We start from the raw sequence: 121,896 nt of genomic DNA, 5'->3' as shown, positions 1-121,896 counted from the left end.
TAACCTCCATTACTGGGGATGGGAATCTCCTTCCCCTGAGTCACACACAGGAAGAATAGACCCAAGACCACTCCTTGTGGTTGTGCATAGTCATTGTCATTTGTAAGGTTATTATGACAAGTTTCCAGAAGATGGCAGTAAAGTGCTTGAGGACAGGGCACCTTTTCCAGATTCACAGTCACAGCAACCAGACCCGGTAGATACCTAACAAAATCAAGATTCTGTTAGGAGGTGGGAAATGCGTGCTTGATAGGTAATAAGAGTTCTGTAACAGAAAATAAATAATCCAATCTATTGTAAACTTTTTAAAATTATATGTTGTAAATTCTATTTTAATGAATAATCCATTCTAGGGTTAAGAAAAGTTCTGAAAATCTTTATTCAATTCCAATATAGTTACTCTAAAATATATACATATATATATATATATTAGACAGATATCCTAAATTGAAAATCATAAAGTACAAAACCCACTATTATTACCCATAAAAAGTTTAAAATAAGGTGTCTATGTTGATTTTTACAAGAGCAACATCATTCATATATCAAAAACCCTACCTTCTCTCTCTTTTATATCAAATGATTAAGGCATATAGAAAATTACTATACCATGAAAGAAGATATCAATTGAATAGATTAAATATTGTCACCGAAGATTAGTCACATAAAGCATGATTAATTAAGAAATCTGAGATTTAAATAAAATATTAAAGTTCATTCACTATTTCTGTCAACTACATGTCCACAGAAAAGAAAAATAGAGTCAAAATTAAGCAAGCAAATGATAAGCTTGGGAATACACAGTGATATGTCTGGAAAAATTTTTTTAAGTGAGATTGGATAATCAATTTTTTTCATTCCTGTAACTTCTATCATCTTTTCTTACTATCAAAGCAAAACTGTAAAAATGATTATATGTTATAAACATTCAGGGAGTTTTCTTTGGATCAGTTTACCCTTGGGGTCAATAATATATGCAACGTGTACGATGAAATGGAATTCCTTTCATATCTTCCCTATGGTCACGGGCATAGTCCCATAAGAAATAATCCAGAAGAATGGAATTGATCTCTTCATTAGGTATGTCACCCTTTTTTTCAATAAGCTCCAAAAGACAATCCCGGATAAGCTCAACACACCAAAGTGAGCAGCCTCTGATTTCCACCTCTTGCTTATCCCCATACGAGAGCATCTCTCCTGCAATGGGAAAACAACAGAGCAAGAAGCATTAATAGTCCATGATACAAAATCTACTCAGAACTTTACTGCAGAACAAAACACAGTATTTTTTTATTCTTTTTTTTATTTCAAAATATTAAGGGGGTACAAATATTTTTGTTACATGTATCATTTTTGTAATGCTTGAGTCAAGACTGTAAGTGTGCCCATTTTCCCAAATAGTATTCATTGTACCTGTTAGCTAGGTTTCTACCCCTCCCACCAGCTCAATCTGAGTTTTACTTCCCTTTGTGCACATGTGTTCTCATCTGTTAGTTCCAATTTAATAGAGAGTGCATGTGGTGTTTATTTTTCCATTCCTGAGATACTTCAGTCAGGATAATGGTCTCCAGTTCCATTCAAATTGTTGCAAAAGACATTGAGTCATCCTTTTTTATGGCTAAGCAGTACTCTAAAACACAGTGTTTAAATAGTGCTCATTTTAAAATCATAAGCTTCAGACTTTGCTTTTGGTAATTTAAACCATTTCTAGACTTGGGCATTAATTTTATATTACAAGTTAAATTCCACAAGGACAGGGGCCATGTCTGGCTTGTTTGTCTCAATATTTCCAGGATCTAGCATAGCACCTTGCACATACCAGCTCCCCAACAAATACCTAATAAGTGAATATGTGGTAACTATAAATTTAAAAATATGACAGCAAGTAATAGTTATTAAAAAGAAAGGATTTAAAATTCGGTTTGAGGCTGGGCGCGGTGGCTCACGCCTGTAATCCTCGCACTCTGGGAGGCTGAGGCGGGCGAATTGCTCAAGGTCAGGGGTTCAAAACCAGCCTGAGCAAGAGCGAGACCCCGTCTCCACTATAAATAAAAAAGAAATTAATTGGCCAACTAATATACATAGAAAAAAAAAATTAGCCGGGCATGGTGGCGCATGCCTGTAGTCCCAGCTACTTGGGAGGCTGAGGCAGCAGGATCGCTTGAGCCCAGGAGTTTGAGGTTGCTGTGACGCTGATGCCACAGCACTCACTCTAGCCTGGGCAACAAAGTGAGACTCTGTTTCAAAAAAAAAAAAGTTCGGTTTGATATTAAAAAATTACTGCAAATTTTGGAGGGTTCAATAAACAGCACCTCCCCTCCTTGCTTGGGTACTGAACATTGTCTTGGGGACACTCTAGGTGCATCAGAGAGAACCTGGGAATCAAAGTTGTTAACCTGAGCAAAGAAAACCATGACCATTCTTTGGATTCAGGATCCTTTTAGTCAGCTTCGCCTAAATATGGAGCTGAGAACTCATACAAGACCTCCAGTCTATTCAGTACCCATCTCCAGGGTATACCTGATCCTACAGGGTACCCACTGGCTATGTCTTACCACTGAGACTAGAAAAGGATTCATCAACTCAAATGCCTGTAAAGATCAGGCAGATAAACAAATGCAGCAATCATATACAAACTGTGGTGAGCCAGAATGTGTGCTGTCCCGTCTAAAGTTAGCATGTTTCCATATTTCTTGTATAAGAGAAGTCAGAAAGTTTGATTTTTATTTTAAATCTCCTCATTTTCAAGTACTGGAAACTAAAAATTGCTTATTGCTTAAAGCACTGCTGAAGCCAAACAAAACATATATGCAGTCTATATTTGGCCACCAACCTGCACCCTTACACAGAGCTTTAGAGTACTCAAGAGGCCCTGTGATCTTAAGTTGTGTTACGTATGCCCCTCTATGCAGTTTTCCCATGGGATTAGGCACTGGGTGATAGAACAGATGGGAGAAGGGAGACTAACGGTACTCCTCCATTTCCTTATTTTGCCCCAGGTGCTAACATACAAATTCATACCTTCCTCTTCAGTTTCCCCCTTCATCTCTAAACCTGACTGTCAACTTGCCAAAACTGCAAAATCAACCACAAAAGTGACCTCGAAGGCAGAGGCCACCACCCAAGCAGAGCCATAAGATAAGACCACTGCCTCAGCTGATAACTTGACTGCAACCTTGAGCCATAGGCACCTAGTTAAGCAGCATCCAGATTCCTCACCCAGAGAAACTGTGAGATAATAAATGTTTATTGTTTTAACCACTAAATTTAGTATAATTTGTTATACAGCAATAGAGAATAGCAGTGAGTTGAACTGTGTCCCCCAAAATGATACATTCAAGTCCTAACTCTTGGTATCTGTGAATGTGACTTTATTTAGAAATAGGGTCTTTGCAGATATAATCAGGTAAAGACAAGGTTATACTGAATTAAGGTAAGCCTTAAATCTGACGACTGGTGTCCTTATAAGAAAGGAGAGGACACAAAGAGATGGAGGAGACACACAAGGAAGAAGGGCACGATTAGTGTGATGCAGCTACAAGCCAAGGAATGCCAAGGATTGGTGGGAGCCACCAGAAGCTGGGAGGAGGCAAGGAAGAATTATACCCAAGAGCCTTCATCTCTTCTGAATTTTCTTGTGAAAAAAAAAGGGGGGGAGGCCTTCCTAGAGAGGATGGCCCTGCCAACACCTTGATTTCAGACTTCTAACTTCCAGAACTAAGAGGCAATAAATTTCTACTGTTTTAAGATAACCAGTTTGTAGTAATTTGATATGTCAGCCCTAGGAAACTAATATAGCAATTTACAATATGGGATGGGACATGGACTTTAAAACAGAAAAAGACTATTCACCATTACTCATCTGGGAAAAAAAAATAAAATAAAATAAAAAAAAAATAAAAAACAGAAAAAGACTGAATCATTTGAGTGGACTGACAACATACATTAGAGTAAGAGAAGTAATATAGCCAATGTATTAGGGCTAAAAGCTGGCCCTAGATTCTTCACAGTGAAGAATCTAAATTTAGCCAAATTGCATTGTCAGTCTTCATAATTGGCTACGAAATATGACTTTGGTGAAGAGACAGATTAAAGACAAAGGGGACAGAAACCTGGGTAGAACTTCCAAGGGCTATCCAGGAGATACCCAGAAGAGGTAAGGGAGAGGGAAAGGAATGTAAGTATAGCACATCCTTAAGTTTGGAAGAAGCATCACTGGAGGGCCAGTTAAGGAAGGTCCTGCCTCATCTAGTCAAGCTGAGCTGGTTCTAAGTTTCACTTAAGGTAGTCTTTCTTTTTCACTTAAGGTAGTCTTAAAAAATCAGTGCACTATGCTTGTGTGTGTTCCTTTACTATTTTTATAGTTTTTTATTATCTTACTTTATTTCTCCTCTAGTTTTCCAGTAAGAAACTTTTTGAAAAATCAAATTTTGATTAAATGAACTAAGGGGCAAAGGAAATTGTCTACTCCATGTCAAACTAGCTAAGGATAACAGACTCTTTTACAAGATAGGCATAAATGGAGGCAGTAACAGCCATAGCTGGATATCTGGAAAACAGCCTCTGAAGCTGACATGGATGGGAGAAGAAAATTTTGACATCTCTGTGCAACTATGCTAACTGATCCTTCTCATAGGGGTTTTTATCACAGTAGCAGAGACAATTATGTGTTATAAAAATTTAGAAGGAGATGAACAAATCATCAGAAGTCAGGAAAAGCTACACGGAAAAAAGGTAGCATTTGAGAAAAAAAATGCTTGAGGAAAGGGAACCTTTTTCAGATTCACAGAATGTGTGTGGGATGTGTAGGATTTGAATTTATAAAAAGAAAGAAAATTAGGACAAGGGAAACCATGCAAGAGAATGCTTAGAGAAAGGAATGAGTAGTGTAGGTATGTGTATGTATACATGGGCAGGCGGGTGGGTAGGTAAGTAAGTGAATGAATGAATGAATGAGCAAGCAGTTGAATATGGCTATATGAAAAAGATGCCCTGATTGCTAAATGTGATTCCTTTTAAAGGTATCCAACACTTAATGACCCAGGACAGGTGCATTATGACATAAAATAGCATGTTATTTTTCAAACGAGGAAATGGAAGACAAAATGAATTGCCTAAGTCAGCACAAAAACCTGGTGGAACCAACCATAAGAATAATGGTACTGTTATATTCTGTTTTATTCTGATTTGGGGAGATTTAAATCTATTTCACAAGAGACAACTAATCATAAACATTACTTTTTTTTTTTTTTGAGGCAGAGTCTCACTCTGTTGCTCTGGCTAGAGTGCTATGGCATCAGCCTAGCTCACAGCAACCTCAAACTCCTGGGCTCAGGCAATCCTCCTGTCTCAGCCTCCCGAGTAGCTGGGAGTACAGGCATGCGCCACCATGCCCGGCTAATTTTTTCTATATATTTTTAGTTGGCCAATTAATTTCTTTCTATTTTTAGTAGAGAAGGGGTTTCGCTCTTGCTCAGGCTGGTTTCGAACTCTGACCTTGAGCGATCCTCCCACCTCAGCCTCCCAGAGTGCTACGATTACAGGCGTGAGCCACCACACCCAGCCCATTACCTCTTTTTAATAAAGAAAAAAGCAAAAATCCTTTACCCAAAAGAGAGAAATTAACATGAAAATCATATAATTCTTTTTCTTTTTTTTTTAGAGCTAGGGTCTCACTTTTTTGCCCAGGCTGGAGTACAATGGTGCAATCACAGCTCACTGTAACCTCAAACTCCTGAGCTCAAGCAAGCCTCCCTTCTCAGCCCCTGGAGTAGCTAGGATTACAAGCACGCACCAACATGCCCAGCTAATTTTTTTATTTTTATTTTTTGTGGGGATGGTTCTCACTATGTTGCCCAGGCTGGTATCAAACTCCTAGCCTCAAGCATAATTATTTTTCTTATATGAGGAAATGTTTAAAAAACAAAAAGCTACTTTTCACACAAACTTCTCAACTCAATTTACCTATTCTTATATATTATTAATATAAGGCTCCCATTCTTGATATCAATAATCATATCCAATAATGGTGAATAAATAAGCCTAGAGAAGTAAGTGACTTGTGCAAGATAATCCAGTGGTAGACCATGGAACCTTCTGACTCAAAATCCAGTACATATCACCTATCCCTTAGCCTACCTTTTATATCACAATGTAGTGTGCTGTTCAGCTTAATTAACACTCTTCAAATACTACAGCTGATGAACTGTCAGCGTTGCACATTTTCATGTAACATAAATTTAGGTTTCATTTTATTAGACTCTAGAATTAAAATGTTCAAATAGCACAATTTTCCACAATATCCATATTCTACAACATAACAACAAAAGCCATTTTCTCTACATTTAAGGTTACAAACCTTTGAGAAGCTTCTTTAGTAGTTCATCAGAGTATTTCAGGGCTCCAAGGTGAACAAGAACCTGAGGTAATCTATAGTCAGCAAACATGGTGATGCTGGAGATATCTTTAAAGCAGCCATCTCCTTTTCCTTCTAATACACTCCACGTATCTGCTACAAGGATTTGGGCTCGTTTGTAAAAAGAAACTCTTTTCCCCTGATGAATGAAGAGAATATAAATGTTACCTGAGTATCTGACAGCTTTGTGTATGCTATTTTAAAAAGGCACATGTTGAATAATCTTACTGTGTTGGTAAGAATTTATACACCTTTTACAGAAAACAAAAGGACTTTAAAAACATTACCTCTATCACTCCAAATTTGCTTCCCATTTTTTTCAAAGCACATAGAATACAATTTATGTAATCCTGGTACTATTATCTTTTTAATAGCATGACTTCATATACATATTTCTGTATCACTATAATCCAACTCTTATTATTTTTGACATCTAAAGAATGTTCCTTTTGAAAATTTCTTAAATTAAAAATACACATGTTGGCCGGGCGCGGTGGCTCACGCCTGTAATCCTAGCTCTCTGGGAGGCCGAGGCGGGCGGATTGCTCGAGGTCAGGAGTTCGAAACCAGCCTGAGCAAGAGCGAGACCCCGTCTCTACTATAAATAGAAAGAAAACTAATTGGCCAACTAATATATATAGAAAAAATTAGCCGGGCATGGTGGCACATGCCTGTAGTCCCAGCTACTTGGGAGGCTGAGACAGAAGGATCGCTTGAGCCCAGGAGTTTGAGGTTGCTGTGAGCTAGGCTGACGCCACGGCACTCACTCTAGCCTGGGCAACAAAGTGAGACTCTGTCTCAAAAAAAAAAAAAAATACACATGTTTTTCTGACTGAAACATAATTCACATTAATTGTATAAAATACAGAAGAATTATAAAAAAGAAAATAATCATCCATAAGCTCAGGTCTGAAGAGAATTACAACATTCATTTTTTAACTGTTCCCTTTCAGATAACATGATTCTTTTTGAGATAAAGACATAATTGATCCCCTAAGCACTCTGGAAGGCCGAGGTAGAAGGATCACTTGAGATCAGGAGTTCGACACCAGCCTGAGCAAGAACAAGATCCCATCTCTAATAAAAATAGAAAAATTAGCCGGGCGCAGTGGCATGTGCCAATAGTCCCAGCTGTTGATCATTTATGTCCTTTTTTTTTTTTGAGACAATGTCTCTCTCTTGTCACTTGGTTAGGCTACAGTACAGTGGCATCATCATAGCTTCCTGCAACCTCAAACTCCTGGGCTCAAGTGATCCTCCTGCCTCAGCCTCCCGAGTAGCTGGGACTATTGGCACATGCCACTGCGCCCGGCTAATTTTTCTATTTTTATTAGAGATGGGATCTTGTTCTTGCTCAGGCTGGTGTCGAACTCCTGATCTCAAGTGATCCTTAAGGTATGCCTATTACAACTGAGCCAGACTCACTTTTACTAAATAAAAATTTGATTGGGCAGAGTGGCTCAAGCCTATAATTCAAGCACTTTGGGAAGCCAAGGTGGGAGGATTGCTGGAGCTCAAGAGTTTGAGACCAGCCTGAGCAAGAGCAAGACCCCATCTCTACTAAAAATAGAAAAATTAGCCAGGCATGGTGGCGTGCACCTATAATCCCAGCTACTTGGGAGGCTGAGGAAGGAGAATCACTTAAGCCCAGGAGTCTGAGGTTGCTGTGAGCTACACTGATGCCAGGGCATTCTAGCCTAGGTGACAGAGAAAGACTCTGTCTCAAAAAAAAAAAAGAAAGAAATTTAGGATCTGATGCCACTGCACTCCAGGCCAGGTAACAGAGTGAGACACTGTCAAGAAAAAAAGAAAAGAAAAACACACATGTTCATTTTTTGACATGGTGTAAAGTCCATAAATTAAGTTGAGGGGTTGGGAAACACACCGTCATTAAAAAACATTCCTATGTTATGCTATGAATCTATATTTCCAAATCAACCCAAATATGACAACCTGGCAATTATTATTCCATCTAAACTGGATTTATATATGGTAACTAGGTTTCTAGTTAAGTCTAGTTTTATAAAACAGCAAGACACAAACCTCAATTTATAAAACTGTATATCAAACACAATTATTACATCATAAAGTTTATTATAATAGAAGCTATTATCTGATATTGTAAACAAGATTAACAGAGCAAAATGGAAAAAATGAGGAATCAAACTAATATGACAAAATCAATGCTAGCATCTAAGAAAACACAGAAATTGTCACATCATGACCACTGTTTCCATGGTAGCGGACTAGTATATCATAAAGATTAGGTTATAACACCACTTAAAATGAAAAAAAGAAAAAATATTCAAGTGAGAAATCTAAAAATAAATTCAAATAATCTATAAAATATTTTCTTAGTAAGCCAATTATGGTTTTTAGTAATCAAATGATTTTAGTAATCAAATTCTGGGCCTCTAAAATATTAGCTGTTATCACTAAAAATACCAGTAAATCCCCAAGTAAGAATTCTCTATATATCCCAAAATATTGCTTTGTGATTAAAATATTTTCAAAATAGTACCTTTATAAAATGATTGTCAGTGAAAAACTCTACGACCATGAGTTAATTTTCTTGAACAAATTCCTCAATAAATTTATCATGAAAAAATAGAAAAGTCAAGGATTATAAATGCTTAAGAGTAACATAAAATGTTATCTGTCGAAATATCAAAACACATTTTCATATATATTTATCAATATGTCAGAGGAACAACGATAGCTTAAGGAAGCTTTTTTTTTTTACAGTCCTACAGACAGATGATTTAGTAATTATGACTTTTACAAAATTACTGCATACTCTAAATCAGAATCACTTTAAAAGAGCTTAAAAAAATACCTCTTGCTTCACCTATTGATCAGAATCTTTGAGGGTGATGCTATGGAAATCTGGATTTTAAGCTTCCTAAGTGTTCTAGGGCACAACCAAGTTGGGAAATCACTGATCTAAATCTGTCTGAATTACAAATTTTTAATTTTATTCATCTGTTCATAATGTCTACAAATGAATGATATTCTCAGTAAATAAGTATACATTTAAAACACCTTTGACTATTTTTGTGTGAATTGTTAAAGATCAAAAAATGTAACAACTGGCAGGGAGCGGTGGCTCAGGCCTGTAATCCTAGCATTTTGGGAGGCTGAGGCAGGTGGATTGCTAGAGGTCAGGAGTTCAAAACCAGCCTGAGCAAGAGCGAGACCCTGTCTCTACTATAAATAGAAAAGAAATTAATTGGCCAACTAATATATATAGAAAAAATTAGCTGGGCATGGTGGCGCATGCCTGTAGTCCCAGCTATTCGGGAGGCTGAGGCAGGAGGATTGCTTGAGCCCAGGAGTTTGAGGTTGCTGTGAGGTAGGCTGATGCCATGGCACTCACTCTAGCCTGGGCAACAAAGCAAGACTCTGTCTCAAAAAAAAAAAAAAAAAATATATATATATATATGTATGTATGTATGTATATATATATATAATGTATATATGTATATACATATCAACCTGTATGTATGTATGTGTGTATATATATATATGTATATACATATCAACCTGTAGGGAAAAAAAAAAAGAAAAGGAAATGTAATAATAAATTAAAAAATAAAATAAAATAAAATAAAAAGTACTCTTCCACTTCTATGCTGTAGGAAAAAAAAGGAAAATGACATTTAATAATAAATTTTAAAAAATAAAATAAAATGAAATAAAAAGAAAAAATATAACAACCAACTAGCCGGTGCAGTGGCTCAAGCCTGTTATCTTAGCACCTTGGGAGGCTGAGGTGGGAGGATGGCTTCAGGCCAGGACTTAGAGACCAGACTGAGCAAGAGTGAGACCCCATCTCTCCAAAAAATAGAAAAATTAACCAGGCGTGGTGGTGCACCTCTACAGTCTCAGCTTACTGCGAAGGCTGAGGCAGGATCGCTTGAGCCCAGGAGTTTGAGGTTGCAGTGAGCTACACTGATGCTACTACACTCTAGCTGGGGCAACAGAGTGAGACCCTGTCTCAAAACAAAACAAAACAAAAAAATGCTGCTGTGAAAAAACTGGTGCCATGAAAGAATTTTTACTGCCATAGAAAAGTATTCACAATGTTAAATTTCAACACAGTTCATACTGCATGATCCTATTTCCCCCCATGAATACACATTCATACATATATATACACATATAAATATATAAAAGACCCACTGACTAGCCTTAAAAAATTTTTTTTAATTTTTTGAAAAACTCAATTATCAACAGTGGCTACCTGTCAGTAGTAGAATAGGGATTGCTTCTCTGTACTTTCTAAATTCTATAATTAGCATATTTTACCTTTGCAATTAGAAAATTTTAAAATACAAAATATATTCAATTGTGATACTTTGTGAATTTCAAAATAAGTCCCAAAAGTTCATTAGAATTCCTCCATATTTGGAATTAACTGGGCAATGTGCTTTAACTATTTGTGTGTCTTTTAAATTAATATACAAAGAGAACTATAAATTGACTGATCAAAGCATTAAGTGAACACCACTATGTGCTCAGTATTATTTTAGGCATCATAGGGGTTACAGAAATATAGTGCTGGCCGGGCGCTGTGGCTCACGCCTGTAATCCTAGCTCTTGGGAGGCCGAGGCGGGCGGATTGCTCAAGGTCAGGAGTTCAAAACCAGCCTGAGCAAGAGCGAGACCCCGTCTCTACTATAAAAATAGAAAGAAATTAATTGGCCAACTGATATATATATAAAAAATTAGCCGGGCATGGTGGCGCATGCCTGTAGTCCCAGCTACCCGGGAGGCTGAGGCAGAAGGATCACTCGAGCCCAGGAGTTTGAGGTTGCTGTGAGCTAGGCTGACGCCACGGCACTCACTCTAGCCTGGGCAACAAAGCGAGACTCTGTCTCAAAAAAAAAAAAAAAAAAGAAATATAGTGCTTTTTGGGTAACTAATGATAATCTTTCGAGAAAAATAAATTGAAAAAACATAATACTCCTTGAAAAAAGTGTTAAGATTCTTAAGTATGTTTTTTGTAACATTTTGGAGATTTTTCTGTAAAAATGTATTTTATAAATGACTACTCAAGGGAAATGGTTCATGTATCAATTTTCATTTTAAAATGTATTATCCTGGCTGGGCGCGGTGGCTCACGCCTGTAATCCTAGCACTCTGGGAGGCCGAGGTGGGCGGATTGCTCGAGGTCAGGAGTTCAAGACCAGCCTGAGCAAGAGTGAGACCCCGTCTCTACTATAAATAGAAAGAAATTAATTGGCCAACTAATATATATAGAAAAAAAAAAAAACTAGCCGGGCATGGTGGCGCATGCCTGTAGTCCCAGCTACTTGGGAGGCTGAGGCAGGAGGATCGCTTGAGCCCAGGAGTTTGAGGTTGCTGTGAGCGAGGCTGACGCCATGGCACTCACTCTAGCCTGGGCAACAAAGTGAGACTCTGTCTCAAAAAGAAAAAAAAAATGTATTATCCTTAAACCATGCATGGTGACCTGAGCCTGTAATCCCAGCTACTCTGGAGGCTAACGCAGGAGGATTGTGTGAGCCCAGGTATTTGAGACCAGACTGGACTACATAGAGACCTTGTCTCATAAGGAAAAATAATAATAAAATAAAATGAAATGTATCAGCCTTAAAATTAATCTATATCCTGGTACATTTTTTAAAAAAATAACTTTTAAGCAAAGCAAATCAAAAGCACTGTGTTCTAAAGTAAACTCAGCAAATGTTTGCTAAATCAGTATTATAAGCTACTATATATATATATATATATATATGCACACACACACACATATATATATATATTCCTTTCATTTCCAAAAATAAGGACTCAGGACAACTTGAAAGTAGACAAACTACATGGTGTCACGAATTCATTCCATCCTGACATCATATTAAATTTAATCAGCCTGTTATCTACTAAAATTCTCTCCTCCTAGCCTGAAGCCATCCTCCTACCTCAGCCTCCTAGTAGCTGGCACTACAGGCTCTCACCACTGGTCCTGGATGGAGAACACATTTTGATTTTCAGCCAATAAAGTAAATTTTTTGGAGTACTAAAAGGATTCAATGTTTCTTAGGTTTGAAATATTTTAAATGGCCAAAGGAAAAAGGTCAAAAGTAAAGAATAAGGGAATCACACTGATTAGTGTATTAGTGTCAATTCTGGAATATATAGATTAATAGCTACATCAATGACAGTTTGATTTCTTTTATACACTGTTTAATATATTTGGATAGCCTAAACAATGGACCAAAGGACTTGATCCGTAATTTCCTGAAAAACAAGAAATGAATGACATACTTTGAAGACAAAGATAGATCTCAAAAAGTAACACTTGCATTATTAGCAAAATGGTCAGTCAGAACAGAATGAAATTCAACAGTGGCCTGGGAACTCTCTACTAGAAGCTATCTCTCAGCCTCATTCATACACAGCAACCACACTTCATTGGTCAAAATCCATACCAGTTCAATTAGTCCCTGTCTGGGAGTTTTAGAATTGGCACTGAGAGTGTCTCCCTTGCTCTCTGGTAGCTGAAGCAATAAGATGCAAAATTCAAGGACATTTACCTTTTCTACTTCATGGAGAAAGCTGGTCTGCAGTAAGAGAAAAATGAAACCAACAGAAGCAAAGATGGGAGACTGAATCCTGATGGCATTTGAGTCCCTGATTTGGGGTGCTTCTGTCTCACATACACATCTAAAAATTCTTCTTTTTGCTTAAGCCTTTTTTAGTTGTGGCCTGTCACTTGCAATTACAAGAATCTTAATTAACATAGCTAATCAGGCATCTTTTACTTTATGTAGAATCAAAAGTATAGCTATTTCCTTACTAATGACCTAAGGTAAATCATTTAATTTGTCAGACTTTTTTGCTTCCTGGTCTGCAAACAGGACAATAATACTCCTCATCCTTTAGCCCCACAGAGCTGTTCTGTAGATCAAATGAGAGTGTGTGAATACTTTTACATCATAAAGAGTGATTAAACAGTATTATTGGTAATCACAGTTATTTGTGAATCACAATTACAAAATGATAACTTTTAAAATTCAATTTGATATAAGTATTCATTAATTTATTTAATAGATTCAGTTATTCCTCTTAAGTTACTGCCACTCTATGCCATAGTTAAAATACACTGTAATAAAGGATTCCAAAAGAATTTCACAAAAATAAAATCCAGGTGCATACTGGCAGGGTATAACAAAATGTTCACCATTTTAAAAGTACATCTATTTAATTTTTTTGTACCATAAAACAAATATTGTTAAAGTATGTTATGTGAAAAAGAAAGCCCATAGTATATATACAGTTCATTGAACTTTGCAAGAAATACTTATTACAATTTAGTACACATTCTGATTTTTTTTTTAAGAGAATGGGGTCTCACTATGTTGCCCAGGCTGGAGTGCAATGACTATTCAGGTGCCCCATCATAGCTCACTGTAGCCTCAAACTCCTCCTGGCCTGAAGCCATCCTCCTACCTCAGCCTCCTAGTAACTGGCACTACAGGCTCTCACCACTGCTCATGGTTAGAGTACACATTCTGATTTTCAGCCAATAAAGTAAATTTTTTGGAGTACTAAAGGGGTTCAATGTTTTTTAGGTTTGAAATATCTTAAATGGACAAAGAAAAAAGGACAAAAGTAAAGAATAAGAGAAATACACTGATTAGAAAACATAAAGAAGTGATGAAACACCACTTAATTTTGTTACTGGTTCTTGTCCACAGAGAATGAACTTCAAAATTTAAATTTAAGTTTTTATTACCAAAACAAGTTCTGGAAGTAAAAGAGTTAACTCTAAAAGGATTACTTAAAAAGAATTTAATTATTATGAGCATGTAACAATTGTATATCTTCATAGGGTACAAGTGATCTTTTGATATAGGCATACAATGTGAATTATTCAAATCAGGGGAAGTGGGGTATCCATCACCTCAAGCATTTAACATTTGTGTTAGGAACATTCTAATTCCACTCTTTTAGTTATTTTAAAGTACACCCTGACTTATTGATTATATAGTCACTTTGTTGTTCTATTAACTATGCTTCATTCTAACTATATTTTTGCACCCATTAATCATCCCCACTTTATCTGAGAGGATTATTAAAACTACTAAAATCCCCAACAGAAACAACTCACCTCAAACTGAGTTACATCTCGGTAGGAAGGAAAATTTTCAACAACCAAGTACATTAACTTCTGTGCACTATTTTCACTTTTTCGCACACAATTAAGAAATGAGCCTCCAAACTTCTCCAGCAGAATTTTTCCGGTTTCATTGAGAATCCGATGCCTCTCTTCTATCAAAGGCATGGAAACATCTGAGTCAGAACGAAATATATGGCGAACCTGATCCAGGGTCACTGTGGCATAGTATGAGGCACTAGTCAAAGGTATTCCTTTAGGGAGAAAAGAAAATTCAGAAGAGCAATGTCATACTTTTATATTCATTAGATCCTTGCTTTTATTTTATTTTTAATTTTTTTTATTTCCTTTTTTCTTTTCTTTTTTTTTCCCCAAGAGCCACATGCTCTTTCTGCTGGAGATCCTTGCTTTTACAACAGGCAACTAATATGAAACCAAATGAGGTTATCGGAATGCACCGAAACTGGATGAATAATAAAAGCAAAACTCTCATTTTCTACTTGTTCGCGTGTATTCACCCACTTCTAACTACTGTAATATTACATCAGATGTATTTTGACTTGTAAAATGTTTTTATATCTGTCCCTTTGTTCTCCAGGTGTCATTAAAGCAGCATTGTTTAGAAAACCGACTTTTATGCTTAAGCTGCGATAATGACAAATATTAGGATCATTTCCCACTCCACACACCTCTCCTCATACTTTTAAGCAGAGAGACCTGGAAGCACGTCAGGTTCACCTCGTTAACATATAACTCTATCTCCCAACCTGCTCCCTGGGACACCCCGCCCCCCCAGTAAACTGGCGCCTCAAAGGCTGTCTGGTCCGATGTTCTGAGAAGGGCACCGACCTTCGTCGAGGGCTCTGTTGACTGCGGCGCACAGGGACCAGTACCCACTGTACGTTCTCTCCCTATACTTCACCACACACTTGTGCTCGTTCTGCTCGGACCAAAAGGAGAAGTTGAGAGTGTCTGTCAGGAACACCCAGTTGACCGCGGCCTCGTCTGTCGCCCTGGGGTTCAGCTCATGAAGGGCCTTCCACCCCTCCACGCGCAGCTCCTGCCCCGAAGCTTTGGCCAGCAGCAGCTCGGCTACCCTCCGTACGCCTTCGCTGTCAATGAACACATCCCGGCTGTTTTCTGCAATGAATTTAGCGGATTCCCTGGGCGTTAGGAGCCTGTCCATTGTGCCCCTACCCTTTGGGACAGGAAAACGACGCTTTTGACTTCGGACTGGTCACACTCTCTTCCCTCTCTAGGCGGCGCAAGGGCCAGAGTCCCTCAGCGCCTCGCGCGCCCTACCCACCGTGGGGTCGCCGCCCTAACTAAACAAAGTCCTGCCTGCCCTCCCAGAGAGCGACACTGAGAACTGAGCGTCGCCGGGTAGTGGGATCCCTCCCGTCGCGCTCCCAATTAACCGTAGAGACCGCGGGCTGCGCGCCGCGCCGAGGCCTCAGGCACTTCCGGGAGAGCGTCCCCGCCTCCTCTCGCTCGGGCGCGCGCCAGACCTCGGCTTCCGGCTCTGAAGGTCCGGAAGCCGCTTCGTGGGGTCCAGAGCGGGCCGGCTCCGGGGTTGCCCAGTCTGGGATGTGTGTCTCGGTTATGTTGTGCCTCTCCCACCACCCCCTTCGGACAGGTGGGACACGAAGACTGAGGTGTGCCGAATTGGCTTGGGTCGCGATGACTGCAACCGGTGTACGGCGTTTCCCTCAGCCGGCTCCCGGTCCTTTCCTTTCCCTGAGGACGCAGTCTGGGCTGTCGGCGACGCCCTGCATCCAGCTTCCTTGGCCGTCAGGAGCATTATGGCGGTCGGCCTCGGTGCGGGGCTCTGAGCCTCCCCCCGACTGCGACGCTGGGCAGCGGCCGGCCGCCCGGCAGACAGCTGGTTTCTTTTGCCAAATCCCTGGCCTGTTTGGAAGCCGAAATAACGTTTGATTAGTTGGGATGTTTGGAGAAACGGGTGAGGAAACAAGTGTATTAAAGTGTTAAATGAACATTGTGTGCCTGACATTGTGCTTACGTACACACTCACCTAGTCAGGGACTTAACAAAAGCGGCTGTTGTGATCCCCATTTTTGCAAGGGAAGCTAACTCGTTCATTGATTAACCCCCATCACAACTATTTTTTCGGCTGAGATTCAAACCTTTGATAATCGATCTCCCCCCCCCAAATCGGGGGCACTTTATGAGCACCATTTTGGTCAATTAGTGACTATATATCAATGCCCCTACTAAAGAGAAGTTAAAAATGAGGAAATAAAGTATCACTAACTGCAAACTTTTAGAAATACTTTCTTTATATTAGGATAAGAGAGGTACAGAAGTCAATTTAGTGCTGATCCAAATTTGGTGATTCAGTATTAGTATATAGATGTATTTTTATTCTTTTTGGAAGACTTAAGTCTCCGTGGATAACAAAACGCTCACACCTTTGAAAATCCCCTGTTGAAAATAATCAGTAGTCATCTCTAGTTATCGACAGTAAAGTCTCTTCCTTGGTATTTTTGGAGGATTTGGAGCTTTGAAGTTTGACAGCTGTGCCTCTAGAGAAACGGAAGATCTTGATCCCTCCGGTTTCTTCGTTTTGGTAAGAAAAAGGAACTTTAAGCACTCCACTATGATGTGTTTTCCACGAATACAGTTGTTGAATAAATATAAATCTGTTGGCTTGGGATTTTTCTTTTCTACACCAGCAGCTGTTAAGTCTTGGGAGTCAAATTGATGAGCAAGAAAATCTAGCAATCTAAAAGAATCTAAAGGATTAAATATGAATAATTCAGGCCATTTTCTCTTGCTGATAGAAAAAGATCAACAACTGGAATTCTTCCCTATGTTCAGAGTTTGAGTTAGACACTAGCAGTAGTAAAAATAAGAATAAAACATGCTTCCTCTTTTTTTTTTTTTTTGAGATAGATTTCTGACTCTGTTGCCCAGGCTGGAATGCAGTGATCATAGTACACTGTAGCCTCGAACTCCTGGGCTCAAGTGATCCTGCTACCTCATACTCCCAAGTAGCTAGGATTACATGCTCATGCCACTATACCCAGCTAATTATCTTATTTTTTGTAGAGATGGGGTCTCTGTGTTGTCCAGATTGGTCTTGAACTCCTAGCCTCAAGTGATCCTCCTGCCTCAGCCTCCCAAACTGCTAGGATTACAGGTGTGAGCCTGCTTCTTTCTTAATATTGAGACAAATCATAAACTTGGGTTGTTTGTGTCTGGGTTTTTATGTTTGTTTGTTTTGTTTGTTTTTTAGTATGTCTACAAGATGCTGAGAATACAAAAAGTGAGTTAATTACCTACTCAACATTGTTTCTCTCCTTCATTTCCAATAGATATTGTTCAGGAATCTGTCTCTCTTAACCACAGTCTCTGTAGATTAGCATCCTCAGCCTCAGGGGTGGTCTGGACTGGTTAATACCATCCGCTTGCCAGCTACAGAATTAGGATTATGCATGTTTCCCAGTTCACCTCCGTGAGTTGCAAGGATAGGTTTGCAGGATGCTTCCAGAAAAGTTTTTCCTCACTCTTCAAGGAGAACTTCCAGAAGTGATTTTTGCTCCCTCTGGACCTGGTTGAGCTTGGATGTAAAGCCTGAAATTGCTATGGCACTTTTGGTGGAATTTGAAGTGAACACATGGGGAGGACAAGGCCAAAAGAATGGCAGAGAAATGGAACTAGAGTAATGGGATTACGTCAACTCTTCAATCTGTCCTACTTTAAGATCTTCAGTTATGTGAGTTAATAAACTTCCTTATAGTTTAAAGCAGCTTGAGTTGGGTTTTTGTTACTTCATATGAAAGCTTACAGTCTTATATAGAGAGCAAGGACAGACGTGGTATCTGACATCTTACGATCTGGCGAGAAAGGTAAACAAATATCTGGACAAGATTGTGCTTCAAGCTACAGAAAGCCAGACTATAGTGATTAAAGTAAAATGGGATTGTTTTTCTCATCCAGAGGTCGGCACCCCAGGGCTAGTGCACCTATTTGAGAATGTCAGCAAGGATCTAGGCTCCTCTTTCTACTTCATCATTCCTACCATGTGGCTTTTGTCTTTATGGTGTGAAATGGCTCTACTTACAGGTTTGTGTTCACAAAAGGAGGAGGAAAGTGCAAGGGGCAAAGGACCAAAGCAACATGCTAGCTGAGAATGTTTGTTTCTTTGAAAACCTTTGCCAGAAGCTCTACCTCATAGGCATAGGCTTTTGAAGAGATTGTGATGACTTCAAAATAACCTGTAAGCTTGCATTTTAAAGGTTAACAAGGGCAGGAGATATGATCAATGATGTGTCCCTATCACTTTTCCCCCTCCTGAACAGTATCCAAGTGAGATTATTCCACTTACCAAGAGAGCCATTCTGAATATGTAAATTAAATGTCAAGCTCTTGGCAACAATTATTGCTCTATCTTCTGTTTTCTATCATAATAGCGTATGGCAGGTACTTAAAGAAATAGAGGGTTAAGAGATATTGTTGAGGAAAAGTTTAAAAAGTTGGCTAGAGCAATGAATGGACAACAGACATTGCTAGAGAGGAGGTTGTACTTTTTCTTATATGCAGAAGGGGTTATGCAGAGAAGTAAAATGGATTTTGTGAAGGTAGGACACTTTGTTTTTACTTTTCGTGAAATTCCCAAGATGATAGACTAGAGCCCCAAGAAGGCTTAGCAGAAAAAAGGTATGCTAGTGTGGAGGCTCACACCTGTAGTCCCAGCTCCTTGGAAGGCTGAGCAGGAGGATCCCTTGAGCCCAGGGTTTGAGGCTACAGTGAACTATGATTGTACTACTGCCCTCCAGTCTGGGACAAAGGGTGAAACCCCGTCTCTGGAAATAAAACAAAACAAAACAAACTCAAAAAACAAAGAAGAAGATATGGTTCACTACAGTGTAATTTTTCTCTGTTCCTTTTCTTCTTGATTTATCCATATTTAGCATTTAAGATTGACCATTTCCATGAAATTCTCCCTTGGCTTCCAGGGCATTATATTATCCTACTTTTCTTAGTACCAGTGAAGACTCTTTCTCTTCCTAGTGTCTTTTTTGTTTTTGAGACAGAGTCTTGCTTTGTTGCCTAGGCTAGAGTGAGTGCCGTAGCGTCAGCCTCGTTCACAGCAACCTCAAACTCCTGGACTCAAGCAATCCTGCTGCCTCAGCCTCCTGTACAGGCATGTGCCACCATGCCCGGCTAATTTTTTCTATGTATATTAGTTGGCTAATTAATTTGTTTCTATTTATAGTAGAGACAGGGTCTTGCTCTTGCTCAGGCTGGTTTCGAACTCCTGACATTGAGCAGTCCGCCCACCTCGGCCTCCCAGAGTGCTAGCATTACAGGCGTGAGCCACCGCACCCGGCCCCTAGTGTCTTTTTACTGAGTGTTGAATGTCCCATCTACACGATATGACTTAAGGACAGAATAAAATCTTGAATCTTTCTGGTGAAAACCATGCTTCTTAACTTCATTCTCTGATTTAAAATATTATATTATTGCCTTTATCAGTATCTGGACTATAATAATAATAATGTATTACATTTTAATGGAATAAATCTATTGTTTCCCATTATATTATATACTATTAACATTATTACTACAATTCAAAACCAGGGCTGGGCATGGTGCCTCACACCTGTAATCCTAGCACTTTGGGAGGCTAAAAGGGGAGGATCACTTGAGGGCAGGAGTTTGAGACCAGCCTGAGCAAGAACTAGACCCCATCTCTACAAAAAATAGAAAATTTTTATCTGGGCATGGTGGTGCGTGCCTATCGTCCCAGCTACAAGGGAGGCTGAGGCAGGGGGATTTCTTGAGCCCAGGAGTTGGAGATTGCAGTGAGCTATGATAACACCATTGCACTCTAGCCTGGGTAACAGAGTGACACCCTGTCTGGGAAAAAAAAATAATTTTTTGAACCATATTTTGCTTGTAAAAAGTGAAGTTAATATTCCCTACTTAGGAGGAAAAGCTAAATATTATTTAAAAGCAATGCAAAAATAAGCAGGGACAAAGGAAAATTTAACTTGGATTCCCTTGAAAAGAGAATCTGAGTCAGGGTTTAAGTGCTGATGTTTATTTATGGGGTACAGTCTTTGGGCGTGAACATTGAGAGGACGCAATGCTGTCCTAGCCACTGCTTCATGGTGAGCTGAAAGAGACACAGCTAGTCACTCAGGTGGAGTCTTGGCACAGTGGTTGGGGAAGTCTACGGGACAAACTATAAGGAGAAACTATGCCTCAGGGTAGTTTTGAGGGGGAGGAAGGAGAGGAAATTCTCTCTTGTATCTGTTACTTCCCCTTGGTCAGAGTTGCCCCTCAAGGGTGTTGACTTCTCCGTAATTCCAGATTGTATCACCCATCTCCTTTGGTGGCTGCTTAGGAAATCATATCCTTTATCCATGAAGTTGTCATTTTATCCAAGTCTAAAAGTGAAGGGAAAAGCCAGAAATGCAGGGCACATTGTTCATTGCCCAGGATGCTCAGTGGCATCCTTGAGTGAAGCTTGGCACTTCCCAGGAAACTACTGGTCAACCCCAGACATAGCATAATCTTCCCCTCTCAGCCTCCCAAAGTGCTGGGATTACAGGTGTGAGCCACCTCACCCAGCCCTGATTTTGAATTGTAGTAATAATGTTAATGATATATAATGGGAAACAATAGATTTATTCCATTATAATTTAATACTTTGCTTATTATTAGAGTCCCAACACTGATAAAGGCAAGATCCAAGTGATGTTGGTTGACAGCAGTGGCCCATACTTTGGGTGACTTTTGTTACCCACCCTGTCTTTACAAATAAAAAGAATTATAGTAAGATAAACCTCTTGATTGACAGAAAGGCTGCATGTAATAGCAGCTGACTGGATAATTTAAGCAAAAGATTAAAAACATATTTTTTATTGACAGATAAAATTATATGTATTTATTATATATAACACAATGTTTTGAAGTATATATATTTTGTGGAATGCTTAAATCTAGGTAATTAACAAATGCATTACCTCACAATTATTATTTTTGTGGTGAGAATTTTTTGAAAGGTTATGAAAAAGCTCACAGGTTGGAAAGAAAAGCTGGGGAACTAAACTCCTAAACAGAAACCATGTAGTTTTAGAGTATTGAGAGCAGAAACTGCCCAAAGGTCTCTTTCACTACTGCTGAAAACACCGTGATCATTACAACTCGCTTGCATCATTCTGCACAAGATTGAAAATCCCTGGGGAAAGAGTCTGGTTGACTATGCCTAAATCAAACACCCATCATCTGGGGTTATAGAGCACATCTAAGGACCAAGATTTCTATCTCATCAAATCTACATACAGCGGAGAGAGAAATCCCACACAAGGAAAACTGTTAGAAAGGGGAAACTTATGTTATATTAACAAAATATCCATTATAATTCATGCCTTTGGCTGCTCAGCATTCAAACAAAATTTTTTCCATATATGTGCCTTCAAAAATACTCCTGCCTGGAGAATTGCTTGAGCCCAGGAGTTTGAGGTTGCAGTGAACTATGATGACATCACTATACTCTAGCCTGGGCAATAGAGCAAGACTGTAAACAAAAACAAAAACAACCCTCTCATCCTCCCCCCAAAAAACTCCTGCCTAATATAATGCAGTTATTCCTCATAAAATAAAAATTTCTCACCTCTTCTTCAGAAGGACATAACCCAAAGTATCACTACTTCATCACAATCTAAGTCCAAGATGTCTGGGTGATGTCCATTTCTGCTCTAGCTCCAGCTCAACTGACCCAGATCAAGTTGTAGAAGCCAGGGATTCTTGTGCAAATGACTCACTGGAGGAGTGCTTGCAGGTGAAATGGAGTGAGGGAAGCAGCATATGTAAGAGAAGTAAAGGTCTGAAAAAGGGCAAAATGTTTTATGAGTTATTTCTTAAAAACCATTCACCCTTTTTGAGGAATTAAAACCTGCATTCCTGTCTGAGACCAGTAATCAGAGTGGCAGAGGGTGTTCTTTGTCTTAAACCACAGGAGATGGCTCAATGAAATGATCATGAGATTATCTTCACTGGAGATGCTATAGTTAAATGGCAATAGCCCCAAACTGAAAGCCCCCTTTAAAAACTCTGTATTTCTGCTTAAAGGGAGGATGATGGTTCTTTAAGATGAGAGTCTGCCATCCTCCTCATTTGCCAGCAAATGAATAAACTTCTCTTTGCTTTTCCTTAAACCACTTATTCTCATTCTTTGCTTGGCCTCAGAGACAAGTACCGAACTTTTGGTAACACATAGGGCAGGGAAAATTAGTCAAGCCATGATGTGGCTGGAGATTAGTGTCAGCCTGATCCCAAAAAGAGTCCTAGAGTCTGAACTGTATATGGAATTGGTGCCAGTTTGAGACACAAGTATGAATAAATGATCTTAAAAAAAGGCTACCTGATGTATCATATGAAAGCCCACCCCAAATGAGACCACCTCCACCTAGAATTTATAGTTTGAGAGCATTAGCCTTACCTTTCCTGTTTCTGTGGGGAATTCCAGTGCCCCCAAATTGCCATATGCCTTCTTTTTCTTTTTTCTTTTCTTTTTTTTTTTTTTTTTTGAGACAGAGTCTCGATTTGTTGCCCAGGCTAGAGTGAGTGCTGTGGCATCAGCCTACCTCACACCAACCTCAAACTCCTGGGTTCAAGCAATCCTACTGCCTCAGCCTCCCGAGTAGCTGGGACTACAGGCATGCGCCACCATGTCTGGCTAATTTTTTCTATATATATTAGTTGGCCAATTAATTTCTTTCTATTTATAGTAGAGATGGGGTCTTGCTCTTGCTCAGGCTGGTTTTGAACTCCTGACCTCAAGCAATCCTCCCGCCTTGGCCTCCCAGAGTGCTAGGATTACAGGCTTGAGACACTACGCCCAGTCTGCCATATGCCTTCTTGACTGAGTTGAACTTTCTCATAAATTCGTATTCCCATTGATGACCAGAAAAACACATAAACTTGCAAGGTAACAGTAACTTGGTCTCTTCCAGTTTTATTTTATTTATTTATTGTTTTGAGACAGAGTCTCACTTTGTTGCCCAGGCTAGAGTGGGTGTCGTGGCATCAGCCTAGCTCACAGCAACCTCAATCTCCTGGGCTCAAGCGATCCTCCTGCCTTAGCCTCCCAAGTAGCTGGGACTACAGGCATGCACCACCATGCCCAGCTAATTTTTTCTATGTATATTAGTTGGCCAATTAATTTCTTTCTATTTTCAGTAGAGACGGGGTCTCCCTCAGGCTGGTTTTGAACTCCTGACCTCGAGCAATCCACCTGCCTCTGCCTCCCAGAGTGCTAGGTAGGATTACAGGCGTGAGCCACCACGCCCGGCCTCTTCCAGTTTTAAATAGTCTCATTTAAGGGAAATAGTTAATTTAAAGGGCTGTTTGTTTTCTTTCCAAGGTCTTTCTTTTGCCTCAACCTTTTCAAGATGTCTTCTGGGTGCAAAGTGAGGTTTAGGTGTTCTCCTCATAATAGGAGGAAAAGATCTTTGTTAGCAAGCTGTGACCTCTACCTGAGGTGTAGTCTGTTTGGTGTCTGAATTTTGGCCTCTGCTCTTCCCATAGCTACCATTGAATGGCCATAGCTAGTGTAACTGGTGGTGTGGTTTCTCAGCACTCAGCTCAACAATCTTCCTTGACTAAGTTGATCCCACGTTGGCTTTCACTGGTATTGCAAATCTTTTTTGCATATCCTTTGCAAATCTTCCATGTCTCCATCCAGCCCCTGGCTGGTCTACCTTATAGCTCCTCCTATTCAGTAATAACACTCTTCACCATAGTGACCCCATCACAAGCCCATTAGTTCTCAACCATTAGTTCTAGCCCATTAGTTCTCATGTCCCTCTTTTGATATATGGGTGTGAAAGGGAAATTCTGTGGGGTATTTTATGTGTGTGTGATCTCATCATCTCTGTCCCAAAACATGGCACGTCTCTATTTCTTCTGTGCTTCCTATCTCATATGGTCACTGGGACACTTTGCAGGGCTCCAAATTAGAAGTGAGGCTTCTGCCTTGCTTCTTTTTTGATTTTTCTCTTCAACCTACCTGGAGTTCCTGCTCTCACTAATCATCCCCTACTTGTCCTGCCACAGGCTGAAATCTAGGGAGGTCTCTGAGAGACCTATCTGGCACCTTCTACCCTATTATCTTGCCAACTCTTCTATTAAAAGGACTTCTCCCTCTTTTGGTCCCCTGTTAACTTTTGGTAAGTTATTTTTTTTCCATCCTATCTATAGATTTTGTTCTAGGTGAACTGGTCCTCCCCTTCTATGAATCCTGGTCTTAAATGGTAGAAATTCCTCAGGAAGGTGAAAAAAAAGGATGACCAAAAGGGGAAAAAATTCTGAAAGGATTCTGAAAGGTGTGAGATTTGGAGACATATGTTTTATTTCTCTCACAATTAAAGGTGTGGGGGTTAAGAGATGGAGATAAGGGGTTGGAAGGAGCAGGGAAAAGAAACATTTCAGGTCAAGGGATAGGTGGCATGCCAGTTTATCCTAACCCTGTTGCTAGTGTCTGGTGATCACCTGGCAAATGGGAACTCACCCCTATAAAACACATGCATTTTCTCTTCTCCAATGTGTATTTGCGTATAGAATCACATGCAAACACCTGGACTCATATTAGTTCCACATTTTAAATGCAAAGGAACAAGTGTGGTAGGGTAGTGCCACATCACTTGAACCAGGAGTTCAAGATCAGCTTGGGAAACACACAGTGAGATCCTGTCTTAAAAAAATAAAAATTAAGTAGATTAGGCCCTCCATATCCATGAGTTCTGCATCCATTGACTCAAAAAATATTGGGAAAAAAATTACCTCTGTACTGGACATGACTTTTTTTTGGCTATCATTCCCTAAATAGTGTAACAACTATTTATTAATACATAGTGCTTATGTTGTATGAGGTACTGTAAGTAATCCAGAGATGACAGGCGTTATGTGCATAGGCTATATGCAACTATGACACCATTTTATATCAGGGACTTGAGCAACCTTATATCTGCCTGGATCCAATCCCCCACAGATAACCAATTAACCAAGGGTTGAGTGTACAAAGCTGTTAACTGCCAGGGCTTTTCCTCCAGATATTTCCTTCTCTCCTTTTCCTCAGGTCAGATGTCCTCCCTTACTAAAAGTGCAGAGGCCTGGTTGGGTAAATGATGTCCATCTGTGTAAACAAGCTCCCACAATGTCTACTTTTGTTCATCTGCTAAGAGAAAAGGAGAATTTTGGGTCCCAAATATTTGGATCAAGATTTCTAGTTGAACTCCAGGAAGGACAGTGTTACTTCAAGCAACATGCTTACTAATGTGCATACACAGACACATATGTACATACATTTTGTTTTCTGCTTTCTTTTTTTTTTTTTTTTTGAGACAGAGTCTCACTTTGTTGTCCAGGCTAGAGTGAGTGCCGTGGCGTCAGCCTAGCTCACAGCAACCTCAAACTCCTGGGCTCAAGCGATCCTTCTGCCTCAGCCTCCCGAGTAGCTGGGACTACAGGCATGCGCCACCATGCCCGGCTAATTTTTTATATATATATCAGTTGGCCAATTAATTTCTTTCTATTTATAGTAGAGACGGGGTCCCGCTCTTGCTCAGGCTGGTTTTGAACTCCTGACCTTGAGCAATCCGCCCGCCTCGGCCTCCCAAGAGCTAGGATTACAGGCGTGAGCCACAGCGCCCGGCCTGTTTTCTGCTTTCTTAAACACATTTTATAGTAGTATATGGTTCCTTTTTCTCATTATCAATTTGTAATTATTGGATTATCTAAAACAAGTTTTTGCTAACCACTGTGCCCTTCAGGCCTAGCACCATTCCCATACACCTTAGGAAGAAAATACATTATTTGATGAGTTAATGAAAAGGTATGCAAACATATTATTTGTAGTTCTTACTACATATTGCATTTGAGGACCCTAATGGTCCTCAAACTTCCAAGAATAACTAAGGGAAATTTGTTAAATTTGCATCTTCCTGGTGCCTCTATAGAAATTGTGATTCAGTAGAGCTGACATAGGATCCAGGACTTGCATTTTTAATCAGCACCTTAGATTTTTAAGGTGGTCCTGGGAACACAATTTGAGAGACACTGCAATATTGCTTTCCAAAAATTTCAGTGCCGGCAAGAAGTTTGCCAGTTTCATTTTCAACTTGCCAGCAATGGAAAAACCTTAATAAGCAGCTGAAAAATATGGTATTTAAGGTTGATTTGCTTACAGTCGTCATCAAAACTGAACACCTTTCCTGTAAGAATTTTTGATGGCACTAAACAATGAACATGTTTTCATTGGTCTAACATTTTAAGAGAAGATTTAAATTATAGGGCTCTTAAAAAGACACCTGATCTAGACCTGTTTACAGCAGCACAATTCACAATTGCAAAGTTGTGGAAACAACCCAAATGCCCATCAATATATGTGTGGATTAATAAAACGTGGCATACCATGGAGTACTATTCAGCTCTAAGAAACAATGGTGATATAGCACCTCTTGTATTTTCCTGGATAAAGCCAGAACCCATTCTACTAAGTATCTCAAGAATGGCAAAAGTACATGTACTCACCAATAAATTGGTATTAATGGATCAACACCTAAGTGGACATATAGGAAAAACACTTACTGGGTGTTGGGCAGGAAGGGGGAGGTAGGGATGGGTATATACAAACAGAATGAGTGAGATGTGCAGTGTTTGGGGGATGGTCACACTTGAAGCTCTGACTCGATGGGGGAGGGGGGGCATGGGCAATATAGGTAAACTTAACGTTTGTACCCCCATAATATGCTAAAATAAAAAAAAAAATAATATATAGGGCTCTTTACCTAGCAGCAATCTTAAGCAACTCACAACTTGTCATTTAATTGTGTGGAACAATGATATTTTGAGTACTAAAAATGTAAGACAAACCACTGAAATGATTTTTAAAAGAAAAATTGCTGTTTGGTTTCCTGATTCTATGTATTCCAACAGTGTCAGCAAAGTATTTTGACTTGGATCCTAAATCTCAGGAAAATAGAATAGATGAAAAGCAAACTACTAAAATTTGAACTCATTAATAGGAAAAGGGTTTAAATTTTTTTCAGATTCAGAATTTTTTTCATTTGAGACTATTATAAAATATTAAATTCTTGAAATAATTGTGGTACAACTTGGCTTCCATTTGTTGGCATTTGGTAAGACTTTCTAAATTACACTAAATACACTTTTAAAACTTTACATTTGCTAAAGTTCATAAAGGTTCAGTCAGTATCATGTATATTAGTTGCTTCTTACAAAATTGGTTCAGTGTTCCATTTAATAAATTTTAAGAACATGTTCACTTCTCTCACCCTTCTTGAAAATTTATCTCAATTCCTATCCGAACTTAAAACACCATTTGATTTACTAATAGTGGCAAAAAATAAATGCCTGAGGTGATGGGATACGCCAGTTACCGTTTTAAATCATTGTGAACTTGTATCAAAACATCACAGGTACCCAGCAAAGATAGTTTTATTATGTACCTATGACAATTAAAAAAATAGTTTGGCAATGCAAAAACCCCTCAACCCTGTTTTTTTATACAAGTTATCAAAGACAGATATTCTTCTATGTAATCTTCGTAGGTTCCTGTGTGTTCAAGGTCTGAATTTAAAAGGCAAAAATGAAAACATTCTCAGGTTAACAGTCCATGTGTTTCATATTTTAAAATGATGAAAGCCAAGTAATACTTTCCTCCAGTAGGAATAACTTGACTAAAATGTCATTATTGGTAATTTTTCTCTATGGATAATAGCTGATTTCATCCTAAGCAACCCCAACTCACACTTTAAACACCCAGGTGGCAAGTCAGACTAATTCCACTTTTGGAGAAACTATCCCATAGGTAACATTCACTGGCTTTAAGTGATCTTGTTAACATTTACTTCATGTTCTACTACAGAATACTGTCCCCTCCCCAAATTAAATGTGGAGTGGGCATGTCAGCAAAATTCTAATTTACTTAAAAAGCATGTTTGCATGTCCTACTTATATGTATTCCAGAACTGCCCAATTCACGTTTTATTATACACAAGTCTCTTCCTTAAATTTAAGAAATCAATTATATTCATGACTTCTTTCCCCATAGTTGTTAATCTGTTCTTGAGTTTTCTGGACAGTTGGAGGTTAAGAGGTATTTTAACTTTGCCAAAAAAAAAAAAAAGGAGACAATTCTAGGGACTAATGAGCCAGGAATCACATACTCTATGATTATTTCACTTTATCTTCAATATTCCCAAACACCAAATTAGAGCTATTTAAAGAAAGAAACCAAATAACTCAATTTCTCATAGTTAACATGAAATGAAGACTGGAGTAACTGGTTAAAGATTAGGCTCTCATTTTGGCAGACTACCCCTTTGATAAAACAAGAGCCCAACTACTGGAGTTTTATGCCTACCACCCCTACCAGATTTCATTTATGAATGCTAGAAAAACACTTCACACAAAAATCATATAATTTAACATTACTGTATTTCCTTACAAGAGGAACGTTTTGACAAATTTTACAGGTGTCAATCAACCCTTGTTCAAATTGGGCACACATAAAATCTAGCATCATGGGAGTTTTATTTGTAAGTGAATTTTTAACTATCAATACAAATGCCAAGATACTACACAAAACATCCACAGGAACTTTTTCATCTTTTTTTTTTGAATTGTACACAAACATTTCCTACATAATCCAACATACAACAGAGAAATGGTACATCTTTTTCTTTCAATTTGCATACAATGGAAAAAACAAGAATATATATATATTTTACAAAGTTTAACTAATAGACACTAGCGAGTTGACAGTTTAAGTCTATAGGTGAGAAATTATCTAATAAAAATAATCAGAATTTATTCAGCAGTCACTTCCATAACCAAGTGTTATTCTGATTAATAAAACTTGTTGCCAATCAGGCTTCTGGTATATACTAATACCAGTACTCAATTTGTAGCACAGCTGCTCCCCACCTTGGTTCCTTATAACTACTAACATACAAAACTGGTGAAAAGTAGGGGCAAGCATTTGCAAAAACAAAAAAAAAAATCCCCAGCTTATTATAAGCATGAACATGTATGATGGGATTTCTTCCCAGCAATAGACTTTTAAACCATCAAGGGATCACCAGAACTGAATTTGCCAAGGTATTTTGCCTATGTCCAAGAAGAGATGCACTTATATCCAACAGAGGAGCTGAAAATCAAACTTAGTGTTTAGCTTGGAGATGGGTTGGGAAATTCAGCCACCATTTGAAAAATTACTGTCTTAAAAAAAAAAAAATGACCACCAAAAATAGGTTCACTAAATTTATTTTAAAAATCATAAAACGTTTCTTACAAAAGAGCATAACATTCTGCACACTGCTCTGAACAGATGCCAGGGACATGTGGACTATTGTTACTTTCCTCCCTGTCCCACCCCCCAAATGTTACAGTGACCACAAAGCAAGGTGTTCACAATTATTACATAGGGGGAATTTTTTTAAACCACCAACAATGAACAAAAAATAAAATTCACTCACTCTGCTGCTGTTTCAAAATTTCAATGTTAGTTTTTGCACGCCCTTCCCCCCCCCAACCCTGTTTGTAAGGAACTAAAACATTACATCTGGTGAACAGCAAAGATTTCACTACACCTCAAATGCAGAACACCTATGAAGCAGAGGAATGTTGGCTTTTTAAACAGAAGCAGATAAAAAAAAAAAGATGCAGGACTCCTTCAGTTCTTCACTAGTCTTAGAAAAACTTTCCAGAATACTGCTTCACACTATAAAAAAGAAAAAATATCTTGCATTAGAATCCTTCAACATCTGCATACTGCTTCACACTATAAAAGAAAAGAAAAAAAGTGCGAATTAGAATTTTTGTTTGTAACATCTTAATCAACATTAAGACAATTTCAATGGTAAATTAAATGATAAACATGTCCATTACAATTAGAAGAATTAAAAAAAAAATTTAGCAATTATAAATTAAAGCAATGTAAAATCCAAGAAAAAGGATTAATAGTAAACCAGACATTAGTAGAGCAGAATTAAGAAAATGAAATTGAAAGCTGTTAATATTTGGTAGAAAAGACAAAAGAATGCTAGTAAGGTGTGAAATGCTGCATTTTACAGCACCAATCATTTGTCCTGTAGAGGCATGGCCTGTGCCATATGGCAGACTGTGATTTGTTGTCAATTTACTTATCTAAAAACAACAAAATCACTAGTCTTCCACACAGAACTAGGCCAACATCCAATGAATCTTCTACTATTTTCTACAGGCTCTGTTTAATTTATAACAAGTGGTTTTGGCAGCAGTTTTCACCAGAGAAATGAGAAGTTTGCTTGGTTAAGGCTTCTTCCAGCAAGATTAGTATTGAATGTCTTCGTTTTTAGTAAGAAAGCAGAAGAAAATTAAGACAAAGCTATTAGAATGTTTAGAAGTTAGGTCCCCAAAAGGTTGAGACACCATGGCTTCTAAAAGAAAAATCAATTGAGAAGGAAAACTTTTTAAGGTTTTAGTATGTATGAGCTAGTACAAAGCTAAAATTAAACTGACCTGTTCTGCAGCAAATACTGTGCATTCTGTATCTGGTCCTGTGTTCCTGTAATGGTAATGATCCGATCTTCGGATCCTTCTAAAGGCTCATCGATTTTGATCGAAGCTCCCGACTCATGACGGATTTGTTTAATCCGCTGACCACCTTTGCCAATAATAGATCCAGCCAACTGAAAAGATTTTTAAGAAGTTTTCATGATATACTTTTAAAGAAAACTTATTACTGGTATTTTCAATAATAAGAGTATTAATTTTATAGGCATTTATTCAGACTCTAATTTATTACTTAATGCTCCCTAAACCAGTCAAGGTTTAGATTATGCTATATTCACATCACACATTAACATTCCTTTAATAAGCTAATTAAGGGCTTTATTAAAACCATCTTTACTGCTCTTAATAGCACTGAACATCACTTGAAAAGACTCAAACTGCAGAATGACATGTCACTGAAGTCTTTAAATATAACCTTAATCCTAAAATGGAGTTATTTTTGTTAAAAGCTTTTTAATTTAAAGGAAATGTACAGAAAGGGGCAACAATCATAAAAATGATTCACTAAATGCTCCCAGCAGTATTAAAGGTACTTACATCTTTGGGAATAGTTACTTGTGTAGTAATAATAGGTCCACCAAGATCACCATATGAGCCACGACCCCCTGCATAGGAATAATCTGATTTAAATAATGAGCATTAAGTTCATTTAAAAAGTATGAAATTAATATTTTGATTTCACAAAGGAGCAAACTTACCATATCCAGAGCCTCCCTAAAAACAGAAAGAAAAAATACAAAATTACTTGCCTTCAAAATTATTCAAGCATTTTAATACTTAAAAAATCCCTCATTTAAGAAACCAAAATCCTCCCATATCCTCCCAAGTTTATTTCAGTAAGTAAATTCTGGAAGATAATCAGTAGCGGAAGAATAAAAAGGATTCAGGTACACAACATTCAAAACCCCCAGAACATTATAAGAGGCAGAACTAACTTATTGGTTAGTAGCTAAGTATCCTAAATTATGGATATACATGCCAACACCCATGATACTCAACCTGTGGTTCATAAGCCATCTGCCATTCTGATGGGCTCCATGTATCTATTGCAGAGTCCCAAGTTTCATCAGCACTGAAACCAACCTGTGTTAGAGACAGAAACAGTAACACGATCCTGCATTATATTTGTTATAAAGCTACCATCTTATGCCTAATTTCCACTTTAAATTGCCAAATATAAAAAAATATTTATCAGACAGCAATTATGTATGGGAGAGAATAAAGACAACTTAATAAAGTCTTAATACTCCAATAGCAAATAATGATTTAAATGGCCATCTAAAAAATTAACTTATAATAACCTTTCAATTACTATAATCTTCAACGAAATGTTAACTATTCTTACAGCCCTCACACACACATTGAGGATAAACCAAATTCTTACCATGCCATCGTAGCGGTCTCCAGGTCTTCCTCTTCTATCATAGGCCATTAGATCTCTGCAAGGATAGAACTTGTTGTAATCTTAACTTGTTTACATGTTACACACATCAAATCAAACTCTACCCCATCTACCATGAAATGCAGCTTCTTATATGTTAAGTGATTTGTGAATGCGAAAAACTTACCCTCCTCTAGGAGGTGGTGGAGGAGGAAGAGGGAGATTCCGAGCTCTACTACCACCCCGGCCACCTCGACCAGGAGGAGGGGGAGGTGGTCCTCTACGAGGGCTCATATCATCATAATCTCTTCTAGACGGAGGCATGGGACGCCCACCCCGACCAGGAGGCATTCTGTCAAAACCACCTCTTCCCCGCATTGGAAATCCTACAGGCCGTCCACGGCGGTCATCAAACATCATTGTAAAACCACCATAATCATAAGTTTCATCGTAAAAATTGGGATCATAAGGCTGTGCACGTCCTTTGATGGGAGACTAAAAAACAGAAACACAACAACCTTATAGACTGAAGAAAAAGAGTTCATACCAACCCTTCTTTAGCAAACAAAAACAAGTTTATTTTCCCCAGGAGGTACTAAAGGCAGAGACAGGAATATGGCAAAGATAATAATAGGAAAGGACTCAGAAATATAATACTTTTGGTGAGTTCTGAACAACTGAGCTTACTTGTTGAGGGAGAAATACCAGCTTGCTTTTCCCTTAGATACCACAAACTCCTCCCCCATTTTACACAAGGAAAACTATAATGCACATATCACAACTGGGTCTAAAAAAGCAATCATCCTGAGGGGCACAGAGGACAATTATTTTGGGCAACCCTGTAAGCAATCCATACACATCAGAAAGGAAGCTGTGCAATGAATGCACTACAAAGATATAAGCATATAGGGAACTTCATTTGAAGAATCAAAGGCTATAAATATTATCACCAACGATCCAACGACCACTCTCCACACTTTCCCAAAGCCTAATTGAATGCAATGGCTGAAGCCAGGTGATAGAAAATTACCAGGGAAAGGCCAAGTGAAGACTATTTGTCTAAATGTCCTATAACTACTTTTGCAGAAGATACGGTTTCAGAAAATGAAATGTAAACAAAGTGTTCTTAAGTACCTCCGATATAAGATCGAGAATGATCTTTATGCACTCTACAACCCTATCAGGTTTTCCTCCAATAAGAACGACTCTGTCAGTGGAATGAGGACAGCATTCCTGGAAAAGCTTGATTGTTGTTTGAGTGTTCTGTAATAAATTTATAAAGAAAAATTAATTAGAATAAAATGCACTGAAAAACAGGTTTCCTAGGTTCAAAGAAATTTACATTTGAATTTAGTAATTTCCCCCTTTACTTACTATAAAGGCTTTATTACTGCAGGACTTTGCAATGGTGTAAAATTTTTGATGAAGTAACTTGTCTAGCAGTCAAGCCTTTTGTTATTTTAATAGCAAATCACATAAAGAAAAATGATAAATAATCTTAGGGAGAAAACTCAAAGGGGGAGTGAGGAGCCCATGGAACCAAGTCTATTATAAAAAATCAGTAAGGAATATGGCAGGAGAAAACAACAGTGCCTTTACCTCACGAAGTTCTTTGATTTTAGCACCTTTGACCCCAATAATTCCTCCTGCCAGACTCTGATGAATCAACAGTCTCAACTCGCAGTCAAAGTCGCTTCCTTTATAGTGCTGGTACTGTGGAGGGAGAGTTATAAAATTTTAGTCTCAAATCAACAATTCCCCAATACACACTTATCTGCTATAAGCATAACAATAATATACTGTTGCAGTGAGCAACCTGAATTTATATTTCAATAACTTTACCAGTTATGTGCTTATTATCCTCAATAGCCAGGCCCAAAAAGGACATTCTGCACCACCTTAAAAAACTATTTTATTTTCAGGTCCTGCAACACCATACCCACACTGCAGCCATTTAGCATGTCGCTGTTACCACAAAATTATTATTAACATTCAAATAACACCATAATAAAAATGACTGCAAAGCACTTTGCAAATGTAGTTAATTCCCACTGCAGCATGGAGCAGGGTCAACAGTGAGTTGTAAGACCATTCATGTATCATGTTTTTAAGCCTTTTTCTATAGAGCTGGGAAAAGTACGCTATGTTAAAATATAATCGATCCTATGGGCCAGGCTCCATACTTCAGTGGGGTTCAATGGCACTATGACATACATTTAAGCATTCCACAGCATCAGATTCGAGCGGGAGCTGGCTGGTTGCAGTGGGTGATGGCAACTGCAGGCCCTGAAAGTAGAAAAATAAGAGTAATAGGTTAAGTGTCTAGCGTGATCAGGCTATTGTCGCATATATTGGTAAAGCTACTACAACATATTTTAAATCTATATTAAATAATGAAAAACTGCTTATCAACATTAAGACTCAACATACAATTTAAAATACTTTACACCTAATAAAAAATGATTAAGTAGAACCTTAAAAATCCTTTAACTAGATAGAGCTAAGTAATTCTCCTTTTCAACATATTCCCACAATTAATATTCTAATTAAAGAGTCCCTTTTCTAAAACTAAAGCCTATAATATATACAACATCCAAAAGTACATGGCCACACGTAGTTCATATTTACTCCAGAAGTGGCCAGCCTATATTTTTGAACAAATAATACATATAGTAATGCTGCACATTATGTAGCAGGCTCTAAGACACTGCTACAAACTGTTATATACACTGTCGCTCCACCCACCCATTATGCCCCAATGCAACATACTTTAAACATTCCCCCTCATGTTGTCAAATACATTAAAAAACAAAATAAGCCTACCTCTTCCAAGGTAGGGATGATTTTCTTCAGAATTTCTCCAATTGTTTCAATATCAGCACTGATACTCAATATGCTGTCAAACATCACAAATACCAGATAGTACAAAAAAGGTGGAAAAGAAAAATGAGTTTTGTGTTTGTCACCAGTAACCAAAAACTTTCAGAGATGTAACATTTATTTAATATTCCCCATTTAAAGTAGCTTATTTATAGATTTTTCACATGCATTTTGTTTTATACCCAATATAGACATGATAACAATATTAGGAGACTTGCAGAGAGACAGAGAGAATGGGCTTTTGGAAGGGCTCAGATTAAGTGGGCAATAAATTGACCAGAACTGAAGCAGAGTTGAATATTTATGTTCCCCGCCACCACTAAGTTAAGGATACCCTCGCTGTTACATTGGTAAAACTGGCACACCTTCTCTTAGGCAAAGTGGGGGAATATGCAAGTGGTGAACATTATATCTGGAGTAAGGTTATGAATACCAGTTAGAAATTAGATCACTATAATGGGCTCTGCAAGAAAACAAATACAAATGCAAGACAAAACAAAGACAACACAAATGAGAAGTGAAGGAAAGTGAACCAGAGTTAGCATTTCATCAGAAAAAATTATGAACAGGCAATGTTGGGAAGCAAGGTGGGCCACAAAGACAGAGCGAGAGACTATTTTTGGTAACGATTTGATTTACAATGCAGCAAATATGCAACACTTGAAGCTGTGCTCCTTCCATCGAAATAAAATTAGTGGATCGTTTGGGTGGGCAACTCACGGTAAAAGTTCAGTGACAAAAAGACTTAATGGGGAAAATAAGACAGAAACTTGAAAAACAATACACCGTCTAAAGGGGATACTATTTAATTATATAAAAGGCAGGTAATAAAATACATTTCTCTCTTTCTAATCAGGCAGTGAGGCATAAACTGTTGGGACATACCGCTCGGGGCCACTGCTGTCTGGGACTGAAACACTGGCATTGTACTGCATTGGTCATTGGCGTTCGTGGATGTTGGCATTGGGCATGGGCATTCAATCAGAAGTTGTCAAGTATGGTACCCGTTTGGCAACGAGCACATTTTTGGGCATAGCCAACCAGGGTTTTCACATGGGCGTTCAGGGGCGGATGGGCCAACGTCATGGTGGGCAACGCAGGGGTAAGTCGATCCAGTACATGGGCAACGGAGATATATGGCCAAAAAAACAAGGAGAGGGAAAAGGGGGAAAAGCAATAAATTTTAATTTAATACAAACTATACTCATACTCTCAATTAATGAAACAAGCTTAAGTTGTTCTGAAGACTAACACAATAATGGACTTCGTTATAGCTGACTGTGGCTTAACATTTAAGGACCTCAAATGATGGTTCTAGCTTTTTAAAAAAACAAACGATGTTTCAGTAGCAGGCTGGCTCATGAGGGTAGACACAACACCTGTCGTGACTCAAAGTTTACTGAAATTCTCAAGGAAATGGGGAAATTAATAACCCAGATAATTATACAGAACATCTGGATTAAGAGGAGAGAGGCTTATAAAAGACAAAACAAAAATTCCCACACCACCAAAAACCCTAAGCAGTAAAAGACTGGTTTGGTTTTCTGGAGGGTTTAAAACGCATTCCTAGAACCTAACAGGCAAGTTTGTAAAATTTTAAACGAATTTTCAAGTTCAGTTTACAGTAATCAAGAGGAACATACAAAGATCTGCGACCAAGAGAGAAATGAAATACTATCAAATAAGTACTCAACACAAAGTTATCATTTGCCGCAATTTTAGCAAGAAAAACATTAAGAAATATGCACACTATGAGAAAATTTTTTTAAAATCAATTTTGGTGTAGCCAAGTCCTATAAATGTGCTCACTTCTGGCACTCCCAACATTTAATGTGTCTAATCACAAGAGTCAACCCACTATAAAATATGAAGACTCAAACAAATTATAGGCACTGACAAAACAGTTTCCCACTTATAAGATGTCTACTCTATTCTTTATCCATATTTAAATCATGCAACCCCAACATGAAGTTCTTTGTGCTCCATGTGCAAGCTGTTGAACAGATGGACAGTTTTTTTTAAAAAAGAGAAAATAAAAATTTATGGATTCAATCAGCCACCTGCAATGTTTTCTCAGTAACACTGTAATTGATTCATATACGGGAAAGAGTGCAATCAGGTTTTTTTTTTAATTTTGTTGCAACTTCTAATTAAGATGTTATCTTGTTTGAAGTGAATAATTTGGTGGTGGACTCATATTAGAAAGTGAAGGGGTTTAATATAAATCCTCCATTCTACTCAATCTGGGCTTTTGTTAAAACAGGAATGGCAAACCTTGAAATCATCTATGTAATCAATTATTACAAATGTCTTGTTACTAAACTATTAAATGATTTCTATGATGTAAGTCTTTAAAAATTTCTAGAAACACAAACTGAAGCTGCTCGTGTAGTAGTTCAAACTCTTTAATACTTACGTCAGTACGGAGAGCCTTAATATTCTTGCCTCCTTTTCCAATCACTGCCCCAGCATTCTGAAGAGAAAAGACAAAAATATTATTTTGCCTTTCCCTAAAATGTGTTTACCTATGCACTTAGCTTTAAGTAAAAAATCTCTAAACTGTCTTTGTTATAAGGCAAAAAATCTACCCAGGGTTATAAAAATACAACCAGGTAAAGGACAAAAATGATTGTAAATGCTTTGAGGACTAAACACTTTTAAGATTTGGAATCTCCAATGCCAGAAATATATTCTGCGTATCCACTGTTAAGCACAGATTAATTTTACAGCATGCTTTAACAATAAATCAAAGAATTCAAGACTATTAACTACCTTCATAACGTGACATGATAAAGCTAAAGTAAACTGCCAACTAAGATGTTTCCTAAAGAGCCCACAATGTAATAAAGATTTACTCTCTTAACACTGTAAGAATACCCCTCCATCCTTCTAGTTTGACCTGTAGTAGCTCACTACAGCAAAAGCTTTTATCTTTATTAATGAAATAAACTCCTAGTTCCTACAAATCTGTTTAGAAAGAACCACTTTCTAAAAACCAATCTTTTATATTCTTCAATCTGTAAGCTATGATGGCTTTCCAGAAGGCCAAACCAGACCTTATTTTAATTTCTACTTCAGCATGAACCACCCTCAAAATTTCAAGAATAAAAGTTCATACCTTGCTCTGAAGCAGAATACGTAATTCAACCATCTCATCAGTGTTTCTAGACCTTTTAAATGCTTGTTCCTCTTCCATATCTTCTGCAGGGCGTTTACCTAAAATTAAACAGTTCAGATTTCAAAGAAAGCAGCAAAGTCTTCAAGAAAAGGCACTTTAATTACATTTTAGTTTTAACTTGTAAGTTAAAGAAATCAACTCCATTCTGTTTGAAGAGATATGCTGCTAATGGTGTGTTAAATAGGCCAAAGGCACCGTCTTGGTCTTACGCTCCCACATAAAAACAATAGCATTTACCAAGCACAAGACACCGTGACAAAATAATCCAAAGGATTAGGAATCCCAAAATGCAGTAACATTTTTTAAACTCATACCATGAATTTAAAATTACCTAAATATAAACCATGATAGCATATTATACCACACAATCATCAGGCAATGAGATTGATAAAACAGAAAATACCAAAGTGTTACAATTAAAAGGTCTTCTCACCAAATTCACCATTGGTTTCAGTGTTGGGGAAGGTTTCCTCTGGCTGTTCGGTTTCCATTTTCTTGTATTAAATGGACACACCAATCTGTTGAAAAATGAAGAAGCTAGTACGTTTGGCTTATTAGAAAGTAAGCTATATTTAAAAAAAGAAAAGACTCTGAGCTTCTAGAACGTACCAGTTATTATATATCCTTGCAGAGCAGAACTGAAGTGTTCTGGGCGGGACCAACAACTGACACCCTAGTGCTGTAGTCTATAAAAAACCAACATAAATCAGTTTTACTTGTTTATTCTTATTGACAACACTAATTTCTGATTACAATGAACAATGATTCAAATACAACAGGCCAGTTACTTCTAAAATGTGATTCATTTTAGGGGCCTTAAAATTCTAATGATTGTCTTAAAAAATTCGAAGGAGCCCGATTTTTTGCAATGAAAGGAAAACCACTAATTTTTAGACACTGGATTGTCCCACCACAGCAATCAGTTGTTTTACTCTGTATATTTATAGACATCTAAAAAGGTGTAAGCCCGTGGGCTTCAATTTTGTCTATAAAGCATAAATTTATAAGAAGATACGCTGCATCTAAGTCACTGGAAAAACTAGCTTTACACGGAAATTTCTTATCGCCTTTGGGCTTCTTTCGACTCATAACTTCAAATGCCATTCTCTGAAATCTCGAAGATCTACCAAAACAAGCCATATCCAAAACCAGAACAATCCACTGAAAGCATAAATCTAAGAATCAGACACAGGACCGGACCTAAACTGCCGCCACTATCCTACTATTCCACAGAGCAAATGGAGCCCTTTAACACTAATACTGTACTAGCAGAGTATTTTAAATTAGGCTAAAAAGGGTATAACCCAACAATTATACCTCAACACAAAAGCTAAAAAGACTGCCTGCCAGAATGGCGATGGGACCACAAACCGCCTTTTCAGCAGCTCCTCTCCCGGGACTACTTAGTAGGAGTTGACATGTGGCCTCTACTACAAAAAATGGCTAAAACAGCAAAGAGCTTAAAAAAAAAAAATCAAGATTAATATTTATGTCTCCCATTCTTCCATAACGTCGGTCGATTACTCTAACTGAAACGATAATCTGCTGGCCCCTTACTCAGTTAAATCCTGAAGTATGAGATTTGTACAAGTTTAAGCAAAACTAGCAGGGTTTTATCTGCAAGGATAACGCTGCCGCGCGGGTTCATCCCTCAGATTCTGTGGTCACTATTCCCCAAACCCCGAAAATCGCTAAGTACGTGCTCGAGCAGCTGAGCACAACTAACAAGCTCTCCCCTCCCGACCTCCCGATACCAGGATCGGCAACGGCTGGGTAATTGGACCAGAAAAAGCGAGAGTAGACAGCAGAAGCGCCACACCTCTCCTCACCCGGATCCGACAGGAAATGGCGGCCCGCGTAATGGCGACTACGTGCTACTAGGCGGAGCCGAGCGCGGCCCCCTCCCCCACCCACCACGCGGTCCTGGGATCTCATCCCCCGCATCCTCCCCCCACTGCTGTAGAGACAAAGCAACCGAGGCAGCCCTGACCATTCCATTCCCCCGCTCCAGCTCCGACCCTAGGCCGGGAGACCCAAAGTGCAGCGGGACCCACACAAAGAGAGCAGCAGCGGCGCCGCAGCGTCCTCCCCCGCCTGGGCCTCCAGTCCGCCAGCCCTTTCTTCTCCCTACACAACATGCCTAATTCCCAACAACACATAACTACGGCTCATCCTGAAGGAACATGCCTCGCGATTCCCCGAAGTCCCTAGTGCCACAACGCGGCCTGCGAATATACGCTCAAGGAAATGGCGGAGGTGGGGGAGGGGAAACTGGGCAACGTTCCCACTCGCAGAAGCGGCCAACCACCAAGCGACCCCTAGAACGCCTCTCTCAAGCGGAAAAACCGGGATCCGACCATAGCCCCCACGAGCTGCTCGCCTAACCCCGGTCCTCACCGCGCGAGGCCGCCGTCCCTTCGCCGCCGCACCGCCTCAGCCGGTCAGAGCTAGACAGAAAACGAGCGCAGGCCCCCCTCCCCCGCCTCCTCGCGCCCTCCCCGCCGCTGCGCCCGATTGGCCGCCCGGGCTTCGGCGGTGGTGCGACGGCGAACCCATTGGCCCAAGGCCGCGTCAATCAAAACGACGGAGGAGGAGACAACCCCGCCTCCCGCCGGCGCCTCCCTTCGGGCTGTAAGGCCACTGAGGGCCCGAGAAAACCCCGGCTTGGAAAAAGTCAACGCAGCCTTTCAGGGAGGCCAAACCCCTGCCTGAATCAATAATACCCTAGCCCCAATAACTCCAGTTACCTACAGGCTGCAAACAAGTGGGACACAGCCAAGACGTCGAGGTCGGTGTAGTAGAGAAACAGAGGATAATGGCGTCCGCAGTGCTGTCGCCTGAAGCGCCCTCCTCCTTTCTCTTTCGCGCACTCACTAGCTTGGGGGAGGGGAGAGCAAGGAAGGGGAGAACCTCTCGCGAGATTTAAATACTGCCTAGTTCACGCGCACAGGGAAGGGGCGGTGAAGGGGCGTTTTCGAGGCCCGAAGGAGTGTTTTTAGGGTTGGAGGAGGGGCGCGAGCGCGCGGCAAATTGGGCGGGAAGAGGCAAAAAAGGATTTGGGTGTACGCCGTGGCGATTCCTGGTTTCACAGCTGCGCGGCCCCGGGACCGCCGTTGCGCGAGGGGAAGGCGGGAAGCGCAGGTCGGTGCTCGGCCCGGACTACCGCCCCCGTTTCCACAGTCCACATTTGCGTCTCCCTCCCTCCCCGCACCCCCACCCCGCCCGGGCTGCGGAACGAGCTGAGCGGCGGTAAGTGCGGACTCCCGCGCACGCTGGGCCCTGCCCACGCCTCGGAAGCCCGCTGTGTAACGGTCCGTGGAGCCCGTCAGGCGTGGCTGGGCCCGGGCCCGCAGCCGGCGGTTCTCGGCCCGCCATTCGCTCGGGCGGGATCCCGGGAAACGCGGGGCGAGCCCCGGAGTCTGGAGAGTTTCCCTTTGGTTTTGGCCCTGCGCCAGGACACGCGGGAAAGCGCAGGCGTTTGTACAGGGCTATCCGTTCTGACAAGGCTTTTCTTTTTTTTTTTTTTTTTTACCCCCTTGGTTAATAGGATCTGTGATATACAAATATTTTATAGTGTCGTTGTAGTTTACTCTTAGAAAAATTTCAAGAAGTAAATATTGTATTCATTTCCTAAAGTGAATGCAAACCACAAAATACGTCGTAGGCGTCCACGTTCCATTCAGCTCTGTAAAGCGCGGACCTGTGTCGGCAGTAATGAAAACAGACAAACTCGCCCTCAAACGTGCTCCGGTTCTAGCGTGTTCAGGTCACTTTGACAAACCTGGGAGGTCTCCAGCCCTGATAGTCCTGCTCTTCTCATCCTTACTCGTCAATCTCCCAGCCTCCACCCACAATCCCAAACTCGTTTTGAAGCATAAAGATGTTGTAATTTACACTGAAAGCTAAATCCACCATTATCGGGACACATAACATGCATTTTAATAGTGACGAACTTGTGTTGATGCATTCCTGTTGTAACTTAGTTTCCTTGAATAATTTGCGAAATACGTAATATCAGCATTCTTTTTAGTGGCTACGATTACATACATCTGTCATTTTCTACCTGCCTGATTAGGAAGAAAACTTGTTATGGGGAAGTGAGGACTTTATGAACCACCAATATTTAGGTCCCGGGAGGATACGTTAACAAATACTGTTGGAGCATAATGTCTGCGATTGTGGAGCTTATAAAAGTTTTCATTAAGTGGTAATATAATTTTTTTAATGGTCCTCACCATGAAGACTGTTGGGAAGGTGAAATTTAACTCATGTTTTGGTTCTGAAATACAAAGTTCAGATTTTTACTAAATATTCAACCAAGAATTGATTGACTATATGTAGGGGCTGGGGTACTTGGATTATAGAAATTTAATCTGCCAGTCAGAATTTGCAACATTTAATTTAGTCTGTCACCAAAAACCTGGTACGTTTCATTTCACTAAGGCTAATATGCACACATACGGTTACGCTAATAATAGTGTTAGATGGGAAGGAGGTTTTGTTGCAGCCATCATTTTCTACCTTCTTAGGCAGTGATGAGTGGGAATCCAAAGTAAGCACCCCTATGTAGGAACCTCTTCTCAATTTCGCTGTCTGACTGGACCCTGACTGGGTCCAGTAAAAGCTGTTATTAACCACCTCTAGATGCTACTGTGGAATAGTTGGTTTTTTGCCCCTCATTTATTTTCTTTCTTATCTCTTTTAATTTACTTTTTTTTTTTTTTTTTTGAGACAGGCGTCAGCCTAGCTCACAGCAACCTCAAACTCCTGGGCTCAAGCAATCCTTCTGCCTCAGCCTCCCAAGTAGCTGGGGAGGCATGCACCATCATACCCGGCTAATATTTTCTATATATTTTTAATTGTACAGCTAATTTGTTTCTATTTTTTTTTTAGTAGAGAGGGGGTCTTGCTCTTGCTCAGGCTGATCTTGAACTCCTGAGCTCAAACAATCGGCCTACCTCAGCCTCCCGGAGTGCTAGGATTACAGGAGGGAGCCACTGTGCCCAGCCTTAATTTACTTTTTAGGTTTACTCTTTAAATAACAGCAAAGTCTGTATTTTCCCCATCCTCATATTCTGTATTTAAAATTAAAATTAAGAATTTGCAACCCAACAATATTATACCTGTGGTCATTCAAGAACTTGCCAATTTGATTGATACATTCAGTGGCTCCTGTCTTAGGTAATTAATTGGTGGAATGGTATAGTGATCATTTTGGACTCATGATAAATTTAGAGCTAGTATTACTTAGCTGTGGGATTTACTTTAGATAGACTAATATAATTGAGATTATACACTAGCCAGCTGGATTATTATTTAAAATATTGTTTATAACTACAATTTCCTGAGTTCCCCACTAAGTGCCAGACCTCCTGCTGGAAGTTTAATGCTTATTACAGTCCTTTGTGTAAGTCATAGTTATCTTTGTTATGGATGAAGGAATTAACACTGAGAGAAGCTAAGAAACATGCCCAAGGTCACATAGAATTTTGTTTAAGACTCTAAACCTGTTGTTTCTGTCTTTTCCTTACGCTAGGTTATGGTGGATCCACAGTTTCTCTGGTTACTACTTTGTGAATTCAGTCATTATAAATAGTATACATTTTTCATCTCTTATTTTCAGAGTACCTTCTCAAAATTTTGTGATTACCTGGAAGTCATCCTCAACAAATAAAACAGACTTTAGTTTTTTTTTTTTTTTTTTTTTTTTTGAGACAGAGTCTCACTTTATTGCCCAGGCTAGAGTGAGTGCCGTGGTGTCAGCCTAGCTCACAGCAACCTCAAACTCCTGGCTCAAGCAATCCTCCTGCCTCAGCCTCCCAAGTAGCTGGGACTACAGGCATTCGCCACCATGCCCGGCTAATTTTTTTTTTTTATATATATATATTAGTTGGCCAATTAATTTCTTTCTATTTATAGTAGAGACGGGGGTCTCACTCTTGCTCAGGCTGGTTTCGAACTCCTGACCTCGAGCAATCCGCCCGCCTCGGCCTCCCAGAGAGCTAGGATTACAGGCGTGAGCCACCGCGCCCGGCCTTAGACTTTAGTTTTTAGATGAAGGTCATAGAAGCATGGAGTGGATTTAAATATTTGTTAGTGCTAATAAGTCTCAGCTAGTGGTTGAATGCCACATACAGTGTCCCAAAGGATGGTTCTACTGCCTCTTTTTCATGTTAAAAAGAATTGGAATATGTGAGGCTGACTGAAAATTAAGGTATAAATTAAATATGCCTACATCTTAGTGGTGAGTAATAAAATTTTCCTCTTTTGTTTTCTTCAGTTCCTGGCAGCGGAGATCTAGAATGTAAATTAGAGTGCTCAGCCAAGTTTGTCATGCACAAAATGTTTATCAGTTTCTTTAAAAAGTATGTTTTCCTGATTATGAAATTATTGAGGTTAAGCTATATGTAATTTTTTATCTGGCCTTTTCCTAACAAAATGTGAACATATTTTCATGTCATTTAATAGTCATAAAAATTGTTCCTTTAACGATTCTGTAACTTTCCATTTCATGGATGTAATGCAATGTCTTTAATTTTTTTTCTATTAAACATTTATTTAGATTGTTTTTTTTTCCACATATAAAAACACAAGTATAGGCCGGGCGCGGTGGCTCACGCCTGTAATCCTAGCTCTCTGGGAGGCCGAGGCGGGCGGATTGCTCAAGGTCAGGAGTTTGAAACCAGCCTGAGCAAGAGCGAGACCCCGTCTCTACTATAAAATAGAAAGAAATTAATAGGCCAACTAATATATACAAAAAATTAGCCGGGCATGGTGGCGAATGCCTGTAGTCCCAGCTATTCAGGAGGCTGAGGCAGGAGGATTGCTTGAGCCAGGAGTTTGAGGTTGCTGTGAGCTAGGCTGACGCCACGGCACTCACTCTAGCCTGGGCAACAAAGCAAGACTCTGTCTCCAAAAAAAAAAAAAAAAAAAAAACACAAGTATAAACACGCTGGCACATAAATCTTTGTCTGAATATATTATTTTGTTTTGTTTATTTATTGATGCATAAAAGATGTACATAGTTTAGAGTTACGTGTGATATTTTAATACATTCACTTAAGTTATAAAATCAGTGTACTTGGGATATCCATTACCTTAAATATTTGTCTTTTTCTTTGTCCTTATTTGTGATTGTTTCCTTAACATTAATTCTAGAAAGTGAAAGAAGTGGATCATATGGTATGAACATATCTTACTGTACAATTTAAAAGACATTTTTTCCAAATTTTTCTTTTCTTATACAGTGAAGTTCTTGAGGATAAGGGACTGTTCTTTGGTGTTCACAAATGGGAAATTGTGCTGCCTTAGCTAACCTCCCTTTCTGAACTGTTTCTGCCTGCTGTGACTATGGTTATCCAGTTTTTCAAGAAAGGTAGGAACAAAAACCTTAGGAATTTTTTGAAGGACTAGAGGTAATTTTCCATATTATTAAGGGTCTCTGTTATTGAAACCCGGTCTAAACCTTAATAATATAGATCCTACATGATAAAATTAATACTTTTTCCATTTAATTAAACATTTTAATAAGCTTTCTAATCTGTAGAAAAAAATGTTATACATCATTTTTTATTACAATTATTAGGGCATGCAGTTGCAGGAACTATATTGGTATCCCAGATCTATCCTACCCTCCCTCCACTTTATTTTGTTAAGTGAGAAATTCTGTGTAACAGATGTACGTTTAGCAGTCAATTTTTTCCCCAAAGTTCTTGACTTTTTGGTAAAATATTTGAGAATAGCTGTATTTAAAGGCTTATACAGTGTTAAGCATCTTTGATCCCATTTGATTGTGTTTTACAAATGTCTTGGTTATCTTTTGTGGTTTTAGTCATTGGAATTTTTTTCCTTTCCTGGTTATGATAACATTAATATCAAATTATAGTATGTCAGTTAGCTCCAGAGGTTGAGGGTAGCACTTGGAGGGGAGAATTATTAATTAGGACTGGCACACATTAGTGGAACAATTTAGTTGGGATTCACTGAGCAGTATTTCTCATAATTTGTCCCAACTGTCAGCTGAAAGGAGTTTTGTCATTTGCTGTCTTCAGTAGCACATAAAAGTAATTGCATGTTTGGAATAAATTTTAAAAATTGAAAAATAGAATAAACTGATACATAAGCCTTAACATATCAGTTTAAAATCATAATATTTAAAACCTTTAAAGATTATTTTATGTGTTATGTTAGTAGAATTATAGCAAAAGGAAAAGTAGTACTTAACTATAATACTTGTTTTGACACTATCACAGAGATAAATATAGTAGGTAATATTTTTGTTTTCTTTCACATGACTTTGTAAATGAAATAATTTAAAATGCATTAATTGAACTTGTTATTTACATGAGATCTGAGAAAAGTCTGCTCATTGTAATAGGAGTGTGGTACTTTTATAGAATAGTCATTTATGCGTGGATTTTATGATATACGCAAGTGGGTTTTATTTGCAAAGGAGGGGTTGTCTATACTTTATCTTTGTACTTAAGTCATCAGGGTCTAGAAAAAGATATAGGAATGGAGAATAGTGAATTTATGTTCTAGTTCTGAGCCTGCCACTGGGATGATCTTTATGCCTTAATCTTTATGCCTCACTTTCATTGTCTGTCAAATAGATGATAATATTCTTTCTATCACAAATAAATTATTTTATATTTTAGGTAATATTACAAATGTAAAAAGTATTTCAAAAAAATTTTAAAGTTTTACAAATAGGTTTATTTTCAGCTAATTCTTATCATCAATTTTTTTCTTTATACATCTGTGTCTGCTGTGCTATAGGATTGGTATCTCTAAAATTCATTGTTGTTCATTTCATTTTCTGTCCAACTTTGACATTTTCAATTCACAACCAACCAGTCTTCTTTTTTCGCTAGTTCCTTCAACAGTATTATATCCTGGTATTTTACAGTTTCAGGAAGAAAGTAGCATTTGTGTTATATGGCTGCAAATGATAACTTAGGGGCATATACCGTATCCAGAATGATTTATAGTGCAAAACACTGTGTAAACAACTTAATTATTATTGTTCATTTATGCTTGATAATTCACTGAAACAATTTATAACTCTACTGAAAATACTCTTTGTCCTGATTTCAGTTTACCTAATGACTGTCATCACATTATCATAACACCTTTGAAAATTATACTAGGGCCATTTGCCAGCACTGTGGTATTTAAATTTTGATGGAAGAAAAAGGTCCCTTATTGAATCAGTGCAACTAAGAGCCATAGATCTGGCTTAATTTTTGAGATTAAAAAAATGACCACAGGCCGGCGCGGTGGCTCACGCCTGTAATCCTAGCACTCTGGGAGGCCGAGGCAGGCGGATGGCTCGAGGTCAGGAGTTCCAAACCAGCCTGATCAAGAGCAAGACCCTGTCTCTGCTATACATAGAAATTAATTAATTGGCCAACTAATATATATAGAAAAAATTAGCCGGGCATGGTGGCACATGCCTGTAGTCCCAGCTACTCGTGAGGCTGAGGCAGCAGGATTGCTTGAGCCCAGGAGTTTGAGGTTGCTGTGAGCTAGGCTGACACCGCGGCACTCACTCTAGCCCGGGCAACAAAGCAAGACTCTGTCTCAAAAAAAAAAAAAAAAAAGAAAAGAAAAGAAAAAAATGACCACAGATGCAATAAAATAGCACGTTGGCATCTTAGATTATGTAAGTATGGATCTCTCAGTATTGATGATAAGATGTCAGTAAGTTATGGCCTCATGGAATCAAGCATGAAGGTTTTAACATGCCAATATTTTAATTAATTTTATACTTTGTTGTATTTTGTTTTATGTCTAGCTCTTATGAAGCATACAGATGGATTTGGTTTATCCAATTTGAGATCTCTTTTAATAGGTGAGTTTAATCTATTTATGTTCATTGTGATTGCTGACATATTTAGACTTATTTCTATAACCTTATTTATTGTTTCTATTTATAGCACTTCCCCATTCCTTTCATGCCTTCTGTTGGATTGTTTTCTTTAGTCTATGTTTTCTTCAGCTAGTTTGAAAGTTATTATATTCCTATTCTTTTGTTTGCCTTCAGTTTTTTAATTTGAGCATAACTTACATTAAGTAAAATTTATACTCTTTGGTGTATAGTTCTATGAATTTTGATAAATACATGTAGTTGGCCGGGTGTAGTGGCTCACGCCTGTAATCCTAGCACTTTGGGAGGCCGAGGCAGGCGGATTGCTGCAGGTCAGGAGTTCGAAACCAGCCTGAGTGAGACCCTGTCTCTACTAAAAATAGAAAGAGATTAATTGACCAACTAAAAATATATATACAAAAAATTAGCTGGGCATGGTGGTACATGCCTGTAGTCCCAGCTACACTCACTCTAGCCTGGGCAACAAAGTGAGACTGTCTCAAAAAAAAAAAAGAAATACATGTAGTTATGTAACCACTACCACTATAGTCATGTTATAGAAGTTTCATCACCCCCCCAAATTTTCTTGTATCCCTTGTAGTCAACCCCTCTCCACATCCCCAGCCTTTGGCAACCACTGAACTATTTTCTGTTAGTATAGTGTTGCCTTTTCCAAAGTGTCATATAAGTGCAAATATATAGTCTTTGGCTTCTTTTACTTAGCATACTGTATTTGACATTCATGTTATGCCATGTATCCGTGGTTTATTTCTTTTTATTACTGAATAGTATTCCATTTTATGGATATGCCACAGTTTTTTTATCCATTCACCAATTGAAGGACATGGAGTTGTTTCCAATTTTTGATGATTATGAATAAAGCTGCTATAAACATTCACGTACAGGTTTTTTTGTTTTTTTTTTTTTTTGAAACAGAGTCTCACTTTGTTGCCCAGGCTAGAGTGAGTGCCGTCAGCCTGGCTCACAGCAACCTCAATCTCCAGGGCTCAGCGATCCTGCCTCAGCCTCCCGAGTAGCTGGGACTACAGGCATCTGCCACCATGCCCGGCTAATTTTTTGTATATATATTTTTAGTTGGTCAATTAATTTATTTCTATTTTTGGTAGAGACGGGGTCTCGCTCAGGCTGGTTTCGAACTCCTGACCTTGAGCAATCCACCCGCCTCAGCCTCCCAAAGTGCTAGGATTACAGGCGTGAGCCACCACGCCCGGCTCACGTACAGGTTTTTAATTTTAATTTTAATTTTTTTTGAGACAAAGTCTCACTGTGTTGCCCAGGTTAGAGTGCCGTGGCATCAGCCTAGCTCACAGCAACCTCAAACTCCTGGCCTGAAGCAATCCTTTTGCCTTAGCCTCCCAAGTAGCTGGGAATACAGGCATGTGCCACCATGCCTGGCTAATTTTTTTTCTGTATATTTTTAGTTGGCCAATTAATTTCTTTCTATTTTTAGTACAGAGGGGGTCTCCCTCTTGCTCAGACTGGTCTCAACTCCTGACCTTGAACCATTCTCCTGCCTAGGCCTCTCAGAGTGCTAGGATTACAGGCGTGAGCTACCACGCCTGGCCCACATACAGGTTTTTAATGAATGTGAACAGTATTTATTTACTCTCTTGAGTGAATACTTAGCAATTCAATTACTGGGTTGTATGGTGAAACTGTTAAACTGGTTTCCAAAGTGGCTGTGCCATTTTGCAGTCTGAGAAGCAATGTATGAGTACTTGGTATTATTATTTATTTTTTATTCTAGCTATTCTAATAAGTATGTAGTGATATCACATTGTGCTTTTAATTTTGCATTTCTCTATTATCTGATGATATCCAGCATCATTTCATGTGTTTATTTGTCATCTGTGTATTTTCTTTAGTGAAGTATTCATTTAAATATTTTGCTCATTTATGGATTAGGACCTGAAACTGTGAAACTGCTAGGGAAAAAAACACTGGAGAGATGCTTCAGGACATTGGTCTGGGCAAAGATATTTTTGGAAAAGATCTCAAAAACACAGGCAACAAAAGCAAAAATAGACAAATGAGATTACATCAAACTAAAAAGCTTCTGTACAACAAAGAAAATGATCTACAGACTAAAGAGACAACCTACAGAATGGGAGAAAATATTTGCAAAGTATTCATCTGATAAGGGATTAATAACCAGAATATATAAGGAGCACAGAGAACTCAATAACAAAAAAAGAAATAATCTGATTTAAAAAATGGGCAAATGATCTCAAGAGATATTTCTCAAAAGAAGACATACAAAAAAAAAGAAGAAGACATACAAATGGCCGATAGGTATATGAAAAAATGTTCAATGTATCTAATCATAAGGGAATGCAAATTAAAAGCACAATGAGATATCATCTCACCCCAGTTAAAATGGCTATTATTGGCTGAGCATGGTGGCTCATGCCTGTAATCCTAGCACTCTGGGAGGCTGAGCTAGGATTGCTTGAGCTCAGGAGTTAGAGACCAGCCTGAGCCCTGAGCAAGAGTGAGACCTTGTCTCTACTAAAAATAGAAGAAATTAGCCGGGTGTGGTGGCACCCACCTGCAGTCCCAGTTACTCGGAAGGCTAAGGCAGGAGGATTGCCTGAGCCCAGGAGTTGGAGGTTAGTTACAGTGAGCTATGATCACGCCACTGCACCCTAGCTGGGGCGACCAAGGGAGACTCTCAAAAGAAAAAAAAAAATGGCTATTACCAAAAATAAAAAAGTAACAGATGCTGGGGAGGATTCAGAGAAAGGGAAATGTTCATATTGTGTTGGTGGGAATGTAAATTAGTATAGCCACTATTGATAACAGTGTGGAGGCTCCTCAAAAATAAAAATAAATCCACCATATGATCCAGCAATCCCGTTGCTGGGTATATATACAAAAGAAAGCAAATCAGTATATCAAAGAGATATCTACACTCCCATGTTTATTGCAGCACTATTCATAACAGCCAAGATATGGAAGCAACTTAAGTGTCTATCAATGGATGAATGGATAAAGAAAGTTTGGCATATATATATATATATGTATATACTCCCGAATATTATTCAACCATAAGAAAGAATGAAATCCTGTCATTTGCAACAATATGGATAGAACTGAAGGACATATTAAGTGAAATAAGTTAGGCACAGAGAGACAATTATCATGTGTTCTCATTCATGTGGGATCTAAAAAAAGTTGATCTCATGAAGGTAGAGGGTCAAATGATGATTACAGAGGTTAGGAGGGGTGGGGGACAAAGGGGATGAAAAGGGATTGGTTAATGGGTACAAAAATACAGTTAGAAGGAATAAGTTCTAGTTTTTTATAGCACCCTAGGGTGACTATAGTTAACAATAATTTATTGTGTATTTCAAAATGGCTAGAAGAGAAGATTTGGAATGTTCCCAGTACAAAGAAATGATAAATATTAATATTTGAGGTGATGGATATCCTAATTACCCTGATTTGGTCATTTCATATTGTATCCATGTATCAAAATATCATTATACCCTCAGATTTTTCACTGCTCTGTACATGTTCATGAGAGTGCAGGAAATGTTGATTTGGGGATTATAAATAAATTTTAGTGAGTAAGCAAATTTGTAAATAGGGAATTTGCAAGTGAGGATTAACTGTATTTAGGATTAAAATTGGTTTTTATACTGTAAATTGGCCTTATACACTGTGTTTAGGATTAAAATTGGTTTTTATACTGTAAATTGGCCTTATAAACTATGTTTAGGATTAAAATTGGTTTTTATACTGTAAATTGGCCTTATACCTTGCTAACTCATTTATGAGGTGATAAAGTTTTTTTTGTAAATTCTTTGGCATTTTCTTCATAAACATTCATGTTATTGGCAAATAAGGGTACTTTTATTTTTCCTTTTTTCCCCCTTTCTCTTTTTTTTGAGACAATCTCTGTTGCCTGGGCTGGAGTTCTGTGGTGTCTCACAGCAACCTCAAACTCCTGGGCTCAGGTGATCCTTCTGCCTCAGCCACCCGAGTAGCTGGGACTACAGGCATGCACCATCATGCCCAGCTAATTTTTCTATATATTTTTAGTTATCCACTAATTTCTTTCTATTTTTTTAGTAGAGATGGGGACTAGCTCTTGCTCAGGCTGGTCTCGAACTCCTGAGCTCAAATGATCTGCCCACCTCAGTCTCCCAGAATGCTAGGATTACAGGCGTGAGCCACCGCACCCACCCCCCTTAACAAATTTTAAGTGCATATTATGGTATTGTTAACTATGTGCACATTGCTTCTCTACAATCCTTGGCATCTCCTTTCTGTTTTAATGCATTTAATTATTTTATATACATCATATAAGTGGAAACATGCAGTAATTTCTTTTGTGATTGCCGTATTAGCATATTGTCTTTAAGGTTCATCTATATTATAGCATATGACAGGATTTCTTTTTTTTTAATGCTGAAAGGTATTCCACTATGTGAAAGTAATCATATTTTCTTTATTTATCTGTCAGTGGACATTTTGGTTGCTTCACATCTTTAACTTTTTTTTTTGAGACAGAGTCTCACTCTGTTGCCCAGGCTAGAGTGCCACGGCGTCAGCCTAGCTCACAGCAGCCTCCAACTCCTGGGCTCAAGCAATCCTTCTGCCTAAGCCTCCCAAGTAGCTGGGGCTACAGGCATGCGGCACCATGTCCAGCTAATTTTTTCTATATATTTTTAGTTGGCCGGTTAATTTCTTTCTATTTTTAGTAGAGATGAGGTCTCGCTTTTGCTCAGGCTGGTTTTGAACTCCTGACCTTGAGCAATCCTCCCACTTTGGCCTCCCAAATTGCTAGCATTACAGGAGTGAGCCACTGGGCCCGGCCTGCTTTACATCTTTAATGTGAATAATGCTGCAGTGAATATAAACATACACATGTCTCTTTGAGATCCTGTTCTCAGTTCTTTTGCGTATACACCCAGAAGCAGGATTACTGGGTCATGTGGTAGTTCTAGTTTTACTTTATTTTATTTATTTATTTTTAGATATGGGGTCTTGCTATGCTGCTCAGGCTGGAGTGCTGTACCGGTAGATCATAATGTGGTACAGCCTGGAATTCCTGGCCTCAAGCAATCTTCCTGCCTAAGCCTCATGAGTAGCTGAGACTAAAGGCGTACACCATCCCACCTGGCTCTACTTTTAATATTTTGAAGAATGTCTATACTGTACTATTTTACAGTCCCATCAGAAGTACATGATTAGGATTCTAATTTCTTTACATCCTTGACACCACTTGTTTCTGTTTTTTTGATATTGGCCATCCTAACAAGTGTGAATTGACATCTCATTGTGGTTTTGATTTGCATTATAATTAGTGATGTTGAACATCTTTTCATATGCTTGTTGGTGGTTTGTATATCTTCTTTTGGAGGAATATCTATTCAAGTCCTTCACCCATTTTTAATTAGATTACTTTTTGTTATAAAATTGAAGAGTTCTTTATATAGTCTGGATGTTAACCCCTTATCTGATGAATGGTTTGCAGATATTTCTCCCATTCTATAGATAGCTGTATCATTCTGTTGATTGTGTCATTTGCTGCACAGAACTGTTTAAGTTTGATGTAGTCTCATTTGTCTATTTATGCTTTTATTACCTGTGATTTTGGTGGCGGATCCAAGAAATCATTGCCCATTTCCAATGTCATGAAGCTTTTCCCATTTTCTTCTAGGAATTTTATAGTTTCAGGTGTTACCTTTAGATCTTTAATTCTTTGTGAGTTGAGTTTTGTATATGGAGTAAGATAAGGTCTATCTTCAATCTTTTGCATGTGAATATCCAGTTTTCCCAGCATCATTTCTTGAAGAGACTCTCCTTTCCCCATTATGGAATCTTCGCACCATTGTCAAAGATCATTTGACCAGATACATGAGCGTTTATTTCTGGGCTGTCTATTCTGTTTCATTGGTCTATGTGTCTGTCTTTATGCTTCTTTTCCTTTTTAATCTATTTGTGTTGTATTTCTTTTTCTTGCCTTATTGCACTGACAAGAGTCTCTAATACAGTGTTGATAGTGGATATTTTTGCTTTGTTCCTGATCTTAGAGGGAAAGTATTTAGTCATTCATACCTTTAATTTTCAAATATACATACTCTTGTGCTATTTTGTTCATTGCTTATAGCAGAAATGAAAAACTCAGTAGAACAAATGGAAGATAATGTTAAGAAAACTTTCCCTAAAAGTTAAATATCAGTATGAAGAAATTGATAGAATATAGAAGATCAAAGAAAATAAGTGTTCTATATATCATTTAAATATCATACTTTAAAGAATTATTTTGAAAAATAACAATCCCTAACCCTTCTCTTATGTTTCCTTTTGCAGAAGCATCCACTTTCAACATTTCTAGCTGATTCTTTTTTGTATTTACTTTCATAGCTCTGAAATGCAAATATTGCTACTTATTGATTTTTCAGTTTTAGGCATTATTTATTGACTCACTGTGGAGATGAGGATTTAGCTCTCTCTCCACCTATCTTCTCTACCCTTCATATATATCACACAATTTTTCCATCTGGCTATTATCTTTGTATAGCTGTGTTAAATTTTTTACCAGATTAGTATTGAGTGTATTGTTAGGACTATGTTATTATATTTGTTATAGTTACAGCTAAGTCATGTAGTATACAAATATTACTTTTCTCTCCTGTACAACTTTTAGTTTTGTAATCTTGTTTTGTTTTTCCTCTTAGTTTCTCTATATTTATCATCAATCAACCCCTAACTCCTCCAATTCTTTAAATCTCCTCCCTACATTGAGATACATTAGTACTCTTATGTAACAGAGGTGTGTAAGCCAAGAAAAAGGACAACATGAAATCCTGGAAACAGTGGTCTTACACAATTTTATCTTCTTGGAAAATGATCTCTCCTGATGCTTTCTGGGCCATTTGCCTTTATAGTCTATAAAACCCTTCATCATAATGCTTTGCCTCTTTTTTGTGTTAGATCCGGCATACCATCTCTTCCCTCTTTTGGTTTAATTGTCTGCTAAGTTAAAGTATATTCTTCATTATAAAAATTGTTTTAGACAATGCTAGTCTGATAATGTTTTTATTTCACTGTCATACTTGATTGATAGTTTGCTTGGGTAGAGAATTATAGCTTGGAAATAATGTTCATTCAGAAATTTGAAGAAATTGCTCATTTACTTTCTAGTTTCCATTGAGAAGTCTTAAGTCATTTTCATCCTTATCCTCTGAACGTGACCTATTCGTGGTTTGTTTTCTCTCACTGCAAGTGTACAGAATCTTTATCCCTGTATTCTAAAGTTTCATAATGATATGCATTGTTGTATGTCTGTTTTTGTCCATCGTGTTGGCTCTTTTCCATCTGGAAGCTCTTGTCTTTAAGTTCTGGAAATTTTTCTTAATTTTTAAAAAATTGTTTCTCTTTCTAGAACTCCTACTCTATTAAGACTTCTTGGGCTGTCCTCACATCCTCTCCAAATTCCATTGATTTCTTTTTTTTTGAGACAGTCTCTCTCCTTGTTGCCAAGGCTAGAGTGAGTGACGTGGTGTCAGCCTAGCTCACAGCAACCTCAAACTCCTGGGCTCAAGCGATCCTACTGCCTCAGCCTCCTGAGTAACTGGGACTACAGGCATGCACCACCATGCCCTGCTAATTTTTTCTATATATATTAGTTAGCCAATTAATTTCTTTTTATTTATAGTAGAGACGGGGACTCGTTCTTGCTCAGGCTGGTTTCGAACTCCTGACCTTGAGCAATCCGCCTGCCTCGGCCTCCCAGAGTGCTAGGATTACAGGTGTGAGCCACCACGCCCGGCTTATTGATTTCTTTGTACTGATGTTTTCCTTTTCGTTTTAGAAGAGATTTTCTGAATTTTATCTTCCATTCATTCTACCGAGTTTTTCATGTTGCTGTGATATTTAAATTTCTCAGAATTCTTTTTTGTCCTATTTATTGTTATAGCATCCTATTCTTATTTCATGGATGTGGCATCTTATCCCTGGGGATATTAATATGATAGGCTTTTTGAAGTTTTTGTCTTCTGGTATAGTTACTGCATTGCATTTTTTCATTTGATATAGTTTCTTTTTAGAGATTTTTCTCAGATATTTTGTCAGTTAAGAATGGGAAACTGGGCCTGGCACAGTGGCTCATGCCTGTAATCCTAGCCCTCTAGAAGGCTGGGGCTGGAGGATTGCTTGAGCTCAGGAGTTCGAGACCCTGTCTCAAAAGATAAAAAATAAATAAATGGGAAACTGGAAAGATGATGGGAATGCTTGAGTCTGCATGCAGTCTCAGAATGAGCTGTTTATTTCTTTATTTTTTATTTTTTATAGAGACAGGGTCTCACTATGTTGCCTCGGCTGGTCTTAAACTCCTTGCCTCAAGTGATCCTCCCACTTTGGCCTCCCAAAGTGCTGGGATTACAGGCATGAGCCACCATACCTGGCCAGATTGGACTATTTAATTAGAAGCTTCTCATGTTGGTATCTTTAGGCCTTTTCTGTTAGGGTGGTAAGCCCAGAGAAAGATACTCATGATGAATATTAAGTCCTTTGCTCAGAGGCTGCCGTTATTGGAGAATATAGGCTTAGTTGCTGATATTTCTGGAAGCTTTGTAAATGAAGAAAGCAATGTATGGTCAGCATTCTGTATTTAAGAATTTGAGTTTCTGGCAGGCCATGGTAGTTTGAAAGCCGGGGCAGACATGCTGGTCTCCGTCAGGTTTCCTGTCCTGGTCTCACTGATGTGGTGACTGCGGTAGGAGGAAGGTGGTTTGGGACCTTTCTCCAAAAGGAGAAGCTGGCTCCCCGCTGCTATACACTGTAGCATTATTTAAGTTCAAAATGAACTGTATGCCTGACCCGCCAGCCCCATAGAGGACATTGACAAAAAGCAGTTGATCCTGCTTTCAGATGGAAGGATACTTACAGGCTTTTTAAGAATCATTGATCAATTTGCTTAGTGCTACATCAGACTGTGGAGTGTATTCATGTGGGCAAAAAATATGGTGATATTCCTCTAAGGATTCTAGAGATTCTTTGTTTCTTTGTTAGAAGAGATATGCTGATTTGACCCTACATAGTTTATTTTCGGCACAACAGGTGGGGGACCTTTCCTACTTTTCAGGTTTTTTTTGTTTATTTGTTTAACTTTCTGCAGCCCTGAACTCCTTGGCTCAAGTGATCCTCCTGCCTCAGCCTCCCAAGTCACTGGGATTATAGGAATGAGACACTGTGTGTAGCTTTGACTTTTTTCTTTTAATTTTTAATTATTTTGGGTATATAATGATTGTATGTATTTATAGGGTGCATGTGATATTTTGATACTGGCATACAATGTAAATTAATCAAATCAGGGTAATTGGGGTATCCATCACCTCAGGCATTTAATCATTTCTTTATGTTAGGAACATTCCTATTAGATTCTTAGTTATTTTAAAATATACCTTTATTGTTGATTAGAGTCACTTCGTTGTGCTATCAGATATTTATTCTATCTAACTATAGTTTTGCATCCATTAACCATCTCCATTATATCCTCCCCTCCCTGATCCCATTTCCAGCCTGGTAACCATCATTCTACTCTCTATCTCCATGAGATCAGCTATTTTTAAATAATTAACTCCCATATATGAGTGAGAACATGTGAGATTTCCTGTTCTTGTCTTATTTCACTGAACAGTGTTCTCCAATTACATCTATTTTGTTGCAAATGGTAGTATTTCATCATTTTTATGGCTGTATAATATTCCATTGTGTATAATTTTGTGCCACAAAATTGTGTACCACAATTTCTTTTCTTTTTTTTTTTGAGACAGAGTCTCGCTCTGTTGCCTAAACTAGAGTGCTGTGGTGTCAGCCTAGCTCGCAGCAACCTCAAACTCCTGGGCTCAAGCAGTCCTGCCTCAGCCTCCCAAGTAGCTGGGACTACAGGCATGTGCCACCATGCCCGGCTAAATTTTTAGTATATATTTTTAGTTGGCCAATTCATTTCTTTCTATTTTTAGTAGAGACGAGGTCTTCCTCCTTGCTCAGGCTGGTCTTGAACTCCTGACCTTGAGCGATCCACTTGCTGCCTTGGCCTCCCAGAGTGCTAGGATTACAGGCGTGAGCCACCACGCCCGGCCCTACCACAATTTCTTTATTCATTCATCCATTGACAGACACTTAGATTGATTCCAAATCTTGGCTATCGTGAATAGTGATGCAACCAACATGATAGTATAGACATCACCAGCTCTGAATTTTTATGTTGTTTTTCACATATAATTTTAAATATCTCTCAATATAAAATAAATAAATACATATACACACACACTCTCAATCATTTTCTTCAATATAAGATCTATTAGTTCTGTAATTATAATGACTTTAAATTCCCCATCTTTTAAAAATTTTAACCACTCATTAAATTATAATAATAATACCCCTACTGTTTATAGGTTCCTGAGAGCTATGTGCTTCTGTATCTTTTTTTAATAGACTATTTAAAAAATAATTTTTTTGAGACAGGATCTCACTGTGTCATCTGTGATAGAGTGCAATGGCATCATCATAGCTTATTGTAGCCTCAGACTTTTGGGATGGGCTGTGCTCAAGTGATTTTCTTGCCTCAGCTCCACAAGTAGCTGGGGCTACAGGTGTGTACCACCATGCCCAGCTGATTTTTCTATTTTTTGTAGGGGTATGGTTTCACTATGTTGCTCAGGCTGGTCTTGAACTCCTTGGCTCAAGCAATCCTCCTACCTCGGCCTCCCAAAGTGCTGGGATTATAGGCATGAGCCACCATGCCTGGCCCAAAAACATTAGTCTTAGCAAGCACTTACTTAGCATTTACTATGTGCTAGGACAGAAATATAGAGCAAAAGAGGAAGACTAGTTTAGAGGCAATGGTAAGGAGTACATATCACTGAGAAATATGAAAAGATGTTCAACTGTTAGCATTAGGATCAGCAATAAATTGAAGTTTTAGTTTCTTTGCATTCAGGCATGTGCTGCATTTCTTTAAGTTTTGGGGGATGCAATGTAAAATAGTTTTGTTGCTACAGCAGTAGCTTCAGATGAGCCATATTAGCATTTTTAGGGTTTAAGCTTCTAAAATCTAAGGTAGATGTGTTATTTTCTTGTTTTAGAACTTAGAGGCCAGGTGTGGTGGCTCATGCCTGTAAATCCTAGCACTCTGGGAGGCTAAGGTGGGTGGATTGCTCAAGGTCAGGAGTTTGAGACCAGTCTGAGCAAGAGCGAGACCCCGTCTCTACCAAATGGAAAAAATTAGCCAGGAATGGTGGCACATGCCTGTAGTCCCAGCTACTTGGGAGGCTGAGGCAGAAGGATCGCTTGAGCCCAGGAGTTTGAGGTTGCTGTGAGCTAGGCTGACGCCACAGCACTCTAGCTGGAGCAACAGAGTGAGACTCTATCTCAAAAAAAAAAAAACAAACAAACAAACTTAGAAAAAAAGTCTTAGTTCACTAATTTAAGAGCAATTTAGGACTTTACCCCATGTAGGAACCAGTCATTCAATCCAAAATAACAATAACTACACTTTTTGAGGGACTGCTTTTTGCCAGGTGCTAGTAGGGACTTTAAGTCTAATAATAGTGTACATTTACTGAGTTGTTGCTATGTGCCAGGTACTGCTTTTTTCATATTAATTTAATCTTTATAATAAGCCTCTGAGGAAAATCCTATTAGTGTTATTCTACATATGAGATCAGTAGGATACCTTGAAGTTGGGTAACTTGTTGGGGTCACAGAATTTGTAAGTGAAAGATAGTCTGGCACCAGACTTGTACTCTAAACTGCTACGTCACATACTGTACTTCCTATCTTTTTTAATTTACACAGCAGCCCCATGAGGCAATTACGTAGGTAAGGAAACAGGCTTGGAAGAGAGTGTGTAACTTTCTCAGGGTCACTTGTTTCTGTTTATCTCGCTCCAAATCTTATGCTTTAATTCTATTTTGTCTTCACTCTACACTGACTTATAACGAGATCCCTAAGATTATAGCATGATACTCTTACATTCATGAAAATATGCCAGTGTTGCTTTCTACAGCTTCATCTTATTACTCTTACTACTTTTTGTCTTATCTTCCAGGCCATTTCTGAGCAATAGTGGTATCAAGTATTCCACTGAACAACCAGTTCCAAAATCCTGTCATCAAATTCTGTGCTGCTGTTTCATGTGGTAAGTTTTCTTATAGGTGTATTACAACTCTAATAAATTCTACCTCTTAAATATCTCCATTTGTAGAAGGAACAGATTATACTTATGTGAACATGTGGTTGATTAGTCTTTAGTGTTTTGCTACTACTTTATCATACCGAGAAAATCAGGGAAAATTTGCCTGGCAGTACTATTGAAAATATTTAGCCAAACAAACAAGATGCTTTACATCAGCTTAGAGTCTACTGTTATTTGTTATAATTTTATCCTTAGACCACCCATATTTAAGTGCTAACTGGCCAAACACAGTGTTATAAGTTTTAATAGAGTTAAATTAATAGTTAGAGTTACTTCTAGATGTGACAAGACCATTTAGTGAACATTGTTTCTTAATTGAATTTTAAATGATTAGAATATAATTATTATATTAATATAATAATACAGTAAGTCTGTTCTTATTTGTGATCTCACATTCTGTGGTTTAAGTTACTCGCAGTCAACTGTGATCTGAAAATATGAAATGGAACATTCCAGAAATAATTCATAAATTTTAAATTTTGAGTTATTCTGAGTAGCCTGATGAAATCATGCCTGAGACATGAATCATCCCTTTGGCCAGCGTATCCACGCTGTTTATGCTACCCACTCATAGTCACTTAGTAGCTGGTCCGTTATCAGATCAAAAAAAATAGTGTATATGGGGTTCGGTAAGAACCAGGGTCTCAGGCATCCACTGTGGGTCTTGGAACATACTCCCCATGGATACAGAGGGACTACTATAACTATTTACTGAATGTTTTTTATAGGTCTGACATTATGCTTTCAAATATTATTCATGTAATCCTCATGACAGTGTGGTAAGATAGATGGTGGTATTGACATTTTACAGATGAAAAAACTGGGTTAGAGAAGTTAAGAAATTTATGTTAGGTCACATAGCTTGTAACTTCACAGGGCTAACTTTCAAACCTAGGTATGTATGTCTCAAGGCTTTTGCTTTTTCCATTACATTATCTGATTACTTGTGGTGTTTGAACTTTGGCCATGTAGAAAGTCAAAGATTTTTAAGATGCTGAAGAGAGAGTGTGGTTATTCCTGTTTGGGCAATGTAGAGAATTATAGAAGCTGTATATAAATGTACTGAATCATCATAACTTTTCTTGTTCTTTGTTTTCAGGTAATAGATGCATATTATTTCTTTTACTTAAAAGAAATGAGTGTGACTAATATTGCATTGAGAGTTGAAACCTGGCTTTTAGCCACATGGCATGTTAAAGTACCTCTCATGTGGCTGGAAGCTTGTATTAACTGGATCCAAGAAGAAAATAATAATGTTAATTTGAGTCAGGCCCAAATGAATAAACAAGTGTTTGAGCAATGGCTCCTTACTGATCTGAGAGATTTGGAGCATCCTCTTTTACCTGATGGCATTTTAGAAATTCCAAAAGGAGAACTGAATGGATTTTATGCTCTGCAGATTAATTTCTTGGTTGATGTAAGTCAACCCGCATATTCCCAGATACAGAAGTTGAGAGGAAAGAATACAAAGAATGATCTAGTTACAGCCGAGACACAAGTAACCCCAAAGCCCTGGGAAGAAAAGACTTCACGAATGTTGATGCTACAGCTAACTGATGGAATTGTACAGATGCAGGCAATGGAGTATCAGTCTATTCCAGCTCTTCATAGTGACCTCCCTCCAGGTACAAAAATTTTGATTTATGGAAACATTTCTTTCCGTCTTGGTGTTCTCTTATTGAAACCAGAAAATGTGAAAGTGTTGGGAGGTGAAGTAGATGCTCTTTTAGAAGAATATGCACAAGAAAAAGTACTTGCAAGGTTAATTGGGGAACCTGATCTTGTCATTTCAGTCATACCAAATAATTCTGACCAAAACATCCCCAAAGTTACAGATGTTCTAGATACTGCATTAGGACCTTCTGATGAAGAACTGTTGGCAAGTCTTGATGAAAATGATGAGCTTACAGCAAATACTGAAACCTCCTTGGAAAGAAGATATTTCAACACAGGTAGTTCCTCAAATACTGTTTCCACAAGACAGTCAAATTTTGAACCAGAATTTGTTAGTTCTCCAAGAGTAAAGGAAAAACCACCCAACCAATCTATGCATTTCAGTGATGGGGAATTAGATGACTTTTCACTGGAAGAGGCCTTACTTTTAGAAGAAACTGTCCAGCAAGAGCAGATGGAAACTAAAGAGTTGCAGCCATTGACTTTGAACAGAATCACAGATAAAAGTATAGAGAATGTTAGCAAGCCTAATACTATGAATAATTTTTCTTCGACTTGCAAAACTGGAAACAGTTGGAATGAAAAAAATGTATTGGAACAAATGACTAACGAAGGTAAGTCTTTTGATCATCTATCTGCTATAGACCAAAACAATAGTGTTTTTTTAATTCATCATAATGTGTCCCTAACCGATGATTTTACAAGTAAAGATAAGAACTCAGAGACAGATAACCAAATAAAACCAACCATCAGCAGCAATTCAGATGGACATTGCTTAAATAATAAAGTATTAAATATAGACCTTGTCAACTATATACCAAAAAGGAATTCACAAGTTTCTAATGAAAGTGAGCAGCATTTACAGACTTGTTCTTTAAGATCATCAGAGAATAACACTAATCTTTCTACTGCCATGGATTTGCATTCTCCACCCTTTATCTATTTGTCTGTTCTGATGGCCAGCAAACTAAAGGAAGTTACAACAGTGAAAGTCAAAGCATTTATCGTAACTTTAACTCAAAATCTCTCAAGTTCTGGTGGCATTTGGAGTATAACTGCAAAGATTTCTGATGGTACTGCATATCTAGATGTAGAGTTTGTAGATGAAATACTTACTAGTCTGATAGGGTTCTCGGTACCAGAAACGAAACAACTAAAAAAGGAGCCTCTTCAATACCAAAAGTTCTTGAAAGGTTTGCAAAAATGTAAGAGAGATCTAATAGATTTGTGCTGCTTAATGAGTATTTCAGTTAATCCTTCCTTGTCTAAAGCAATTGTACTGGCATTACAAGATGTTAATATGGAACACCTTGAGAATCTAAAGAAGAGGTTGAATAAGTAATTTACTAAAACAGTATTAGAAAACAATTCAGAACAACAAGGAATACTTAGAATTAAATGTGTTCACAATTTTCTTTTGGAAACTTTCTTTTTGTAAAAAGGAAAAATGAAGTTTCATAGTTTTTTTCAGTTTAATTTTAAAATGTTTAATCATGTTTGTTATATGTGTAGGCTTTTTTAATAAGGTAATTTTTTTATAGTAACTATTAGATGAAGGAATTTGGTGACCCACTTTTGTTGAGAAATTTGTTTTCCACTTGTCATTTCACATAAGACAATTGCTACAGTATTGTATTAGTGTTCACCCATGAGTCATATTAATGAAAGTTAATAATTATACATAGGTAGTTTTACTTGTAACATGCTGAGTGCTCAAAAGATTTGTTTATATGGTTATTCTTAGAAAAAATCTCCAGTGGATCAGAACATCAGAATTGCAGATGCAAATTGCTTTGCTAGTTTTTATTTTGCTAATGGTAAATTTTTGTCTGGTATATTTGAGGTAAATCTTGTTAACTAGATAATATTTGATAGATTATATATTTTTGAATGATTAACCTTATTTTTGAGGATAGTTTATTTTAAATGGCATATTGAAAATTTCTTTAGTAAGGGCCAATAAATAGTTCATTTATTGCACTTTTTTATGTCTTTAGGCATTAGTATTTCCTTTCTGAATTAGCTATACATAGAAGCCTTTAGTTTTATTGTAAGTGCTGATTTTGTTTAAGGAAGGCTGTTTACCGCTCTTATACTTTGCTCTTACGAAGGTGTATTTGAAAGATAAAGTTATTTTTATTAATCTTTTATCTTTAAAAAATGTAAAGTGCCTTGAATTTTAAGACATTAAACAAATGCTTAAATAATAAACTAAAGACATGTGTTTGCCTTATTTTAGTGAAAATGTAGCAGTAAATATCAAGAAGTTAAATGCACATATAAAAATATATAGAAGAAAAAAGATTTTAAAAACATTTTCCATTGTTGTTAAAAGGTGATAATCAGAGCTTAAAACACAAGAACACAGATATTGCTGATAAATGCTCTAATAGTAATCTCATCTAATACTTGCATAGATTTTTTTTTACTATAAACTATCTAAATGGGATGGCATTATCTTTTATTATCTTTTTCTAAATGTTCTCTTGTACTATATCTCTGTGAGTGGTGCTCGAAAACTGCAATTAGATCTTATTTCCTCTCTTTGTATTCACTCACTAAAGGCTGGCTACAGTACTTTTTAAAAATCCATCCTTCTGTATTGGTTCTCCATGCTTTGATTCTGTTTCCAGTCTTCTCTGGCCTGGATTATGCCAATGGTTTGCTAATTGGTCTTTACCTTATTTTGCCCTCAAACCATTTTCCATAATGTTGCCAAAATAATATTGCTAAAATAAATTTCCTCTTGTTTTCTCTTTGTTACCCTTTAATATCAACCTCCTCCCATCTCTTTACTTAGAGGGTAAAGCCACACTCTAGTAATATGTAAAGCCTTTTATGATCTGGTTCCTGACTTCTTTTAGCCTCGTCCTGCCCTATTACTCTCTACTTATCTGATCTGCCCCTACGTTTTAGTTATAACAAATTATTTGTAGTTCCCCAAAAATGTAGGAGACTATATCTCGTGATTTCATACTTATGCTCATAGTGCCCATACTCCCTGATCCCTTACTTCCCCAAATCATTCTTTCTTCCAACTCAGTTTAAGTTTTAGATGCCCATTGTAGCATTGTAGTGTTTCATGAGTTCCCCTGCCCACTTCCATGCTCTCTTGTACATTGCAGACTGATACCATGTGTGTTTTATTGTGCTTATTTGTTTCTGTTATTCTGCTACATTTTTGGCAGGATAAATCTCGTAGGGGGCTGCCCTGTGCATTGTAGGATGTTTAACAACATCCTTATCTTCTACCCACTAGATGCCAGCAGCATCTTTCCAGTTGTGACAATCAAAAATCTCTCTAGACATTGTCAAATATTCCCCAGGGTCGAGGTATGTCCCCAGTTAAGAATCTCTGCCCTGTTTGAATATGGCCGGGCGTGGTGGCTCACGCCTGTAATCCTAGCACTCTGGGAGGCCAAGGTGGGAGGATTGCTCAAGGTCAGGAGTTTGAAACCAGCCTGAGCAAGAGCGAGATCTCATCTCTACTATAAATAAAAAGAAATTAATTGGCCAACTAATATATATAGAAGAAATTAGCCGGGCATGGTGGCACATGCCTGTGGTCCCAGCTACTCAGGCAGCAGGATTGCTTGAGCCCAGGAGTTTGAGGTTGCTGTGAGCTAGGCTGACGCCACGGCATTCACTCTAGGCTGGACAACAAAGCAAGACTCTGTCTCAAAAAAAAAAAGAATCACTGCTCTTTTGGAATATAAGCTGCTTGAGGATATGGCTGAGTAATTTACCTTTGTAACACCAGTAAGTATTTCATCAAATATGATCATTTTTATTCAGTTGCTTAGTATCTTTTGGTGATTTCCCATCATCCATTCCAACAGGATGGTACTTAACTCCCTGAAACCTCTGCATACATAGCATCTTGAAGAGCTACCCTATTCAGTGAAAGAATAGATTAGAAAATTCTGCCCTATAGTAAAGAATGAATATGAGAAAGCTTGGCTGACTTGGCCTAGATTCTGGTGTGTGTGGGGGAGGTTGTTTTTTTCCTCCCTGAGAATTTGTAGCCAGAGGTCTGTGCATATGTGGGGCTAAGCAGACACTTAAGTTACCAGCATGAGAATCCCTAAACAGAATTTAACACAAAAAAAGAATGATCTTAGGATATCTGGTAGTGGCAAGTGAGGATAATCAGATTAATTTTCTTTGGGGAGTGAATCTGCTTTCAGAGAGTACAGTCATCCCTCAGAACCTTTGGGGGATTGGTTCCAGGACCTCCTATGGATACCAAAATCTGTACATGCTGAAGTCCCTGATATAAAATGGTGTGCTATGTGTAACAGTAGTCACCCTTCCTCCAATAGATATGGAAGGGAAAGATGGGAATATGTAACAGAGAATAGCCTGGAAAATGGCAAAAATATTTCTGTCCTTTTGAAACACCCTCCACTCCTTTTTGAGAACTAAAATTTGTATCCCTGCCTTGGTTGGGAGGGACAGGGTAAGTCTCTTATTATTTGGGCAACAGGCGATGGCTCAGCCTGGACCTGGTAAAGACAGGTCATGCGTGGAGTTCATGGAATTGTCTTCAATGGATGTGGGAAGATCAGAATCATAAGCTGTAGTTGAATAGCAATTGCCTGAAGTGGGATGGCCTCCCTTTAAAAGCTCTGTATTTCTGCTTATTGGGAGGATGGCATTTCAAACAGGAGTCTCCATCCTCCTTTGCTGGCAAAATAATAAAGCTTTTCTTTCATTCTCAAACCATTTGTCCTTTTTTGATGCGGCCTCGAGGACAAGTGCTGAGCTTTTGATAACTTGCATAAAACCTATGCATATACTCCCGTATACTTTAAATAATCTCTACTTGTAATAATCATATATTAGTAAATGTTACAGTTGTATTGTTTAGGGAATAATGGGAAGCAAGAAAATCTGTATATATTTAGTACAAATGCAATTTTTTGATGTTTTCAGTCTATGGTTGGTTGAATCCATGGTCACAGAGGGTCAGCTGTATATGTTCTTTCCTTGTACATTCTTAAGTCTTATGTGGTAGGTCCCTGCCCTGGTAGAGCACTGCTTGTGACTGGGTGGATACGTCTGCCCAATTCTGGAGTTAGCAGGCACCCCATGAAGCTCCCAGACATGCATGGACTTAAAATAACTTGAGGAAAAAAATAAGCTTGAAAATTTGAGTAGTTAACTGGGAATTAAATGGAAATTCTAAGAAAAAAATGTAATAGCTAAAATTAAGAATTTGGTGAATTAGTTTATTTTGTGTGTGTGTATTTATTTTTTTATTTTTTTGTTTCAGCATATTATGGGGGTACAAATGTTAAGGTTATGTATATTGCCCATGCTCCCCCTACCCCCTCCAAACCGCCTGACACCCGATAAATGTTATTCCTATATGTCCACTTAGGTGTTGATCCGTTAATACCAATTTGCTGGTGAGTACACGTGGTGCTTGTTTTTCCATTCTTGAGATACTTCACTTAGTAGAATAGGTTCCAGCTCTATCCAGGAATATACAAGAGGTGCTATATCACTGTTGTTTCTTAAAGCTGAATAGTACTCCATGGTATACATATGCCACATTTTATTAATCCACTGATATATTGATGGGCACCTGGGTTTTTTCCACAGCTTTGCGATTGTGAACTGTGCTGCTCTAAACATTTGAGTGCAGGTGTCCCATTTGTAGAGTGTCATTTGATCTTTTGGGTAGACGCCCAGTAGTGGAATTGCTGAATCAAACGGTAGATCTACTTGTATCGCTTTAAGGTATCTCCATATTGTTTTCCACAGAGGCTGAACCAGTTTGCAGTCCCACCAGCAGTGTGGGAGTGTTCCTCTCTCTCCGCATCCACGCCAACATTTATTGTTTGGGGATTTTTTGATAAAGGCCATTCTTACTGGAGATAAGTGATATCTTATTGCAGTTTTGACTTGCATTTCCCAGATGATTAGAGATGTTGAGCATTTTTTCATATGTTTGTTGGACTTTATTCTGTCTTCTTTTGAAAAATTTCTATTCATGTCCTTTGCTCACTTTCTGATAGGGTTGTTTGGTTTTTTTCTTGCTGATTTTCCTGAGTTCTAAATAGATTCTAGTTATCAGCCCTTTAACAGATGTGTAGCTTGTGAAAATTTTCTCCTATTCTGTGGGCTGTCTGTTTGCTCTCTTGACAGTTTCTTTGGCTGTGCAGTGCTTTTTAATTTGATCAGGTCCCTTTTGTTTATTTTTGTTGCTGTTGTGATTGCCTTTGGGGTCTTCCTCATAAATTATTTGCCTGGGCCAATGTCTAGAAGAGTATTTCCAACGTTTTCCTCTAGAATTCTAATAGTTTCACACCTAAGGTTCAAGTCTGTTACGCAGCATGAGTTGATTTTTGTGAGAGGTGAAAGGTGTGGGTCCTGTTTCAGTCTTCTGCATGTGGCTATCCAGTTTTCCCAGGACCGTTTATTAAATAAGGATTCTTTTCCCTAGTGTATGCTTTTGTCTGGTTTGCCGAAAATTATTTGGCTATATGAGGATGGTTTTAAATCTGGGTTCTGTGTTCTGTTCCACTGATCAATGTCCCTGTTCTTGTGCCAGTCCCAAGCTGTTTTAATTACTATAGCCTTGCAGTATAGTTTGAAATCTGGTAAATTGATACCTCCTATTTTGTTTTTATTGCCTAGCATTGATTTTGCTATATGGGGTCTTCTCTGGTTCCATACAAAGTGTAAAATTATTTTTTCTATATCTGTGAAAAATGATGATGGTATTTTAATAGGGATTGCATTGACAATGTAGGTCACTTTGGATAGTATAGACATTTTAACAATGTTGATTCTGCTGACCCATGAGGATGGTATATTCTTCCACCTATTTACATCTTCTGCTATTTCCTTCTTCAGCGTTTCATAGTTCTCCCTGTAGAGGTCTTTTACCTCCTTAGTTAAATATATTCCTAGGTACTTTATTTTCTTTGTTGCTATTTTGAAGAGAATTGAATCTTTGATTTGGTTCTCATTTATACTGTTGATGGTGTATATGAATGCCTCTAATTTCTGTGTATTGATTTTGTATCCTGAGACTTTACCAAATTCATTTATCAGATCAAGGCGTCTCTTGGTTGAATCCTTGGAGTTTTCTAGGTATAATATCATGTCATCAGCAAAGAGTGAGAGTTTAATCTCTTCTGCTGCCATTTGGACGCCCTTAATTCTGCTCTCTTGTCTGATTGCTGTAGTGAGGACTTCCAGCACTATGTTGAATAGAAATGGAAATAGTGGGCAACCTTGTCTTGTTTCAGTTCTAGGTGGGAATGCTTTCAATTTTTCCCATTCAGTGTGATATTGGCAGTGGGTTTGTCATATATGGCTTGTATCATTTTTAGGTAAACCTCATCTATGCCTTATTTTGTTCAGCTTTCTTATCATATAAGGGTGTTGAATTTTGTCAAATGCTTTTTCTGCGTCTATTGAGAGGACCCGTGGTCTTTGTTTTTGCTTCTGTTTATATGGTGAATTACATTTATAGATTTGCGTATGTTGAACCATCCCTGCATCCCTGGGATGAAGTCCACTTGGTTGTGATGGATTATTTTCTTGACAAGCACCTGGATTCGATTGGCTAGGATTTTATTGAGAATTTTTACATCTATATTCATAAGGGATATTGGTCTGTAGTTTTCTTTTTTTGTTGCATCCTTTTCTGGTTTTGGTATCAGGGTTATGTTCGCTTCATAAAATGTGTTGGGGAGGTTTCCATCCTTCTCAATGTTGTGGAATAATTTCTGCAGGATAGGCACCAGTTCTTCTTTGTAGGTATGCTAAAATTCGGGTGTGAAACCATCTGGTCCAGGACTTTTCTTTTTAGGAAGGTTTTTAATTACTGCTTCAATTTCAGTACTTCATATTGGTCTGTTCAGGAATTCTATTTCTTCCTGGATGAGCCTAGGGAGGCTGTGTGTTTCTAAGAAATTGTCCATTTCCTCCACATTTTCCAGTTTGTGCGCATAGAGGTTTTTGTAGTATTCATAAATTATATCTTGTATCTCGATGGCATCCGTTGTAATTTCTCCTTTATTATTCCTGATGGAATTTATGAGAGATTTTTCTTTTGTCTAGCTGATGATGTGTCAATTTTGTTTATTTTTTCAAAGAACCAACTTTTTGTTTTATTAATCTTCTGTATAGTTTCCCTATTGTCAATTTCATTTAGTTCTGATTTGATCTTAATAATTTCACTTCTTCTGCTGGGTTTGGGGTTGGTCTGTTCTTCTTTTCCCAGCTCTTTGAGATGATTCATTAGGTTGTCTATTTGTGATCTTTTTGACTTTTGCATATAGGCGTTTATGGAAATAAACTTTCAGGACTGCTTTAGCTGTGTCCCACAGTTTTGGTAACTTGTGTCACCTTTATCATTTAGTTCAAAGAATCTTTTGATTTCCATCTTGATTTCCTCCTTTGTGAAGTGATCATTCAGCAGAAGGTAATGTAGTTTCCATGACTTTGTGTAGAAATGAGAACTCCTGTTAGGATTGATTTTTGCATTTATTCCATTGTGGTCTGAAAAGAAGCATGGTATAATTTCTATTGTTTTAAATTGTTTGAGATGTGCTTTGTGTCCTAGGATATGGTCAATCTTAGAGAATGACCCATGAGCTGATGAGAGGAATGTATATTTAGTGGTTTTGTGGTAGAATGTCTTGTAAATGTCAGTCAGGCCCATTTTTTCTAGAGTTCTGTTTAAGTCCATTATTTCTTTGTTGATTTTCTGTTTGGCAGATCTGTTCTTTCTGCCAGTGGGGTGTTAAAATCTCCGACTATTATGTTGTTGTTGTTTATCCTTTTGTTTAGATCCAGTAGAGTTTGATTTATGAATCTGGGTGCACCAAGGTTAGGTGCATATATATTTAGAATTGTTATGTCTTCTTGTTGAACTGTACCCTTCACCATTATATAGTGACCTTCTTTGTCTTTTATTACTTTTGTTGATTTAAAAGCTTAGTTATCTGTAATCAGCACCAGCATGCCAGCTTTTTTTTTTGGCTTCCGTTTGCTTGAAATATTGTTCTCCACCCCTTTACCTTTAGTCTAACTGCATCCTTGCAGGTTAGATGTGTTTCCTGAAGGCAGCAGATACTTGGCTTGTGTTTTTTATCCGTTCGACCAGCCAGCCTATGTCTCTCTCTTTTTTATTTTTATTTTTTGAGACAGAGTCTCACTTTGTTGTCCAGGCTAGAATGAGTGCCGTGGCGTCAGCCTAGCTCACAGCAACCTAAAACTCCTGGGCTCAAGCGATCCTCCTGCCTCAGCCTCCCGAGTAGCTGGGACTACAGGCATGCGCCACCATGCCCGACTGATTTTTTTCTGTATATATTAGTTAGCCAATTGATTTCTTTCTATTTATAGTAGAGATGGGGTCTGGCTCTTGCTAAGGCTGGTTTCGAACACCTGACCTTGAGCAATCCACCTGCCTTGGCCTCCTAGAGTGCTAGGATTACAGGCGTCAGCCACCACTCCGACCTAGCCTATGGCTCTTGATTGGGGAGTTCGAGCCATTCACATTTATTGAGATAACTGATAGGTGGGGCAGATTTCTGTTCATTATGTTGGGTTGAACTTTGTTGCTTTGTTTTCTCTATTTAGCCATTGTGGTATCTGGGCTTTGATCTTTAGCTTTGAGTAGATTTACATTCGTGAGTGTTTATTGTGCTGATCCATGGGTAACACTGTTTTGAGTGTTACCGGCTCAGGTCTGTGCACTTCCCGAAGGGCTGGTCTTGTCTTGGTGAATTCCCTCAGTTTTTCCTTATCTGAGAATGTCTTGATTTCTCCTTCATATACAAAACTTAGTTTTGCAGGGAATAATATTCTAGGCTGGGCAGTATTCTGTTTCAGAAAAGTGAGAATGGGGCCCCATCTCTCCTTGCTTGTAAAGTCTCAGTAGAGAAGTCTGGTGTTATTCGGATTGGCTTTCCTTTGTATGTTATTTGCTTCTTTCATCTTACAGCTCTTAGAAGGGCCTTTTTAGTTGATATTTTAATCGGTCTGATGACTGCATGTCGTGATATCTTCCTGTTTGCATTGAATCTCCCAGGGGTCCTCTGAGCTTGTTGAACTTGTATCTGGAGATTTTTAGCAAGGCCTGAGAAATTTTCCTCTATCATATCTTCAAATAGTTTGTCCAACCCTTGAGTGTTTTCTTCTTCCCCTTCTGTTAACCCTATGACCCTCACATTAGGTTTCTTTACATAATCCCACATCTCTTGTAGGCTTTGCCCTTTTCACTTGTTTCTCTGCTCTATCTCTGTGACTGATTTATTTAATTGGAAGGTGTTATTTTCAATCTCTGAGATTCTTTCTTCTGTTTGATCTAGCCTGTTTTTGAGGCTTTCCACTGTGTTTTGTAGTTCCCTGAATTGATTCTTCATTTGCAGGAGTTTGGTTAAACTTTTCTTCATTGTTTCCATTTATTTAGTGAATTTTTGTTCCAGGTCCTGGAGTCTTTTTGTGTTTTCTTTGTTTTGGTTATCCAGTTGTTCTTACAGATCGTTGAATTTTCTTACGATCCACATTAGAAATTCCTCTTCTGTCATTTAGGTTGCCTGATTTTGGTTGGTGTCCGTTTCTAAGGGGTTGGTACTCCGCTTTGTGGGTGTGGTTTCCGTTTGGGTCTTCATATTTCTGGAGTTCCTTTGCTGATTTCTTCCCATCTGGATCGGTTGTTCCTTCTTGCCTTTAGGTTTTTGTTTAGGTATTGACACGCCCTGTTTAGTCTCTTAGCTGATAGGTGGTATTTGTGGGTGAGATTCGACCACACCCTGCATAATGAGTCAGTATGTGCCGTGAAAAGGGTGTGCAGGTTGTCCTCCCTGTCAGTAGGTGGCGCTTGTTTGGAGGAACAGGCTATACTGTTGCTTTTGGGTCTTGTATCCAGTTCTTGTTCACCTGGAGAGGCACTCTAGTGCCTCAGGTGGTCGGTGGGGCCCTGAGACTTCCAGGTGTGTTCTCCTCCTCAGTGAGGACTGGTCTGGGAGTGAGTTTGGGCGGAGCTGGGTTCTGTAAGCCTGCCCTCAGGTACCACCAGTGCTGTTAGCAGGGGTCAAAGTTCTGTTCTCTGCTTCTAGAAAAAGCTGTTAGGGAGGGGCTGGAATGGCCCCGCTCAGCCAGAAAGTCTACGTGTGTGTGTGTGGGGGGGGCATCTGAGACCTGCAGTTTGAGTGGGCCTTGCTTCCTTCCACCCTCCCCAACTCTGTGGCTTCTCCTGGGCCTCTGCCAGCAGGCCAGACCTCACACCACCAGGCCTAGCCTGGCTTTGATGCTGGCCAGGAGGTTCCCTGCGCAGGATCGCTGCCTGGGCTGGGCACATGGCCTCCCTTTGGGAGGAGGGTTGCCCTCAAGGACGCTGATCTGCCCTTGAAGGCACACACACCTCAGTAGGCTGTTCACGTATATCCCTTCTGTGCCCCGGGCAATGCGAGACCTTGGTGCACGGGATCTGGTCTGCAGGTCCGACCTCTGGGCCCTGGAATTCAAACCCTGACCCCACCAGGGAGAGGAGTGCCAGTCCTAATTCACCCATGGGGAACCTAAGCTGGGTTGATGTCTCTCAGCCTCAGGGTCTGCCCTATTCTTCCGCAATCACCGGCCCAGGAGCACCTGGGAGGGCTGGCGGGTAGAAAGCTCACTGTCTGAGTTCCCCTTAGTCAGCTCTAGGGCCCCAAAAGGGAAGGTCCCATTTCCTGGAGGTACCTCCGGTGATGGCTATATTGTCTCTCTCGGCAGCTGCAGATAGGGGCGGGGGAGGGGCGAATGGAGCAATATGGCGCCTTCTGCGCGGCTCAGGTCTGTGCACATGGAGGTGCCCCGAGGGAGTTGGGAGCCTAGTGCCCCGTCCCCTGCAGGCTTACCGCTCACTGGTGGTGGCTGTCTTTGGGGTAGTGTCTGCAAGTCTCTCTACCCACTGGGGAGCCCACCAGCAGTCCCAGATGCAAGGGAGGGGAAAGTTAACCGCTCCACCTACCCTTGCTGCTGGTCTCCAGGCTGCTCCAGAGGTCTCTGCTTCCAGTTCTCCTCTGCAACCTCCTCCCATAGAGTCTCCTGTGGTCTCAGGTACCCCTACTTCTGACCCTCCTCTGATATATGTTCGTCTGCTTGTTTTTTTCTTCTAATTTCTCCTAGAATCTTCCTTTTCTGCAGAGACACCCCGTCTGGCAGTGTTTGTCATCCGCCATCTTGCTCCGGCCCTCACCTTCATTCAGTGAATGAGTTTAACAACAGATGAAATATAGCCGAAGAGAAATTGAACAGAAGAAAAAAATTAAGAATTATGTATACAGGGACAAAAGGATGGAAAACAAGTAAAAGAGAGAAGGGCTGACATTATAGCAAACTTAGGAAAATTCTACACAAAAAATGAGAATTTTTCCCAGCAAACCTTACATAAGAAAATTGTCTTTAAGCAGAGGGAAAATGTTACCTCTGGAACATTTGAAGATGTGAGCTTGTAGATGCAAGAAGGAATAATTAGCAAAAAGGGTAAATATATGGCTTAAATGAATAGTGATTTTCAATTGAAAGTAATGTCTTAAGGGTTTTAAAAAACAGCGAACTAATGTACATGAAACAATAGCATGTAAATTAGGAGAGGGATAAATGGAGTTAAATTGTTTTAATGTCCTTATGTTTGAGAAAAAATTAAGCTGGAGTTTTATATATGAATATTCAAAGTTGCATGTTGTAATATTTAGGGTAACCACTTTAAAAGGTTTGTAAGAATAAATTACTACCAAGCTAATGAGACCAGAATGGAATAATAGAGAAAAATGCACTGAACCCAAAGGAAGGCAAGAAAGAAAATAACAAAGAAAAAGTGGCATGTAGGAAAACAGTGAGGTGGTACATTTAAATCCAAATGTATCATAAACTGCATTAGGCTGGGCATGGTGGCACATACCTGTAGTCCTAGCTATTTGGGAGGCTTAGATGGGAAGACTGCTTGAGCCCAGTGGTTTGAGGCTTTAGTGAGTTATGATCATACGACTGCACTCCAGCTTGGCGATAAAGTGAGACCCATCTATAAAAAAAAAAAAAAGAAATAATAAAATGCAAGGAATTGGGCCAGGCACGTTGGCTCACACCTGTAATCCTAGTGTTTTGGGAGGTTGAGGCAGGGAGGTTCCTTGAGGTCAGGAGTTCGAGACCAGCAAGAGTGAGACTTCATCTCTAAAAAAAAAATAATTTGAAAAATTAACTGGGTGTGGTGGCACATGTATGTAGTTCCAGCTACTTAGGAGGCTTAGGCAGGAAGATTGCCTGAGCCCAGGAGATTGAGGTTGCTATGAGCTATGATGACACCACTATACTCTACCCAAGGTGATAGTGAAACCATGTGTCAAAAAAAAAGAAAAGCAAGAAATTGCATTAAATGTAAATAGACTAAATCCTCCAATAAAAGACAAACATCATCAGATACACAGCCCAATTATTAATATATATGAGATACACATAAAATGCAAAGATACAAAAAGATAAAAGGGAAGGTTATAAAAAGATGTATAAACACTAACCGAAAGAAAGCTGCTGTAACTTAATATCGAACAGAATTTTAGGCAAAAGACCTAGGGTCAGTTGATAATGACAAGAGGACTAATTCACCAGGAAGGTTTTACAATTCTAGATTCATAGAATTTGATACGTAGCTTCTAAATTTATCACAGAACTACAAGGAAAAAATATGCACACTTAATCAAAAAAAGTTGGCAGGATTACAGAAAATACAATATAATTAAATTTGACCTAGTCAAGATGTATAGACTACTGTGCTCAACATATGCATAATACATTTTTGTCATAATGTGAAACATTTACAAAAATTCACCATATGCTCTACCATAAAGCAAGTCTAAACAACATTCGAAAAATTATAACTATCCACAGAATTCTGTGATCATAATTAAACTAGAAAGAATGTTTTGAAAATCCCATATGTTTAGGAACTACAAAACATACTCTAGAGTAACTTGGTTAAGGGAACAATAGCATATAAATCACAGTGGAACTTAGAAAATATTTTTAATTATAAAAATGAAACATCAAGCCAGGTGTGGTGGCTTACACCTGTAATCCCAGCTCTTTGGGAAGTCAAGGCAGGAGCCCAGGAGTTGGAGGCTGCAGCAAGCTATAATTGGGCCACTGTACTCCAGCCTGGGTGACAGAACAAGAATCTGTCTCAAAAAAATAAAACATCAAAATGTATTCTTTTAGAAAAGAATAAAGGGTATATATCAAGGAGTTGAGCATTTATCCCAGTAAGTCATAAAAACTGCACATTAAGCACAAATAAGGAAGAAGGAAAAAATAGAGAGCTCAACTTAGTAGTATAGAAAATGAACATAGGATTAACAAAGATAAGAGTTGCTTCTTTGAGAAGACTAAAACACCTAGTAAGAATAGTGAAAAAAAATGTAAAGGCACAAATAAAAATCAGAAATCAAATGGAGACGTCACCCATTGTTTCTACATGCATTAAAAATCTTTTAAGAGGACATTATGAGTAACTTCCTGCTTATGCATTTAAAAACTTAGCTACAATGGTTAAATACATGCAAAACTACAGATATAGGAAGAAAGAAAATCTGAATAATTCAATATTTGTTAAAACAATTGAGTTTAATGTTTTTTTTTTAGACTTCTGCGATGACTTGGAATGAGTCTAATTTTGACAAGGGTGGCAAGACAATCAGTGGGGAAGCAATAATCTTTTCAATAAATGCTGGGACAACTGGATAGTCACATGCAAAAGAATAAAGTCAAATTCATACCTCATGACTTATATAAAAATTAGCTAAAAATGGATTAAAGACCTACATTTAAGCATTGTAACTATAAAACTCTAGAAGAAAACTTGTAAATCTGTGTCCATGGATAAGGCAATAGCTTCTTAGATATAACACGTAAAGCATAAGCAACCAAGGAAAAACAAATTGGAGTTCATCATAATTTTAAAAATTTGATTCAAAGGGCACTATGGGCCGGGCGCAGTGGCTTACGCCTGTAATCCTAGCACTCCGGGAGGCTGGGGTGGGCGGATTGCTCGAGGTCAGGAGTTCAAAACCAGCCTGAGCAAGAGCGAGACCCCGTTTCTACTATAAATAGAAAGAAATGAATTGGCCAACTAATATATAGAGAAAAAATTAGCTGGGCATGGTGGCGCCTGCCTGTAGTCCCAGCTACTCGGGAGGCTGAGGCAGAAGGATTGCTTGAGCCCAGGAGTGAGGTTGCTGTGAGCTAGGCTGATGCCAGGGCACTCACTCTAGCTTGGGCAACAAAGCAAGACTCTGTCTCAAAAAAAAAGACCAAAAAAAACAAAAATAAAGGGCACTATGAAGAAAATGAAAGGACGACTCTCAGAATGGAAGAATTCTATACCTCTACAATAAAGACAAATAGCCCAATTAAAAAATGAACAAAGTATTTGAATACTATTTCTCCAAAGAAGGTAGTGATGTTTGCACAACCTTGTGAATGTACCAAAACCACTCACTTGTGCACTTTATAAAGGATGATGTTTATGGTATGTGAAATATATCTAAATTTTAAAAAGTATTCAAATCTGTTAAAAACTTCGCACAAATTCCAGGCCTAGATGATATCCCCAACTGAATTCTTCCAAAATATTTAGAATAACACCACCGTACATGAGCTCTTCCAGAGATTTTGATATTATAGTTCATACTCACTAGCTAGTTGAAATGGCAAAGAATATTGGGCCAGGCACGGTGGCTCACACCTGTAATCCTAGTACTCCGGGAAGTCAAGACTGGAGTATTGCTTGAGTTCAGGATATTTGGAGACCAGCCTGAGTCAGAGTGAGACCCCTGTCTCTGCTAAAAATAGAAAAATAAGCCAGTGTCATGGCGAATACCTGTAGCCCCAAGCTACTCTGGAGGCTGAGACCAGAGGATTGCTTGAGCCCAGGAGTTTGAGGTTGCAGTGAGCTATGACGATGCCACTGCACTCTACCAAGGGTGACAGAGTGAGACTGTGTCTCAAAAAAACAAAATTAGTACTTTACTCTTTTATAAAAGGAAAGATCTATGCCTACAACTCTGAATTAACTGCTAAAGCATAACCAACACAGAATATTTAAGATTCTCTTTCTGTCTCTCCTCCTCCTACTACTTCTACACTACTTGGTGCCATCACACTTACTGATGAAGAACAGACTAACAAGGGGTTATTTTTCTTCTAATATTAGTATATTTAATGGTATTAGAAGATAATATCAATTTATCTGCAAGATCAACTGCAGCTAAGAGAAGAAATTGAAGTAGAATACAGAGTGATCTGTATCCAAAAGAGGTAAAAGAGCTAGTCAGACCAACCTGTGATTTTTATTTCCCAATATTTATTACCTTAAATTATCTTCAATTAGCTCTTTGTAGAGCCTATTTTGTTATATATTTGTTGTAGATATGAATCTTACTTTTACCAACTCAGGTACAAGAAATCAATATTTCTTTATTATTTCCTATGAAAAGATTATTTTCAAAAAAGGTAAAATCATGCCTTTTATACAGTTATAAAATTGAACATATGTTACGGATTTTATTTAACTAAAGCAATGAAGGAACCAGGCAGATATGTTATAACTGGTTCAAATGGAAAGTCAAAAAAAGCACCAATTTATATGAAGTAAAGCCATGTTGAAATTAATGTACAAAGGGAGGCAAAACTGTTCTTTCCGCAGTGGAGAAGAGAAATCAATTTAACCTCTATCCCACAGGACATAATTTGCATGTATATACACAAGAAATGTTTTGCATTATTATCAGTTATACATTACAATTTACAGTTGTAAAATAACTCACATAGTGCCTCTTTTATTTATAAGGAACCCAAGGAGGGGGCTGTGGGAACCTCTGATTTATAGCCAGGTGGTCAAAACCTAAGAAGGGGGTTGTAGGAACTCTTGATTTATAGCCAGTTGTGCAGAACAATCACAAGTACCTGGACTTTCCATTGGCACCTGAAGTGGGGAGCAGTCTTGTGGGACTGAGGCCTTAACTTGCGGGGTCTGTGCTAGCTCTGGGTAGTTAGTGTTAAATTGAATTCAAAGTTGGAATTGAATTATTGGCTGTCCAGTTGGTGTTTATAGATTCAGCAAGTTGGTTAGTGGTGTTGGAAAAACACTATAGAATTGGTGTCAGAAGTGGAATGTGAGTAGAGAAATAGTTTTTGTCGTTGCTTTTTAATTAACCAAAGTAGACTTTGAAGCTTTTGTGTCATACATGGGTCCAAGAATCTCTGTAAGGCTGTGAATTCCTTGCTGAACGCCAGACACTGTGCTGTATGCTTTACAAAGAATATTGCTTTAAACATTTTTTGGAACATTAAAAACCTTTATCAATGTAATACATGAACATAATTACAAAGTTACATAGTACGGAAAGACCCATGATAAAAAGCAGCTGTCCTCTTTTCACTCTTTCCCACATCCCACCCTCATTCTGCTCTCCAGGGGGACCACCGTCATCTCTGGAATTCTGTTTTTAGTTTATATGTTAATTTTCCTCCCTTTCTAAATAATATGGGAATTTCCATGATTTAGACATCTACCTATCAAATTAGCTCTGATAAAGTTTATTTTTTTTTAAATTAATTATTTATTTTTGAGACAGAGTCTCACTCTGTTGCCCAGGCTAGAGTGCCATGGCATCAGCCTAGCTCACAGCAACCTCAACCTCCTAGGCTCAAGCAATCCTCCTGCTTCAGCCTCCCAAGTAGCTGGGACTACAGGCATGCGCCACCATGCCTGGCTAATTTTTCTATATATTTTTGTTGTCCAGTTAATTTCTTTCTATTATTAGTAGAGATGGGGGGGGTCTCACTCTTACTCTGGCTGGTCTCAAACTGCTGAGCTCAAGTGATCCTCCTGTCTCTGCCTCCCAGAGTTCTAGGATTGCAGGTGTGAGTCACCGTGTCCCGGCCTCTGATAAAGTTTTAACTCACTTAATTCCTTTATCTCTTCTTTCTGTCTTCCCTGTGTAATTATATCACTCTTTTTAGTTTCTTAACTGATTATCATTAAAACATGAAGTGATGAACTTACATCTTGATTTCTTATTTTAACTGTAGACTATTTTTCCTGACGATTCATACCACAAAATATTCTAATTAGTACTCATAACTTTTCCTTCCACTTTATGTCTTCCCATATGTCCTCCCATCTTTAGGCAGCTGTACCTTAACATTATTGGCCTGATAAATTTGCATTCTGTTAATCAGATTTGTGACTTCTGTTTTCTCTATAGTTGTATTCTAAAGGTTAAACATCATTAAGTAATGATTACATTAGTACAGCTATTTAAATATTGATTGCATAGGTAGCAATATGTAGTATATTGGGATTAGCAATTTTTTATAGAGATTTTTATGGGGGAGGGAGGAGGTTAATTGCCTTTCCATTTTGAGGGTAATTTCCTACATTCATCTCATCCTTAGGTTCTTTCAACTTTTTAGCGACAGTATCAAATCTCTTCTTTTTCCAGAAACCTCCTTAAGAAAGGACTTCTTAGATTTGCAGAAAAATTGAGAAGATAATACAGAGAGTTCTCATATACCCTATACCTAGTTTCTCCTATTATTAACATCTTACATTAGTGTGGTACATTTGCTACAATTAATGAGCCAATATTGTTACACTATAATTAACCAAAGTCCATATTTTATTCAAATTTCCTTAGTTTTACCTGATGTCTTTCTCTTCCAGGATCCCATCCAGGATAATAGTACATTACCTTTAGTGGTCATGTCTCCTCATGGGGGTGACAGTTTCTTAGACTTTCCTTGTTTTTGATGACCTTGATGGTTTTGAGGAGTACTGATCAAGTATTTTGTAGAATGCCCTACAGTGTCATTTTCATCACATCATATTAAGGATACATACTATAATACTAACATTATTCCTCACTGTTCTTGTTGACCTTGATCACCTGATGAGGCAGTGTTTGTAAAGTTCTCCACTGTAAAGTTATTCTTCCACCTTCCCCCCACCTTTCCATTCTGAATGATTTGGAAGTAACTGTGCAGTCCATGTTTAAGGAGTGGGGATTTATGCTCCTCATTGAAGCAGAATATCTACATAAATTATTTGGAATTTCTCTGCAACAGAAATTTGTCTTTTCCCCCTCATTTATTAATTTATTCAATCATTTACATCAATATGGACTCATGGATATATATTTTATAATTTTTGGTTATAATTCTCTACTACTTATTTTTTTGCTCAAATTATTCCAGCTTTGGCTATTGGGAGCTCTTTCCCTTGGTTCCTGTGTCCCTTTGGCATACTCCCATCATTTTTTACAAAGCACTCATTTACTATAAGATACTCTAGGCTCACCTTGTATATTTCCTGCTCCAGACTTAGAGTCACTTATCTCTCTTTTTATTAGAGAATAGTGTTAGAAACAAAGGTCTGGACACTGGGACTTGGATACTTTTTTGGAGTAAATTTGCTTCAACCAATTTTCAATATTTTCTAGGCCTGATGCTCAGCTTTCATCCTAGATTCAATTTTTCTCTTAACTTGGATCCACTGTTTCTGGGATCTAATTTTATAAGCTTTCATTTTTGTAGGAGCACATCCTCAAGTAACTTTCTGAGAATGGGGTGTTTGAGATAAATTTTCTGCCTGGCATGTTTGAAAACTTCTTTTTTTATTGATATATAGTAGACACACATATTTTCAGGGCACAGGTGATAATTTAATACATTTATATTATTTGTAAAGATCAAATCAGTGTAAGTGAGATATCCATCACCTTAAACATTTGTCATTTTTTTTTAGAGACAAAGTTTCTCTCTGTTATCCAGGCTGGAGTATAGTGGCCCAATCATAGCTCACTATAACCTCAAACTCCTGGGCTCAAGTGAGCCTCCTCCTGCCTTAGCCTCCTGAGTAGCTGGGACTACAGGTGTTCACCACCAAATCTGTTAATTAAAATTTTTTTTGTAGAGATGGGGTCTCACTATGTTGCTCAGGATGGTCTTGAACACCTGGCCTCAAGTGATCCTCCCACCTCGCCTCCCAAAGTGCTGGGATTATAGGCGTGAGCCACTGTATCTGCCTTATTTGCCTATTATAAAAATAAGATTATTTGTTTTTTTGTTATTAAATTATTTGAGCTCCTTATATATTCTGGTTATTAATCCCTTGTCAGATGGATAGTTTGCAAATATTTTTTCCCATTCCACAGGTTGTCTGTTCAATCTGTTGGTTATTTCTTTTGCTTTGCAGAAACTTTGTAGTTTAATTAAGCCCTATTTGTCTATTTTTGTTTTTGTTGCCTGTGCTTTTGAGGTCTTAGTCATGAATTCTTTGCTAGACCAATGTCTAGGTGGGGCACAGCCCAGGGTTAAACTCTCAAAATTGTGCCAACTGTGGGCTTCTGCTTTCTTAGTTTCCAGTTGCAGGAATATCTTTTTCTACCCCTTCACTTTCAGTCTATGTTTGTCTTTATAGGTGATGTAGGTTTCTTATGGGCAGCATGTAGTTGGATCTTGTTTCTTTTTCCATTCAACCAGTCTATGCCTTTTAATTGGAGAATTGAGTTAATTTACATTCAGCATTATTATTGATAAGTGAGGATTTACTACTGCTATTTTGTTGCTTGTTTTCTGGTTGTTTTGTAACTTCTCTCTTCCTTTCTTACTGTCTTCCTTTGTCATTTACTCTGGTAGCAAGTTTTAATTTGTTGCTTTTTTTTAAGGGAATTTATTACATGTTTTTGCACTGTGGTTACCTTGAGCCTTACAAAAAAACATCTTATAGATATAACAAGTTGTTTTAAAGAGATGACAACTTATTTTAGATCACAAAGAAAAGAATAGAAACAAAGGAAAAATGAAAAAAACCCAAAACCCCTCTACACTTTAACCCCATCCCCCCACCTTTTGATTCTATGTTGTCTCAATTTACGTATTTTTATATTGCCTATCTCCTAACAGGTTGCTGTAGTTATTGTTTTTTATAGACTCATCTTTTTTTTTTTTTTTTTTTTTTTTTTGAGACAGAGTCTCACTTTGTTGCCCAGGCTAGAGTGAGTGCCGTGGCGTCAGCCTAGCTCACAGCAACCTCAAACTCCTGGGCTCGAGTGATCCTTCTGCCTCAGCCTCCCGGGTAGCTGGGACTACAGGCATGCGCCACCATGCCCGGCTAATTTTTTTATATATATATATCAGTTGGCCAATTAATTTCTTTCTATTTATAGTAGAGACGGGGTCTCGCTCAGGCTGGTTTTGAACTCCTGACCTCGAGCAATCCGCCCGCCTCGGCCTCCCAAGAGCTAGGATTACAGGCGTGAGCCACAGCGCCCGGCCAGACTCATCTTTTGAGCTTCATACTAGAGTTATGAGTGGGTTGCACACCACAATTACAGTATTAGAGTATTCTGTGTTTATTTGTGTATTTAATTTTTCCAGTGGGTTTTATACCTTAAAATGTTTTCTTTTTTCAGGTGTTTTTTTTCTTTTAGATTGAAGGCTTCCTTTAGCATTTCTTGCTAGATAAAATGGGCCTGGTACTGGTGAATTCTCTCAGCTTTTGTTTGGGAAAGACTTTATTTCACTTTCATACTTGAAGGATAGCTTGGTTGGCTGGTTTTTTTCTTTCAGCCCTTTGAAAATGTCATCCCACTCCCTCCTGGCCTGTATGGTTTTTGTTGATAAGTCTGTTGCCAGATGAATTAGAGCTCCTTTATATGTTACTTGTTTCTTTTATTTTGCTGCTTTTAGGATCATCTTTGTACGTGACCTTTGAAAGTCTGATTATTATATGCCTTGGGGTAGTCTTATTTGGGTTGAATATGTTTAGTTTGTCTGACCTTCTGATACCTGGATATTTATCTTTTTCTCAAGTTTTGGACAGTTTGTTATTATTATTATTATTTTTTTTTTTATTTTTTTATTTTTTATTTTTTTATTTATTTCTCAGCACTATCACACTTGGAATGTTATTATTATTTTTGAATAAGCTTTCTACTCCTTGTTGTTACTCATGTCTCTTTTGAATACCCAAAATTCTTAAATTTGGTCTTTTGAGGTAATTTTCTTTTTTCTTTTCTTTTTTTTTTTTTTTGGAGACAGAGTCTCACTTTGTTGCCCAGGCTAGAGTGAGTGCCGTGGCGTCAGCCTAGCTCACAGCAACCTCAAACTCCTGGGCTCAAGCGATCCTCCTGCCTCAGCCTCCCGAGTAGCTGGGACTATAGGCATGCGCCACCATGCCCAATTTTTTCTCTATATATTAGTTGGCCAATTAGTTTGTTTCTATTTATGGTAGAGACGGGGTCTCACTCTTGCTCAGGCTGGTTTCTAACTCTTGACCTTGAGCAATCCACCCACCTCGGCCTCCCAGAGTGCTAGGGTTATAGGCATGAGTCACCGCGCCCGGCCTAATTTTCTATTAATATATCTTTTAGGTGATCTTCATTCCTTTCTTTTTTCATTCATTCTTTTTTCTCCTTTAACTGTGTATTTTCAAATAGTCTGCATTCAAGCTTGCTTATTCTTTTTTCTGCTTGGTCCATTCTGCTGTTGAGAGTTTCTAGTGATTTTTTCAGTTCAGTAAATGTGTTTGTCAGTTCCAAGATTTCTGTTTGATTTTAAAAAATTATTTAAATCTCTTTGTTAAATTTCTCTTTTAAATTTCTGAATTTCTTTTATTTGTTATCCTGGAAATCACTAGTTTCCTTAAAACTGCTATTTTGAATTCTAGGTTAAAATTCACATATCACTGTCTAATTAGCATTAGTCACTCATTCCTTGCTTTGTCTGTTTGGGGAGGTTATGGTTCCCTGTTTGCTGTTGTTTCTTGTAGATGTATGTCTGGTTTTGCATTGAAATGTTATTTATTATTTATTTTAGTATTACCTGTCTGGCTTTTTAGTTTTTGAGACAGGGTCTCATTCTGTTGCCCTGTTCTCTGTTGCCCTCATTCTGTTACTCTGTCTAGAGTACAGTGGCATGATTATAGCTCACTGCAACCTCAAATTCCTGGGCTCAAGGGATCCTCCCAGTTCAGACTCCTGAGTAGTTTGGATGATAGGTATGTGCCATCATCCCCAGCTAATTTTTCTTATTGTTTGTAGAGATGGGGTCTTGCTATGTTGCCCAGGCTGGTCACAAACTCCTGGCCTCAAGCAATTCTCCTGCCTCTATCTCCCAAAGTGGTAAGATTATAGGCATGAGCCATCGTGCCCAGCCTTGCTTGGGTTTTTATTGAATATGTTTGCTTAGAGATTCTTTTTAATTTACCTGTTTATTTTCTTTCTTTCTTTCTTTTTTTCCCCCCACTAGGTTGCTGCCTCCTTTTTGGCACTAATTGGTTCCTTAAGCCCAGGTTTACCTTAGTTCCAGTAAACAGAGTGCTGCCTGTTCCATATGAGGGAACTCCTAAAGAGGATATCCTGATATTCTGAGAAGGCTGGCTAGGGGATCATGCCCAGGAGATCTATGGGATGAACCTCCTAGAGCATATTGCTGCTGAATAGCCACTCCGATTTGGCTTCTCCTTTGGCCAAATTACAGACAAAGTTTCTGGGACCGGAGATGGTAGTCCTGCCTCCCCTCTTGGTCTCTGGCTGTCTTCAGAGGTATTTCTCCCTTCTGGTACTCCCAGTGGGTTGAGGAAGGGACAAGTCTTCTGCCAGGGAACCCAAGATGGTGAGGAAGCCTCCCCTCTTGGTCTCTGGCTGTCTTCAGAGGTATTTCTCCCTTCTGGTACTCCCTGTGGGTTGAGGAAGGGACAAGTCTTCTGCCAGGGAACCCAAGATGGTGAGGAAGCTGGTTGTCTACCTCAATCTCACTTTTTCTAGAATAGAAACCATGAGTCAGAGGGAAATTTTCTGCATGGCTTTGTGTTGGGCATACTGGGGAGAGGAGTGTCATGGAAATAGAAATCCAATTCTCTTATCATCTGCTTGACGTTTTTCAATTCTCTGTGGCCCTGGGAACTGTCCCATGCCCATATTTGAGTTCTGAGAGGTTGCCAGTGATAATTTTGGTGCTATATATTTGTTTTGGTTTTCTGTTGGGATGAGTGAAGCCAGCTTGCTTCTATGCCACCATTTTGGAATCAGAAGTCAAAATGTCTTTATTTTACCTTTACACTTGATGGAAAGTTTGGCTACCTATATTCTAGGTTGAAATAATATTCCTTCAGAACTTTGACAGCCTTGCCGCTTTGATTTCTACCATATAATGTGATTGATCAGAAAAATGATGCCTTTGTGAATATCCTGAATTTTTCTCTCTGGAAGGTTTTAGGATTTTCTCTTTATCCTTGGTGTTCTGATATTTCACAATGTTGAATCTAGGTGTGATTATTTCTTCATTTGTTAGGTTGATCTCTTCCTTTATTACTGGTCTTTTTCAATCTGAGGACTTAAACCTAAGGTATGAAACTATTAGAACTCTAGAGGAAAAAGTTGGAAACACTCTCCTAGAGTGTTTTGGCCTGGGCAAAGAGTTTATGAAGAAGTCCCCAAAGGCAATCACAGCAGCAACAAAAATAAATAAATGGGACATGATCAAACTACAAAGCTTCTGCACAGCCAAAGAAATAGTCATGAAAGTAAACAGACAACCTACAGAATGGGAGAAAATTTTTGCATCCTATGCATCCGATGAGGGACTGATAACTAGAATATACTTAGAACTCATGAAAATTAGGAAGAAAAAATCAAATAACCCCATTAAAAAGTGGGCAAAGGACTTGAACAGAAATTTTTCTAAAGAAGACAGAAGAATGGCCAACAAACATATGAAAAAATGCTCAACATCTCTAATCATCAGGGAAATGCAAATCAAAACCACAATGAGATATCACTTAACTCCAGTGAGAATGACCTTTATCAAAAAATCTCCAAACAATAAATGCTGGCATGGTTGCGGAGAGAGAGGAACACTCCTACACTGCTGGTGGGACTGCAAACTAGTTCAACCTCTGTGGAAAGCAATATGGAGATACCTTAAAGCGATACAACTGAATCTACCATTTGATCCAGCAATCCCATTGCTGGGCATCTACCCAAATGATCCAATGACACTCTACAAAAAAGACACCTGCACTCGAATGTTTATAGCAGCACAATTCATAATTGCAAGGCTGTGGAAACAGCCCAAGTGCCCATCAATCCAAGAATGGATTAATAAAATGTGGTATATGTATACCATGGAGTACTATTCAGCTCTAAGAAACAATGGTGATATAGCACATCTTATATTTTCCTGGTTAGAGCTGGAACCCATACTACTAAGTGAAGTATCCCAAGAATGGAAAAACAAGCACCAGATATATTCTCCAGCAAACTGGTATTAACTGAGTAGCACCTAAGTGGACACATAGGTACTACAGTAATAGGGTATTGGGCAGGTGGGAGGGGGGAGGGGGGCGGGTATATACATACATAATGAGTGAGATGTGCACCATCTAGGGGATGGTCATGATGGAGACTCAGACTTTTAGGGGGAGGGGGGAAATGGGCATTTATTGAAACCTTATAATCTGTACCCCCATAATATGCTGAAAAAAATAAAAAAAAAAAAAGACATGGAGAGGATTCAGGCTCAGAAGGATGAGAAAATGTTAGATGCAATGTGCAATAGCATAGCAGTTAGCAGGATCTGAGTTTGAATCCTCACATTAATTGTGAAAAAAAAAAAAGTTTATTTAGCCCATGGTTCTGGAGGTTGGGAAGTCCAAGAGCATGGTGCCAGTATCTGGTGAGGGTGACCCAGTGGCAGAAGGGCAGAAGATGGAAGATAGCACATGAAACCAAGAGAGGGTAATCCTAGCACTCCGGGAGGCCGAGGCGGGCGGATTGCCTGAGGTCAGGAGTTCAAAACCAGCTTGAGCAAGAGTGAGACCCTGTCTCTTATTATAAATAGAAAGAAATTAATTATAAATAGAAAGAAACTAATATATAGAAAAAATTAGCCGGGCATGGTGGCGCATGCCTGTAGTCCCAGCTACTCAGGAGGCTGAGGCAGCAGGATTGCTTGAGCCCAGGGGTTTGAGGTTGCTGTGAGCTAGGCTGACACCACGGCACTCACTGTAGCCTGGACAACAAAGCAAGACTCTGTCTAGAAAGAAAGAAAGAAAGAAAGAAAGAAAGAAAGAAAGAAAGAAAGAAAGAAAGAAAGAAAGAAAGAAAGAAAGAAAGAAAGAAAGAAAGAAAGAAAGAAAGAAAGAAAAGAAAGAAACTGAGAGAGGAAATCTGGCTGAACTCATACTTTTTATTAGGAACCCACTCCCAAAATAACAAACCCATTCCTATGATAACAGCATTAATCCATTCATAAGGATTATGAATGGATCATGTCTTAAAGTCCTCACCTCTTAATACTGTTACAATGGCAATTAAATTTCAACATGAGTTTTGGCGGGATCATTCAAACCAAAGCACAGGCTTTAAATAATACCCCTGCTTTCAAACTCAGCTCCCATTCCTGTCGTCTATCCTAACTGAATTTTTAAATTCCAAGCATTTGAGGTTTCTCCAGGTAAGACTGGTGTACTCCTTCACTGCAGTCTTTTCCATTCATGTTCTAAGTAGTGGTTTCTCCTTCATCAGTGCTTCATCAGTCATAAATCCTCCAACCTCAGTCTGTTTTTTCAAAAAATTTTAAAAATCATTTGTTTGTTCATGGCTGTCCTTCCTTTTCTTCAATGTTGTGGATTTATACCCCCCAAAAAAACTTTTACTATTATGTAAAAAAGGTTTCAGGAGAGACAACTAAAAAACATATAGCTCTCCCACCATCTTTTTTATTTTTTTCTCCTTTAAATTTGCTGTATTTATTGCTTCTATTTGCCCCAAGTTGAGGGTGTTGGATTTTACAACCTATCCGTGGGCAACCAGCAACAATGGGAACTTAAAATAACAGGTAAAATCTCATTTGAATTAATTTCATGGGTACTCAAATTATTATTTTAGAATTTACAAACAGTATATCAAACATTATATTCTCAGTCCCTAGAATGACAACCTACCTCTTAAATATCTTCTTTATTAAATTAGTAAGTAAAATTGGGTAGGCGTGGTGGCTCATGCCTATAATCCTAGCACTCTGGGAGGCTGAGGTGGGAAGATTGCTTGAGCTCAGGAGTTGGAGACCAGCCTAAGCAAGAAGCAAGACCCCATCTCTACTAAAAATAGAAAGAAATTAACTGGACAACCAAAAACACATATACAAAAATTAGCCAGGCATGGTGGCACATGCCTGTAGTCCCAGCCACTTGGGAGGCTGAGGCAGAAGGATCCCCTGAGCCAAGGAGTTTGAGGTTGCTGTGAGCCAGGCCGACGCCACAGCACTCACTCTAGCCTGGGCAACAGAGTGAGACTCTGCCTCTAAACAAATAAGTCAGTAATAAGTAAAATTAAGTACTCTTATGGAAGTATTCTTATGAAATACAGGGAAAAGTACCAAGCACGTCTTTCTTTTCTCCTTCCTACATTTATTGGTTCCTAGGATACTCCAGGAATTTACTCTTTTCTGTGTGACTTTTAGTGTATAAATTTGGAGTTAAAATAGGGTTGTTGAGAGTGATTGATTAGTACCACATTTGGATTACATGATTACATGATATATAGGTCAGAGTTACTCTCATGTCTGATTCATAACAGAATCCATCTTCAAAATAATATATAGGCAATAAATTCTATTTATGTAACTGAAAGATTTATTCTACTTATGTTCATAACTTCTCTAATCATGTTAAAAAGATCATAAAGGCAGAATCTGAACTGATTATATACACTTGAGAGTAGTAAAGATGACTATTTCACATGCCTAGCTAGCAAAGATAGTCAATTAGGCTAGTATTTGGGTTTTTACGTTTTCAGATAAATGATTAAAATACTAATATCTGTTAAGCAGTTCATCATCCAGAAGACCCCAAAGTATTCTGAAGATTAAAGACTCTAGCTTAACCAAAACTTGGTCAGATCGACAAATGCTTTTCTGCCATTCAACACCATATTAGATGTGTGTTCACTTAATGCACTTAATTTTTCATGAGTATCTTGACCCAAATTCTGGAATATGAACTTCAGTGGATGTTGTGGGTAAAACTGTGTCCCCCCCCCAAAAGATATACTGAAATCTTAACCCCTGCTTCCAATTAATGTGCCCTTATTTGGAAACAGGGTCTTTGCAGATGTAATCAAGTTAAGATGAGGTCATACTAGATTAGGGTGGGCTTTAAGTCAAAAGATGGAGATTGGCTGAGGTGGCTCACACCTGCAACCCTAGCACTTTGGAGGCTGAGTGGGAGGATCACTTGAGGCTAGGAGTTTGGGACAAGCCTTATAGCAGCATAGTGAGACCCCTTTCTCTATTGAAAAAAAATAATACTAATAAGCTGGATGTGGTGACTTATGCCTATAGTCCCAGCTACTTAGGAGGCTGAGGCAGAAGGATCACCCGAGCCCAAGAGGCAGAAGTTTAAAGTTGCAGTGAGCTATGATGACACACCACTGCACTCCAGCCTGGGCAACAGAGCAAGACTCTCTCAAAATTTCTGTTGTTTTAAACCACTAAGTTTGTGGTACTTTGTTGCAGCAGCTCAGTACTCTGTTGCAGCAGCAAAATCTCACACAGAAGGTAAAAACACAAGGTATTAACAATGTTAATATGGCTTTCTGGTTCTTTAATCTTTTGGACAAATCTCGATTCATTGTTGGCTTTTTTTCCTCATCATCTTTAATAGGCACAAACTATCTCATTTACCTTTTGGAACAACCCTATACTATCCTTTTTTAATAGATTTGGAAATATTAGCCTAGGGAGGTTAAATAGATTTCTCTAAAGCAAATAAGCTATTTAGTGATGAATCAGGTAATAAATCCCAGGAAATCCACTCCAGAGCTTTATGTTCTTGTTCTCTCTCTAAATTTATTATTATAAAATCCTAAGGCATTTACAGATATCCTAGGTGATAACAGAAATATTATATTCTGGACTGTTTCATTTTAAGAAACCCAGAAAATACCTGGTTAAGTATATGTCTCTTAATTAACTATGTTTGGTAGATGATTCTAAATTGAATCAAGTTATCTTTCCTCTGGATTATTCCACTTTGCATTCCCATATTCAGCATTAATTACCATATGTTATTCAATTTCTTTAGGGAACTGTTTCTGTTTAAAATAATTTTTTATGAGTTCTGGTTCACCAGGATAAAAATTGTTTTGATCAGAGAAGTACAATGGAAAAGAACAGAATACCATTTAGAGAAACGGACAATAACTATTTTTTTTCCTTTTATTTTTATCATATTATGGGGGTACAAATATTGTTAGGGTTACATATATTGCCCCTGCCATTCCTCCAATAACTATTTTTTGTAGAGATGGGGTCTCACTCTGGCTCAGGCTGGTCTTGAATTCTTGACCTCAAACAATCTTCCTGCCTTGGCCTTCCAGGGGGCTAGGATTACAGGCGTGGGCCACTGGGCCTGGCCTCTGGCTGTCTTTATTCCAATAAGTTTTGAAATCAGAAAGTGTAAACTTTTAACTTTGTTCTTCTTTTTCAAGACTGTTTTGGCTATTTGGGGTTCCTTGAGATTCACTGTGAATTTAGGATGGATTTTTCTATTTCTGCAAAAAATGCCATTGAGACTTTGATAGTTCCTGGAGTATTATGTTAGGTACAATTATTGTTTTTGTTGTTCGGTTTGAAACCAATTTGGTGACCTAAAAATCCTGTATACAGAATATAGGAAAAAATGAAATAAACATACATGTATTTAAGATGTAAGCTTCTGTAAGTTTTTCAAGCTCAACTTTATTTACATATAATATATTACAATAAGTTACATTTATTTAAAAGTTGCAATGTGATGAGTTTTGGTAGTTAAATATGCCTGTGAAACCACTACCATAATCAAGATGTAGAATATTCTCATCATCACTTCCCCCCCGCAGACTTCCCCATGTCTCTGTGTAGTCCATCCCTACCTCTGATTCTGGGCCCAGGCAGCCACTGAACTGCTTTTTGTCCCTATAAATTAGTTTATATTATCTAGAATTTTATGTAAATAGCACTATACACTGGCATACCTCATTTTATTGCATTTCACTTTATTATGCTTCACAGATATTGCAGTTTTTTTTTTTTTTTCTTTTTTTAAGACAGGGTCTCTCTCTGTTGCCTGGGCTAGAATGCAGTGGCACAATCATAGCTCACTGTAATCTCAAACTCCTGGGCTCAAGTGATCCTGCTGTCTCAATCTCCTGAGTAGCTGGGACTACAGGTGGGTACCACCACATTCTGTTGATTTTTCTATAATTTTTCTAGAGACAGGGTCTTGCTGTGTTGCTCAGGCTGGTCTCAAACTCCTGGCCTCAAGCAGTTCTCCTGCCTCAGCCTCCCAAAGTGCTAGGATTACAGTTGTGAGCCATTGTATTGTGCCTGGCAGCTAATGCATTTTTTACAAATTGAATGTTTGTGGCACTCCTGCGTGGGTCCAGCAAGTCTGTCAGCACCATTTTTCCGACAGCATGTGCTCACTTTCTGTCTTTCTGTCACATTTTGGTAATTCTCAAAATATTTCAATTTTATTATTATAATATCTGTTATGGTGATCTGTGATCAAGGATTTTTGATGTTACTGTTGTAATTGTTTTGGGTGCCACAAACCATGCCCTTATAAGAGTGCAAACTTAACTGATGAATAGTTGCATGTGTTCTGACTGCTTCATTGGCTGGCCATTCACCCATCTTTCTTCCTCTCCTTGGGCCTCCTTATTCCCTAAAACACAATGATATTGAAATTAGGCCAGTTAATAATCCTACAGTGGCCTCTAAGTGTTCAAGTGGAATGAACAGCTGCATGTCTTTCACTTTCAATCAAAAGTTAGAAAAGGTTAAGCTTAGTGAGGAAGGCATATGTAAAGCCAAGAAAGGCCAAAAGCTAGACCTCTTGCACCAAACAGTTATCCAGGTTTTAAATGCAAAGGAAGAGTTCTTGAAGGAAATTAAAAGTGCTACTCCAGTAAACACAAATGATAAGAAATTTAAACAGCCTTATTGCTGATATGAAGAAAGTTGTAGTGGTCTGGATAGAAGATCAAACCAGCCACAACATTTCCACCAAAGCCTAATCCAGAGCAAGGCCCTAACTTTCTTCAATTCTACAAAGGCAGAGAAAGGTGAGGAAGCTGCAGGAGAAAGGTTGGAAGCTATCAGAGGGAGGTTCATGAGATTTAAGGAAAGAAGCCGTCTCCATAACATAAAAATACATGGTGAAGCAGCAAGTACTGATGTAGAAGCTGCAGCAAACTATCCAGAAGTTATAGCTAAGATCATTGATAAAGGTGGTTACACTAAACATTGAAAACAGATTTTCAATGTAGACAAAACAGCCTTATATTGGAAACAGATGCCATTTAGGATTTAGCTAGAGAGAAATCAATGCCTGGCTTCAAAGGACAAGCTGATTCTCTCGTTAGCAGATAATACAGCTGGTAATTTAAAGTTGAAGCCAGTGCTCACTTACTGTTTTGAAAATCCTAGGTCCTTTGAAAATGATGCTAAATCTACTCTGCCTATGCTCTATAAATGGAACAGCAAAGCCCAGATGAGAGCACATCAGTTTATAGCATGGTTTACTGAATAATTTGAGCCCACTGTTGAGACCTACTAGTCAGAAAAAAAGGATTCTTTTCAAAGAATCTTTGACAATGCATTTCATCACTCAAAAGCTCTGATGGAGATGCAAGGAAATTAATGTTGTTTCCATGTCTGCTGACACAACATCTATTTTGCAGCCTATAAATCAAGGAGTAATTTTGACTTTCAGGTCTTTTTTTTTTTTCTTTTAACTTTCAGGTCTTATTATGTAAAAAATATATTAATATTTTATAAATGAATAGTTACCATAGATAGTGATTTCTCTGATGAATCTGGGCAAGGTAAATTGAAAACCTTCTGGAAAGGACTCACCATGCTAGATGCCATTAAGAGCGTTCATGATTCCTAGGAGGAGGTCAAAATATCAACATTAATGGGAGTTTGAAGGAAGTTGATGCCAACCCTCGTAGATGACTTTGAGGAGTTCAAGACTTCAGTGGAATAAGGAACTGCAGCAGTGGTGGAAATAGCAGGAGAACTAGAAGTGGATCCTGAAGATGTGATTGAATTGCTATACTCTGATGATAAAGCTTGAAAGGATGACAAGTTGCTTCTTGTGGAAGAGCAAAGCAACTGGTTTCTAGATATGGGATCTACTGGAGAAGGTGCTGTGAATATTATTGAAACGACAACAAAGGGTTTAGAACATTACATAAACTTAGTTGATAAAAGCAGTGGCAGAATTTGAAGGGATTGACTCCAATTTTGAAAGAATTTCTACAGTAGGTATAATACTTTCAAACAGTATCACCCGGCAGGGTGTGGTGGCTCACGCCTATAATCCTAGCACTCTGGGAGGCTGAGGGGGGGCGGGGTGGATCGCTCAAGGTCAGGAGTTCAAAACCAGCCTGAGCAAGAGCGAAACCCCGTCTCTACTAAAAATAGAAAGAAACTAATTGGCCAACTAAAAATTATAGAAAAAATTAGCCAGGCATGGTGGCATATGTCTGTAGTCTCACCTCCTTGGGAGGCTGAGGCAGAAGGATTGCTTGAGCCCAGGAGTTTGAGGTTGCTGTGAGCTAGGCTGATGCCATGGCAGTCTAGCCAGGGCAACAGAGTAAGACTCTGTCTCCCCTGCCCACCAACAAAAAAGCTAGCATCACCTGCTAGAGAAAAAGCTTATGTGAAATGAAGAGTCAATTGATGCAACAAACTTCATTGTTGTCTTATTTTAAGCAACTGGCAGAGCCACCCTAAGCATTAGAAACCACCACCCTGATCTGTCATCAGCCATCAACATCAGGGCAAGACCCTCCACCAGCAGAAAGATTATATCTTGCTGAAGACTCAGATGATTGTTGGCATTTTTTAGCAATAAAATATTTTTAATTAAGGTGTGTGCATTTTAAAAGACATAATGTTATTGCAAACCTAATAGACTACAGTGTGATGTAAACATGAGTTTTATAGGGACTCGAAAACCAAAAAAAATTTGCATGACTCACTTTATTGTGACATTTGCTTTATTGCGGTAGTCCGGAACTTAACCTACAGTATCTCTGAGGCATGTCTGCGGTAGATGTTCTTTTGAGTTTGGCTTCTTTCACTCAGCATGATTTTGGGGTTTAACCATATTGTGTATCCAGGCATATATCAACATTTCATTTCTTTTTTTCTTGTTGTTTAGTATTCCATTGTATAGATGTACCACATTTTGTTTATCCATTCACCTGTTGATGAGTAGGGGAATTATTTTCAATTTTGGGCTGGTGTCACTAAAGCTACTTTGAACATTTGTGCACAAGTTTGTGTAGGAATACGCTTTCATTTCTCTTAGGTACATACCCAAGAGTAGAATGGTAGAATTATATCACAGGTATATATTTATTTTATAAGAAACTCCCAAACAATTTTCCAGAGTGATAGTATTGTTTTATATTCCCATAAGCAATGTATAGAGTTATCTTACAACTCTTTTAAACAAGTGTTTACATTGATAGTTCATTTTTGTTGTGAAGATATTTAGAAGTATATGTGAATAAAGAAAATAAACCACTTAAAATCCCACCACAAGATGTGAGGAGGTAACATTTTGGAGTATGCTATTCTTGATTTTTTTTCTGTCTATACTATTTTAAATAAAAGTTAGTTTATACAATATGCACTACTCTGCTTTTCCCGCTTAACATAGGACTAGCTTTCCATTTCAATAAATATAGATTTAGACTGTCATTTTAAATAGCTATATAGTATTCCATTGCTTCAATGCAGGGTACGATGGAACTAACCATTTGGCTGTTGTTGAACCTTTAGGTTGTTTCTATTTCTCATTTTAAAAATAATATTACAATGGATATTGTACAAATATAATTTTATATTTTTATAATTATTTCTTTTTTTATTTTATTTTATTATTATTATTATTTTTTTTTTTTTTGAGACAGAGTCTCACTTTGTTGCCCAGGCTATGGTGAGTGCCATGGCGTCAGCCTAGCTCACAGCAACCTCAAACTCCTGGGCTCAAGCAATCCTACTGCCTCAGCCTCCCGAGTAGCTGGGACTACAGGCATGCGCCACAATGCCCGGCTAATTTTTTCTATATATTTTAAGTTGTCCAGATAATTTCTTTCTATTTTTTTTAGTAGAGATGGGGTATCACTCTTGTTCAGGCTGGTCTTGAACTCCTGAGCTCAAATGATCTGCCCGCTTCGGCCTGCCAGAGTGCTAGGATTACAGGTGTGAGCCACCACGCCCGGCCTATCATTATTTCTTTATGAAAAATGCCAATCCTGTTGATGTGGTGCGAAAAAGAAAAATGCCAAAGAAAATTGATAGTTAGCTCTAGGAATATACAAATTTTAAAAGCTTTTGATATTAGTTGCCAAATTGCCTTCTAGTTCTGTTTTTTTTACTAGTTTTGTGACCTGTTTATGTTAACTAACATTTAAGCATCAGTTTCCTCGTCCATAAAATGGAAATAGTGTAAGCACTCTGGCAGGCTGAGGCGGGAGGATTGCTTGGGGCCAGTAGTTCAAGATCAGCCTGAGCAAGAACGAGACCTCATCTCTACAAAAAAATAGAAAAATTAGCCAGATGGTGGCATATGCCTGTAGTCCCAGCTACTTGGGGAGCGGAGGCAGGAGGATCCCTTGAGCCCAAGAGTTTGAGGTTGAAGTGAGCTCTGATGATGTCTCTGCACTCTAGCTTGGGTGACAGAGCAAGAGCCTGTCTCCACTAAAAAAAAAAAAAAAAAAAAAAATATTCTTATAATAATACTCTTACCTGGAATATTTAAGAGTTTATGGCTTCTAAATCTCTCAAATACATACACAAGATACTGCCATTTAAAAAACAAATCTTTGCCAATCTGAGGTTTGTATTTCTTCTTTTGAGTTATCTGTAACCATTCCTTGGTTATGGTTTTACAACATATTTCTCAAATGTTGGGATGAACAGTAGATACCAAGTTTTTGGAACTGTCTCTAATAATTAGGAGTGAAAGGCAGATCCTAATGCCATAAATAAATTCAGTAAGTTTGATACCTTCCTTTATATTAATATATTTGTGAACTCATGCCGTTGGTATTCATTGCAGCTTTGAGACTCATGAGAACAGATCCATAATGCATTTAGGATCCAATATAAATCAACTTTAAGTATGTATTTGATGTTATTACTTTTCCATGATGACCTGGCTCTTTATGTCAATTTTATTGGACCTCAATGCTAATAAAATGAAACAGAGTTCCCTAAGCCCAAATTTATTTAATCTGTTTTTTTTTGTGTGTGTGTGTGGAAAAGAACTCATGGACTAAGATATATTTGTTAGTTTACATTTCAAGGACATACAGATCAGCATACTGTTCTTGGGAAGTTTACCTTATGAACATCACTAAGTGTTATAAAGCTATTTAGTCAAGAATTTTAAAATTTTTTTACATTTAACTCTGAGTAGAGGTAAGGGAAGTAAATTTTGAAGGTAGAAGGGGAAGGGAAAAGAAGTCTATCAAGTGCTTCTGTTTTCTCATTGTTCATTTCAAAATAATTTTTAATTTTCTGTATTATTTTTCAACTGTTAATTAGGGAATTTAAACTTTTTTTTTTTTTTTTTTTTTTTTTTGAGACAGAGTCTCATTATGTTGCCTGGAATAGAGTGCCATGGCGTCAGCCTAGCTCACTCTAGCTCAAACTCCTGAGCTCAAGCGATCCTACTCTCTCAGCCTCCTGAGTAGTTGGAACTACAGGCATGTGCCACCATGCCTGGCTAATTTTTTCTATATATGTTTAGTTGGCCGATTAATTTCTTTCTACTTTTTAGTGGAGACAGAGTCTCGCTCTTGCTCAGGCTGGTTTCGAACTCCTGACCTTGAGCAGTCCTCCCACCTTGGCCTCCCAGAGTGCTAGGATTACAGGCGTGAGCCACTGTGCCTGGCCCCCGATGTACTCTTTATCACATTCTTCAAATGATAGCATTTTAGCATTGATTTATCATTTTGTGTGTGTATGCATGTTTGTGTATACACACATTTTTTCCCTTAAACTTTGAAGAGCAGGTTGTGGATGTATTGCACCTTTACTCTAAATAATTCTGTGTTTATTTCTTAAAAATAGGGCAGAAAGTACAATTATAATCCAAAAATTAATATTGACACAAAATCATTATCTAATCTACAGATTTGCTAGAGTTTTACCAGTGTTTCCACTAACATCCTTTTAGCAAAAGAAAATGAACTTTTTTTCTGGTCTAAGATCCAATCTAAGGTCATATGTTGCATTTAGTTGTCATTTTCATTCCTTTTCTTCAAACTTTTTGCCTGATTTTGTTTTAGGTACATCTCCTATATGTAGAATATAGCTGGATTAGTTTTTTTTTACTCACCTTAAAATTCTTTGATTTTTATTAAAAGAATTTAAGCCATTCATATTTTTGTTATTACTAATTGATTTGGACTTTCCCTTGTCATGGCATGTATATTTTCTGTTTATTTAATGCTTATTGTTTATCTCTTTTTTGTCTCTTACTGGGTTGATGTGTTTTCTTTCTTCAAAAATTTTTTTCTTTTAGTGACTTGAAGGTAGAATATTCTGTTTCTATTCTTATACTACTTTTAAGTCTTTAACATACATATTTAAATTTTTATTTTTTTCTTGAAATCTAGAGTTAATAATTATTGACATTTCCCCCTTAACAAGATAATAGTGTCAGCAAGCTTTATCTTTTGTTTCCCACCCTTCTTGCTATCTCCTATATTGAATTCCCATGGGATCTTTAGTTCCAAATTGTAACAACAAAAAAGTATACATCAGCAACTGCATACTTTTTAATTTACTTTTTAAAGTATTTTTAATACTTTACTGGTTTCTTACTCCTTGTTGTTTTGTATATCAATCTCTGTTTTTTTTCCACGCAAGCCTGAGTCTTCAGCAAAAGGTCATTTCTCTTTTTTGAGACTGGGTCTTGCTCTATTGTCCAAGTTAGAGTGCAGTGGTGTCATCATAGCTCACTGCAGCCTCAAACTCCTAGGCTTAAGCGATCCTCCTGCCTCTCAGCTTTACAAGTAGCTGGGACTACAGGTGTGTGCCACCACACCTGGCTAATTTTTAAAAAATTTTTTTAGAGTTGAGTTCTTGCTATGTTTCCCAGGCTGGTGTCAAACTTCTGGGCTCAAGCAGTCCTCCCACCTCGTCCTCCCAAAGTGCTGAGATTATGGTCATGAGCCACCACACCTGGCCTCATCTCTATATTTTTTTTTAGCTTAGATCTCTGAGTAATTAATTTTGAAATAATATATTAGCTTTCTAAGTTCTTGAATGTCTTAAAATAGTTTTTATTCCCCCCTTATATTGAATGCTAATTTTGTTGGATATATAATTTTAGATTTAAAATTTTCCCTGAGAATTCTATTGTCTTCTAGCATCTATTAATAAATTGTTAATGCCTGACTTCAATCTGATGCTTGCTCCTTTGTAGGCTAAATATTTTCTCCTCTTTCCTTGGTGTTAATAAAATTTTACCGTGATAAGTTTGGGTATGGGTCTTTAAAAAATCATCCTGTTTCGCCCTTGCAATTTTAATTTGAAGACTCAATATCTTTCCTCAGCTGTAGGAAAAAATCCCAGCCACCATGAACTTACTCTTATTGGGAATGTCATATAGTCTCCTCAATCCTAAATCTCTCAATTTCTTTATGTCCTTCTCAAATTCATTCTCCACAAAACAGCTAAAGTTCCTTTTTCAAACCTTTTTATTATGGAAAATTTCAAATACATTCAAAAGTAGAGAGAATGGTATAATAAACCCCCATGAACCCATCATCCACCTTCAACAATTATAAACTCAAAAACAATCTTGTTTCACCTCCTCTTTCTTTCATTAGCCCTCCAATTATGGTGAGGCAAATATTTCATCTGTAAATATCATTTCATCTGTAAATATTTCTCTAAAAGACATTCTTTTTAAAAATATAACTACAATCTATTGATATACTTAAAAATAACTTAATATAATCAAATGTCCAGCCAGTGGTCAGATTTTTCTGGTTGTGTCATAATTTTTTTGATGTATTCAAATAGTATCCAGATAAGACCCACATATTACAATTAGTTAATATGTTCCTTAGTTCTTGTTTAATCTATAAGACTAGACCCTCACCTTGCCCTCCCCCCCATTTTTCTTGCAATTTAGTTGTTGAAGAAACCGGATTATCATGTAGAGTGTCTCACAGACTAGGTTTTGTAATTAATGATAATTGTCCAGATCTATAGATTCATTAGAGGTTGCAAAAGGATGATATTCCAATTCTATAATTCTTCTTTATTTACTAGCTGGAATACTTCTATAATAAAAATTACTCCTTAACTATTTGGTTACCCTGAGATATAGGTGGTATAGGAAAGACAGGATAAATGCTTGATTTTTTTTCTCTTTTATTTTTTTATCAGTTTCAAACTAACAAATTAGTTCCCTAATGTGAGTTAGCTCCCTAACATCCTTCAAAAGTAACCAATGAGTTTTTTATTTTTAAATTATTTTTTGTTATCACTATAAACTTATAGATTTGAAATATCCACTGTTGTTATCCTTATTGAAACTCAAATTGTTCCATCTTTGGCCAGAATTATCCTCTCCAGGCTGGTTCCTGAGCACTTTTGATATGACCCTAGTAGTCTTTGATAGCTTCCTTGCTTTCTACAATAGTATAACAAGATATTCTAGCCTCATCTTGAACATTTACTGCCCTAGACTTGGAACCAACCATTACTATCAGGAGCCCTTAGTCCTTTTAGTGGAAAATCATATTTAGAGACCATAATCTGGGCACTAGGGACATTCATTACTATAGAATTTGTTATTTTTGTAGGCGTTTTCAGGGTAAGGACAGGATATTTTAATAACTTTTAACTTTTATGAAGATAAAATACACCAAAAAAAAAAAAAAGAAAGAAAAAGAAAAAAACAACAGCTAGTAGACTAGGAAGGTGGTCCTTAGATTAAGGTGACTCCAAAACTGTCAGAACTGTGGGTGGGGGAGGTGGAGAGGTGAATGGAGATTCTCCTCAGGATTCAGTGGAGAAGCCCAGACTCCATTAACATTCCTCACAGGAATCAGAAAGGAATGTCTGTTAAGTATTTTTTTCTGGAAGAGAAGACAATACAGGGATTTCGAACTGATGCTGGAGGTAACAAAGAGACAAAAGTGGAAGACACACTAGGGGATTCATTCAGCTTTCCTCAGAACAATTGCAAACTATAATTTTTTTTTCCTACTGGGGACTCTTCCTTTTCCTTGAGATGGGGGAAGATTTCACCTGGGGATACAAAGGCTGCTTTTCAAATTTAATTTAGATACTACATAAGGTAGCAAGGCCACTTACTGCCCCCCCTCCCCTCAGCCCCCCAGGATTTGCTCTCCCATCTCATGGCATCGTAAGTCCTCAAATTCTGCAAAAAGGGCAACTACCTCTCCTCTCTAGGCAGCCTGTGTGCTTGGACTGAAACGTTGGCTCCCCAGGGTGGGCAAGTGACCTAGGTTAAGACAGTGGTACCTTCTAGCAGCCCAGGGAAGGGGGCATGACCCCACTAGAAGCAACGAACCGTCACAGGACTTCTGGGACTGAGCAGGCACTTCTGTTGGAAGCTGAGGGCTGGCGCCACCATTTCTACCACATGCATTAGATTCTGGGATGGAATCCAAAAATATGGTGGAAGACAGCCACAGAAGGTGGAACTCAGAGCTCTGAATCCAGCCATATCTGAAATTATGCTTACCCTCTGGACGGTTCATTTACATGGGGCAATAAATTTCATTTTTGCTTAAAAAAAAAATACACCATGAGACTATACTGATATTTTCAATTTAAATTCAGGACATGGGCTTTTAATTAATATCATTTGTATATTACTTGTGTATTTATTTTTCCCCATGTCCGAAATCCCAGTTCTCACTGGCACCACACCAACATAATAAGTCATTTGCTTCATTCCACAGCACACACACAATAGTCTCTGTATAACAATGCTAATACTAACAATGACAAAATTAGTGCTGAGAATAATTTTCACATTTTTAATTTTTTTCAGTTCTGTTTTCTATAGAGTATATTATACTAATGATGTACAGTCAAAATATTATGTTTTAATATACTTGAAAACATTCTTTTTTGTGTGATCATGCCACAAACTCAATATACATTTATTTTATTTTGCTTTTAATTTCAGAGATGTATTTTTTAATTAAATTTTACTTTATAATTATGAAATGTGTTTATGTAATTTCAAGGTCCAATTAATAAGATATACTTAAAAAGTCTAGTTTCTAAATTTTTTCTCTCCAGCACCCTGTTCTCTCCTTCCTCGTATAGTAACTATTTAAAAAAAATGTATTCTCCCATTAAAATATATATTATACAACTAAGTTTCAAAGTAATATGTATACTGACATAATATGTATATATGTGTGTATATATATGAATGATTTTGAGATTCATTCATCTATTGGTTAAATAGTAGCATATACACACATACAGTGATCTTCTAAAAGTGCCAAATCTGATCATATTACAAGAACTGTTCAGCAAATTTTCATTGTTCTTAGAATAGAAAAAAAAATGTTCAAATAGTTTCCATGACCTGGCATCTGTTTTCTTGACTGCTTGTTTTTAAATCAAGCAACTATTTTACCTTCTATACTGCAGCCACACTGGGCTTCTTCCTTGAACATACTCTGTTCTTTCCTCTGTTAGGGTAATTTTACATGCTGTTCTCTGCCTGGAAGATTTTCTCCTCTTCCATTCCCCTTTCAATTTAGATAATTGTTACTCATTCTTCAGATTTAAACTGAAATAACTCTCTCAGAGAAACTGCTCTTGCCTTTTCAGATTAGGTTAGGTCCTCACTGTTATGTATTCTCTCTCTTTGTCCTGTAATATGTAGTCTCTTAATACCTCATCCTTTTTGTGTTATTTCTTATAACTGTAATTATAAATTATAATTTTTTATAAATTATAAAATTTTACTGGAAAATTTCGAACTTAGAAAAAAGTAGAGAGAATATAGTACAATCTTTGCATTTCTGTCACATAGTTTTAACAATTATCAACTCAAAGTCAGTCTTATTGGAACTATATACCATACCCTGATTATTTTAAAGAAAATCCTAGACTTTATATAATTCAGTCATTAATGTGTTGGTATCATAATTATAATTCAATAATTAATTGTGAACTCTATTGGTCAATGACTATCTCTATTGTCACAATATGAATTCCATAGGCTCAGGGATTTGATGTCTTGTTCGCTGTTTCATTCCCAGGACCTAGCTCAGTGCTGTGAATATAGTAAGTGTTAGAGATATGTTGAATGAATGCATGAAATGTTACTGGATTACTAGAGAAAACAGGAGTATGCATTTAGTGTATTCAGAGTTCAGCGAGACATTTGACATATTCTCCCTTGGAACTGATATGTTAACAATGTGGGCTAGAATTAAGAACAATTATGTGGATTCGTTTCTTGTTGACTGATTGTATCAAACAGATTAATGAGGTTGTGATTTTTAGTACAGTTGTCTTTCAGGGGCTTTCCCTATGTTCTGTTCTTGTACCACAAATATTATTTTTAGCAATGACTTCGATGACTAAAGAGAGGAGTAGTTATTTTCAAATATGGGAGAAATAAGAACTATACTGGGGCTGGGCGTGGTGGCTTATGCCAGTAATCCTAGCAGTCTAGGAGGCTGAGGCAGGAGGATCATTTGAGCTCAGGAGTTCGAGACCAGCCTGAGTAAGAGCAAGACGCCATCTCTACTAATGATAGAAAGAAATTAGCTGGACAGGCCGGGCACGGTGGCTCAGGCCTGTAATCCTTGCACTCTGGGAGGCCGAGGTGGGAGGATTGCTTGAGATCAGGAGTTTGAGACCAGCCTGAGCAAGAGCGAGACCCCGTCTCTACTCTAAATAGAAAGCAATTAATTGGCCAACTAATATATATGTAGAAAAAATTAGCAGGGCATGGTGGCTTATACCTGTAGTCCCAGCTACTTGGGAGGCTGAGGCAGAAGGATTGTTTGAGCCCAGGAGTTTGAGGTTGCTGTGAGCAAGGCTGATGCCGTGGCACTCACTCTAGTCTGGGCAACAAAGCGAGACTGTGTCTCAAAAAAAAAAAAAAAAAAAAAAGGGAAATTAGCTGGACAACTAAAAATATGTAGAAAAAAATTAGCCAGGTAGGAGTTTGAGGTTGCTGTGAGCTAGGCTGATGCCACGGCACTCACTCTAGCCTGGGCAACAGAGTGAGACTCTGTCTCAAAAAAAGAAAAGAAAAAGAAAAGAAATATACTGGATGACAGAATCAGAATCGCAAAATGAGTTTGACAGCGTAGGGTGACAGAAACCAGTAAGATAAATTTAATAGTAATAACCCAAAAGCCTTATATTTAGGTCCAAAAAATACAGTTGTAGAACTTTGTGATGGAGGAAATGTGGCTTAGCAGCAGCATGTATTGAAAATATCTAGTGTTTACAATGTAATGTAGCCACTGTGAAATCTGATGGTAGTCAGATTTTATAAGTAGAAGACAGCATCTAGAAGGAGTGAGGTAATCACCACACTTTTCTCTTGTTAATAAGATGGCGCCAGGTATGTGGTGTTGTGTTACAAGCAGAAAAGACTTGCCATGTTAAGGAGGAAGTGGTTGAAGGACTGAGTGAAGATATTTAATCTGTGGAAGCTAGGCTTGACCAGTTTAAAAAATTAAAATAAATTAATGATCAATAGTTAAAAATTGTGAGACATCACAATTCTCTTGATAAATGGGAGGATCTGGCAATGTGGGCTTAAACTGTATGGAGACAGTTATCTGGAGCTGGTTCACTGTTTTCTTTAGATAGGACTCTCTTTCTCTAATTCACCCGAGTTCCCGCCACCCCCTGCTGTCTAACATCTTGCTGCCTTCATTCATGGGTATCTTTCTTGGCCTTGTAGGCATTTGCATTTGCAATCCCGGGATAGGCTAGTTGTGTAAGGCCTGTCATGGAGGAACCTGGGCCACTGAGGTTAAGGTCATGGGAGTGGATTTTGGCACAAGGTAAGGAAGCCTTATCAATCAGGACAGCTCAAATGCAGAATGGGCTGCCTTGAGGATTTTTTTTTTTAATTTCATAAAGTTACAGCCCACTTCACCTCCTCCACTTCCATTATTTTTTCTCTTCCTTCCCCTTCCCTTTTGCTATGAACTGAATTATGTCCCTTCAAAATACATATGTTGCTGAGCGTGGTGGCTCACGCCTGTAATCCTAGCACTCTGGGAGGCCGAGGAGGGAGGATCGCTCAAGGTCAGGAGTTCGAAACCAGCCTGAGCAAGAGCGAGACCCCATCTCTACTAAAAATAGAAAAAAATTAATTGGCCAACTAAAAGTATATAGAAAAAATTAGCCAGGCATGGTGGCACATGCCTGTAGTCCCAGCTACTCAGGAGGCTGAGGCAGAAGGATTGCTTGAGCCCAGGAGTTTGAGGTTGCTGTGAGCTAGGCTGATGCCACAGCACTCTAGCCTGGGTAATAGAGTGAGACTCTGTCTCAAAAAACCAAAACAAACAAACAAACAAACAAAAAAACCAAACGAAAGAAAAAAACATATGTTGAGGCTATAACCCCCAATGTGATTGTATTTGGAGGTAGGGTTTTTAGGAAGTAATCAGGATTAAATGAAGTCTTAAGGGTAAGGGTACTAATCTGATAGGACTGGTGGCTTTATGACAAGAGAGTGACATGCCCTTGCCATGTAAGGACATGGCAAGAAAGCAGCCATCTGCAAGCCAGGAACAGAACCCTCACCAGGAACTGATCCTGCTGACACCCTGATCCCAGACTTCCAGCCACCAGAACTCTGTGAGAAAATAAATTCCTATTGTTTAAGCTACCCAGTCTATGGTATTTTGTGTGGCAGCCAGAGCAGACTATGACCCCTTCCTTTCCCATTCCTCTTCCTTTCCCCTCTTTTTCCTCATTCCTTCTCTCTCTCCTTCCCTTCCTCCCTTCTTTCTCTGCGTACCTTCTTCTTTTTCTCCTTCTCTTTCTTATTCTCTCAAAACAATCATGCCTATAAGAAAATAGATTTCTTGACTGTCTTATACATACATATTTCCTGGAATTTTTGCACACTTTTCTTCCTATGGCTGTTCCTTGTGTGCTTATCTGGCTGGACATGGCCCTGAACTGCAACAAAACATAAGATTCTCATCTGAGGGTGCACATAAAAATTGTCTGTAAAAAATACAGATACCAGTACCCCCCAACCCCCATCCCAGGAGATTCTAACTCACTAAGTCTCTGGAATGGAGCTTGGCATCTGTAGATTTAATAAGCCCCAAGGGAGATTTTGAATCATCTGGGAACCATTGCCACAGGGGTGATATTTATGTCTGTATAGTACCCAGATCACTGGTTTCTCATGTATTTGGCAGTCACTGGATGTGTCTATATGGAGAACCCCAAACAAAGTTTGAAACAAAGTGCTGTAAAGGAAGATACCATCTTGCCTCTTGTGGAAACTAGTTAATAAATTCTGGTTAATAAAACAAGTAGAAGACAAAAAGTATTTTGAGAAAGTGAGACCACTTTGGAGTTGGGTTGGTTCAGGAAGTCTTCCAAAGAAGAGCAGTCCCAAATGAAGCTTGAAAGAAGGATAGTGTTTGGGTGAGTAGGGGAAAGGAGGAGAGGATATTTACAGCAGGGGAATAACATAAGTTAAGGAACAGGAATAGGCAAAAATTGAGCCCAACTTATTCAGGAGACGTTAAGGAGAGTTGCCTGCCCTCTCTTAACAAAGAGGAGGGTTCACTGGGAAATTGGGTAGACAAGGGAAGCTACGTGATGAAGATTGCTATGTGCCAAGTGAGAAGTTTGTACTTGGAGTCAGAGAGATCTGGTCTTGAATCCTGCCTCTAGTACTTGCTACTGTGATTTTAGATAGATTGTTTATTTTCCCTGAGGCTGTTATCTTCTGTAAAATGAGATTAATACTCATTATCTATGCGAGATGTTGGGGATTCAATGAGGCAGCAGTGCCTGGCACAATAGTTCTTAGCACACGGAGTTATGGTCATATTGATCCAGTGTGCTAAAGATAACTACTGAGGGTCCTGGAGCAGAGGGGTCACAGGCAGGTGAACACAAATGGAGCAAACAGGAAGGACAGACTTATTCACTTTGATGAGAAGATAATCCAAACTGGATTTCTGGCATCGTAAGGATGGTGTGGTAATTCCAGCCTTCTCGGTTCCATCGGGTGTTGTGCTGACATGGCTGGGACTGCTTACAGCTGCACAGTATCACCCATGCTCAGCAAATAAATTGCTTGCTACTCTCGCACTGGTTGTTTAAAATCCCCAAAGGACAAGCAAGAGGCAAGTTGGAGGCACATCATAATAGATCCCATGTGCCAAGCATTGTGCTAGGTACTTTATATATATTATGCATGCTTATGAAAATGAAAGAAAACTAAGGAATTTTCAGATTAAAATATGCAGTTATATTTTTTTCTAAAATTTGTTTTTATTAAATAAGGAACAGATTAAGAACATTTGTAGCATTTCCTCCGCTGCTCAGGCTGTTGCTCTTGGGCCTGTGGCTGAGACGGGTGCGAAAAAAAAAACAACATTTGTAAAGGTACATGTAAGGTTTAAACAATGATGATAAAACAAATTCAAGTTTCCCCACCCACAGCCTAAGAGGTAGGACAGTGTCTGTATTTTAGAATCCACTATAATGTTCCTTCCCAATTCCACTTTCCTTTTTCAGAAGGAACCATTATCCTGATTTTTATGTTAACATTTCCTTGATTTCCTCTTTAATTTTACTGGTCTGTATGTATTCTTTTTTTTTTTTTTTTATTTTTTTGAGACAGAGTCTCGCTTTCTTGCCTAGGCTAGAGTGAGTGCCGTGGCGTCAGCCTAGCTCACAGCAACCTCAAACTCCTGGGCTCAAGCGATCCTCCTGCCTCAGCCTCCCGAGTAGCTGGGACTACAGGCACAAGCCACCATGCCCGGCTGATTTTTATATATATATATATTAGTTGGCCAATTAATTTCTTTCTATTTTTATGGTAGAGACGGGGTCTCGCTCAGGCTGGTTTTGAACTCCTGACCTTGAGCAATCCGCCCACCTCGGCCTCCCAGAGTGCTAGGATTACAGGCGTGAGCCACCGCGCCCGGCCTTGTATGTATTCTTAAATAAGATATTATTTAGTGTTGCATGTTTTTGAACTTTATGTAAATGGAATCATCATATGTACCTGTCTATTTTTTGCTTTTTTTCGCCTTCAACATTATATTGCTGAGATTCATCCATGTGTGGCTATAGTCTGTTTCACTGCATAATATTTCATTATAGGAAAAGACTATATTTTATGTATCCATGGACAAAATACTGGATTGTTTTCCAGTATTTTGCTTTTACAAATGTTGTTGCTATACATGTTTTTGTGCAAGTCTTGGTGCACACATGCAATAATGTTTTGAGGATGTATGCTTAGGTATCAGTTAAGATTAGGTTCTCCCTATTGCTCCTTGTCCCCAGCAGCTGTGACTTCTGACACATCCAGGGTTATAGCGGTAAGAGGTAAGAAAAGTCTTAACTGACTGTTATTCCCTGGGCTTTGAAGCTCTGTAAGGATACTTCTGTCTGAACTTAGTAGTGATCAGACTTCCTTGGGGCATGTAGTGTTTCTTCAAAGACACATTGCTGGGATCTTCACCTGCAGATCCCTTGACAGGGTGGATGGCCTCCTCTGGCTGGTCACTTATGGGTACCTTAATAACCCCTGCATATTTGTCCATACATCTTTACTGTATTTCTCCTGAGGTCTTCACACTACTCCAGATGGCCCTCATTAGCAAGATCCAAGATTGTTCCACTTCTGCTTGTCCTCCTGCTACATTTCCCCTGACTCCCCTTAGCCTCATAATGAGAGAATGTCAAATGATTGACAGAAAATGGAAGATGAGCATTTTCAAAAGTTTTAAGATGATTTGAATTCACTCCAGTTATTACTTTTAATTATCTCATACGTTGTTATTGGGGGCAATATCTATTAAAACTAAAAATGCACATATCCTTTAACCTAACAATTTCACTTTGTGCTACAGATATATCCACACAAGTTTGCAGACTATTCGTTTGAAGCATTGCTTGTAAGGCAAAGACTAGGAAGAACTTAAATGTCTATCAAGAGGGATTGTATCCAGGCGAGGTTATATTATGCAGTCATTAAAAATGAATAAAGTACATTTCATAAGGAATAAACTGCAAAATACATTGTTAAGTGAAGAAAAGTAATTTGGGGAACAATGTGTGTAGCATGCTACCATTCAAGCATGCTAGAATTTTCAAAGGGCTTTGCTGTGGTTTGAATATGTGTCTCCTCCAAAACTCATGTTGAAATATAATCTCCAATGTGGCTGTATTGAGAAGTGGGGCCTTTAAGAGGTAATGGGGTTATGAAGGCTTTGCACTCATGAATGGCTTATTCATGGGTTAATGGATTAATGGGTTATCATGGGAGTGGGACTGGTGGTTTATAAGAGCAGAAAGAGAGACCTGAACTAGCATGTTCAGCCCACTCACTAAGCACTGCCTTGGGACTCTACAGAGTCCCCACCAGCAAGAAGCCCTCACCAGATAAGGCCTCTCCACCTTGGATTTCTCAGCCTATATAACTGCAAGAAATAAATTTCTTTATAAATTACCCAGTTTCAGGCATTGTGTTATAAGCAACAGAAAATGGGCTAAGGCCTCAATACATATATACTTACAAATATGTAGAATATTTTGGGGTAGGTGTATAACAAACTGAAAACTGATAAAATTGATAACACTGCTTCTGAGGAGGGCAATTAGAAATATGGTGGCCAGGGAGGGGGAAAACGTACCTTTGACTGTATATGACATACTTTTTTTTTTTTGAGACAGGGTCTCTGTCACCCAGGCTATAGTGCAGTGTCAAGATCATAGCTCACTGTAATGTGGAACTCCTGGGCTCAGGCAGATCCTCCCACCTCAGCCTCTCGAATAGCACCTGGCTAAGTTTTTGAATAGAGGTGGGGGTTCTTTCTATGTTGTTTAGGCTGTTCTCAAACTCCTGGCCTCAAGTGATCTTCCTGCCTCAGCCTTCCATAGAGCTGGGATTACAGATGTGAGCCACTGCACCCAGCCCAATTTTGTATTTTTTAGTTATTCTTTTTACCATGTGCATTACTTTTGAAAAAGATTGATTAGTTTTGAAAAACAATTTTTTAAACAAAGGAAATACATTTTGTTTGAATATTAGACCTCTATGACTAATATTTGGCTACTGTAACATTGAACACTGCAACCTTAACTTGTTAATATTGTTTTCACAATAACTAGGAGAATAGTATTTACAACATAATAAATAGATATGTGCAAAAAAGGAAATTGACTATATTTTGAGCATGCTGAGTTTGAGGTGTCAGCAGGAAACAGGCAGATGTCTAACAGGCAGTTGGAAAGGTGGACTGATGCTAGTCAGGACTGAAGATTGGTATAAAAGATTGAGTAAAATTTTTAGAGAAGAGAGTACAGAGAGGAGAAATGGGCTATGGACATAACCAAAGGAAGCACTTACATTAAGGCCAGAAGGAAAAAAGAGAGTCAGAGAATGAGAGGCAGATGTGAGAACGAACAGCTTTATAAACATCACAAGAGAAGATAACGTGCAGAAATAAGAGCTGGTGGTGGTAGCTTGCTGCAGAGAGTTTGAGGAGAACGAAAACTGAGAAAAATCTGCTGAATTGGATCCTTCAGTTGTTATCAAGCTCGTACTTTCTGCACTCCCTTGATTGACCATCAATTGACCATGATTAGATGGGAGGAAATAGAGATGGCGAAAAAGGAACTTGATAGGGAAGGGAAGGAAAGAGGGACAGGCATGTAGTTCAGGGGTAGCCTGGTGAGTGGAGGTGTTGTCTGCACGTTAAGACAGGTGCACCTCAGACCATTTATACATTGGCAGAAAGAAGTCACAGAAGAGAGAATGAAGAAGTAATAAAGTGTGGTCAGGTTGGCGGGATTATTGATGGAGAAATGGATGAGAATAAGCACAACAGTGGGGGGGCTATCACCTTGAAATAGAGGGAGGTCACCTTGTTCTCTGTGACAGTAGTAAGGAAGGGAGGGTGGGGAAGAAATGGGAAGTGATGTTAATTGTAGAAGCACCTCCACATTTCGAATGAAGGCATGACTGAGATCATCTGTAGAGAATAAGGAGATATGAATAGAAGGGGACTTTACATTTATAGAACAGTCTCATGAATTTTATTTTTTTTTATTTTTATTTTTTTTAGAGACGGGGTCTCGCTCTTGCTCAGGCTGGTTTACTCCTGACCTTGAGCAATCCGCCCGCCTCGGCCTCCCAAGAGCTAGGATTACAGGCGTGAGCCACAGCGCCCGGCCTGATGAATTTTATAATTAGAAAAGAAATGGAAAGGGTCTTTTGTTAATTTAGCAAGGCAGGTGGTTTGCAGCAACATGACATAATAAGAAGAACATTAACTTGGGAGCCAGAAAGACCTGAGTTTGAGTTCTGGCCTTATTCCTTAACAAGTTACCAAACGGATTTTCTCAATTTCATGATAGTAAAACAGGGAAAATACTTACTTTGCCAAGCTGTTATGCAGAGTCAATGATAGGACATGTTAATTAATCTTATTTTCAACAAACATTTATAACTCTCCTATCATGTGCTGGATATTACATTAGATCTTTATCCTTAAGGAATTTAAAATCTAGGAGGGAATATACTTCCTCATTTTCTTCTGAGACAAAGAAGCTACTTTTGCAGAATTATTAAAGGACTTGCTGACTACATTCTTGTTTATGTGCTTTCAGATACTAGGTAAGATTCCTCCTGCCAGGTCTTTTTCTAGTTCACCTGGATTTAGCCACTAATGCAGGCGAGCCACTTCCCTAACAGAACAGTGAGCTGCTGTTCTGACCCCATGCCCTTTGGCCAGTGGGGTTGGCAGAGCCCTTTGCAGCTGCCATTCACGAGGCATGAGTGGCCTTGGGCTGCTGACCAATGGTGACTCAGCCTGTCTTATTCTTATCTTTGCAATGAGCTTGATATGTATTTTTTGGTCTTTTTAAATTTTTATTGTTATGGTTGTTGGTAGCAGCTAAACACAGCGTTGTTTAGCTTTTAAATAGCTACCCAGAGGAAAATGACCTCAGGCTGAGAACCTGAGAACAATTTACCACAACCATGAACAGTAATGAAATTCATCCATTTATAATCTCCATTATTTTTAGAGAGAATAGGTAAAGACATGAGTCCTTGATTAGGGAGATTGGAATTAATTGTAATGATTGGGCTTGGAGCATGAGTGTAGATAAATAATACATTCTAACAGAAATGCTTTTGCAAAAAGATTATAAATTAAAGCTTTAATTTGTGTACTGTCGTTGCTTAAGTGACTGTAATATCATTTAAGGATTTAACAACAGTGAAATCGTTCCAGGCTCATCAGTGATTTGTGATGAATATGAGCACGTCCAGATCAGAATTGGGTTAACTGAAGCTCATCATTAACGAAAGGACAAAACATTCTGACCAATACCAGAGTTGTATAGTAGACATCTTTTTCTTCTTTAGTCCTTTTTCAATGCAGCTGAGCATTTATAATTTTTTTTGTGGGAGGGGGGACACAGTCTTGTACTGTTACGCTGGGTAGAGTGCAGTGGCATCATCATAGCTCACTGCAACCTCCAACTCCTGGGTTCAAGTGATCCTCCTGCCTCAGCCTCCCAAGTAGCTGGGACTACAGGTATGTGCCATGACACTGGGCTAATTTTTCTATTTTTAGTAGAGATGGGGTCTCGCTCTTGCTCAGACTGGTCTCAAACTCCTGAGCTCACTTGATCCTCCCAACACAGCCTCCCAGAGTGCTTGAGCATTTATAATCATGTGGTAGATAAATAAGGATTAGGTTGGCACCATTCTAGGGCTACATAAATACCAACTTGTCAAAGTTGGCAATAGGAAGCTCATAGATGGTTCTTTTTCATATATGTGACCTCTCAGTTTTCCCAGGCAGGCCAATCTGTTTCCCACAGGACTGCTCTATTATTGCCTTGATTGTCAGCCTTGCATGAGAATTATTGCTGTGTTCACAGGCATCAGTAGAATGTTCCAGCTGACCTTTGTTAGACCTTTGAGGAAAGATGACAAAAAAGAAAAAAAGAGAAAAAAGAAAAAAACAAATCAACCAAAAAACAATCAGCGGATGCCAAAATATCTTCAGTGATCAACAATGATTTTCTTTAGAAACTTTGTGATTGTGTTAAAATAGAAGCAGACCAGAGATTAGCTTGCTCTGAGTGAGATAATGCATGAAGTGTTCTCACTCAGCACAGAACCTGGCACAGGGTCAGTGTTCGACAAAGGCAAGATCTTATTATCATTATTTTTGTTATTTAGAATGAATGTCACCCATTTCCCCCTTCCTCTCCCTTCTTGGTCCTCATGGCCATCTGAACCCCAGTGGTATAAAGGTAAACCACATTCATTCTCGTTCTGAGGACAGGCTGCCCTGATGTTGAAGGACATTCAGCATCCTTGGAAGCCCCATTCCAGATCCTGGGTAGTTTTGCTGGGTCAGCAGCCTTGTAAACTGGCAGTTGGCTGGAAGATTGAGGTTATGATCAGCATTGGCCTACACTGGGGAATTGCTATGCACAGCCAAAAATCTTCCTTGGCAGCAAAGTTTGGAGAGCAGCCCTGGGCCCTGCTCCACAGCATTCCTTTAAATGATGTACTGTGCTTGTCAGCCAGAACTTAGATGCTCGTATTAAACAGAGTCAGTTTTTGGATAGTCAAAGGCATCGTGTCAACAAAGGATCATTATTCAGGCCAAGCTGGAGTTGCTGCATTTATGGTTCTGTTCAACCCAACTTGTAGATAGGATTTGGAACATCTATAGGTTTTAAACCAATACTTGTTTCAATGCAGATGGCTCCTTGTTCTAATAATATCCTTTATATTGTTGTGCCTCATACTTGGCACTTCTGTCTGATGGACATTTCCACTTGGATTTCCAATTATTAACATCTGTTCCTGACTTCCCTATTTTCTATCTGTGCTATCACTGTTATTGAGAGGCTACAGATGTAGTGGTTAAAAGTGAGGTCGGAGGCTGACTGCTGAGTTTTAAATCCCTGCTGTGCTATGTCCTAGGTGTGCAGACTTGGGTAAGTTATTTGACTTCTTGGTGCCTTCATTACCTCATCTATATAACAGGGGTAATAATAACAACACATCCCTTACCAAGCATTGTAAGCATCGAGTTGAATTGCTTAGACCAATGCCTGGCGTGCGGTCGGTGTTTGTATCAGTTTGATTATGTTAGGCTACAAGTAACAGAACACCAGTTAGCAGTAGCTTAGGCAATAAATACATTTAATTATCTTTATAACTAGAATTCTGAAGGTGGGTAGTTCCAGCTTTGGAGCAGCAAGTCACTGGTGCCACCAAAGACCTCATTTCTTTCTATCGTTCCCCTCTGCCATGTTTATTTAGCATGTCGGCTTTTCACCTTCCTAGTTATCCCATTATGGTCACCAGGCTGCTGCTGCTCCAGACATCACATCCACATTAAGACAGGAAGAAGGCGGAAGGGCAGGGCCAGTATCAGCTGTTTCATCAAGAAAGTGAAAACTTTCCCAGAAGCCTCCCAAAGGACTTCTCCCTACACCTTACTGTCAGGAGTAAGTCACACGCCCACCCTTGGAGAGAGACACTCCAGTAAAATATTTCAACCCCTAAATCAGTCAGCCATGGCCAAGGTTACAAGTGGACATGAACAATGGAGAAGGAATTACATTGTGTTACCTACCTACCATAGGTCATCTAAGTTGTGTAAATATAGAGCAAATAAATTGACTCTCATAATTCTGGAAAGAAATGGGTCATAGGCTTCTTTGACCTATGAAAGGAAAGTGACCATCCTAGAAGGAAAGTGACTATCTATTATAGTTTTCCAGCTTCTGTAATGGGAGGTGAGCAAGAAAGTAGAGGGTTGGGTGTGATTGTCGAGGTAGCCAGGCCACAGTGATTGATACATGTTAGCTGTTACGGCTGTTATTAGTTTCTAAAGTCAGACACATTGGAGTTATTTTCACCCTAGTTCTCTAGCAGTCACCAAGCGTAAGGGAAAATTAATTTATTATGGGCAAATAGGTTTCTTAGGCCAAACTAAGATGACTGCCAAAGTGTTTTTTCCAGCCTGGCGCTCTGGCATAAGTCAGCACACTTATGTAACCAAGGTGTTATCTCCTATGTGAACCCATGTGATCACGCTTTCCCATGGCATGTTGCCATGATTGCTCTGAACCATATATAAGCCCTTGCCATATTCTTACTGTGCTGCTGCATTTCCCTATAACCCCACACTACAGAGGATGTCTCGTCCGCCCGCCTCTTCTTCCAATTTCTGAAGCCGGCTCTGGTGCTCTCGCTGGCCACAGAGCCCCCTCCCCACACCAAGTTCAGCGATTCCTCCTTCTCAGTGTTTTCCCTGCCTGCCCCTTCCTTTCCCTTCATACCATTCCTAACGGTGCTGGTGTTGTTATCTCATGCATGGAAAAACGCAGCAGCCTTTGTTCTGTCCCCTCTGTGTCCAGTTTCCCAGGCTCTACTCCCTTTTGCACTCTGCCAGGTGAATCTTCACCAAACTTCTCTATCATGCCATTTTCTTGCCCCAAATCCCTCAATCCTATTCTATTGTCTGTAGTAGTGATTTTTTTTTTTTTTTACAGTCGTGATTCTTAAACTTCGGTGTACATCAGAATCACCTGATGTACCTGGGAAGCTTGTTAAAAACCAGACGTCTCTTGAAAAGCAGATGCTGAGTTTAGAAAATAATATATTCTCAAGGCACTCACAGTATAATGGGCACAACAAGTAAAATAATTATAATCAAGGGTATTGTCATTTCTTTTCTATGCCACTCATTTGGCACATTAAATATATTGCTTTACGTAAGATCCATTATTATACAATCTAATCCATTTATTAGTTATCTTTTCATGCATATACAAGTCTTATCTCCTTTAGTAGATCAGACATTCCTTGAAAGCAAAGATTATGTAATATCACGCTGTAGCTCTCTTTAGTTCTAAAATATGCAACAAAAAATTATTGAATCAATTAGTGGTATTCATACAAAATATTCAGTGGGTGCTTAATAAATGTTGTACAAATCCAGTACAAAACGTTAGAAAACCTCAGAGACACAAGACTGGGTAAAAAAATAATTACTTGTATGTATTAGATTAGAAGTGACAGAATAGTTCTTAGTTGAGAAATGGCTACAGTCTAATAATGTAGATCTTGCATGAATAAAATGGAAAGATATAATGTAGATCTGCCATAAATACAAAGCTTCAGGGGGCAAAAGGGCATCATTAACCAGTAATTCTATCAGTAATATGATTAGTTTGGTTACTGTGAAAGATATCACCCCTTAAATAATGTTCTTTTTAAGGCACTCATGATACCCACTGGAGGTAATGCTGGTTTTGGAAGCAAAATGCATTGTGAATAAAATATAGGAGAAAAAAAATCATTGTTTATTTGTTCATTCAATCAACAATTAATAAATACTTGTTCTGTGCTAGGGTCTTCAATGATGAGTGAGACTCAGTCTCTCAGGGAACTTGGTATCTGGTAAGAAAAAGCATGCAAACAAGTCCAACGGGTGATTTCAGGTGTGACCTGACATCACTGAGTACAGCATGGGAGTGAGGGCAGGAGAGGAAGAAGAGGGCAGGGTCTCTTCTGTCTGGAAGTGTGAAGACAGCCTTCCCCAAAAAGTCACCTTCTCTCCCACCTTCTCCTGTATTCCATTTGGCTTCTCTTAGAATATTGCTAGAGTTATTATTTTTCTCATGTTTGGTCTCACTTTCGTGTTAACTTCTAAATTGCAAAGTTGGCCGGGCGCTGTGGCTCACGCCTGTAATCCTAGCTCTTGGGAGGCCGAGGCGGGCGGATTGCTCAAGGTCAGGAGTTCAAAACCAGCCTGAGCAAGAGCGAGACCCCGTCTCTACTATAAATAGAAAGAAATTAATTGGCCAACTGATATATATATAAAAAATTAGCCGGGCATGGTGGCGCATGCCTGTAGTCCCAGCTACTCGGGAGGCTGAGGCAGAAGGATCACTCAAGCCCAGGAGTCTGAGGTTGCTGTGAGCTAGGCTGACGCCACGGCACTCACTCTAGCCTGGACAACAAAGCGAGACTCTGTCTCAAAAAAAAAAAAAAAAAAAAAAAAAAGTAAATTGCAAAGTTAAACATCCAAGGAGTTAATAACATCTTTTTTTTGTAGTAATTAAATGGGAAACAATTTCAGATATCATCAAATCCAACCCAGCCCAACAAAGAAAATGGTCATCTGTTCTTTCTCTCTCTCTTTCTATCTACTTTCTCTTCCTGGCCCCAGCCCTGCATCCCGTGAATATGAGAAACTAAGAACAATCAGCCATCCTAGTGTACCCAGGAGTGAGGGGTGTCCTAGGACTGTGCTAAAGTCGGACAGTCCCAGACAAACACGGATGAGCTGCTTACCCTAGGGGATAGTAGAAATATTCAGAATTAAGGAGCCTGGGTTAATCTAGGTTCAATTCCTGGCTGGGAAAATCCTTTAATGCTGACGGCTGCTTTATACCCCCAGAATAAGTGCATCCCTGGAAGCCAACCTTGCGAAGATTCAGAGCAACCATCCCACCACAGCCTACTGGGTTTGACTTGCCCACAGGTTAGGTTCCGTCAACACAAGCATATATTTTCAGTAAATATTTGACATAACTTCCTTGGAATTTCCCATTATCACAGATTATCATAAAATAGTAATAAAATTACATTTAAAAAATAGAAAAAATATATTAAACAACTTTTATTTATTTATTTATTTATTTTTGGAAATAATAATTCCTATTTGTGTATGACTGTGTATCACTCTTTTTATTTGCTAGCAATGAAATTTTCTTTTCTTTTTTTTTCATTATTTTTCATTTTAGCGTATTACGGGGGTACAAGAGTTAAGGCCTTTAAAGAGGTAATTAAGGTAAAAATGAAGTCATGTGGGTGGGCCCTAATCCAATATGACTTTGTCCTTATAAGAGGAGGTGATTAGGACACAGACACAACAGAGAGAAGACCATGGGAAGACACCGGGACACGGGGGCCATCTACAAGACAAGGAGAGAAGCCTCAGAAGAAATCAGCCCTGCTGATGCCTTGCTCTTGGACTTCTAGCCTCCAGAATTGTGAGAAAATAAATTTCTGTTGCTTAAGCCACCCAGTCTGTGGTGCTTTGTTATAGCAGCCCCAGCAAACTAATATATGGGCATTGTTATATTAGTCCATTTCCTGTTGCTTAGAATAGAATACCTGAAACTGGGTAATTTATAAAGAAAAATAATTTACTTCTTACAGTTATGGAGGCTACGTTCAAAGTTGAGGGGCTGCATCTGGTGAGGGCCTTCTTGCTGGCGGGGACTCTCTGCAGAGCCCCGAGGCAGCGCAGGGCATCACACCGTGAGAGGCTGAGTGTGCCGGCGTGCTAGCTCAGGTCTCTCTTCCTCTTGTAAAGCCACCAGTTCCACTCCCATGATAGCCCATTAATTCATAAACAGTTAATCCATTCATGAGGGCAGAGCCCTCATGGTCCAATCACCTCCCAAAGGGCCCACCGCTCAATACTGCTGCATTGGGGATTAAATTTCAACACGAGTTTTGGAGGGGATAAATGTGCAAACCATAGCAATTGTCTTAGGCTGGGCTTTCACAGATACGTATGGTTGACTTATGCACAAGTAGTTTATTTGGGAGTTGATCCCAGGAAACCGTGAATGGCAGAGGGGAAGAGAGAGGAAGATGAAGGAAATTAATCCAAAGCAGGTCACTGCCAGGGACAACTGGAGCTGAGTCTCACTGTGGGCTTCTGAAGACTGTGTAGAACACACCTTAGGTTGTCCTACCCAAGGGACAATTTACCCTCTGTGTCCCATTTATCACGGGGGAAACAGGGATTGGCCAATTGCCTGGCACTCGAGCCTGCCTTGCACAGTGGTGAGCTTATTTCTGCCGTCAGAGAAGGCCCTGGGGCAGGGGGAGGGGAGCTTGCAATAAGCAGCTGCAGGTGTGCACAAGCAACAGTCTGTGTGTGTTTTATTTGATTTTGCAATCAAAACCAATAAAGATTTAAAAAACAGGAACGTGATTGTATTACTGGGAACAGTTTTATTTAACTTTAACATTATAACAAAATGATTGCCAGGTTCAGACTCTGGAACTTGGTCTAGAAATAAAATTTGCCTTCTCTAGGCAGGGTGTGAGATGTGATATGAGCCATGTGCTTTCTGTGCCCTGGTGGCATCATGTGTCAGGCCCCCAGCACTTGCCTCACAGCCATTCCTAAATTCCTAGGGTTTGGGCTTTGTTAGTGCTAAAGACCTTTGAGGATCCTTTAAATCAGTGATATATTGATTAAAATAAGAAATGAGACTCTCCCTTTCCTACTTAAGCTGGCTAAGAGCAAAGAGCAAAATTTGTTTTCCTTGTGTCAAAACAGAACTCTCAGTTTTTTGGAACGTCTAAAGATGAGTTCCTGATCCAGTAACTTCCTACCCTCCCTATTGCTAAATGATAGAGTAATTATTCAATACCTTCCTCTGTGAGGACTAAAATAGATGTTAAAAACTTTAGACAATTTAAATTTAACAGAGTTTAATTGGGCAAAGTATGATTCATGAATGGGGCAGCCCCCTGAACCAGAATAGGTTTAGAGAGACTCTGGTGTTGCCACACAGTAAGAGAGAATTTACAGACAGAAAAAGGAAAACAATGGACAGAAAACGGAAGTGAGGTACAGAAACAGCCGGATAGGTTACAGCTTGGCACTTGAACTCAGTTGAATAGTTGGCCGCCTTTGATTGGCTGAAACCCAGTGACAGGTACAAGAGTCAGTTCCAGTCTATTTACGCATCCAGTTAGGTTACAGTTCACCGTGTATGGACAAACCTTTGGGCCAAACCTAAAACATGTAAGGAGGCAGCTTATGGCTAAACTTAATTTGACATAGATAATGCAGGTAAAGTTCCCAGCAAAGGGCCTGGCTAGTAACTGCAAGCATGGAAGCAAATTGATAATACTGGTAATTTGTTAACCAATATTTAGTTCATGTAATTGGAAATCTCCATATTTTATTAAAAAGTCAATTTTGCCCCCGGATATTGTTTCACTTGTAGGTAGGCCAGGCTTGGGACTGTGGATCTTTTCTCTTTCTGTTTTAAGTGTCTCCAGGTTGAATATTGGGAGGTTTTTAGTTAAAATAAAATATCTTAGGAAAGGTGGGGGCTGGCCCTGGAGAAATAGAGGGGAGCAAAGGGGATAGAACACAGGTGGAAAGTTCCTTAACCAGCCCCTGTAGCACTGCAGAGTTATGGGAGTGGAACATGAGATGTCTGAGCCAGGCCCCAGGTGTCTCCTTGCCTTTCCTTCTTCTCCCTCGGGGGTGTGCAAGCTGTGTAGCAGATGTTCACAGAGCTTCTAGCCTTCTTTGAAAGAGATACAGCGTTGGCCAAAGAGAATCTGAGGAAAGCTAGGAGATGTCACCTCTTCTACTTATTTGGTGTAAACAGGGAAGGAAAGATCCTTACAGAGCTTGTCACAGTCAGCTGTAAACAAATATCTTTATCCATAGAGGCACGAACACTTTCTACCGTAAGTAGGTGTGGGGTATTCAATTGTTTGAAGGGTCAACTGTGGAAGATATCCAAGACTCAGTGAAGTGGGCACATCTCCCTAATAACAAAACAGCTTCCATAATGGAAATAAAGATTTCAAATTTGTCAATGGTAATACTTATGTTAGCTCTGCATCTTTGTGAAAAGGAGTAAGCTATAATAATAGGAAGTGCAAAACAGGAACTCATTTTGTAGAATTCTTTAGGCAATACCATACTGGGCTCAACGGGATTATATTTTAAAATTGTATACCTGAAAGAACATTAAGTAGGTCTGTGAGTAGAAGTAGTTTGACAGAAGTGTGAGAAGGAGCAGATTTCAGTGGAGGATGGCTGAAGAGTTTGAGAAATGAATTGACCTATTTATCCTGCCAATGTAAAGGGAGGAGGGATAATTGTGACATTCCTCTTCGGTCTGAAAAGAGAAATGGGTAATAGATTTTCACCTGGTCTACCTAGGTCAGCATCAAAGGGATTTACACTAAATTCCCAGAAGGATGATGTGTGGATCAAGACAGTAGAACAATAGAATATGGGAGAGGTACCCCTTTTTGGCAGAGTTTTAAAGAATAAAATAATGGGAGGCCTTGTTTCCTAGATTAGATAG

At 38.6% G+C, this 121,896-nt stretch overlaps 3 protein-coding genes and 1 long non-coding RNA gene across 15 annotated transcripts; 2 read left to right on the top strand and 2 right to left on the bottom strand.

The window, feature by feature from the left end:
- Positions 1-354: 354 nt before the first annotated feature.
- Positions 355-16,018, bottom strand: QNG1 (Q-nucleotide N-glycosylase 1). Its single transcript, XM_012779825.3, has 4 exons — positions 15,402-16,018; positions 14,547-14,806; positions 6,359-6,554; positions 355-1,197 (listed from the first exon to the last, which is right to left on the bottom strand). Exons 1-4 carry the CDS (start codon positions 15,736-15,738, stop codon positions 965-967), a joined length of 1,026 nt encoding a protein of 341 aa, XP_012635279.1. The 5' UTR covers positions 15,739-16,018; the 3' UTR covers positions 355-964.
- Positions 16,019-16,347: 329 nt separating this feature from the next.
- LOC109731159 (uncharacterized) lies at positions 16,348-19,397 on the top strand. Its single transcript, XR_002224610.2, has 4 exons — positions 16,348-17,139; positions 17,622-17,712; positions 17,809-17,838; positions 18,639-19,397. It is a non-coding gene; the product is annotated as an uncharacterized LOC109731159 (long non-coding RNA).
- Positions 19,398-29,028: 9,631 nt separating this feature from the next.
- HNRNPK (heterogeneous nuclear ribonucleoprotein K) lies at positions 29,029-41,491 on the bottom strand. Of its 7 annotated transcripts, none has more exons than XM_012779811.3 (17): positions 41,354-41,491; positions 39,212-39,288; positions 39,036-39,120; positions 38,543-38,640; positions 37,841-37,897; positions 36,310-36,353; positions 35,368-35,440; positions 34,759-34,830; positions 34,144-34,257; positions 33,679-33,807; positions 32,732-33,039; positions 32,548-32,602; positions 32,163-32,246; positions 31,862-31,877; positions 31,701-31,783; positions 31,110-31,279; positions 29,029-30,390 (listed from the first exon to the last, which is right to left on the bottom strand). In XM_012779811.3, exons 3-17 carry the CDS (start codon positions 39,091-39,093, stop codon positions 30,357-30,359), a joined length of 1,395 nt encoding a protein of 464 aa, XP_012635265.2. In that variant the 5' UTR covers positions 39,094-39,120; positions 39,212-39,288; positions 41,354-41,491; the 3' UTR covers positions 29,029-30,356. The 7 variants fall into 7 exon arrangements, with proteins under 7 accessions (XP_012635265.2, XP_020144847.1, XP_012635264.2 ...); XM_020289258.2 differs by having other exon boundaries at positions 41,350-41,489; XM_012779810.3 differs by lacking the exon at positions 41,354-41,491 and adding an exon at positions 41,000-41,111.
- A 74-nt stretch (positions 41,492-41,565) lies between these two features.
- RMI1 (RecQ mediated genome instability 1) lies at positions 41,566-67,193 on the top strand. Of its 6 annotated transcripts, none has more exons than XM_076008581.1 (5): positions 41,566-41,743; positions 48,399-48,455; positions 60,559-60,648; positions 61,805-62,330; positions 62,499-67,193. In XM_076008581.1, exons 4-5 carry the CDS (start codon positions 61,841-61,843, stop codon positions 63,719-63,721), a joined length of 1,713 nt encoding a protein of 570 aa, XP_075864696.1. In that variant the 5' UTR covers positions 41,566-41,743; positions 48,399-48,455; positions 60,559-60,648; positions 61,805-61,840; the 3' UTR covers positions 63,722-67,193. The 6 variants fall into 6 exon arrangements, with proteins under 6 accessions (XP_075864696.1, XP_075864694.1, XP_075864695.1 ...); XM_076008579.1 differs by adding an exon at positions 50,397-50,783 and having other exon boundaries at positions 61,805-67,193; XM_076008580.1 differs by adding an exon at positions 50,397-50,783 and having other exon boundaries at positions 41,566-41,851; positions 61,805-67,193.
- The last annotated feature ends 54,703 nt before the right edge of the window (positions 67,194-121,896 follow it).

The sequence above is a fragment of the Microcebus murinus genome, chromosome 12 (genome assembly GCF_040939455.1).
Source record: "Microcebus murinus isolate Inina chromosome 12, M.murinus_Inina_mat1.0, whole genome shotgun sequence".
Taxonomy (NCBI): Eukaryota; Metazoa; Chordata; class Mammalia; order Primates; family Cheirogaleidae; genus Microcebus; species Microcebus murinus.
The sequence above is the reverse complement of the archived record's forward strand: the minus strand, read 5'-3'. Positions and strand labels throughout refer to the sequence as shown.

Bases quoted from the DNA above. Each gene is read 5' to 3' on its own strand.
- HNRNPK (XM_012779811.3), bottom strand. From the start codon at position 39,093: ATGGAAACCGAACAGCCAGAGGAAACCTTCCCCAACACTGAAACCAAT. The intron at 34,831-35,367 runs GTAGGCTTATTT...TTCTACTTTCAG, and splicing joins TCATCCCTACCTTGGAAGAG to GGCCTGCAGTTGCCATCACC. The intron at 34,258-34,758 runs GTATGTCATAGT...CTCCCTCCACAG, and splicing joins ATGCTGTGGAATGCTTAAAT to TACCAGCACTATAAAGGAAG.
- QNG1 (XM_012779825.3), bottom strand. From the start codon at position 15,738: ATGGACAGGCTCCTAACGCCCAGGGAATCCGCTAAATTCATTGCAGAA. The intron at 14,807-15,401 runs GTCGGTGCCCTT...TTCTCCCTAAAG, and splicing joins CAACAGAGCCCTCGACGAAG to GAATACCTTTGACTAGTGCC. The intron at 1,198-6,358 runs GTTTGTAACCTT...TTCCCATTGCAG, and splicing joins ACTAAAGAAGCTTCTCAAAG to GAGAGATGCTCTCGTATGGG.
- RMI1 (XM_020289254.2), top strand. From the start codon at position 61,841: ATGAGTGTGACTAATATTGCATTGAGAGTTGAAACCTGGCTTTTAGCC.